Here is a 121,896-nt window from a genome sequence, read left to right on the forward strand (position 1 = left end):
CAACAAGAGGAAAATCTTGAGGTATTCGAAATCCATGCCAACCTTTTCACTAACTGAAATCAATTGAGAACATCCAAATTTCAAGTATTATTTTCATACTCCTAAATCTATAGGTTTTTTATGCAAATGTTTTCATTACTTAGATCTAGATATCCTTACTATAATTTTGTGTGTACCCTACTAATTGAGGGCTTAGGATAATCTTTCCTAGTCATTCTAATAAGAACATCATTCCACATGAGATGTAGAATGTCACACCCTAAATTCTAAAACCATAGTTTAAGCATAAAATCAAATTATTAACTCATAATTCTAGAATTTGAAATGTGAATTTAAGAATATAATGTTAGGATAGAGTCCTTAAAAGCATGACATATGTAATAGATTTGAAATTCATTGTTTATTTAATGATATTTCAGATTTACTTTTATCTATTCTGATTCCATGTATTATATTTTATGAGCATTCTCGCCCAACATTTTTTACGTTGTATGTGATTTGAGTGCATTATGATTTGCATAGAAGATCCAAGTCATTGGTTCATTGCAAATAGATGACTTATTCCTAGTTAGTTCGTGGGTCTAGACGACTCATTAAAGGTTGTAGTGCACCACTTCCTAATTAGAAAGATGGTTGGTCTTAGTTTTTAGATAGGTTTCCCATGGTGAATGCACTAGTGTGTATGGTTACATATTGGACAAGACCCACGGTGAGTCATGACCTCACCAAACTGTTTCACATGTTGTCTCTTAACTTTAAGAGAATATTGAGTGTGTGCTAAAGTTAGCAATGACTTTGACATATGGGTGAGATTGTAAGCTGATCATATATTCCCTTTGAATTAGGTCACTATTGATGGAAGTCAGTAGTAATAAGTATTCTCAATAGAGACATTATGATATCTCATAAGATTGAAACAAAGTGTTCTCTTGGGTAATCCTAAGAAGGTGTGTTCATGAAAACTATGATCATAGTAGTTCCTTAAGTAGAACTTGACATTGGCTCTTTGAGAGCTAAGACATGTCAGTTGCAAACACAATAAAGGGATTTGTAACTCAAGGATAGTAGAGGTGGTTTCGAAAGACTGATAGTTTTCACCTTATTGGACTACGAATACCAGTTTATAAGAAGACTAAACGTAAGATCATAGACCCAAGCAAATGGTGTTTTATTGTTATGTTTATAGGATACTATATTTTAGTTGATTCTTTGTATTAGAATGTTCAATCAACTTTATAATTGGATTTTGAAGAAGTTAGTACTCTTATGGGTCCTAATGATCTCTGCTTTGAGCTCGTATACCTTGTTGGCATACGTTATGACGGTTGAATAGGTCTTATGTTCACTTTTATGCACAAAAGCATTTTGGTAATTATGTAAAATTGCATAAAAGTAAGTGAACGAGGTCTTTGGATTAGGCTAATTAATTAATTAGTAAACCCTATTGGCTTAATTAATCAATTAGGATCCAATTTGAGCTATATTAAGTAACCTAAGCCCATGTGGGCTTAAGTCACTTTAACCTAGTTAGGAACATTATAAATACGCCATAGGAGTTAGGGTTTTCATCACTTTTTGTCTTCCATCATCTATAGAGAAAAGAAAGTCCTAGCCTCCAACCTCCTAAACTCTCCATCATTTGTGTGCTAAGGAGCAAGGTTGAGTCCCTAGGCGGAAAATCATAGGTCTACGAGACATTCGATGACACTAATTTGATTATTCAACACTTTAATTCAAGGTTTGAGAACATCTAAACCTAAATGTTAGTATTTTAACCCTAAAAGATCAATTTTTGTAAAATTGGTATTGCTTTCGTTGCTTAGATCTAAGATGCTAACATATAAATATGGTATAAATAAAATGGGGTAGACACATAGTGTACCACACACAAGTGCACTTCATCCAAGTGAAATTCACTCAAGCACACCTCCAATGCACCATTTACCCGATCACACTTACAACATAGTGCACCACCAATCTACAAACACTCGCCTTATACACCACTAAATGCACCTCCAAAGCATACTTAACCCAACCTGCGTACAACCAACATAGCACCCCTCTAACATCACATACAACTCTTCTTCACTTATGTAGCACACCTTAAACCTACATATTTCACCTGTGCTCCACACCTACACACCTTTTCCACTTAGCACACCCTCCAACTACTCACTCTTAACCTACCATTTTTTACTCTATGCACCTACAACTACACACCAACTTAGCTTAGCTTACTTTGTACACTACCAATTGCATATACTCCCTTCTTTAAAATTTATCTTGCACACCAACTCCACAAGCACATGCACAAACTCATTTTTCTTTGTTTTCAACTTCATTCAATTACAACATCTTAACCCACTTTTGCAAATACCTTTTTCTTTTATTAAAGTATCTTTAACACCTTAAAAAATTTATGTTAAATAAACCACAAACAATCTAAAATTAAATTATAAATTAAACACAAACGCCATCAACTTCTTTTATTTTAGAAAATTACATTTTATATATTTCATTAAAACTTTGTACAAGTTATTTTTACTTAAACAAAATTATCATTTATGTACAATTACATCACTTTTCTTTTCTATTCATATTACAAAACTTGGAAACAAGAAAATATATATTCTTTACCATACAACATATACATTCATTTCCTTCTTGAATCCCTTAAGCCCAATTTGAAAAATGAGTTTTAAAGAAAATAATAAGTTACAACTTGGTAAAGAAAGGTTGAAGTTTAAGAATAAAATTTATAAAATTAGTTCTTAAAACATCTTGCACACTATATTACAACTAATTCAATGTAACATCAAATTTAACTCAATAATAACAATTATAATCATTTAAACCAATAATTTCCACCCATATATTTCCCTTCATTTCCATTTCCATAACCTATAATAATTAATATTGTTGAAAATTATTTTGGGTCTCTCACACAAGAATCCACTTATGAACTTCCTAGAGATGTTTTTGGGTCTTTTACCTTAGGGTATTTTACTTTTTTTCATTTAGGAACTCTCATCCTAGGAGTGTCCCATCTATTACTTTTTACCTTTCGTTTCAGATCATCCTTATTGGTATTTTTTTTTTTCAAAAGTTGTGTTGATGTTTTCAACACCAATCAATGTTGCTCAAGTGTATCAACGAGTTAATTCCAAAAAAAATAAAGTATATCTTAACAAACCAAAGTATACATCAAATATAAATAACAAATTTCACACAACAATCCTTGTATTTAAATATCATGCACAATAAAAATTTCTACATGCACACGCACGATACCACTCATTAAACCATTTTCAAAACCAGATTTAACCAAACCTTTTATCAAAGTTTTTTTTAATCAATATTTAGAAAATAGAGGTTTAAAAAAAAACTTCCCTACCTGTCCAACAACTTGATCGACCTTAGTTTTCAACTTTTCCTTTCACTTCTCTTTTAAGTAGTCTTTCAAATTCTTTCCCAAAAACTTCTCTCATCACTTTCATGTTTCAAATTTTATACCTAAAATAGAGACTAAACTTTAAACTATTGTTAAATGTTCCCCTAGAAACCTCTTTTAGTGTCTTTCCCAAATCCTGTTTCTCATACTTAAATTGACCCATTTTCACTTGTACCATAAAATAATAGTTAGCTCATTTGACAACCAAGTAAAATAACAACCTCCTGTTGAAATCTAAGCCACTTAGCTCATCCAACAAGTTGACTAAGCAGCTAATCTACTTCTGACCAACAAAAACATAGCAACAACACTTAATCTTTAACCATCTTTCCTTAACTCAACAAGACAATTAACAAGCTAATCAACTTTTTAATTACCCACCAAATATTTTATTTAACTAAGACATTACACATCATTAAGAAATTAAGAACACTTAAATTATCTTTTAATAAAATTTGGATCATTACACAAACTAAGAAACCTCTCCCCACTATTTAGCCATATGTCTCTTATCCAACCCTATGGGCCATTAAGAAGTCTTTTCACTTTGCTCCCACTTATTCTAAGATGCCTCTGAGCACTTTCCCTAAGTATAGTGATGTTCGTGCTCTAACTCCATTTGATCAATAATATTAGGAGAACATATTTGCACAAATTGGTTCACTTGGCATATCCTTAAAGTGAGTGCTAGTCGCCTTATGGGTGACTGCCAATTCTATTCTCTAGAGACTACATGGACTAATACCAGGATGTTATGACTTTTTAGTTTGAAAGTCAATTTAATCAGTTGAATGATGGCCTTAAGGAGGTTTCTACTCGAATACAATTACAATACAATGAGATGAGGACTCACTTGTTCTCCTACTTTCTCTTCCTTAACCTTGATCCATTATCTTTTATTTATGCTAGCTTGTTTTTAATGTTGCAAAATGAGGAAACATCTTTATATAGCCATATCTAGGCTTGGCTTTTGCATATTTTAGGCATGGGAATGTTTACTGCATCTTTTTAAACATGTTGTTTGCTCTACTTTTGTTCATATATGGCTTTAATACTATTTTTAGATGTCACTTTGATGGATGTTTTCTTCATATTGATATATATTTTTCTATCATCTATTTATTTGAGCATCATTCATTTGTTTTTAAGTTTTCAATTAATTTGGAAAATGTTTATGCATAGAGTAAGATGAGTTTTTCACTAGATAGGTTAGGTTTGTCATCATAAAAAATGAGGAGATTGTTAGCTTAAGGTTTCTCTTAATCAAGTTTTGATCATTTAAAAAATAGGGTTAAGTTTATTAATGGTTCGATCAAGTTAATTGTTTCAAAATTTTAAGAAATTTGAAGAAAATACAAGTAAATTAATAAAAGATTCTTGTCAATGAAGACTTGGACTTATTGAAGACCTAAGAAGATGTAGGAACCAATGTAAAATTAGTCTTGTTGGTGAGCACACTTGACTCATTAAAATCTTTCATGCACTCAAAGTTTTTAAAAATCATTATATCTTGCGTTTAAATTGATCGCATATGCATGAAATTGGACATTTTTGTGTGTGTGTGTTTTTTTTTCTTATTAAACCTTATCATTAATAATTCTTTCAAAATATTCTTTAAAGCATTTAATTGTTATTAAGGAAGCTTTCCTAGAGCTTTTCAAACTTGATTCGACAAATTTTAAACATTTATAAGTGTAACCAATTAAGGTAAAAAGGAACTAGATGAGTAGATTTGACTCAAATAGTCAAGGTGGATTATGTACACCAAGACTTCTAAAAGGCTATTGTAGTTGAGGCAAAAGTCTTGATTGATCGCGGACCTTTTGAAGTAGTTGCTCAACCAATTAAGCTCTAAACCCTGACGATCACTTGTTAGGGCATTTAATATCCAACGATTAGTCAATCAATTGAACCGGTTGTTTAATTGGTCAAACCCATGTGATGAGTTCTAGGATTTTTTATCTGCTCGCCTATAAATTAAGATTTTTAATAACTTTTATTAAAAAGATACCTTGAGTTTTCAATTGCTTTCTTACCTTATTCTCTCATTCAAAACTCTTTCAAAGTGCATTCATTTCTCAACTTGTAAATCTTAAGAGTACCATCAAGTTAATCTTAGATTACCATTGTATTATGAGTTTATCATGCTTCACCAAGATTATGGTTGTTCATCTTACCTTTCTTTCATCTTGTGAAAAAAAATTATCAAATGAGGTAGATCACTTGAGTTATTTGTGAAGATTCATTGGAACTGCATAATTCAAGTGTAATCATTGAAGGAATAAACAAGTTTGCATTAGCCTATCTTTACACCTTCTAATGTGATCCTGATTACAAATGGAAGTTCTTTTTCGAAAATAGAGTTCTTTTATCATAGAGTCATACATTTTGTTAATGTCAAACTCATCTAGTAGTCAAAGTCTACATTAAGTTAATTGGAAGTTATGAAACAAATTTGTGGTAGTTTAAAATTGAAATTGTCAAAATATCACAAAGTAGAAGATGTTGATGCAATGACTCTATTACATAATGGAGGTGCAAGGCTTATTGATGTTTTCAAGGGTTATCCCTTTGACCGAGAATTTCAATCATCAACTTCCTCATGTAGTCTTGTAACCTTTCTCGTTAAGCAGTTGGATTGTTTTTCTATCTCTTGTGGCTAAAGCATGAGTAAGAAGGTGTTCATACATGAGAAGCCTTAAATACAGGTTCCTAATGATTTATTATATGTTAAATCATTATCATTATACATGTCATATTATTAACTTTTCTATTACTATTAGTTTTTAAAAGAATGTAATTTAGGTTTAAAAAAAAGGTTGTAATTATTATTTTTAACAAATTATTGATTTTTTTTTACTATATATCCAATTAAAATATTACAAATATGAATTATCAAACTAAGATCATAATATTTTAAAACAATCTAATTTTGTTTTTTAAAATTTTGAAAATTATCATTTTTTAACAAAATTTTGAAAATCATATATAAAATTCAATATTTCATACTATGTATTAAATTATGATTGCAAGCCTTTAAAAGATTAAAAAAAAAAGTCTCAACCTTTGAAAATAATAAGTTTTAAAAAAAAATTATATAATTTGATATTTTATACCATATTTGAATATGTTATATATATATATATATATATATATATATATATATATATATATATATATATATAGAGAGAGAGAGAGAGAGAGGGAGAGAGAGAGAGAGAGAGAGAGAGAGAGAGATTAACATATATGAGTTACTTGATTTAATACTCATGAACCTCAAGAAAACTCTATTAATTGAAGGGTCTCGTTCTCTACATCAGGAGCATCATTCTTCCAACACAATATAGAGTTGGAGTAAAGGCTTTCATGGACTCTAGAGCTGTCAACAAATTGATGCCTAATATTCCCAACACTAGAGAGTTGTCCAACTAAAGAACTTTCAATTACTATCATTAAGCTTTAGAAACGAAAACTTTAGTAACAAAAATATATTCCGAATGAATAAATATTTTCATCCAAGTAATGGGACTAACATAATTTGCAAAAAACAGTTCCTCAAGGCAAAAACATTTTGTCAACTACAAGAATTAGGAATGACATATTGAAGAACAAGTGAAGATACCCTTTTCATGGAGATTTTTTTTTCCTTTAAAAAAAAGGGGGTTTTAAGGATGAAACACCTTTAAAAGTTTGATTTCTTACAGTGATCATAATTAGTTATACTGATGATGTTAGCTAATCGACTTAATACTAATTTAATTTTCCTATTTATTTTAATTATTAGAATTTTTCATTATCTTATTTTGACCTTTATAATTTAACCCAATTGTGACAATTTCTTAACCTAAAATTTGGGATGCTATATACTTCCCCTTTCAAAGAATTCCATCCTAGAAATTCTTATATTTAGGTAGTGATTCATTTGATATAATTCTTTGATAATATACTTTAAGCACATGATGATCCTTTCCCATTTCAAGGATCCACCCATTTTTAATGTCTAAGGACTTCAGTAGAAATGAATTTTTCTATATGCCTCTCTAAGAACAATAACTTGTACTGTTAGGGTTTCCATCCTAGAACCTATATCCTTATACTAAGTATAGTATTTAATCGACAGTGCTTAGGATTATGAGTTGAAAGCTTACCAAATCCAATGCTTATAACCTAATACCTCAAATACAATGACACAAAAACTCTAAGAGAGGTTCATACAACTCATAACCTATGATCTAAACTCACTAAGTATTATACAATGTCTAAAAGTTTCTAGCTAACCCAAAGTAGTGAAACATGCATGCAACAATTTCTTCGTATGTTCATATCCCAACATGCAATGATAGATATATACATTATCCAATTAATTGATCACTAATAAGTAGGAACAATTTGCAACTAATAACAATGCATTATTAAACATGTTAAGTATGTATTCTAAAGGTCTATATGTAGTAATTAATCTAAAAGATTGTGCATAGTATCTATATATCTACGAGGTCATATGCAATGTCTCTACTCTATATGATCATATATATCGTATAACGAATCATATATAATACCTATTCTCTAACGATTACACATGATATTCAAATCATCTGTTCACTTATTAGATATAATATCTAAGTAATCAATATTTAGTCGTTGTTCCAAGTAATTATGCATAGCATGTGATATAATCATCAAGAGTATCTAATATGAGTTTCATGTTGTAAAGCCTCCTTATAAGATAAAAAAAATATGATACGTCATTGGTCATATGAAATGCAATGAATGACATTCTATGTTTACCTAAGACAAAATATATAATGCATCATTGGTCATAAAATGTGATGAATGAGATTTTAATGTTTACCTAGCACTCGGAGAAGCTTCCCTCACAACTCTAACTTGATGATGACCTAAAAGAGCACCTCCTACCATGGGAATTGCCCCCACCTCCTCCTATAGGATCAAATCAAGACTCTACCTTGAAATAGCTTACTCGATTTATTCATACATTCATGATACTAGTCTTTCTATCTTGGGGGGCTCGTCTCTCATAGATCACCTATATTTAGATGTAACATAGTGTTTCTCTCCTAAGATTTACTTACAAATTAATGCCACCTTATTATTGGATTAAGATGTGGAACCAATCTTCTTTGGATGGATCATACAACTCTTCAAAAGGGATAAAATGAGATACCAGTTCACCTTATTAAAGACTCTCCATTGGAGGATAGAAAAAATAAAAATTAAAAAGAAGAAAAGAGGAAAAAAAAAATTCCTTACCCATACATAAACACAAGTACCATGGCATTCTTTACTTACATTCCTAGTGACGAACACAGGAGAAGACACAAACTTATGAACCCTTACCACCTGGTTTGGGTATTAGAATATATAAAAGAAGTTCCAAATTCACTTCTTTACTAATAATAATAATAATAATATTAATAATATATAATTTTAATAAGCTCAAATTCTATCTTTCTTTCCCTTTTGTTTTTATTTGTCTACTTTTTTCTTTTTCACCATGTATGCAGTTTCTGGTGACAGTTATATAGCTGAAGGGCTTGTTTGGCAATATCATTAAAAATAGTTCTTAAAATTAAAATAGTTTTTGAGAATATTTTTAAGAATATTTCTAAAAAATAATTTTAAATTATTTTCAAGAAAAAATTATATTTACAAAATAATTTCCCCAATTTATTTTTTATGAAAATATCAAACATTCATGTATGATGCAAAAGTTTTTTAAGTGTTCTTCCTATTTTTAGTTGTTTCTCAAAATACTCTACCAAAAATATCAAAAATAGCCTCTTTTCATAAGAAATTCTCAAAAAACTGTTTTTAGTCTACAATTTTCTAAATGTATTTTTTGAATTACAAAACTTAAACAATAGAAAATTGTTTTCAAAACTAGCTAGCTCCCAAATAGGACCCAAAACAACTTCAAATATGTCCTAAAAATTCTTTACCTAACTCTCACCTCTATCCATGGCAACAACCCCAATGAAAATGTGGATCATTGCCTCTAATAATTATACAATAGATCAAGTAATAATTGGTGTGTTCCAATCAAATAATTCAGTGACTCTCATTTTCATGACAAGTAAAGAATGGCAAAATAAAACGAAGGAGTGGAGCAGCTACAATGGTTGTCCAATTTCAATGTACATGTCTTCTTCTTCTATTGCAGGTGTTGGGGGCCATGAGGATTAGGTAGAGGGAAACATGGGAGGTTTGGCACTTTCAGTAGATGCTATAAGTAGCTCAACACTTCAAATGGCAGGGTTTTGTGTAGAGTGCATGGTTAGGAATAACTTGTCTCTTCACATAATTGGACATACAAGTTCAGACACCTATGTGTTTCTTGTTGATAAGAACTCTTGATATCTACATTACAACATCTCCCCAATCATTTTGCTGCTTGGTTCAATGACTGAAATGCCTTTCAATCCAGCAATTTTTCTTAAACCAAATAATAATGTTTTAGGAAATATCATACACATCTTCTATTGGGCGTTTGTCTTTATTATTTAGAATTGCCCTCTATTTTTTGAAATTTTGTTTAACTTCTTTTATCAAGTTTTATCCATAAGATTCGCGAGCATACAAAAAGATAAAATTATAATTTAACCATAACCATTCTTTTTTTTTTTTTCAAATCTTATTGAAACCTAGTTATAATTTTATCTCTTCTTACCAAACCCTAATTATAATGAAATAAATGAATTAACAATCTCATCTCACCTTATTTTATAAGGTTGTAACTTAGATGGGTTAGGTTGGGGTGATGGCTAACTCTAATCTGACTTAAATTAAGAAATAATCAATTCAAATCCAATTTGATTTTTATCCTAAGGTACTCCACACAAGCTCAACTCAATCCCATTTTCTAGCTTAAACTTAAATTGAGCTTATGTGCTTGGATTAGATTTGAATTTATTAGATTAAACTCGATTGGTATGATTCAAAACTCATCCATCGGACAAATTTCAAAATAATAATAAAAAGTAAAAAAATAAATTTTTATATATCTTTTTGAAAAAATGAAAAAAAAAATGATATAATTAATGTTTTAAAAAAATTAAAAAGAAACTGAACATCATTACATATTATAAATATTATAAAAATAATAAATCGGGTTTGTACTAAGCTCAAATTCTTCAAACATTGGTTCGAACCTAATCTAAATTGAGTTTAAGAAAAAAAAAACTTAACTAAGATTAATCTAAATATTAAAAATGATCGTCTAATTTCATATAAACATTAAATTAAGTTTAGATTAAGTTTGAGTTGAAGAAGGGACTTAAGAAAGTTGCACCCATGTTGTTTTCCAATTCTTATAACTCCCATGGACTAAAAGGACTCCAAAAGGAAAATATAATTGATAGCTGCAGCATACCAGGTAGTAGGTACTATTGAAGAAAGAAAATCTGATTGTACATAACAAACTAGGTAGTTTTATTTGAACACAAAGAAATTATAAGATAGAAAATTAATCATTTGCAATAGCCAAAAGTCATTTCATCCCAATTAGAAAGATGTTTAGGTTTAGAAACCCCAAATCCATTATTATATATGGAGGTTCCAAAACTTCATCCTTACCACATATGAAGGTAGGTTTTCAAATCCATATTACTATATTTTCATATGGAGATAGGTTTTCAAAATTGATTGTGTGTTTCCCTTTCATCTAAAAGACTAAAACTGAGTATGATTTTCGAAACAATGTCCAAATCTTGTGATGATTAGGATTACTTACCAACCAAATCTTAAAGAAAGATGTTTTTCAAAGAAAATGAAAGTGAGTTTCCATAACCTTTTTTTTTTTTTTGACTATGAATGAGTTGTGTTCTATCTCATCTACCTCCTATGAAAAAGAACTTTTGAATAATACAAAAAATATGCCAAGATTTGGAAGATGGACATGAGAATATGAAAAGATAGATAATTAAGTATGATTGATTTGAAAATTAATTTGAATAAGGGTAATATTGGTATTTTAAAATTTTTCTAAACGAACGAAATGTATAATTAACTATTATTCTTTAAAAGTAATTATGTATTACTTTAAAAGTAATAACAATATTCCATTACACTAGGAAATGATTCGGTGTCGTCTTTTTCAAAATTAAAATTTGTGACATAAAAATCCTAAAAGCCCTTTCTACCGAATTTCACAATTTAGCATGTACGTGATTGAACATTTCTTTTTTTACTTTGACTGTCATCTTGAAAGTTAGATAATTAATATCATATATATATTATGGAAAAGTACGATACATCTACAAGTACGTATACATGCAACATCATATAAATGGTATTTATTTACATTTAAAAATATAAGCTTATATGAAAGTAATTATAAAACATTTAATAATATTAATATAAAATTATCATACCATGTGAGGAAATGGAAAATTATTTTTTGGATTGTCCATAATACCCTTCATCACCACCCTCTATTAGTGTCCTATTTCTTCCTCTCGAACCCATGTAAATACAAAATTGGTATCAAAACCACAAATAGCAGGCACGCTATGTTAATATTTCCCTTTCCTCTACCCTTATATCATACTTGTTTGTTAGTAAGTATAAAAGTATGAATGAGAGTCCCATCGACCACACCTACAGCATCCTATGATTAGTTAAATCCTTTGTCAAAAGAATATGATTCAAATCTTGATCACACTTGGTAGGAATAATCATTTCCTTTGAAAATAAAAATTATCCACACTATAGAATGAGTGGACAACAATGTGTCACATCATTTGATAATGAAATATTGGCAATTTAAAGCTTTTTATTTTTTGGAAAAGATAAGTCATAATTATCTTCTTTTTCAATTTTTTTTATTCCATATTATCCTTTTATTTTTTAATTTTCCATGGTCTTCATATTAATTTTTATTTTACAAATTTATAATAATAATTTTAATTTTTTTGTTTTTAAATATTAAAACAAATGTGATTGACAAATCAATAAAATATTAAAACCATTAATAAACATAATTTTTTAGTATATTAATAAAATATAAATATTAAATAAAAATTAGTTTTATGAAATAAATTATAGCTGCAACTTTCAATCATTTTAATAATTTAAATATAGTCACAACCAAACAATGTCAAACAAAATTTGTCAATGAAACTTTCAAATAAAATATTTCATATATAAAATATTTTATATGAAATCTTATTTAAATTTTTTGAATGATTTAATTTTTATTCAAAATATAATAAAAAAATATTTTAATAAAATTAATAATTTACTGATAGTTTTTAATTTTTTTTAGTTGAAGATAAATATATTAAAGGAATTTCAAATCATTTTTGTAGAAAATTATATAAATATTAATTTAGTAATAAAAATTTGGATAATTTTAATTTATTTTTTTAATATAAATATTTTTTTGAGCAAATTTCAACTATTTTATAGATATAATATATTTTAATTTTAAATATTGAAATTTAACACATTTTCAATAACATAAAATTTCTATCCATATCAATACTAATTTATGCTTGACGGATGTTATTAATTTCTATCCACATTGATATTAATTTTATGTTTGCCCGATGTAATTAATTTCACTACACATATTTTTTAATTAAAAAAATTATCTTTACATTACAATTAAATACATACTTTTAAAATTCATATTTTCTATTAATTCATATTACGTTCTTACCTAATATTATAAATTTTATCATACAAATTGTTTTCTTAAATAGAACTTCAATATATGTATTATTTCTTAGAGTTTTTTTTTTTAAAAAAAAAATATTTCTATGAGTTCTCTCATCCATTTTTTTTTTAAATTTTTGCCGATACTTATGAAATTTTCATAACAACTATATTTCAATCATAAATTTTTTTTAAAAAAAAAACCTCTCTCATGCATAATTATAATTAAATATTAATATTAAATCATTACTATAAAATAAACAATGATGACTAAGAATTCATTAAAAAAAAAAAAAAAAACAAGCACATCCTAGATATATCTATCAAAGAACATTAATCAGTTTAAAAGTAATTGCAAAAATTAAAAAATTCAAAGTAATCTTCTTCTTTTTTCTTTTTTTCTTTTTTTTTTTGGCCTTCATTTCTAATTAAGAAATTCTAACTTCTCAGGGTTTTTAGTTGAGCATCATACATTGTTCTTTGTGTGCCTTGCTTTCACAAAAGATAGTACAACCAACAAAGCATGATGTATGTGGGTCACCCATTGTCAATAATTTCAACTCATGAGAATTTTTGTTACTTTCGCAAAAGACGGTACAATCAACAGTAAATAATGCATGTGGGTCACACCCATTATTAATTCTTTCATCTCATCCAAATTTTTGTTACAATTTTTTAATAAATACCTTGGAATATTAGTAAAATCAAAAAAATCAATCAATCAATCTAAATCAATTAAAACCAATCATATTGATTTAATGTTCAATAATAAAAAAATCAATTCAGTTTAAGAATTTTAAAAATTAAACTTATTAATTCAATTTTGACCTTTTGTCTCGTAACCAATAAAAATTAAACCAAATCAATATTCTAAAATTTACATATAATTTTTTTATATTTTTCTTATTTTTATTTTTAAAATAGATTCTATTAAAATAATTCATCGTTTTTATATTATAATCAAATTAATTCTAAATACATTTAATACATTTTTAACATAAAATCCAAATTAATTTCAATTAATTATGAAAATGAATTACACTCGAAACATAATATAAACTCAAATTAATAAGTTTTAGGTTCAAATTAAATATAAATCTATAACTAAATGACGAATCAAAATAAAGTTATTAAATTAAATCAAAACTAATACATGAAAATTGAACTAAACTAATATCAAAAGACTTACTTTGATTCGATTTTTTTTAATTCAAAACTAATTGATTCCATTTTTATCACATATAAACCCGAATCTATTAATTCGGTTCATTTTTAACCCATCTAACCAACCATAAATATTTGAAGAATACTCAATAAATTGATTCCAGTTCAATCCTTTTTTTATTTTATTTTTTTCTTTTTCCTTTTTTATTTTTTATTTTTTATTTTTTTTTTCACTGAAGGTCAATGGATAGTTGTGAGATGTGATTTTGTACTTAACAACATGACCCGACACCATCATTAGACATCCCTTTTTAGATAGGAATCATCCCTTCTTTTCAAGTAGTTGGTATAGCATCAATGATCAAACTTCTTGTCTACCGACTCCTACGTAAAGAAATTATTTCACTGGAAACCGCCTGTCATCATGAAAATCTTTAATTCATATAATATAATAATACTACCATTATATTTTTCAATTTAATAAAAAAATACATAAAAATGTATAAATAATGATAAAATAAATAAAAAATAATTTCATCCATATTAAATACATCTAACCTCATATGTTGAAATTTCATCGAATATCTTCTTTTATCCTTTTTATTTTTTATTTTCATTTTCCCATTTTTAATCTAAGGGAAGTATATAATAAAATTTCAAATTTATAAAATAAAAAACTTGGGAAGGTGAATGTAATTAATTCGAAGGTTTTATATCTTATCAAATAATTTTTTTATTTTTCTTTGTAACACTTAGTGAAAACTTAATTTTTATTAATCAACTAAATAAAGTTTATTTCAAATTCTAATTTTATTATATTAAATAATTAAAAATGAAGGTTTCATTTTAAAATTAATTAATTAAAATATATAAATTTATTATAACTTGTATTTTATTTAAAAGTGTTTAATTTAAAGAAGTAAAATTTTATGGTAAAAATGATTCCACAATAAAAATAATTTAATAAAATATTCTAATATAATAAATCAAATAAATTGTTCTGATATAAAAGTTTATACCTTTATAGTAATATATAGTCTAAAAAATAAATAAAATATTTATATTATGCTTCTAAATAAAAATTTATTTTAAATATATATATATATATATATATATATATATATATATATAAGATAATGGTTTATGCATACCATTATCTTTTTTTCTTTTTCTTTTTCTTTTTTTTTCAAGAAAAATTAAATCCAAAATTCTCTCACGAATTGTTATTAAAAAAACTATTTATATATATAAAAGTCACTTAAAAGTTCTAAAATAGAAATGAAAATCAAAATTTTATTACATGCGGACCACTATTTTTGCCTTATAATTTATCTAATTTTTAGCGAAATTAAATTTAATTGATTTCTATAGATTCTTCTTCTAAAAATGAGAATAAAAGCACTAAAATCATACAATTTGGATTCAAAATAAATTTATTACAAGTTTTCAAAATTCAATCTATCATCATACTAGAAAATCAAAGTCAACTAAATATTCTCAATTTCAATAAAATATTTTTAATTAAATTTAAAACATAATTCATAATTATCTAAAAAATATCCACTAGAATCAACAATTTTAGTTAATTTGATGTTCTTTCCTAAATTCAAAAATCAAAAATTGATTAATTAATCTCAACAATGAAATATACATATCAATCACAAATTCATAAATATATATACACCACACAAAAACTAGTGAGTAATTAATAAAATCTAACTTAAAACTTTAATTGCTATTCAATATCAATTTTTTTAATTAATTATTATAAAATTTTGAAAAAAGTGAGTTTTGATTCACTAATATGAAAATATGTGGAAAAAAGAATCTCAAATTTTTTAAATGGATATTATATTTATTTATTTAAAATAAATGCACTTTTTAATTAGTCATCTAATTATTCTCTAAAATGTTTTTTTTTCTTATCATGTCATTAACATCAATTGACAACTAAACTCATTCACGTAATTATTTGTCTTCCTTTTAGATATTTATTATTATTATTATTATTACTACTATTATTATTGTATTATTATTTGAGTTTTTTTTTAATTAGACAAACATTTCATTGCAAAAGTGAGGTACTTTGAAAAGTGTAGACATTAAAAGTAGGTGAACCCTAACCAATTGTAGATGAGTTTGAGTTTGATGGAAATAAGGTTTATAGCTTTTTCCACAGTCTCTTTAGGATTTATTTTTTTTTACATCAAGGTAAATTGAGATTAATTTCAAGGACTCTAATTCTTTAGGGCATTTTTTTTGTTTTTGGCTTCATCTTCGGTTAAGAAGATAGAGATATAGATAATAAAAAAAAAAAAAAGTAACATATTGTTGTTCTTAGTTTTTTTTTAATGTAAAATTCTTGAAGTGATTATTGATAGCCAAGAAATTTGAAAAAAAAAAATGAAATGTAAAATATGATGATAATAATAATAATAATAATAATAAAATATCTAAAAAGAAGGAAAATAGTCTAATTATCAAATAATATTGATGACATAATAAGTAAAAGGGATATTTTAGGGATTAATTAAATAATTTATTAAAAAGTACATGTATTTTAAATTAATTTTTTAAATGAATATAATATCGATTTAAAAAATTTGAGGTTCTTTTTTCTATATATTTTGGTGAGTTAAAGCCTATTTTTCCTATTATGATAATAAACTCTAATATTTTAGAATATTTGAAAATATGTTAAATTTAAATGAATTATTTTAATTATTTAAATAATTACCCTCTGTATGTGTCACTTCACTTCCAAAAAGTTGGACCCAAATATCCAAGTATATTGTACTTAAAGAGTGAATTATTATAAAATTAAAGTTGCCCAAAATACTTTGGTGACCAGCTAGCATTTGAGAATTCTAAAAGATTATGCCAAGGCTTAAATGGGTAATGCAAAACTTTGAAGTGCAAACTCACAAGACCAAATGGAACCAAACATGTATCATGATGTGATTAGATAGTGGAATCTTAGTGTGGCCATTTATTCAATCAATCCCCCAACTTGCTTTGTGAAATATTTTGGTACAAATGTCTAGTCTGCATTTCTTATGGGTAACAGTAACAATTGGGTTCAATCATATCTTAAACTTGTTTGTCTCAATTAGGTTTAAAAAAATTTCATCACATAAGGCAAATGTCCCTTTTAATTAATAAAAAGATAATAAAAATAAAAAAGAATTATGGACCTCACAACCTTATAGTATTAATAATGCTAATAGCCAGAAAATCAAGGTTTATATAGAATGATAGATTAGATATCATATGTTGTATACTTAATGACTTATATAATGATAAGTTAGGTAAAGTGTTTTTGGATTATTGTGGTTGTCCTACATGGTTTTAATATGTATAGGTATAGCAGACAGCGGTTGTTGAAATCTTGCAGCAGATTTGACATTAGATAGGCTTTTAAACTCTTATCATTATTGTTGGTGTCTTGGATGCTAAAATGATAAGATTTCATGTGACAACAAAGCTTGTACAGGCAATAAAGGTAGTATCTTTTCGTAGTTGACAAAGTTCGAGGTAGATACTCTTTGTACTGAGCAAATTTTGAGCTAGGGATGCTATATGGTTGTATACTTCCAACCTAATTCTTTTTTTTCTATTAATCTATTAGTAGAAGGGTTCTTAAAACATGTTTGGAAGCTCAAATATCGAGTCATGGTATTACATATCCCAATATCAAAGAAGAGCCTCAAGCAAGATAGAATTTGGGGGTTTAATGTAAAACTATACTTAGGTTAATTTCTATTCTCCAAATATCTTCGCCTTATGATATTTTAAATTTTTTGTCCAAAATTTTTATATAAGTGAGCTTTCTAACATGAAATTTGATGGGACATTTTATTAATAAAATTGATGAAAATATAATGCTTTTTAAGTGTTTTCCAAAGCTAAAAAGATTTTCAAATTTAACAAGAAAAGTACATAGCTAGTATTGGAGTTCAAAAAGGTCGTTTGATGAGCAAAAAATCACATATACGAACTTTTGAACATAGACAATCAATTGACCTATCAATAAGTCTCTGGTCTTGATAACCTAATTGATCGTCTCAATTGAATAATTAGTTGAGTAACTAGTTGACTAGTTGGTCTTTTAATAATCACCTCCAATCCTAAAACCTAGTTTCATGATCAACCCCTCATGGATTGGTTATTCAAAAATTTGTTTCTAACAAAAAATCACCTATTGAATGCTTATGGACCTTATTTATGATATTTTTAAAACTCTTAAATGCTAAAAGAAATATTTTTAAAAAAAAAATACACATAATCAAGCTCATAAAAGACAGGAATACACTCTCGTCAATATTTCCATAAAGCAATCAAACATATTAATAATATTTTACTCTATTAATTTTAAGATGTTTTCCTGTATATATTTTTATTATAATATTCATTATTTCTTTCCTTGTATAACTTACTTATATTTTTGTATAAAGTTTCAAAAGGAATTAATAAAAATTACATCTTCCATTACCAAAATACACTAAATTTTGCATGGTATCAAACCTAGAAACATGCAAGTCAAAATATGTCTTCTGCTTTTTTCTTTTTCTATTTCCCAAACACAAAATCTAAACTCAATATTCAATCATTTCGCAAATGTTCTAATTTTGTTTCTATCAATAAGTTAAACATCATAAATTTCCTACCATTGTGAAACCAAATCACTCCCTTAATATGTGGCCTTAGTGTTCCACCATCTCTTAAATGAAGAAAAACTTGTTAAAGAAATTAAAGATGATAAAGGAAACAAAAGTCCTGACCTGCAATACAAACTATAAATAATGATAGACTTCTCTGCTAGCTCTTGAAGGACATGACCAAATACTTACCACCTAAAAGGAGGAGAAAACATTCTTAGAGCACGAACAAGTTTTCTTTGGACAATAAGGTCTTGGTCGAAATGGTTGAGGTAACAAAGGAAATTTCAAGTTGAGAGCAAGATGATTCACATGCACTGAACACTATAATGGTAATTATAATTGTCACAACAATGACAACATTCTCAAATAGTCAAATAACAATACAACTCAATCAAAAGAAAGACATCAACAATAACATCCTATTGGCTCAAATAATGGTAGTAAAATAACTTGTCAAATATGTGGAAAACCGAATTATCTTACTATAGATTTATTCCTACCAATTTGAAGATTTTCCACAAGCTCTTGTTATTTTACCATAAACAACTCAAATGTTCAGTCCTTTATTATTGATTCTGGTGCTATCTCACACATGACAAGTGTTGTAGGTAAATTTTCTCATATTAAATCATATGATGGGAATGATGTTATTCATATTGGAAATAGAAATAGTCTATCTATTTCTCATATCGGAGATGCTTGTGTTCTTACAAATGAAAGAAAATTGGATCTAAAAGATGTGCTAGTAGTACCTAATTTTTTTTAAAAAAAAATTGTTATCTATTGGAAATTTTACTATGGATAATTTATGTACTTTTGAATTCATCTCATTTGGCATTGTTGTTTAGGATCAAAATTAAAAGATGATAGCTAGGGGTTATAAGAAAGAACAACCATATGCTTTAAATGAAAACTATTAAGAGACATTTAATGCAATAAAGAAAGGTCATTTCTTTTCAACAATTTAAATTGGAGCTCCAAATTTGAAGATCCTTTCCTTGTTAAATAAAAAATAAAGTTACTAATATAACTCATTGGATAACTAAACCTCTATTTATGTTAGTTGTCAAATAGGAAAGAATTATAAATTGTCTTTCTATTATTCAAGTAAACTTTCTAAATTTCATCTTAATAAGATACATTGTGATATATGGGACCCAATTCCTAGGACTACAAATCAACATTTTGTTTTTTATGAGATATCTATTGATGATTTTTTACAATTCACATGGGTTTATCCTACAAAATGGAAATTTGAATTTTTTATTCATTTCCATAAGTTTAAAATAAATTTGGTCGAAAAATTAAAGTATTTCAATGTGATGGTGGAGGAGAATTTGGCACTAATATATTTCTTGAGAACCTTCAAAATAATGGAATAGAACTACATTTTTTATGTCCCCAGGCTTTTGAACAAAATGAAGTGGTCGAGGGAAAACACCAACATATTGTTGAAACCGAATCGATCATGCTCTTTCATGCAAGCTTACCAATTATCATTATGGGTTGAAGTCTTTCTCATGTTTGTGTATCTTGGTTACCCTCCTCAACTCTTTAGAATGATAACCCTTATTTTAAGCTTTACAAAATGCATCTTGACTACAATGACTTGCAAGTGTTATGATGTTAATGCTTTCCATCAATACAATATCAAAGTGGTTTAAAGCTTACCAAGAAGACTTATCCATGTGTCTTTCCCAAATATAACCCAATTCATAATGGTAATAGATGTTTGGAGCTTCAAATAAGGAGGTTTATATTTCTAGACATGTTGGTTTTTATGAAGACATATTTCCTTACAAGTCTTCACATGTGGTATCTAATTCTACAAATTTGGAAATATGTGACTTCGTTTTTTGGATAAATGGTTAGGTTCAACTAACAAGGAAACTACCTCCTCAGTTGATTCACAAAATCCAAAAAGTTTGACTCACTCTAAAAAGGAAAGTTCTAATATTTTCCCTTATTGTTATAACCTTGATTTTATTATAGGTTTTATTCTAAATATTGCAAGAAATAATAAAGAAAATCAACCTAGCTTGAATGATACAAATACCTTAAATTCTCATGCAAGTTCTACCCTTGTTTCAATGGCTAGTTTATTGGAACTTTAGAGAATTCAATTGCAATTATAGATGAAGCTCTAACACATGTTTCTCCTTTCATTGAAGCTCAACTTGAACACAATATAATTTTACAAGTCTTTCTAACTGAGTTAGTGCCACAAACTCAACCCATTTGAGCCAAAAGTCACCGTCTTATCTCAGTCAGTCCATTGTTCTTGCCAATTCCTCACCAACCTCTTTTTGAGTACATGATCCCTTTCTATTTGAGCCAAAGACCTTAAAGACGACTCTCAAAGATTTTTGTTGAATAAATTCGATGAAAGATGAACTTCAAGTTGTTCATGACAATAACATGTGAGAGCTTGTTCCTCAACCATATGTAATCAATGTTGTCACCTCCAAATGGGTATATCGCATTAAATATAAAGAAAAATAGTTTTATTAATTGTTTTAAAGCTCATTTGGTTGTGAAGGTTTCACACAAATATCAAGAGTGTACTATAAAGAAACTTTGAAACATGTGGTTAAACCAACCACCATTGGTCTTGTCATAGCTCTATCTCTCACTTTCAATTGGAGCATAAACTAATTGAACATAAAGAATGCGTTGATAAAAGATTATGGCTAAATAAGATGCAAATGGTAGGAAACCTCTTCTAAAGTGAAAGGATTATGCCTAAATAAGATGCTACACAATAAAAGCCTTGCCACAAACAAAACCTTCACTTAAGATGATAATGACTAATACATATGATAGATACTATAAATATTTGGCCATTCACTGTTTTGAAAAAAGAAAATAAGAAAGATTAATATTAACACTTTTTCCCATTTATAGTATAAATAACCCTTGAAAGTATTTAATCAAATTTGTCAAAAAGTGTTTCATGAAAATAGATTTATATTACATACTTGCAATTGAAAAATCATATTTAAATTTACGATAATTTGTGATAACCTAAATAGAAAGTTATATTTTTATGAGTTGAATTTTGAATATATCTTTTAAAGAAATAACATTAAAATTTAAAATTTATATTGGAATGAATTTTTTTCAAAAAATTAACTATTCTAATATGTTGTAACTACATTGAAATTGTCTCTTCTAAAAGGTTTAATTTTGGCTTGATATTTCACAAATCACTAATATTTTTTCATCAACTAGTATAAGTCTTAAATTATTTTTATAACATTTAAAAAAAATATTTATATACAAATATAAAAAATCCATTATACAAAAGAATGAAGTTAATTTATTTATTTATTTTGTACTTTACTATTAACTATTGCTTTATGATTTGTTGCCCATTTTATCTTTTAAAACTGGATAGGTTTGACATGATAAAAATATTGAAAAGCAATTTGATGGTTGAACTAAAACATATATTTGTTGATAAATGATCTGTGAAAGCGAAAGGAAGAAGTCAGGAAGAAAGGGCGTGGCCAGGATGTGGAAGAAAAGTGTACGTGTGCCGACACGTTTCACTGTCACTCTCCATCTCCATTAATCAGTACAGAGTCCCACCACCCACCCTCCCGGGCCTCCACCTCCATTTCTATTTTTTCTAGAGAGAGAGAGAGCTTTCTTCACGTTTTCAGGCTTTAGAGATAAGAGAGAGAAAGAAAGAAAAACAGCCCATCACTTCACCACCGTCCAAAAAAGTAAGGTCATGTTCAACTTCACGGTGCGTTTCTCCCTAACCATTTTTTAGTTTCTCCGTTTCATCCCCTCTGTAATCATTACCCCACCACCACCGGTACAAAGAATTATCGCAAAACCTTGTCTCCATCTCTCCTTAAAGCTTTTCTGTATATGTATCCCTACACACTTACATGTATAATTGTGCTTTCTTCTCCAAATCACAATACCCACTTCTGTATTTATGGTGTAAAGGAAAGAAAAGCGCAGGAGAGAGGTGGGGTTTGTGGTAGTGGTTGACGAATAAGAGGAAGAAGAAGAAGAGGAAGAGAGAATGGGGAGAGGGAGAGTGGTGTTGCAGAGGATAGAGAACAAGATCAACCGCCAAGTCACCTTCTCCAAACGGAGAAATGGACTGCTGAAGAAAGCCTACGAGCTTTCTGTGCTCTGCGATGCTGAGGTCTGTCTCATCATCTTCTCTAGCCGTGGGAAGCTTTTCGAGTTCGGAAGCTCTGGGTACCGCGCTTAATTACACTTTCTCTCTAGGGTTTCTCTCTTTTTATGGTTGAACTGACGGATCTTGCCGTTTTGATCATGTCTTTGTGTCGTTTTGATGTGCATTGTGCCAGTATTTTTAATCTTGGTTGAACCAAATCTCGGAAGAGAGACAGTGAGATGGATGTTAGGGAGATCAGACACGAATCGGGGGGGTCGAGAATCTCTAGCTTAGGGTACTGTTTCTTTCGAGAATCTCATGCCTAGCCCTACTGTTTGTTTTCTCGGAAATGAGGTTAGTTTATCGGGAAAGGGAAAGGCGTCTGAGATCTGCGTTATAGACAGGAGGTCTTGGGGAATGGAGTTTTGACACGTTCTATCACCCCTTTTCCCCCTACAGTACAACAGGCAATTTAATTTAGTATCTAGCTGCGATCTCTCTTTACTGTCCGCCATGTCTCTCCCCTCCTACGCACGAAGATTAAATTATAGTAAAAAGTCGCTGAAGTGATTTTGTAGAAAGAATTACATGATGTGAAATTATCTCTACCACTGTGCATTTAGGGTTTTTTTTTGTTCATCCTCATCCATACAAACCGTATCCATTTTCTTCTTCTCAAGAGGATGCTTTCAATCAAAAGATAATCCTCATTTTCACAATGAAATGAAACGAAATATTTCCTTCTTGAGCGCTATATTTCTTTGAGAAGAAGATGCTTCAAAACAACAAATGGGGTTTATCAAGCAACTGGACACATCTCCAGATACACAAGAACTCATTTCAGATGAGTCTTTAACTAAAACTGAATCCAAGTTTTATATACTTCCTGAATTGGTTTTCTCTTCCATTTGTTCTTTCTCAAGTGCTAGCTCCCTAATTTTGTTATTCTTTCTCCATTCTCTCCATATCCATCCATGTATTTGTGGTCACTTTACATTGATTTCTCTCTTATTGTTCACAAATCAAACTAGCAAAGCATGAAATTAACTAGCTTAACTAGTTAATCTTTTTCTTTTATAAATTGAAGAAATGCCACAGATATTTGGGTAAATTCAGGCAACAACCATAACAAGGACAAGTTTATTCCAATCCATGCAGGAGGACTTTGTACTCGCCTAAGGCTCCCACATGGTTGTCATTTCATTGCTATGTGAATATCTAGACGGCATTAATATTTGTCATTTCATTGCCATGTGAACATCTAGATGGCATTAATATTGGAGTCTAACCAAGTCCTTACTCTACGTTCAGACCTGTTAAGTTTTAAAGAGACATTAGGCCTTTTTAACTTTATATTTTATTCAAAATTTGTTTTGGAAATTACTTGATCCGATTATTCTTGGTATCTAGTGCCTTGAAAAGTTACAAATCCTATTCAGAACTTTTTCTTTAGCCTGATGTTGTGATCTGGGGGTGCATGATCTAGTCTGGGTTATTCTTAGTTAACAATGATCAAAGAATTATTGAAGGTCAGCATTACTCCCTATCTCCCCTCCCTCTCTTTCCCTTTTTCTCCCGATACCACCGTTGTTCTTTCCTTCTTCTCAAGATGGTTTTCCTACCTCTTACAGTAGACCCGTGTGTCATTGAGATCATGCTTTGCATTCCATTCGAGCTGCTTTTGCTCCCTCTTACGGTAGACCCGTGTATCAGTCATGAGGTTCAGTGTTCACTCCTTCTGATTTCTTATACTTTCATCAGTATGCTTGTTGATTGTTTTTTTTTTTTTTTTTCATTATCAAGATATTAGTTTTCACTTCTCACACTTTCCTCTCTGGCCTTTTTTGGCAATCTTGTCAGAAAACACTTGGGCATTTGTTAAAATTATCTTCAGCAGATTGTTTAGTTTGTTCTTGCTTTTTTCTTTTTCTTCCTTTGAAGACTATACTTGTTCAACTTGTTCTATGTAGTTCTTGTTCTTGGTTATGCTCGATCATTATTCTCCGGTTTACTTGTTTGTTGTTTGTGCTCACTGTATGGCTTTGCCTCTTGTGCAACTTGTTTGTTATTTGTGCTCACTGTATGGCTTTCCCTCTTGTGCAATTCAAATCATTCGTTAGAGCTTTGTGCTGCTTAAGGCCTTTGATCTTATAGTGATTGGATTCAGCTAATTTTTTACTATACATGGAACCATTTTCCTATTTCTTCGCGCCTACATAGGCATGTTGATTTGAGATTGCTTGTGGGCTTTGTTCCCCGGGTTCATTTATCATCATTTATTAGGGATAACTATATTTTAACTGCAATTAGATTAATTTAATTTCTTGCCCATTTGGAAGCCATGTTATTTCCTTTAGCTTCACAAAATGTTATTTCATGAAAGCATTTCATTTAGCTTCCTCTTCGTTTCTCTCAACAAGGAAATAAACATGAAGGGTAAGCTTAGTGGTCATGTACTGATATTGATTAAATGATCTTAAAAGCTCACTAATGATATAATTGTTGCATATGGCTTGCCTTCTCACATATTACATTAAGATACACATCCATGCATGTGAATGCTTGGAAGAATGATGGAGACATAGTAGAAGCCTGCAGATACTATGTTACATGTATGCTTAGACACTACGACATCATTATTTATTCAAGTGATGAAAATAATATCAATGTTGTGGCTGCACAATCAAATTGCACTATGCTTTTTTTTTTTTTTTTTTTTTCCGGTGCCTAATCTTGTTTGTTTGCATCCACAACTGCACATCAACATACTTGATACGAGTTTTCAGTGTCTTTTTCTCACATATCATCGGTTCTTCTGCACACTATTAGCAGTAAATGTTTGTATGTAATTGGTCTTTTAATTTCTGAATAATTGAAACCGGCTTTGAATCGGCATGGAAAAAAGAATGAAGAAAATGTCTGAAAGAAAATGAGGAAGATGGAGTGAGGGACAAACGCTATCAAGAGGTCCTTAAGAAAAGCATATTTTACTGGTTCATCTTTATGGGGAAATATTTAATTTCTAAACTATGATCTTCTATATGACTTTAGAATGCATTATCATCATTCAGTACAATTTTAAGAGCTTAAAAAAACGACTGTATCAATTCAACATGGAATTAGTCTAGGCCTGTTTGACCTCATCACAACTTAGGGAAAGGAAAAGTACTATGGATCAGGAAGAACTTCTTGCTTTTGTACTTGACATTGTATTGAAAGTTGTCCCTTTTTTCCCTCTATTATGAGTTTGCTTTATCAGTGCCTCTGATTTGAAGCTTCATATTATTTCCTGTCTATTTTTCAGCCTGCTTAACTAGTAGGCTTATGAGTGAAAACCCTTAATATTGATTTTTTTTTTTTTTTTTTACTTTTATTTTATCCAATTCTATGAAACTTACTAGTTTTCCTTTCATATCAGCATGACCAAAACCATTGAGCGATACCGAAGATGTTGTTACGCCTCAAGAGATAACAATGACGCTGAGCATGATAGACAGGTCTTGTTAGAAATCCCTCTCCAATTTCTAACTTCAATTCTTGGTGCAGTGATGGTTTGCAGTGTGCATGCCTTTGACAGAAAAAAAAAAAAAAAGTGTTTACCATTCTCTTTATTGATTATTATTATTATTATTATTATTATTTATTTTATTTTTTTATAAAGATTTTTTTTTTTTGGTCCCTTTTTGTGTGACTTGAAGGTGGAACATTCCCCACCCACACCCTTTATCATTTGAGCTAGTTCTCTTTATTTGTTGATTCATTATCCATCTAAACTTCAAGCTAGTTTAAACATCTTATTTTCAACTGTCGAAAATTTTTGAAAAGGGGTCCATGATCAACTGTAATTATACAACAATCCACGGATGGAATGAAGAATCATGTTGTATATATTTCAATGAATTGGTTCTCAAAATATCAAATCCTACAAGTTGATGATGCATTCGAGAACTAAATTTATATGCTGTCCTTGTTAACATCTGAAGATAACTTTACTTTTTTGCATCTCTTTTAGCAAGAGCAGTGTAATGAAAGAGATTATCTTATTGACAATGCTTGATCTTTTCTGCCTCTTTTTTCTTTGGTATTTTTTTTTCCCTTTTTATTGATTAATGCAGATTGGGCACGAAGAGTATTCGAAGTTAAAGGCCAAATATGAATCTCTTATGGACTCACAGAGGTTAATTATACCAACTGAATTTCTACTAAGTATTGAACACTACACCCATAGATGTTGATGTTGGAAGCTTACTAATTGTATATCCCTAATGATCATTTTCAGGCATTTGCTTGGAGAGGATCTTGGGCTGCTTAGTATCAAAGAGTTGCAAAATCTTGAGAAAATGCTCGAGGGAACTCTCTCTCAAGCAAGGCAACGAAAGGTACCCGCATCATAATTTGAAGTACCTGCAGATGATTAATGAATACATGCATACATTTATACATATATAAAGAAAAATCTCAGTTAAATTCAGGACTTCTCTAGAGCTAATTAATTTTAAGACTGTTTAATTCGACGCTGTGGATTTATGATAAATATGTTTATGATTTTTCCCTCAGAATTTGTTCAAATTACTTGCTTCTTTTCTTTTATTGGAATATGCTTTCTTAGCTTTCAGATTACTTGGAGCAATCCTTGGTGACATGGGACATGGGACAGAAGAGCGACATTGCTCGTGTTCTAGTCAATCATAAATTACTTAATCATGTGTTTATTGATTGTTTTCAACTCTTTTTGCCTTGGACTAATGCCAATGCCATGTTTATTATTCACTAATAATCTGAAATTACCATTAATGGTTACGATGCATGCAGGCACAAATGATGTTAAAACAAATGGACGAACTGAAAAAAAAGGTAAGAGCACCATCACTGGTTCAAAATCTAAGCATTTTCCCTTCATTGAATTGCTACATGCACAATGAGAAATTGCAGTATCTAGACTACTTTCATGGTATAGTTTCCTTTGGTAAATCATGAAAAAGGTAGAAAAAATTGCTCAACTTTATGACAACTAATTCAAGCTTCAAAATAATTTCAGCCCCATCTCCAGTTTTTATTTTTTATTTTATTTTTTACTTTTTTATTTATTTTAAAAGTAAGGTTTGAAAGTCAAATAGAAATTTTAAGATTCAGGCTCTCACACTTTGCAATGTAATTTATTTGCTTTTTTTTTTTTTTTGAAAAAAAAAAACAAAAAAACACACGACAGATTGGGAAAGGATAGTTTTAGTTAATTAAAATTTAAAAATATTACAATTATATTTATTTTTAATACAATGGTTTGCATCCCGAGGTTTAGGTCCCTATGAAGAGTCCTAAGAACTTAACTATAAAAGTTTCGTCTCTTATCAAAAAAGAGAAAAAATTATTTTTAATACAAGTATCTTTGAAATATAGTTTCTAAACATAAAATTGATCCGCATGTGGTAATTAAATTTTCTTCAAAGTTAAACCATCCCCAACAAGGCTTTAGAATCAGTATGATTGTTGTAGTCAAAATGAACACATTTAAAAATTAAAATCCAATCGTGTGGTAACAATTTCTTTTAGAGCTACATCTTGGGCGAGTTGGTCGAGTTAGAAGGCTAACAATGCTTAACACACTAATGAATGTGGCCTATTCATACCAAACTCAACTTTATATTAGGTTAGGAATTCTCAACCCACTCCAAGCCCGATGGACAACTCAGGTTTCGACCGTTCCCACAGAATTTCAAGGGTTATTAAACAAAAGACTTATAATGACATCCCTTAATAACTAAAATATTTTTTTCAAAGTTATAAATTATAAAGCATATTATACAATAAGATTTTAAAAGTTAAATGTCTCTCAAAATCATAAATATATTATTAGTTACTAGTTTAATATAAATAAAAAGTCTAAACTCAAGAATTAATATTTAAAAATATTTTAATAACCAAACAAGAATGATAAATTTATTAGTTTAATATAATTGAAAAATGACAAAGGTTCGAGTTCTTTCCTTATTATTTTTTATATTTTAAATAAATATACATATTTAAAAAATAATAAATATATAATAATATGCTAATCAGGTTGATAATTTTTTAATTTAAGCCTAATCCTAACTCATTCACACCTTACCTATAGCAATCTAGATCTCGGGTTGGGAACAAATTGGATGGGTTGAACCTCTCCAAGTTGCAACCCTAATCCTAACTCATTCAGGTTGATATATATTTTTTTTTAACTCAAGCCTAATCCTAACTCATTCACACCTTATCTATAGCAATCTAGATCTCGGGTTGGGAACAAGTTGGATGGGTTGAACCTCTCCAAGTTGCAACCTAAGTGCTTTAAATTTATAAATATAAAAGTTAAACATTATCCTAGATAAGGCTTTAGAATGAACACCAACATAGTTGTTAAATAGCAAACGTTAAAGTTCTTTCATCATTTTTATTTTTTCATATTTTTTACATTTTAAATAAAATATATACAATTAAAATATAATAAATACCTAATAATATGTTGATTGGGTTGCTACAAGTTGCCCACACCTTCAACCATTCTACAATCCTAATATCTTTGGGTTGATATAATATTTTTCTAATTGAAGCCTAATCCTAACTTGCTCACACCTTACCTATACCAATTCACATCTCAAGTTGGGAATAGGTTGGGTTGGTTGAACCTCTCCCAAGTTACAACCTTAACTACTTCTAACTTGTAAATATAGAAGCTAAAATTATCCTAAATAATGCTTTAGAATCAACATCAACATGGTAGCTAAATGGCAAGGATTAGACTTCTTTCATGATTTTTTTCTTATAATAAATACATAATTATATGTTGATCAGGTTTCTATATGTTGCCCACACCTTCAACCCTTTTGCAATCCTAATATCTTTGGGTTGATATGATATTTTTCTAACTCAAGCCTAAATATTAACTCGTTCACACCTTACCTATACCAATCCATATCTTGGTTTAGGAATAGGTTGGGTGGGTTGAACCTCTCCAAGTTGCAACCCTAACTACTTCTAACTTGTAAATATAAAAGTTAAACATTATCCTATATAAGGCTTTAGAATCAATATTGGCATGGTTGTTAAATGGCAAATATTAGAGTTCTTCCTTTTTAAAAAAAATATATATATATATATATATACAATTAAAAAAGAATAAATACATAATAATATGTTGATCAACTTTCTATAGGTTGCCCACACTTTCAACCATTCTGCAATCCTAGTATCTTTGGGTTGATATTTTTCTAACCCAAACCTAATCCTATCTCATTTATGCCTTACATATACCAATCCACACATGGGGTTGGAAATGGGTCGAGTGGGTTGAACCTCTCTAAGTTGCAACCCTAACTACATCTAACTTGTAAATAAAAGTTAAACATTATCCTAAATAAAGCTTTAGAATCAGCATGATTGTTATTGTCAAACAAAAGGCAAATTTGGACATAATTATTTTATTCTTAATGTCTATTTTAAAATCTCTGTCTTGAAATTACCCAATTTTTGCCTTTAAGTTTTCAATTCAAAAACTATAGTTCCTAATTTCTAATGTCTTATGCCTTGGACATGAACCTATTTGTAACCAAAATTTTTCTTTGATGTCCTTGTATTATATGCTTACAACTCTTTGCCTCTCCAAGTTTCAACTTTAACTACTTCTAACTTGTAAATATAAAAGTTCACATTATCCTAGATAAGGCTTTAGAATCAGGATTAGCATGGTTGTTAAATTGCAAAAATTAGAGTTCTTTCATTATTTATTTTATATTTTAAATAAAATGAGATATCGATCGGGTTTCTACAAGTTGGCCACACCTTCAACCCTTTCACAATCCTAATATCTTTGAGTTGATATGACATTTTTCTAACTCAAGCCTAATCCTAACTCATTTACACCTCACTTATACCAATCCACATCTCAGGTTGGGAACAAGTTGGGTGGGTTGAATCTCTTCCAAGTTACAACCCTAACTACTTCTAACTCGTAAATATAAAAGTTAACAGTATCCTAGATAAAGCTTTAGAATCAGGATCAACATGGTTGTTAAATGGCAAACATTTTTTATTTATTTATTTTTATTTTAAATAAAATATATACAATTAAAAGATAATAAATACATAATAATATGTTGATCGGGTTTCTACAAGTTGCCCACACCTTCAACCCTTTTGCAATCCTAAAATCTTTGGGTTGATATGATATTTTTCTAACTCAAGCCCAATCCTAACTCGTTCATATCTTACCTATACCAATTCGTATCTCGGGTTTGGGAACAGGTTGGGTGGGTTGAACCTCTCCCAAGTTGCAACCCTTACTACTTCTAACTTATAAATATAAAAGTTAAACATTATCCTAGATAAGGCTTTAGAATCTACAAGTTGCCCACACCTACAACCCTTGTGCAATCCTAACAGCTTTGGGTTGATATAATATTTTTCTAACTCAAGTCTTATCGTAACTCATGCACACCTTACCTATACTAATCCACATCTCGGGTTGTGAGGGATGAACCTCTCCAAGTTGCAACCCTAACTATTTCAAACTTATGAATATAAAAATTAAACATTATCCTAGATAAGGCTTTAGAATAAGCATGGTTGTTATTGTCAAACGAAAGGCAGATTTTGACACAATTATTTTATTCTTAATGTCTATTTTTCAATTTCTGTCTAGAAATTACCCAATTTGGGCCTTTAAATTTTCAATTCAAAAACTATAATTCCGAGATTTCTCATGTCTTATGCCTTGGAAATGAACCTATTTTGTAACCAAAAAAATTAAAGTCCCTTTCTTTTGACATCCTTGTATTATATGCTTAAGACTCTTTGCTTGCATTGGCAGGAGCATGATCTTGAAGAGATGAATAAACAGCTCACATCGAAGGTTTCATGATAGAATTCCTGGTCACGTCTTTCAGTATACATGTACAGCTAATTATCATCTTCATGGTTAATAACGACGGCCTTTTGTCTTGTGATTTTTGAACTCTCAGCTTGAGGAACTTGAAGAATGTGTTCGAGTAATTGAAGCTTCATGGGATTCTGGCACAGTAGCTGGCAACGACAGCCTCAACATGCACATCTCTCAACCCAACCAAATTCAACCTCAACCTCAACCCCAACCCCAACCCAGCCTACCAATGGGGTATGCTTTTTCTTATCTTCTTCCAATTACAAAAATTGCATTTTCGCTTCTGTTTTTGCATCTTATATGGTCTGTTGTGAGAGCATGCCGAATTTTAGTAATCATGCAGTAGTCCCATATATTAAATTCTTATTTTATATATTGATATTTTATTCTTAAAATTAGATTTAAAATTATCTTTTAGAATAAAAAATGTATAAAAATATCTCCATAAATATTATAAGTCATAAGCCATAAAGTTTATACTTTATAGGTAAATATGTGTAAAAGAGTGCAAGACTCGTGGTTAAAATAAATCTATTTTTTGTTTTCTTGATTCTTTGAAAGTTTTTTATTATATAGTGGAGTCTTTTTTGGCATCCATCAATGTAGGCATAGTCATTAACTCATAAAATGTATCATAGATCGTCTTTCTATTTTTTTGTATCATATTGTATTGTGTTGGATATGGTAGGTTTTTAATATAGTAAAAAATAAATTAAAAAAATTATTCATGCATATATATATATTGAAAACAAATCTATGTTATTCTGTATGAAAACAATGAATTCTAAAGTTTAAAAAATGCAATTTAATAAAATATGAGTTTAACACAGTTTATCGTAAAATCTAAAAAAGTAAACTTTTAAATTTTTAGATGTAATTTTTAGTTTCAAATTCTAACTAGGTGAATATAAGACAATCGTAAAATGCTTGTCTAGAATCAAATAGATGGCTAGGGTTTCATTTTTGTAGGGTTTAAGGGGGGAATAAGGAATAAAAATTTATGATAATGGATAAAAATAAAATATAAGTATGATAAAGAAGAAAATATAGAAGCTCAAAATCCCGTGATGAACTTCTAGGAATTTCATGTAAAAGAAAATTAATAAATCTCATCATTGATGATTGTAAGGTGTGAAAAAGAAATTTAATATCATTAATGAATCTCATAACATCAGTTAGTCTTGTTTATATATTTTAGAAAACACTAGAATTTAAATAAAACTATATAAAATAAACCTAACCTATGAAGTAACTAATTTGAACAATTCTTATTCATTTCTTAAAATTATTAAATTTTCTAAGCAATAAAAGAAAAAAATAAAACCATAAACTTCCTTATCAAGAACTCATTTTATAGAAAATTCTTACAATAAAGTTTCTAATAAAGGAGACTTCTAAATTCTAAATACTCAAAATAAAAATTTTTAGAGAAAAAGTTTATTTTTAAAATGAGCAAGATCAGAATTTTTTTCATTTCTTAAGGGGAACTGCAAAACCTCCCAAATTCTAAAACTTTCCTTTTTTTTCTTCTTTTTCTTGAATACTCTTTGAAGGGCGATTTATTCTCATCAACTCCCCATTTGAAAGAATTCGACTTGGACAGTTGGGTGCCTAGTGAAATTCATAAAGGTCGATATCAAGTTTCTAAAAATCAGTGGCTATAATCTAAGTATTCTTGAAGTGTGGTTTGTTTGCCACTACACCAAAAATTTCTGGTATCCACTTCTTTGATCATGAGTTGATACAATTTGATTTTCAATAACATACTCAATATTGTTACTTGGTTTATCGTGTGGTGGTAATTAAATATCAATATCCTCACTTACATTGTCATGATGATCATGATAGGCAAACAAAAAAATATTTCATACTAAATATTGGAATAAAACGCAATTTAGAGGATAGCTCTGGTAAATAAGCATTTTCTTTTAAGCACTTTATCACTTAGAATGGGTTAACTTTTTTTAAGTGAAGCTTTTGATATGTGTCAGACTGAAACCTTTCTAGACAAACAAATCTTTACTTAATCACCTTCTTTAACCAAAACAAACTTTTGATGCATATCTAATGCCTCTTTATAATTCTCATTACTAATCTTAGTCTTTTTTTCACACCTCTTCATGAACTTTACAAGAATCACATTCTTCACTAATGCGAAAATAATTAAGCAATGATACAAGATCAATGAAGTATTTAGGCTTCTATCCATATGCAACCTCAAAAGGAGAATATCCAGCAATAAGATTAGTAACACTATTGAAAGTATATTCAACTTGTGGTAAAATGTTATCCCAACTTTTTTGTTAGTCCTCCATAAGATATCTTAAGAGATTACCAAGGTTATGATAGATAACTTCCGTTTGGCCATTAGTTTGAGGATGAAATGAGCTTAAAAATTGCAATTGAGTGCTTAATTTGGTCCATAAGGTCTTCCAGTGACAACTCATAGATTTGATTATGATTAAAAAAAATAGAGTTTGGAAGTTCACATAAGAGAACTACCTCCTTAAGGAAGCCACATATGAAGCATTTGAAGCCTTCTTACATGGTACAAAATGTGTCATCATTGAAAAATGGTCAACCACAACACGTATAGAATCAAATCCAAATTATATCCTTGGCAATTCAAGTAGAAATTCCATGTTTAAGAGTTCCAAAGGTCTAGTTGAAACAAGTAAGGGTATATACAACTTGGTATTTTACTTCAAACCTTTTTGTCCAATTGGCATGTCAACATTATTTGGTAACCTTCCAAATATCCTTCTTCAAGGTAGAATAAAAGAATCGATCCTCCAACAAAATAATATTCTTGTCTCATCCAAAAGGTCCCCTAATACCTTCTCTATAGAGTTCTCATATTCATGCAAAGAAGTCTTAGGCAAGCATAGACAATTTTTATAGATGAAGTACCCATCTAAAATTTAGAAATCAGCATATGATATCTTTGAACTACTCAAAAGAGACTCAAACAATCTCAAAATTAGGATTATTATCATAACAATGCTTCAGCTCTTTAATCCAATTGTAGTGGTTGACATGTTTATCAAAAGAACAACCTTTTTACTAAGAACACTAACTGATTTATTCTTAACTCCTACGCAATAATTTTAGTAGAAGATAAATAATAGGAGAAATTCACTCCATCCTGCATGTGAACGATTAAGTTTCAATTGGGAGTTAAGGTATCACAAAGTTTCATGATTGAGTATAAAACAAACTCTCTATGATTAAGATAATACTACTAATGTCAAATTGCTTGCACCATCACATAAAACTCAATATCATGTGGCACATTCCTTTCTTACCTCTTAAGAAAGCCATGAGGTGTCCTTAACTAAGAACAGCTCCAATCCCCACATATGATGCATCACAAGCCACCTCAAAGACTTGCTCTAAATTTGGTTGATGAAGAATAGGAGGACCAACTTAGTCTTGGTTTCCTCAAATGCCTTGTGTGTTTCCTTAGTGTAAACAAATAGGCTAGATTTCATCTTCTCTATAATTAGGACTACAATTGTATTGAAACTTCAAATAACACATTGGTAGAATGTGGCTAACCCATGGAATCCTCGAACGTGGATATTTTTAGGCACAAGCTAATTAAGGATAACTTTTAGTCTTTTCCATATCAACTTTAATTCATTTGGAAGATATGACAAAATCCAAGAAGACAACACTAGGACTCATAAAAGTGCATTTTTCAAATTATATAAAGCCTCTCAACCTTAATAGTCCACATTACTTACCTCAAGTGTTCTTCATGTTTTTCATGTGATCAACTCTAAATTAGAATATCATCAAAATAAACAACAATTAATTCTCTAAAAGGGGCATAGTACTTGATTCATAACTGGCGTGAAGGTGTTTGGTACATTGGTTAAACAAATACATATCTAGTGGTACTTTTTAAATCAATCTTTGTGAAGATCGTAGAACTCTTGAACATATATATCATATCATCAAGCCTTGAAGTAGGAAATTAATACTTGATTGTAATTTCATTAATTGCACAACTATCCATACACATTCTTCATGATCTATTCTTTCTAGGAATAGTAAAGCAAGAACCTTACAAAGGCTCAAACTTTCTTAGAGAAGCATTTTGCAAGTAACTCATTAACCTTTCTTTTCACTTTGTATGCTCTGTTGGGTTCATTTAGTGGAGGAAACTCATTAATCAATTTTATTTTTTTTGGTATAAAACTAAAAAATTAGCAAGGATGCTTTTTACTTTGACCAAAATTTCCTTACCTTTTTTGATAGGTTTATCTGATGCATGTGTCTCTAATGCAAGAAATAACCTTCTTTTTTAAATCATGCATGCTAAACAACTTTTTATATATATATATATATATAATTTATTCTCTTTACTTCTTAATTGGGGAACAAACTTATTAGATAGAGAATCTTAAACCCATTATGTACAAGATTGTAAGTATTTTGGTAGTTGTCATGTTTTAGTCTTTGATCAAAAAGCCAACATCTTCCAAGTAAGATATGGATAACTACCATTGGCAGAACATCACACCATGTCATTTGTTCAAAATCATTATTATTAGGGAATGTAAACAAATAATGGGTGCTTTCTGGAATAGATGTATCATTCATCCATGCTAGTTGATATGGATTTGGATGTTTTTCCGTTTTTAGATTAAGTTTTCAAACTAGTTCTTGTGAAGCTACATTTGAATTGCTTCCTCCACCAATAATTAAGGTGTATAGTCTTCCCTAGCAAGAAACATGAGTATGAATTAATTTGTCGCCAATATTCCTCCTCTTTTGCTATTGGAGAAAACTATAGATGATGCACTACAAAGCTATGACCTTGGGTAAAGCATCATAATAAATATAATATTATTGATTATTAAACTCAATCTCGTTTTAAATCAAATAGTTTTATTTATAGGCTTTAGAAACTTATGTAGAGCAACTCTTATTACTTTCTTTCAACTATTAAATTTCTTAAAAAATTAAAAAATGTGAGACTTTTTTTTTTAAGAATTAGAAATGTACATTATAAAAACTTCTTATGATAAAGTTTCTAATAAAGAAGACTTTTAGATTCAAAGGTATACCAAATTTGGAATTTTTGTTTTCCTTCTTTAAGGAGAATTCTAAAACTTCTAAACTTCTAAAATAGTCCCTTTTTTTTTCCTTTCCTTATTTTTACACATCTTGAAGGGTGATTCCACCCTATTATATACTTTTTATTTATATGCACATCTTTGTGTTATGTCCAAAGCTTGAACTCTTATGTTTGTCATCATTCTTTATCCACTAGAAGAGGAAAAAAAATTAAAAAGAAAAAAAAGGATTACTCATCAATTATTATCATTATCAATGTTAACGTTTAAATCATTATAATAAAATTCACCAATATTTATTATTCAAATAAATTTAATTAACTTTTAACATTCTTTTTTACATCAAGGATAGAGTTTTTCAAGTAGGATTAGTTTACCTCTTTTTTCTCTTTTATGATTAATTTCTAAATTAATTGTACATTTTTAAAAAAATTATATGATAATTCATAAAAAATAAATGTATATTTTCTTAAAAATTATGAAAAATAATTAAAGATGTATGTATCATTATGTCATTATATCGTGCATCATATCGGGTCTCAGACATGTAACATAAGTTTCACTTAAGATATATGATATTGTTGTAGAATTTGAACCTTGTTTGCTGTATTTTAGTGTAGAAACCATCCTAACTTGTCTGTACAAAATGTACTTTTAACGAATTGAGATTGCCACCTTTGTTGAAACAGGTTCCACGAATTTGTTCCACCGGAAGGAGCAGCTATAGCAAGGAATGTAGGCAATGCCCGGAATGGCCTCGCCCAAGGATGGCTTGTTTGACCTTCAAACCATCATAAAAAATACCAATAAATGCGTGATGTTGCGACTTATATTTTGTTTGGAATTGACTTCTTGAGTGATCTTTGCTTTTTCAAAATTATTATATATGTATATATGGTTTGTTTTTTTTATGCAATTGAATATGATTTTGATAATAAACATAGATATGTACGAGACATTCTCTTAGACTCGTGTGTTTGAGTTTCTTAATTTGAGAATAAGAATGGACATAATCCAATTGAAGTTCATTTTGAAAAAATGACGAGGATGGAGTCCTATCAATCGGGGTTTGATTGCATTTGATGTGTCCAGAAACATGATTAATCACATTGCATCACGTTTATTTAAATTGGATTATCTTGCATTAGGTCCAATCACATTATTTTATACCTTACTGTCATTCTTTTATATATTGGTCTCATTATTTATATCGTTATCCAATAGTTTCAATGGTTGAGGTAATAAGTTTAGATACGTACCTCTTTAGCACATCAAATTCTTTCTAGTAATTATTCTTTACATAAAGAAAAAGAAACGATTCTATATCAAGCGACACGACCCGAATGAGAAATCTTTGCAATTATGGGAGAAGGTTACTTCTTTCTACTTGCATTTAGTGGAAGTAGTTTGATTTAATGGAGGAAAATAAGGTAGAAATTTATTTAATTAACTCCACAATGTTATAGCCTTTGATGATGGATGTTGCAGGTGGTTAGCTGGTCAAAGCAATTAGTGTTTAGTTGATAATAAAGCATGAAGAGGAGGAAAATATTGATGGGCAAACCTAACCTTGGTTGCTTGTTCAACCATGCCAACCACAAAGTGAGGTGTGGAAACAAGCATTTCACCCCAACACACATTGCTCACGTATTCAGCACTAAGTGCATGTTGGATTTGTAGGTGTAAATCGTCTACTGTCAATTACCAAGTACTTGGTTTGTTCCAACGTTTACTTTAAGGAAAAGAAAAGGTTTTCAGGGAGTAAGTAGGAATGGAAAGAGAAGGAAGAAAGTGAGTCGGATTGCAAATTTTTAATCCACTCCTTCCCATGGGTTATAATATCTATCCCAGAATTTCGATATTAAACCGATATTTTGTATAAATTAATTTAAATAAAATTATTATAAATAAACTAATTTTAATTATTTTATTGTGTAATTTGTATAATAATTTAATACAAAATAAATATAAATTTATAAATAAAATTATTAATATGTTTAAATAAAAAATACTTATGTATCATTATTTCTTTTATATGATAACTAAACAAGATATAACAATTTTCTTCGTAAAATAACTTTAATATACGTTTTTTTTATTTATCATTTTCTAAATTTTTGATCTCCAATATTTTTATGAGTTTTTTCATCAATTTTCATTATATTAATATTTTATATCAAAATATCTACTGATATTTTATAATATATTTATAAAATCAAGTTATCAATACATCCATTAAAACTGATATTTTCATCTTTGATTCTAAATGATAAGTCTAAAGAAATCTATATATATATATATATATATATATATATATATATATATATTTGTCATATTTCTAAAATTAAACAATTCAACATAAAGATTTACAAATAAATGCATGTTGGATTTATAGGTATAAATCTAATTATTGTCGTTAACTCTATTCTATTATAACATCGAGTGTACTTTTTTGACACTATGTAAATTGGTTTTTTTTTTCTTCAGGGAGAAAACATCTTTAATTCAAGTATAGTTGTTATTCCATATTTTAAAATTTAATGAAGTATTTGATTTGAACAAATTCGAATAATTTTTTAATTAAAAATAACATCCTATTTTTAAAATTTTAAACAAAATGTTACCTATTGGGACTCAATTATCCTCAAGGAAATTTTTTTAAACATAGGTCAAACACGTAGGTCAAACTTGTATGGAAATAACGGTAAATATACAACTTACTCATCTGTACTATTTAAATGTTTAAACATATTTAGACATGAGTGTCCAAGGAAAATGGATGAAGAAAAAATTATATATATAAAAATCATTAAATAAACATGCAAATATATGTCATAAAAAAAATTCAAAGTATAAATGAATCAAACTAAGGTATAAAATAATAAGATCTATATAATGTACAAATTAAAATGACACTACCCAATTAGTATAGGAGTATACTTCAATATTAAGACTATAACTCGAAAAGTTGAGTCGGATGATAACTAATTTTAGCTTAGTCTAAATTAATAGCATTTAACTCAAGTTTAACTCAACTTAATCTTTGACTTAATATAATCAAGTCAAATTTGATTTAAATTTATTTTTCTATTTTTGGATTGAGTTTGAGCAGATCGTATTAAACTACAATTTATCAAATCGTATAATTTAAAATCCATTGAGAATGTTTTTTAAAAACTATTTTTAATATATTTAAATAGAAAATGACATAATATTTCAAGTTATAATAAAAAAAAAAATTATACATCTTTTTAACAAAATGAAAAAGACTCATTCAATTTTATATATACATATTGGTTTGATTATGTGAGTGATAATCCTGGTCTACCCATCAAAATTGCTCGTCACATCTAGGAAAGCATCTCTGGCTTTGTTGTATGACGTCATCAAGTTGGACCATCCACTGTCTCATCTTTTTCACCGCCACGTGTCAACGGCTAGTCTAAAACTAAAAGAGTTAAAAATAATTATTTAAGTCTAATATTAAATGATGTAATACTTTTTTCTAAAATCAAATTAATTAATTCTCTCTTTTTTCCGTTCTTTCGCCTCGTCACGTGCCTCTTGTGCCCTTTTTTCTCCTCGTCACGTGCTTCTTTTAAACTTTTTGAATAATTGAAAAAGTAGACTCTCTAACATTAAATTTGAAATTGGTTGACCTTAATTTGAATGAGGTTTTGGACTGAAATCCCAATCAAATTACCAAAATCTGAAATCATTTATGAACAAATCTCATGAATCAAAGTATAAAACTTAATTACATTTCATACTAAAATTTTCTTATTAAACCCAATTTTTTTTAAAAGAGAAACTTAGCATGTGCTTGAAAACTGTTTTTTTAAAAGAAATTTTTAATTTTTAGAATATAAAATATATTTGACAATTTAAAATTTTTTTTTTAATTTTTTGAGATTGTTTTAAAAAAAATAATTATATAAACATATAAAATGATTAAAAATAAAATATTAAATATAAAATTTATTTTTAAAACATATTTATAAATATTTTTAAAAATTATTTTTAAAAACTATTTTTTAAAATAACCAAACAATGTTGATTTAAATACACTTTTAAATTTTTATTTTTTAAAACTAATAAATTTAGTATAAAAATAGAATTTCTTATATATAAAAAGTATAAATTTAGTTTATATTTTTTTAAAAAAATTAAAAATTAAAGGTAATAAATTTAAAAATTTAAGGTAACAAATCATAAAATAACTAAGATATATTATCCCACCTAGTTTTTACATCTCCTATCCATGAGATATAATAAATCACAAATTTACATGTCATTTTTATAAATAAAAAAAAAAATTCTACATTACCCATTTTGTAAAATAAATAATTTTGATTAAAAAAAGTTAAATTTATACTTAAAAATATACGTATGAAATATATTATAAGATAGTATTTTTATTTATAAATTTTAAATATATTAATGATAAATATTAATAATAAATAATTATTTACTAAATTACAATTTATAAAACAATAAATAATATTGAATATGTAAATGATTTCATATTTTTTAATAACAATTATTGTGATATAATATTTTATTTTTTAAATAAATGTCGAAATTCAAATACAATATATTTTTATTTTTATTTACAAGTCAAATATTATTTTCTTATTTTAATTGGAAGAGTATACAAAGTAGCTGCGAAAAAGAAATCTTATGTTTAATTCTCAAACCCAAAAGGGGAAATTAATTAAAGAGACAGCAGGGATAGAAATGTAATAAACTTAAAAATTTTCCCCATTTTTAAACTCAGCTCCTCGATGCATCAATATTTCCGCCACCGGCTGCTCCGTGTTCTTCTCTCTCACCATTCACCAACACCCCACCTTTCTTCTCCTTTCTCTGCATTTCTTGTTGCTGTTTTCCACTGTGTTTCATTCTCCCTTTTCAAATGGCTAAAAATCCCACCTCAGGTTCGTGCTTTTCTTCCATACTTCTTTGTATGATTGCTGTTTTAGGACTGAAATCTTTCTTTTCGGTCAGAATTTGAACTTTTTATACCACTATTCAAACCTTTTTTGAGTTATTGATTTTTTTTCTTTCTTTCGTGATGGGTTTGTAATTTCTTCTTGTAATACGATTGACTTCTTGCTGAAATCTCTATCTTTTATGATTTTATTTTTTTTTTGTTATTTGATTCTGGCTTTCTGATTTCCTAGTTTACTAATTGGATTTTTAGTGAAATCTTTACTTATTTACTTATTTTTGGTCAGAATATGATTTATTGAATGATTTCATTTCTGGGTCAGAGCTGGTTTTTTGAGCTAATGTTGATTACTCTTAGTAGTTATTTGATCATGAGTTATTACTTTTCTCTTTACTTTGCCCTTGTAGCATTAATTTTGCTGCTGGATCTTCTTCTGGGATGCTAGATCTCTCTTTTTCACATTTCAGGGTGTTGTATATTTTTGTGCTTTAATTTATATTGGTTCTTTTTTACTTGAAATCTATGTACCAGCTTCTGGTGACTTGTGAAATCATGTGACACCTTTATGTGTGCAGTTCTTATCAATGGGAAAACATGTTATAGTTGGTGGGTTTTATGTAATTGTCACCTGTATGCCATTGATCTGGTCTTTATCATAAATTTGTGTGATGTGATCAGTTCTTCTTGCTCTTCCAGTTGGGAAATTCTCTTCTTTCTGAATATCAATCCATGATCCCATTTCTCCTGATGCAGAATCAGATCATGTATTAGTATCCATTATTGATTGTATTTCTTTATGGGTATATTTAGAGAGCAAGTTTGCTATCACACATAAGTTTGTTAATTGATATGGGAAAACATCTGAATAGGCTGTTTTGGAGTTCACAAACTGACCAAGTGTACCTTGGGAGGTGATGGTGCATCAGACAAACTAGAAATTCTCCTGAAAATGGTATAATCATTGGGAGAAAAATTTGAGTGGCCAAATTTTACTTTTTATCTTGCTTATTTAATTTCTATAGCTCATGTCATGCTCTCAAGCAATCACATTTAGCCTCTGAATATGGTATTAGGAGGCCTAATGTACTTCTTTCTTCACTTAATTTGTTCTATTCATTGCAGTTCTTACTCAACATGAACCCTTGATTTTATGTAGGCAATTATGAAGATCTTCCCCTAAATACAGGAGGAGCAGACAATAAAAGTTCACTGGTGGTTTGCTTTGGGGAAATGTTGATTGACTTTGTGCCAACAGTTGGTGGAGTTTCACTTGCAGAGGCACCGGCTTTCAAGAAAGCCGCTGGCGGTGCTCCTGCTAATGTTGCTGTTGGCATATCGAAATTGGGAGGTTCATCCGCTTTTATTGGCAAGGTGCTCTTGAACATTTCCTGTTTTCCTTGATCTTCATTGTATGCCAATCATTGGGTAATTTTCATTTTTTTTGTTTACCCTTTTCTGCCTGAGATCTCTACAACAGAGAAGACTCTTCAGATTAAACTTCATTTAAACACATTCATGTAAGATATGACAATGGTAAAACTATTTGAAGCCTCTTTCTATCCGTTACTTGGTTCTTATCAGCACTTTTAGTTTCACATTATTTTGTAACACTGAAAGTCTACAGTGAGAGTCTAGATTTGTTCCATATAGTTTAGTTTATGAAGTTCATATGTGGTACATAGAGGTATGTAGTAAGAATAGTTGGTGTGAAATGATGCTGAGATGTCAATGAAATATGCTAATAATAATTTTCTCAAAATGAATCCTCTGACAATGAATTATGAAAATTCCTTTAGTAAAGTGAAATCAAAGTTCATTTTTCTGCTCGATCTTTTTTCCTTAAATTTGTGGGTGGTTTCACTGCTGTGGGGGTTTTTGGGTGGGTTGTGTGGAGATAGGGGGATGTGAAGGGGGTTATAGTCCTCTTTGTTTACACCAAAGCCCTGTTTTGTCAAACAGGAGTTCTCTCATAATGCTAAAAATGTGATTGTAATTTGCTCACGATCCCAACATATCTCCATTAAAGTTTATACCTGATTGTGTTACAATACCATTTTTTTTATAAAAAAAAATTATATCTACACACACACACACATATATATGTATGTATGTATGAATGTATGTATGTATGTATGTATGTATGTATGTATATATATTAACAAAATGGTTTTTATTGTTGAAGAAATGAATGATGTTTAGGCACATAATGTATTTCTGACTCATCTGTTAAGTGATATTTCATTACCATTGTAACTCCCATGTAGGTGTTGTATCATTTCAACTCAAAAGCTTGTGTCTCCTCCTCTCTGTTTGTATAGTCAAATGTGGTGATTTTCATTGCCTAATCTCATCTAAGTGATTTCCCTGGTTTTCTACATGTGGTGGATAATTCCAATGTCAATAGCTCATTACCCCAATTTCAAGACAATTTCAGCTGTTAATTTTTTCTGTCTGTATCTCAGGTTGGCGATGATGAGTTTGGTCATATGTTGGCTGACATTTTGAAGAAAAACAATGTCAACAATTCTGGCATGCGGTTTGATCACAGTGCAAGGACTGCACTAGCATTTGTTTCACTCAGAGCTGATGGTGAACGAGAATTTTTGTTTTTCCGTAATCCAAGCGCTGATATGCTTTTCCATGAATCAGAACTTGATTTAAAACTTCTTGAGCAGGTATGTATGCGAGTGTACATTTTTTCTTTTCCTTAATTTTTATTGTGAAATGGAGCACAACCTTTTTGTTTTTTCTTTTTTTCTTTTCTAGCAGAGGAGCTAATTTGGTTAAAAATTTTGCATTTTCTAAATAATTTTGAATGTAGGCAAAAATCTTTCACTATGGTTCAATTAGTTTGATTGAGGAACCATGTAGGTCAACTCATCTTGCTGCAATGACCATTGCCAAAAAGGCTGGTAGCATCCTTTCGTATGATCCGAATCTTAGATTGAAACTATGGCCATCAGCAGAGGCTGCTAGGAAGGGAATAATGAGTGTATGGGACAAAGCAGATATCATTAAGGTATGGTTTTGAAATGCTGAGATTAGCTGAGGTTCTGAATTTATTTGCTTCTGCTACTGCTAATATAATATCTTTTTTATTATATATTAGCATGACATAAGGATAGAAATAGAATGGCTCTATGACTATATTATAGACCTGATCATGTATTCCTTTATGAACTTTCAGGTAAGTGAGGATGAAATTACATTCTTAACTGGTGGTGATGATCCTTGTGATGACAATGTTGTGTTAAAGAAGCTTTTTCATCCTAACCTCAAGCTTTTGGTCGTGACTGAAGGGTCAGAGGGTTGCAGATATTATACTAAGGTATATTTTTTGATCTATATGTGGTGCTGAATTTAGAACTTTTACAACGACACTTTCTTCTGCTTCTGTTGGGAAACAAGAAGTTGTATTTATGTTTCCTGAACCATGTGTGTGAACTTCTCGGTTGTTTTCTTCATAAATGACCTTGTTGATTAAAATACTGCACACCTTTAGAAAGTGAATAACCTGATGTATGAGTTCATATTATTGTGAACCTGAATTGAATTTATGACAATTTGTTCAGCATGGTAGTTGATGATTATATTAAAAAATAAAATATAAAAGTAAAAACTTTATATTGTTTGCATTTAACTGATAAATGCTAACATATGGCTGGTTCCATTACTTCTCTGCATTATGACTGTACTATAAGCTTGTTGACATGAACAACATATTGTAGAAATTTCGGGGTAGGGTTGCTGGTATTAAAGTTAAAGCTGTTGACACAACTGGTGCTGGTGATGCATTTGTAAGTGGGATCCTCAGCAATATAGCTTCAGACATAAATCTCTATCAGGTACCCTTATTTCTTATACGAATTGAATGGTTTCATTTGGTTATCTCTTGTTTCACATTTCTCATTTCATATATTTTTATATTGTTGTAGAAAAATGTCGGAATCCTGTTACAACCTTGTGTTCCACATATTTTTAGTTTTCTTACTTTTGCCTCTCTTTGTTTCAACATTCTGAATGTTTTGGTGTAAAATATTCTGACGGAAAGCCACATTTTATCACATAATTTTAGACCCTCTCTTTTGACTCATTTTAAAAATTTTTTAATTGGCATGTTTAGTTGTTTCTCTGAGACAAATATATTGCTTAAAGAATGTTGAATGTTGTTGAACTTGTATTCTATTCATTGTTATGGAGACATGGATATATGTCACATTCAATTGATGATTCACATATACAGATGAAGAACTGCATAGTCAGTCAGTGGTTTGTAATCATGGGTATTTTCGCCCTGTTTCTGTGATAACTGTAAGAAGATATCTCAAATAATTTTCTTTCCTGAACATGGTCTTGGTTGATCAATGCAATGTGCGAATTCTAGGTTTCAAGATTAGCATTTGAGGTACATTTGATTTGAAGTTCCCTTTATAAATTTTCTTATAATTTTTTACTAACTGAAATCAGGGGAAAAACCCCTCAAATAAGAAAACAAGTAGTGGACTAGTGTAAAATGGGATTACTGCTCTATGCGGGTCCTTGAAGAAACATGAATCTTTCTTCATGATAGTGTGGAACAAATCCAGCGCTAGCAATTTGTCATTAAGCTTCAATTTTCACTCCTAGGAATGCCAATTTTTTTAGGACTATGGAGTAGGCCTAATTCTCTTGAGGTGGCTACGAACTCTGAAATTTGAACTTACTGAAACTATGCAAAAGTAGTCAAAGGAGTTGAAGGATTCAGCCATTAAATCTGGTGCTGTGCTACTCCAGGATGAGTGTTTTCTCCTCCTTTGGCTATTTACCTGATCTCCTTCTCGTATGATGTATGTTTTGGGTCAATATGGATTTTAGATGTTCTTCTTCACTTACTAAAGGAACCATATAAGAAAACTTGAAAATCATTAACGAGAACATATTTTCTTAAATGTTACCATCATAATTTACTTGAAATGTTGGCAGGACGAAAAACGGTTAAGAGAAGCTCTTGTTTTTGCAAATGTATGCGGCGCCCTCACAGTGAGAGAGAGAGGAGCGATTCCAGCGCTCCCCAACAAAGAGGCAGTCCTCAAGATGTTGCAAAACATCCCAGAATGATAAAATGAGGCACAAACAACAATCCTAGCTGATGTCTTGTCCTTTCTTCATTGTACTAAAACTAATGGTTAGGAATGGGCTGTTTCCTCTTTTAATTTGTTTGTTGGTTTAGGCATCTCTGCTCTTTTTCTTGTGAAGGAAATGTTGCTGTAGCTTATAAGCCCCACCTTCTCTGGGTTGGGTTATGGTGCATGAGAACTTGCATAGGTGTTTTCATTCAAGTGTTGTAAATGCAAGAATTATGAATAAATTGTTTTGCTTCTAAAGGTAGAGTAGAGAAACTTTTTAAGTCCCTTTTGGTTCTTTCCTAGAATGATTTTCTTGCCTAATGGAAAAAGGAAAATAACATAAAATAATGGTACTCCTTTGTATTGTGTTTGTTTTTCCCTAGTGGTCAATGTTTTAAGTCACTTATTTTTTTATAGGCCATAATTTTTTATATTTTAAAACATTTATTGAAGAAGAGGAACAAAGGCACAAGAAGGATGGATGATGTTAGATATAGTGGATAAAATAAAATTTCTATAAATCTAGTAACTGTTGAAAACAAAAATACTGGAGAAGATGAGAAGAAAGAACTCTAGATGGCTTTATTCAAATCTCAAAATGCCCTTTTGAGTTCACAAAATTGTAATAATTGAGAATTTATTTAATTAAAAAATAATGAAATTTAAAGGGGAAAATACTTAAAACACAAAATAAGACAACAAATGAAGAGTGAAGAAGACGGTGATCATCCACCATGCATGCATTTATAGCAATCCCCCTTGGAAATCTAGCATACTAAAAGAATGTCTTATTAAAATCTAATTAAAAAAAACTAACGAAAGAAAAATGGTATAATATTCTTATAAATATTAGAATGGTTTTGGACTATTAGGATTATTAGGACTAATAAAACTAAATGGGACAATCTAGATAAAAGAAAAAAAGAAGGATACAACACTCTAACATCCTTTACATATGTCTCATTGTAAGTATATTAGCCTTCATGCTTACATGAGTATGATATCTTCAAAAGTTCACCAAGAATAATTATTGAGTCAACACATTCTAATATTATGTATTAGCTTCTTAAACATCGAGATTGATAATGCCTTTATGAATAAAACTATTAGGTTATTATTTTAGCATATTTGTTGAGTATCAATTGTTTAAGATAGAGTCGTCAAAAACATGTTATAATGTAATAATAAATGGATTTTATTATTATTTATAATATGATTATGGTTTTCCATTATTTTCCTTTTCATACATTATTCATATTGAGCATTCAAGCCTTGCATCACTTGCATAACTTGAGCACATTAGGAGTTGTATGAGAGATTCAAGTAATTAATTCCTTACAAGTAAATCAATAGTTCACAATTGGTTCATAAACTTAGGCAATCCATTTGAGATTATAGTATATTGGCTCCTAATTGGAATGATGACTAATCTTGGTCATCGAGGTGGGGTTCTCATAGTAAGTGCACTATTATGTATGGTTACATAATTGACAAGACTTATGGTAAGCCATGACATTGCCTATCGAGTAGTCTTGACTTCACCAAGCTATTATGCTGCATAAACTCTCTAACTTAATATAGTATTGAAGTAGTATTGAGGTTTTTCATGGTTTTGACCTACAGATGAGACCCTAAGATGGTCATATCTTCCCTATGAATTGAGTCATTGTTGATTAAGGCAAGTGGTAACAGATATTCTAAAAAAAGAAACATTGATATCTCATAGCTTTGAGACATTATGTCTCTTTAAGTGATTATAAGGACATGTAACCATAAAAATTATGACTATAGTAATTCCTTAAATGAAATTTGACATATATGCTTAAAGAGTTAAAATATATCGATTGATCATATAATAAAACGATCCAAGACTTAAGGATTACAAAAGTAATCTTAAAAAGTTGATAACATTCACCTCGTTAGATTATAGATACCAATTCATGGAGAGCTTACATGGAGTGGTTGATGAGTCAAACCCAAGCTTAGTAACTCGATTTAATATCATAGGATATTGGATTGCAGTTGGTTCTCTGTAGTGAGATATTAAGTCAACTTCAAATTTTGATTATAAGGAAACCAATATTTTCCTACAAGTCCCAATAATCCCCACTTAAACACATATTCCTTGGTAACACATTATTTAAAGGATATTTAGGTTCTTTATTCATGTGTGCATAAGGGCATTTCGGTAAATATGTAAGGTTGCACAAGAATTTATAAATGGTCTTTCTGGACTAGACTAATTAATTAATTGGAACTCAACGAAGTTGATTAATTAATTAAGACCCAATAGACTAGATTAAGTGATTCAAGCCCAAAATAGGTCTTAGTCATTTATGTCTATAGGTAAAACCTATATAAACCCCCTTAAGGGTTTAGTGTTCACATCTTTGCCATTTAGTCTTCTAAAAAGAGAGGATCCTAGCCTTCATCCCTATAGAAAGAATTCCACCGTCCTCACATGTCAAGATCTAAGAAAGGGGGTTATTGGGCAAACAAATGCAAGGTATTTGAGATCACGCTAACCTCTTCAATGACTAGAATTGATATGGGAATATCCATATCATAAATATTGGTTTCTTACTCCTAGATTTATAGTTTTTCATATATATATGCTTCTATTGCATAGATTTAGAGATCCCTAGAAGAGTTTTGCATGCACCTTATTGATTCATGGCTTTGAATGATTTTTTCTAGTCATTCCCACAAAAATTTTATCACTCTTAGAGTTCATATGTATAAACTAACTTTAGTAAAATGTGTTTAGTTATATCTCCTTTAATATAACAACATTTTATCTGTGCAATATATACAATATTATCTTCATATAATATTGTTAAGTTGTCTTCAATGAAGGATAGTCCACATAATTCCTAAATATATTAAATTATGGATCTTAGTCATATATATTCACAACCTATTTTATGAATTGCAAGTATTTGACAATGATTTAAAGATAGTCACTATTTTTTGTTTGATAAATCTCCATGACAAAACAAGACCATTACAAGTAAATACATACTTTGTGATGTCCCACATCGGATATGGGAAAATGTTCCTGACGCTATATATGTAGAAGCTCATTTTCACCAAGTAGACGCGTTTTAAAGCCGTGAGGGCCCCCTTGGGCCCAAAGCGGACAATATCTACATGATTGGGTGCGGGTCGTTACAAATGGTATCAGAGCCGATCCCCGACCCCGGTATGGGGGTTTGTTTGGCCCCGTAAGGAGTGTTTGTCTGTTTGGCCCCGTAAGGAGTGTTTGTCTGTTTGGCCCCGCAATCCCATGAGACACAATGAGGACGTTGTGTTTGTATGGGGAGTGTTTGTGATGTCCCACATCGAATAGAAGAGAATGTTTCTGGCGCTATATATGTAGAGACTCCTCTTAATAAAGTAGACGCGTTTTAAAGCCATAAGGGCCCTTTTGGGTCCAACGCGGACAATATCTACATTGTTGGGAGCGGGTCGTTACAAATGGTATCAAAGTCGATCCCCGACCCCAGTGTGAAGGTTTGTTTGACCCCGTAAGGGGTGTTTGTCTGTTTGGCCCCGCAATCCCATGGGACACAACGATGATGTTGTGTCTACATGGGGGGGTGTTTGTGATGTCCCACATCGGATAGGGGAGAATGTTCCTAGCGCTATATATGTAGAGACTCCTCTTCACCAAGTAGACGCGTTTTAAAGCCGTGAGGGCTCCCTTGGGCCCAAAACGAATAATATCTGCATGGTTGGGTGCAGGTCGTTACATACATTGTTTGGGACCAAGTTATATAAGGGTTTGAAATGTATCTTTCATCCACATATTTAAGCAATTGAAGTTTTGATTTTCTTGAATAAAATACATTCATTTCGATTGTTTTGTGAAGAAAACGTTTGATATCATTCTGATGTCTTCAAATAGGTGTGGGATTGTATCTTCCTAATAGATTAACACGATAAGCGATGTTTAGGCATGCATAATTAACAAGATGCATAAATGTACCAATAATACTAAAATATGATACTTTATGATCAAGTAGTTCTTCATCATCTCCGTGAGGATGAAATTTTTTTTCAAGATGATGATTTTTTTTTTCACTTCAAGTTATTAGACAACTATTATAGAGCATAAAAGATGTGTTTTATTTATATGAAAACATTTTAGGATTTCCTCATTATATGTTGATTAATGTAATAGAATTCCATTTGGAAAATGTTTGATTTGTAGGTTAAGAAATTTTTTTGTTTTTCCAAGATCTTTTATCTCAAACTCATTTTCAAATAAGTTATTATTCTTGTGAGCTCCTAAAAGATCTTAATAAAATTTAAATCATCAACATATGTTACAATAATTGCAAATTTAGTTTCTAATTTCTTATTGAAAACACATGAACACATAAGGTTATTCACACTCTTCTTTTAGTAGGTATTCACTAAGGCAATTGTATCACATGCAATAGACTGCTTCAAACCATACAAGACCTATTGTAGCTTGATTGAATACACATTAAGAGGTTGTCATTATTTCCTTGTGGGATTTTAATGTATATAAATGATCTATGGATCCATATATATATATAGATATAGATATAGCTTATGACTATAATCAAATATAAAATTATTTTTATATAGCTTATTAATAAATAAAATTTGGATAAAAAATTAAATACAATAAAGGTTGTGTTTGATTCTCATAAAGTGCTAAGAAAAGAAAAAAAAATACTAAAAAAAATAATATTCTTATATTTGGTTTTATTATGAAAAAATAGGAAAAAAAATCAAAATTATATATTTTAAAATTATTTAATCTTTATATAATGAAGGAAAATAAATGAAATAAATTTAAGAAAATATATAAAAATAATTTATTGATTTTCAACCTATTTTTCATTTTTTTTTTCTTCTTCTATTTTTACTCTCTATTTTCTTTCCTTTCAATATTTTTTGAGAAGAGAAAACTAAATGAGACAATAAATGATGGGGAAGAAGGTGATGATCATCCATCATGCATGCTTTTGTAAAAATTATTTTATTTTATTTAAATACAATTTAAATATGAAAAGATAATTGGAAGGCTACTTACATCCATACGAAACTCAGAACTCTTACCCTTTTTCTCTCATTTTTTTATTTTCTTTTTCTTCTCTTTTACTAGCCTTCTTCCTCAATTTTTATTTTATTTTTATTTTTATTGAACTTATCTTTTTATATAAAAATTAATTTTTGATTTAAAAAAAAAACTATTTTCAAGAACGTTTTAAAAAAAGTAATTATTATTATTTTTAAATAAATTTACATTTCGAGTGAATAAATGTACTAATAATGCTCATAAATTCCATAGTGGGATCCGAGAGGACTCCACTAGGGTGTGATTGTATGTGGAACTTTAACGGAAGCCATTAAGCCATCTCACTCGTGGTCATGGATAGAAACCATCATCCCTTCATTCAATTTCAAATAAAAAATTGAAAGACATTACATTTTGTCATTTTAAAAATTCAACCACCCATTAATTTCAATTATCTCCATATTATTAAAAATTTTAAAAATTAAAATAAGATTAAATAAATTCAAAATATTTTTACCTTCACTAAATAACACATCAATTAAAATAAAAAACAAATAAATTACATGTATGATTTTTTTAATGTACGTAAAAATAATCATGCTAGTTATTATTATAATTTATTTAAATTTAAGAGTATTTTAATCACTATTATAAAAGAATAATAATAATAATAATAATAATTCTCTTCGTATAAAATAAAGTATTGTATTATAATATTTAAAAATATTTTTTTTCATAAATATAGAAAATGCGTCATCACTTACCTAATCTAAATATTTTTAGATCTTCACTTTTATACACTAAACTCATTAATTTATATCTTAATAGTTAGGGGTGACATTTCGTGCTGATAGATCGTATTAGTGTTGGGTTAAAACTCAAATAGTTAATTAATTCTATCAACTCAACGTTGACACGAGTAATAATCAAATTAAAAACATAAACCCAAATGTGACTTATTTATCGAACAAATAACACATTATGTAACCATTTATACTAACTAATAATCGAATACAATTAGGTATTGTACAAATTTATATGACTAGTCACCCATTGGACATATTCATGATTCAATTAACATTTCTATTTAGAAGAAAATTTCAAAAGAGACAAATATGCGTTAGAATTATGATTACATTAATCAATCTGATTATTAAATAGGTCAATTTAGATCAAATTCATATTGTTTAGATTGATTTAAAATATTCCGTATCATCATCATCCGATAATATAAATTTCTCATAGACAAGCTTAAAAATCAAGATGGAGAAGTTTGGGACACACGTTTAACAACCATGAATTTAAGTATTTTTCTAAAATAAAATATTCAAAATGCATTTGAATTAAAAAGCTGAAAAATTAATCTTATTTTTTATTTATTCCAAAACTAAGTAATGAAGGAATGGGTGAGAGAGTCAGGCGAAAATCACGTGTTGGATCTAAATCATACAGAAAATGGAAGGGAAAGAACAGCACAAGATCCAAAAAGAAATAAAGGATATACAATTGTGAGTAAGATATATATATATATATATACATAGGAACATTGGAGTGGAGATCCAAATCCAGAATAAGGAATTGCAAAATGGCGCAAAATCCATCGCTTGCTCCAGAGATCGGACCCGATGGGCTTGCCAGAGAAGCTCCTGTCATAGCCTACACTGAAAGGGTTTCTATCTCACACACTTTCCCTTTCCCTCTCTCTCAATCTATGCATTTGTTTTTGCGTGAATTGTGTTGTTGTATTTCGTTGATTGTGTTGTGTTTCTTGTGTCAGATTATCGAGGAAGAGCAGCTTCAATTGAAGAAGTAAGTTCCGATTCTCTTTTCTTTTTTTCTTCGGTGTCTTTGATTTCGCTGCTTCTGCTTTCATTTAGGGCAATTCTATTGCTGTATTTGTGCTTCCGTCTGGAAATGGGGGTGGAAGTAATGCTGTGTTTGGATGCTTAGAAATTTGGAGGAAAATAAAAGAAATGAAAGAAAGGCTGTTGTTTGTTTTTATTACTATTACTATTGTTATTTGGAATTGAGAAAGTTTAGGTCAACTGAGTAAAATAATAATAATAAAAGATTCAAACTGAGCAACCAAACAGGTTGTTGCGATTATCGTGTGGACAAGAAATTGGATCTGTGAGAGGGTTGACCAACAACTTGAATGACTGAATTGAATTTGAAAGAATGAGTTTACTTAATGCTGTGAGGTTGATACGCAAAAGCCAAAATTTGAGTGGATTTGTATTTTTAGTTTTATGCAATGCTAGGTTTTTAACTATTTAGTGTATAAATGTTCTTGATTTTATAAAAAATTACATGTTTAGCAAACTTGTCATTTTTTATCTGTTTACAGATCATAAAAATTAAAAAATGCAGAGTGTTTTCTTCTTCCTATAGCTTTTCTCAGAAAACAAACATAGATATGAATATGTAAAAATAAAATTTGGGTATAGAGGAAGGGTTAAGCATGCAATTAGAATGAGATATATCTGGTTTGCTTAGAGGTGTCAGTATCATGAGGCTTTGGTTTAATTTGTTCTCAGTCTGAATTAGAAGCTCAACAGTTTTAGTGAGAATAATTTGAGGTTGCTATATTTGGTCATATCAATAAGAGCTGGTATGCATGCTGTTTTGGGGAATTTGAAGGTCAGCATCGTGCTTGATGGTTTGATGTATCCTGCTGTTACTTTTGTCAATCCTTGAGGTTTATAGATGTTTATGAAAAATGCCTTGTACATTATGGAAATTGGGAATGCTAATGATAAAAATGGTTCCCAAAAGTAATCTTTTAATTTTAATTTTTTTTTGTTCTTTTCATCATTGTAAGTTTGTTTGAACTAACTCTCATTGAATGTATTTAACCTAAGTTTTTAGAACCTTATGGGCCACAAATTAAATCCTGTAAATCAAGTCGAGTTTTGAACAAGCAATTTGAATCTTGAGTTTGACTTCTTTTTCTAAGTTGTTCAATCTATAATTTGAAATGACCACTAAATCTATAATTGGTTGTTTCATATGGTAAATCTTCTTTGGACTCTGAGGGTGAATTACTCTCCAAATCCTGTTTTTGAGATCTAGGATTCTGACTGTTTAAGTTAAGATTTGACTTGAACAAGAACAAGATAATAAACAACCTGTTCAATCTCTAAGTTGCTAGCAATTTGCAAAGTGGAAGAGAAATTGCAAAAAAATTGTGAAATTCTTGCAAAATTTGTAACTTTATCGTGCTTTAGAGAATTTTGGCACTCTAGAGCATTTAATGTTTTGAAAAACTTTTCTAAACTTAATAACCTTCATCTTTTATCAATGACAAGAATATTTTTTTGATAGGCAAACAAAATTAATATTAGTAGCACAACAAAAAAGGAACACCGAAGTACACAAGACATATACAAGGACAACAAATGAAGGGGAGAAAAAAAAAAAAAAAACCACCTTCCCTCCCATCATCTAGATCCCAACTAGGCAAATAGATCTAAAACAAACATGAAATTCACATCTATGGATCTATTAGATCACAATAGAAGAGAGCACAATGGTGATATTTTAAGGGCTTTATCGGATTTGTTCTTGATTTTCAAAGGATCTATCATTTCTCTCTGGTCATATGGTTCGAAATAATCACAATGGGGTAGTCCTTTGCACCTCCCTCCATGTTTTTCCTACAAACCTTCCTTGCCAACTTAACAAAGTTTCTTTTACTAAGGATCACAATTTCTATTCCACCCTAAAAAGTGAAAATATCAAGTGCCGCAAAAGACTTTAATGTAACGAAGGAGGATGTGATTAGTTGTTTCTTCTTTTACTTTGTAAAGGAAGCAATGATTTGCCAAAGTCCCTCCTCTCCTTTTTAATCGATATGAGGTCAAAATTCTTCTCCATACTGCCTCCCATACAAAGAACCCCAGTTTTGTACGAACTCAAGAATTCCAAACTACTTCCATATAAAAATCCCCTTCCTTCATCTAGCTACAAAAATGTTTAGAAGGATTTGACTAAAAATTTTCCTTCATTTGAGTCATTCCAAACAAGACTAAGACTATCCTTGCCATTTTGGTTCACTAGATGTTCTTGGATCCTTTTATGAAAATCCCAAACCACTTCTAACTCCAAATCATGGAGTTGTCTTAGGAAACAAGATCTCCAATTACCAAGGCAAAGTCTCCACACCAACAGTTTTTCCAAAACTTCACTTTTTTTCTTTTTTTCTTTTTTTCCTTTCACATACCACTAAATTGTTCTAACTTGTAAAATCATCCCAAACTCTCCTAATAACCCTTCACAAACCTACCTTGTAGCCTTCCCTCACAGTCTAGGAGCACTAACCTAGCACTTCTACCCCAAACTTCCCTCCTATAATCTACCTCCGTAAGGACTCCCTTTTAGTAGTACATCTCCCATTCCATTTGCTAAGCAACACCTTATTAAGCGTGGATAAGTCCCTAACACCCAACCCTAATTTTTTCTTTTGCATGCAAACAATTGACCAATTTACCAAGTGAGATATTTTCTCAAGGCCTGTGCCCCTAAAGAAAGTCTCTTAGAATCTTCTCAAGCCTTCGACTCACTTTTTTTGGAATGACTAATAATAACATGACATAAATTGTTGCTGAAATCAGCTTGATATATATTGTTTGTCTATTAGCTTAAGCTTTACTTTTTTTTTTCCTCGAGCTTTCAATTAATAGTAATTGAAAATAACCGCATCAATTATCTCAAACATTTGTTTTGTCTAGCGTATTTATTTCGTTTATCTAGTGTCTTTTGATATGTTTGTCATGGTTACCTCAATGCACTCTTTTTAAGCATGAGAAGGTGGCTGTTGTAATATTCTTGTTCAATGCAGTAGTGAGTTGTTGTGACTAAGAGAAATGGTGGACCTACATACATTATTGATTGGCATATTCATTCAGGGTCATTGTGCTTAAAATTTTCTTTTCTCTCTCCCTCTCTCTTTCATCTTTCCTTTATTCTTCATTTTCTTCTTCTTCTTTTTTCTGATGATAAAAAAAAACTGATGTGTCTGTGTTAAGATTTGTCAATTTCATTCTATGCTTGAAGTCAAGGATGTAATAGGAGAAAGAATATCTAGTTACTGATATGATTCTATTACTTTGTCCCAGATATATTGAAGAAAATTATTCAAAAATCCGTGATGTTGAAAGAGAGCTATCAAATCTTACATTCGAATTGAAGCTTACAGCTGGGCCAAAAAAGGCAGGTTGGTGCATTATTGTCACCAGTTATTTTCATTTTTCAACTTTTATAAAATTTCTCTTTTTTAGTATGTTTATAGTTGAGTGATTATTGCCACTGCTCTAATGTATGGCATATACCATAAGCACTTGAACTCTTGAGAAAGAAAATAGAAATGTCGACGGAAAGAATTAGTGTTGCTAAGCAGAAGGAAGAACAAGCACGAAAGGTTTGTCCCTCTTAATTAATAGACTCTATAATATCCTTGTCAATGTCTAGAATATATTTTTTCTTCATTTCCTGGTTTTCATCAGATTAGAGTTCTTTTTTTTTTTTTTTGGCTAAATGGAGAGCTTGTAGAATGTTTTTGGCCTTCTCTTACTACAATTTACTACTGCAAGATTTGTTCAGGTGTGGGAAGCGGCATCAAAGGCTGTGAAAGATGAGGAAGCAGTTAAGCAGAAGTTGTGTGATGACTTAAGCCAACTGGTACTTGTCTTAATTAAATGTGGATTTGAAGTGTCACAATTTCATAAAATCAGTTTTGAGTCAACTGTCCTTAATAGGTTCAAGAAAGCAGTCACACCCAGTTTTCTAGACTGGAGGAACTCAAAAGGCGTCTGGAAGCTTTGAACCCAAGCCGAGCTTCCATCTCTGGCTCTCATGTAAGCCTCATGTCCATTTTCATTATTCACTTATATGTATAAATGTGTTAATGTGTAAATTGTTGCTAGATTGCTATCGTTACCTTGATTAATGAACCTATGAAATATCCTTCTTATGAATGTTGATGGGAAAGACAGGGAAGTCAAAAACTAGATGGGCCACAAGTCATGCTTATGAACAAGAAAAAGGAAGTTATATTTACACATAAAATAATATATATATATATATATATATGTGTGTGTGTGTGTGTGTGTGTGTATTCATCTTTAAATTCATGATCTCCTTTCTTCTTTTAGTTTCTATTTCTGTATGTGTGAGCATGCATATGCTTGTGCTTTTATGTGTGGTTTGTTTCTGTTTTAATAATACAATATTCTACAACAATTGTAGACTTCCTGTGTAATTGAGTGACACCTCTATGGCATATATTGATCTCTCCATTGCTTGGCTATCAAAATATATTTGTTCATATATAAAATTCTGAAACAGCTGTGGCAAAATAGATGGCCACCAGACTGTATCTTTGGAATTTTCAGGTTATATAGAGATTTTTGTTGTTTTCGATACTAGGTTCAGAGTCATCCTAGCATCACAAACAACGGTTACATCATCAATGGCATCCATTTAGGGGCAAGTCAATAATTTGCCTGAGGATGTGGACTTACCTCCAAGATCCCTCTGTGGAGCAACTGCCCCATCTAACAATACTGGACAGGTCTCCTTGTGATCATGATGTGGTCGTGAGACTTCTTTAAGGCCTTCCAGCAGGGGTAGAGCATTAGTTCTAATACATCCTCTCTTGTTTCAAGTAGATTAGACCACCTGCCACAAGATTGCTCAAAATATCCCCCACACCAAAATTTCCAGGATTTCCAGGTGATCAACGTCAAAGTTGAATGTTATTCGTCCTTTTCATCTCCTTGAAATGTTCATGGTTCCCCTCCTACAAGAGCACACATCCTTCTCCTTAATAATTCCTGGAGGAATGTGTGGTAACACCTTGGTAAATGGTGAACAGAGGGACGACAGGAAAATGATGCTATCCCAACAAACTCTATGTAGCTGTATCTTTCTCAAAAGTGCCAGCATTTCTCTCCATATTGCAAATGCTCCAATCTTCCATCGCAGAGGTACCTCTCTTGGGGAGACTCAACTAGCCAACTCAAACCAACAAGAGAGAGCATCTTATTCGACAAGGTGAGAGTAATGGGGCAATGCAGGAACCACTGACCACTGGTTTTTTCCATCTGTTTCTTGTAGATCACAAATATCAGGAAGGATGCCTTCCTCAGGCCAGGTATATTGAAGTATGTCATTTGTATTCACCTCAGAGTTGGGAACTGACCAAGCCAAAGCCTTAGGGCAAACCTTCACCTTTCAAATCATTTTAGCAGGCATAACTTCCTTGAATGAGAAATGAAGAACTATTTGATCTGATAGGTCATGTTATTGAAATGTCCAGACATGATCAATAGGGTGTGAAAAGAATAATAGTTAAATACCATACGAGCCCACCAGGGTGGCCTAGTTGGTTAGGGTGAATGTTGGGATGTGTGGTAGAAGTGCATGGTCCTAGGTTTGAATCCTACTGCTAGTTAAATACCCTGATTTACTTGGTGCTAGTTGTTGTGGGCACGATCAACACCCTGAGGTTTGGTTCCTCATACAGAGTCCTAAGGGCTTGGCCATAGAAGGTTCCTAGGCCATCAAAAAAATAAAATAAAATAAATAAAATAAAAAATTACCATATGGACTTCTAATAATTACAATTATAATAAATACACCTATGTCGTTTGGTTTTATTCACTATTGTGTCATTTTCAATAGTTAAACCATCTTCTTTCTTATTTTTGTGTAACTGTCTAAAAAATGCTTCTATTGCTTTGAAGATGAAGAAATAGAAAGGGAAACAAGCAATAACAAGAGGGTAGGATCTTTCCTTCCTTGCACTCTCTTTGCAAAAAGATTTGAGTGTACTTCTCAACAATCTTTGAATTAGGCGTGAAAGAGTTTTGAGCTAGAAGTAGGATGAGTTATTCATGATGTGCAAAAGAGAAAATTTTGAATTTTGGCCCACCTAAAAAATAAAATAAAATAAAATAAGAAAAGAAAAGAAAAGAAAGGAAAAAAAAAAAAAAAAGAAGGAAGATCAGGATGAACAATTCATCTGTAGCAGAAAATTTTGTGGGGAGTTGAACCAAGATTACATTTTTGTTGCAAGTTGTCTGAAGTAATACAAAAAACCCTGATGCTAAGTTTGGATCTTTGTGCCTTGTAGAAGAAAATTTGTTTACTCGAAATCAATTAGGTCACTCTATCTTGATTTGAGAGAGCAATCTGGTGTCTTGTGCAATCACACCTGTGCTCTTTGTTTTGTGCAATTGCGCCCTTTGTTGTTCTTTGTTGGCTGAGAGGCACTTTTCGTTGAAGATATTTTCAAGACTTAAAATCTTCAGTAGCAACAGATGCAGCAGACAAAACTGATGTGATAACAATGTTTGTTCTGTATATCCCATTTGGGTATGAAACTACTTATTCTTAAATGACATCTTAAATCAATTAAAAGGAAATCAGAGATCTTGAAATTCTACTCTGGTTTCCTTTGGCTGGTTAAGAAAATGATGATAAATACCATTGAAGTAGATAGAAAAATATTCAGAGTCGTGAATTTGCTTTTATTCACAGACATAAGCTCTTGCAAACATATTTAATTTGTTAGTAAAAAGACACTAAAGTTTGCTCTATACCATGTTTAGGATGGGAAATTATTGCCGCAACCACAGAGTAGCACAGTTCCAGATGCTTCGTCAGCTCCTCTTATAGTGGATCCATCTGGTGGTGCAGGTGAAAATGTGGCCAATCAAGGAAATGGTGGAAACGTTCCTGCTACAAATGGTCACAATCAACAGCCTAATGTTGAGGGAGAAGGGAGAGGAAAGAAGAAAAGTTTTATCCAAGGGAGGGGAAGGGGAATTGGGGCTGTGCCCAAGGGTAGAGGATCTTCTGCACCTGGCTGGACGGGTGCTGGTTTTGATGTGGATGGTAGAACTTAAGAACATCATTTGAGGTTCCTTGTTTTCCTTGCTGGAGGTATGAGATGAAAAAGTTCATTTCTGCACTTCTTCCAGGTTATACTGTATCTCTTTTCTTCTTTAATTAGTTGGTTGATTTTCCTCATTTGTATGTCTGCTATAGCTTGTTGATAAAGATGGCTATCTGATTTTTCCAACATTTTGTTGCTACTTCAGACTCGTGTCACCAATATGTTTCTGTCAGTGTTTGTGTGGAATTATGTGCTCAAAGTTTCATAGACAAATGACTACTGAATTCTGTATTGAACTTCATAGACAGGTAACTGTCTCTACAATGAAAAACAAGAAGTATGATATAAAAGCATAATCCTTTGCATTTGAAGGATCATATATCATCCTAGTTAATGGTAAGACTCGTCTTACTGATCATGTTGTTTTGCCATCAATTTCAGGAAGAATGCTTTTACAAAAACCTTTTTGTGTGTTAGCTTAGGAAGAATGTTAAGTTAGAACGACTTTTGAGGGCCACCAGAGTAATTTTTGGTCACCCGCTTATGTTCCATAGTTAAAAAGTTTATGATCAATGATCAGAATGCTATGTAAAATTTTAGATTACTGTCAACTTAACAGGAAAATATGTTGTTCCTGGGCTTAGGAAATGACCGCTTCAATGCATAAATGGCTTGTTATTCCTAAAGAGAGTGATCATCATGTTGGAACTGGCACAATTGAGTCCTAGAAGTGTCATCAAAAGAGGAAAAAGAATCAACTAAAAGTGGCTCTTCTCAGAAGTTACATTCAAAACTACACCTTCTATTCTTTCATAGTGAACTGTCATATAATATCAATACTTTCTACTGATATTATATGACAATCTTAACATATGCAGGTGCCCCCTGCTTTTTTACTAATGATTTAGCAGTGCCATCAGACATAGGGTAAATATCAAATATCTTTGTTTGATTGCTGAAGAGAATATGGTATAAAAGAATTTAACATGTAACACTATATTTGAAATTTCTTTTTCTTACTTCATTTTATTTTTTATATTTTAGTCATGAGAGGTGACAACACACAGGATGTGTGTGTTCATTTTCAGTAACTAGTCCCTTCACAAACTAGATTCATTAATTGCTTGCATACACAGCAGAATACATACGAATTAGAGGTCTGGCACTGGCAGCCTCTGAATTAGGCTAACATTTAAGCTGGTACATCTCTACATATGGCAAGTATGAACCAATAGTAATTGTGTTGACCACTGCACAATCCTTCTGTAACTCTCTGCTCACATCAATATACACTATGCCACGAGTGTCTTCCATCTGTATGTACACTAGTCTTGTCTTGTGGTTTTTACTTCTGAATGGCACCCTCGAACCGAGGAGAGCTATGTATCCTTACATTCAAATTTGAAATTTGAATGCTGTAATTTTCTCTCTTTCTCACTGTTTCAGATGGATGATAATCTCAATTTCCCAGAATCATAATATCGCAACAATGGGGGCTGGTTCTTGCTGACAATTTGGCTAGTATCCAGGTAATTCCTGCTAGGAAAAAAAATTCTTTTCTTGTGTGAGATTGCAATGAAAATGATAGCCTTTGAGGGAGATGCTGATCAAGTTCCCTTATAGTGAATTGCATTAAAGTGTCAATTCTCTTTACTGAGTAGTGTACTAAGTGTAGAGTAGATGTGTGTTTTTATGACTGAAGCAGTCACTAGATGAAATATTAACTGAGATGTTTGTTTGGGTCATTGAAGTGGTGTCATCTCTGTCAAGTAGGGCAGCCCTGGAACTGGGTGCTGTACCCATACAGTTTATTGAATATATGGTGATAGCTGATAAGGTCTTTGATAATCTGAATGCTCTGAACAGAGGGGTCTCTATCAATAACTGGATCAAACCGTAGGAGTTTTAAAAAAAATGACATGATCTCTTCAATCAGGCTGTACAGAAATTGACGCACCATTTAAGATAAAAGAAAGAATAATTAATAAATGAAAATGAAAAAGAAAATAATATATATTTGAAACTCATTTCAATTTTAGTTATCCTAGTTTTTGTTGCAACCTGAGCGGGTTGGATCAAGTTGGTTGTTAAGGTTAGTCAGAGCCTAATCTAAATTGATATCAAATTGAAAATCTTACTCCAAATATTAAAAATGATTGTCTAATCTGTCATAAACCGGGCTGGATTCAGGTTGGGTTGGGTGAACCGGAATCAAATAGAGTGGTGTTGGTGAAGTAAGAACAGAACTTTGTTGGAAAAACATGTGATTCAGTACTGAAACCAATTGACCCCTGATCAGTAGGACATCCAAAAGATGCCGAAGTTGTAGAGTAGAGCGAACAAAAATATATTATGGGATGATTTGGAAGGCTTAGGCCTTAGGCCTTAAATGAAGATGAAGATAGGGGAGGATGGGCAGTGGGGCCAGTGCAGTCAAACTGTATACAGTTACCAACTTACCATTAAAACAGATTTGTACGGAGATGGGGACGTGTTTGCAGAATGGAATTGGAATTATGTTAGAATAAATTGTGGGTCATGCTTTTCAGCGACCCATCAGATGTCCCATTCATTTTCATTAAATTCTCGTGTCCTCCACCCCTCTGCAACTTGCATGAACCAAATCATCATCATCATCGTCATCATCGTCTTCAACAACAACAAAGTTAAAATGTTTCCCACATGCCTCCCCTCTAATCATCAACTCAGGTGAAACTCCCATTTCTCTGTTTCTCCTGCTTATGTTGGTCTTGCTTTAATCATGGTTTCCAGATGTTTTAGGCTTAAGTTGCTTTACTAATTCTGAATGCGTATGGGTCACATTCACAAAACCCCAGGTTCCGGTCACCTTGAATCTTGAATATACCCACACTTGCACCCACATTGCTACTTTGAAATTGATTTTATTGAATTTGAAATTGCTACTTGGATTTTCCAACTTTTAGCTTTTTTTTTTTTTTTTTTTCATAATATCTCATCTCATTTATGGGATGAGTTTTGTCAAGTACTTGAGCCACCCTGTCCTGGTCCTGAGGGGTAAATTTGAAATTTAAATAAATGGATTAAGATTAGGAGTGGATTTGAATTTTTTTTTAGATCTAGGACAAGTTAGCCCGTTCCAATTATATATAAAATTAATTTTGAATTTTAATTTAATTTACTTTTTATTTTTATTTTTAATATAATAATAATAATAACAAATATTTTTCAATAAAATAAAGTATAAAAATTATAATATTTTGATTATTTATAAAATATATTTATTTTAATATAAATAAAAAATTAAAACAAAAAGTTAAATGAAGTAGGTATATAAAATTCACATATTCTAGCCTATCCCAATTCATTTAATTTTTTTAATGGGATGTAAATGATAATTATTTTAAATTAAAAAAATATCACTGTTTTGTACCTTAGAAATGATGATTTTTTTTAAAAAAAATTCTAACTTAAAACATTTTTAGTGATCATATATTTGTGCTTGGTTTATAAATCCAATTCAAGGGTTAAAAGTCTGATTTTGTAAGATATCACTGTGTTACCATGGTGGGCTTCACGGGTGATGTGAAGAAGCATAGGGGGGTGGGGTCGTCAACATCGGGAGTGTTACCATGGAAAGAATGAGGGGGGCATGATGTTGAGAATGAAATAGGAATTGTACAGACATGTGGGTCAACCCATTTACTCATTTCATCCTCATCTACTTTCCCTATTCATTAGGAGCCTGCAAGCTTTGCACCCCAATGACCTCGCATCACATCAGTATGGTAATCAAAATGTTTTGCACACATGCCCCCTTTCTGTTCATTCATTACACAGCTATAAAAAAATTGTTTTCATGAAAATATGAAAAAGTGATTTTAATAGTATTTTTGACGATATAAGTATAAAAACATTTTTAATATTAATAAATTATTAAAAAAGACATTCATTACAAAAAATATATATTATAATAAATCAAAAACTTTTATTAATATATATATATATATATATATATATATATATATATATATATATATATACTTCTGATCCTAATCCTCCTATTCTTAAGCATCCTTCCTCCCCTGTTGTGGAAGAAGGAAATATTTCTGGTTCTCTACCTTTGGTGGAAGAACCCATCCCCTTAAACTTATCTACTTTTGATACTAACCCCTTATCTGTTCATAAAAGTATTTGTGATTTGCAGGATAGGTGCAGGACCCTTGAGAAAAAGCTAGAAATAGCTAATTTTCACAAAAAAGATATAAGCCAAGCCCCTTTTTCCCCACTGGAAATTGGTGAGAAAAAACCATTCACCCCACTGGTGGATGAGAAATTAAGTAAGGATGAGCAGGAGTGCATTATCTTTAGAATGTTTCACCGAAGGAGTGAGAGTTTGTCAATCTGCTATTAGGCTCTAGATCAAAAACCCTAAAATGAGTTCAATTTTCCGAACCATGTCTAGGAGATCCAGTGATTCTCATGATACTGTTGTAAACAGTGAAGAGATCAATTATCCTAAGATTCAAAATGATTTAGATGATTGGAAGTTACCCAAGGTATCTAATCAGGAAATTTATAAGAAAGGAACCTTTAAGTTCTTCACAGATTATACCATTAAGACCTCTGAAATGACAGTCAGTTTAGAACAAGACGACCAAGTCATAAGACTTCTAGATAACAGATCCGTTGAAAAGCATAAGAAAGATGGCTATAATTTCATACACTTTGGTATGATTCAAGTAGCTGCTAAGCCTTTGACAAGATTAGGTTTAAACACCGCTATTGTCATGTGTTTAAGGGATAATAGGCATCTCGAATATAGAGATTCTATTATAGGCGCAGTCCAAGCTGGACTGAATGATGGCCCAGTTTATTTCCAGTGTTATCCTAACTTCACAGTTAGATTAAGAGATGCAGACATCTTAGATTCAGTTGTCCTGCATATTAAGACTCATGGCTTTAAGATCAAACCAGGAAACAGTCCTGTTTCTATCATAACCAGGTTTGCTTATAAGAGCATGAACACAAGCGTAGGATCCGGGGCTCTTTGCACCAGTCCTAAAGGTGAGACCACCTACTTTCACTCAGATATGCTAGATAAGTCGGATTTCATCATCCCCAAGAAGATCTTGTGGAAAGATGTTGATTTCCCTGAAAATTGGCATTTTGCTAATGCTGTTCCAGCCATAGCACAGCGTTCTGAAAGTATTGAACAAATTGTTCAATATCCAGATGGAGGAGGAGAACTGGTCTTCTCCAAATCTTTCAGACATTCCAGCAGCCCTAGAGTTTCTGTTTATGAACCCTCTAGAGCTTCAAGCTCTTCCATCCCAGTTAGAACCACTAGGGAAGAAGGAGGATCCAGCTCAGGAAACCCTAAGAACGTTAAGCTTACAGGTGTCAGAAGTTACACCAATGTGGCTAGACCATTTTACAGTGAAGAAAATGAGTCTACTCAGGAATCCCAACAGGATGAGTCCCCTGTTATGTCTCCTACCTATTCCCAGATGATTAACACTATAAGCCTAAGTGATGAGGACTTTGAGATCAACAAGGATCTCTTAAGAAAGGACTTCTATTCTGAAGTCAATAAGCAAAGAAATGATTGGTTCTTTAGCACTATCCCTAAGGTCATTAGAACCATTTACCAAGAAGAATTCTATGCTTACTTAAGACAAGAAAAGAAAAATATTAAGTTTTGGATTTGGTTTGAACTCTTCAAACAAGAGGAATATCCAGAATATCCTTGTAAGTATATCAACAACACCTCTACAAAAGCCAAGATATGGAAAACCAGTGACAACATTGTTATAGAATCCATTCATCCTCCTGAAGCTAAGATAGAAAAGAATATTAATGGAACCATAGTCACAGCTTCACCTTTTAAGACTAAGCCAGAGGATAAAGGAACTGCTAGTGCATCCGATATTAGAAGGATTATGGAACAAATCAATTATACTAATATGTTTCTCATAACCCTTGGAAATCAAGTTAATAGAGTTGAGGAGATTATTGAAATTCAGGATCACCTTAAGAAGCCTTTTGTTAAGAATGATAATAAGCCTTTGTTTAAGCCTTTTGAATTATCTAAGAAATTCCAGGAAAATCCTCAAATTGATCAAGCTTTCATTGATAAAATAAGCCAAAAAGTTAAAGATAATCTTGTTATCCCTGAAACACCTCAACCTTCCCATAGGAGAATCCTTTTGGTTAAAAGGAATATTAGTCCAAAAGCAAAGGATAATGGACTAATTAGGCTAACCAGAGAACCTTCTATCCAAAACCCTTTTAAGGATCATGAGGATAAACAAGAAAAAAGGATTATCCTTAATGCCCTGACTATTAAAGATCTTCAAGAAGAAATAGGGCAGTATAAGAAGGATATTGAGAATCTAAGACAACCTACAAGCTCAGAAATCCCTGTCCCTCAGGATTATATCAACAGGGTAGGTTTTTACCACAGTAGTACTAGAAAGGAAGACTTTGAAGAAGTTCTTGAATCTTCACAAGACAATAGTGATAAGATAAATGCATACTTAAATACTATTAGTAAAGTTATCTTCCAAAGGTGGGAAGTCTCCCTTACTATAGTAATTAAGAATAAATTTATCCTTGATATTATTGCTTTAATTGATTCAGGTGCAGCTTTGAATTGCCTACAAGAAGGTCTTGTACCGACCCAATTTTATGAGAAAACCAGGCAAGCCCTCTTTGGTGCTAATGGTAAAAAGCTTATTATCAAGTACAAGCTATCCAATGCCCATATTTGTAACCAAGGCATTTGCATTAAGCAAACCTTCATTCTTGTTAAAGATCTCAAGGAGAAAGTCCTCCTTGGTGTCCCTTTCTTAAGCTCCATCTTTCCTATGTGGGTAGATGATCAAGGTATAAAGACTAAACTTTTAGATAAGGAAATTCTGTTTGAATTTGCCAATCCACCTGGAGAAAGAAGTATAAACACCATAAAAGATCAGGTGATTAAGGCTAAGAAAAATCATATTAATCTCTTAAAACAAGAGATTGCTTTGGTTAGAATAGAAGATCAACTGAAGATTAAGAAAACCCAAGATGCTATAGAAAGCCTTAAGAATAAGATTATTAAGGAAGTCTGTTCTAACATTCCTAATGCTTTTTGGCACAGGAAGCAGCATGAGGTAGAATTACCCTATGAGCCTGATTTTAGTGAGAAAAATATTCCCACTAAAGCAAGACCAATCCAAATGAACAAGGATTTGTTAAGCTATTGTGAAAAAGAAATCCAGGATCTCATGGATAAGAAGTTGATAAGGAAGTCTAAATCCCCTTGGAGTTGTTCAGCTTTTTATGTTCAGAAACAAGCAGAACTTGAAAGAGGAACACCTAGACTAGTCATCAACTATAAGCCCCTCAATGATGTTTTAAGATGGATCAGGTATCCTATCCCAAATAAAAAAGACCTCCTTCAAAGATTAGGGAAGTCCAAAGTTTTCTCTAAGTTTGACATGAAATCAGGATTTTGGCAAATCCAGATTGCAGAAAAAGATAGGTACAAAACAGCCTTTGTGGTCCCATTTGGTCATTACGAGTGGAATGTAATGCCCTTTGGCCTTAAGAATGCACCTTCTGAGTTTCAAAACATAATGAATGAAATCTTTAACCAGTTTTCTGATTTCATTATTGTTTACATTGATGATGTTTTGATTTACTCAGATTCTGTTGAGCAGCATTGGAAACATCTCAATAGGTTTATTGAGACTGTTAAGAGCAATGGTTTAATATATATATATATATATATATATATATATATATATATGTATATTATTAAAAAAAATTTAAAAATTATTTCTATGATTATAAGAAAATTTTAAAAAATATTTATAAAAAAATGGATTAATAAATAAACATCAATAATTATATAACAATTTTTTAACATAAAACAAATTATAATTAAGGTGTTTGGTAAATTCACTTTTACCTCATTGGAGTTGTTCTGCTGTACCTATCATGCATGAATGAAGTTGTTTAAAGGGTAATTTAGGAATATTTAAAAAATTGTGAAGTGTTTTTTTAAGAGACACTTCTTAAGTGTTTCAATTCGTCGTGATATATCTAATCCATATATAATATCAAGAAAAATGGATACAAATTTTGGACTGTTACTTAATATCGATAATAAGTCTGAACAAGTATCTAAAAATCCAAAAATTTAGATACTTGTACCTTATTGAAGTAAGGAATCATGATATATACATTTGGAACAAATTATACGGGAGAATTGAAAAAACACTATTTTGTTAAAAGGTTATATATAATTGTGTTTTCTTTAAAATATTGTTAAACATCTAGTTTTTTTACTTTAAAAACACTTTTTAAGTGTTTTTAAAACTAGAAACACTTTTACGAGGCATTTCCAAATGGATTGTTATTGACTTTAAAAAGAGGTTTATCTTTTTCAAAGTTAATTCAAACATAAATGTCTTTGGCTTTAACTCATTCAAACATAGCTTAATATAGCTAGATTGAAATTCACACATGTATGTTTGGGCTAATCAAAAATCAAAATTTATGAAACCTATGACCAAATGCGATTTTCGCAATAATAGTCCAAGTGGTAAAAACAATAAGGCTTCCATTCTACATTTTTTTTTTTTTAAGGAAATCTGAATCAAGTTAAATATTTTAATATTTTAATATTTTTTTATTTTTTAAGTCTTATTTTATTTTAACTGAATGCATAACTTTTTTTTTTTTTTTTTTTTGTAATTTCTATCTAAATTTGAACGACATTTTTATATAAATTTCTAACAAATTCAGAGTTATTCCTATTTAAATAAATACAAAAAAAAAAAAACTTTCACTAGTGGTACTTAATTGTCAACAATATGGCTAAAACCTACTATTTATATAAATAAAATTAAAATTAAAAATTAATTCAAATTATATAAAATGTTATTTCTAATCAAAATTTATTATTCTATCAATAATAAAATATAGAAATAAAATTAGATTTGAAAATATAAAAATAAATTTGAAAATACAAATAAAAAGAAGTTAAAAGGATGAAAAATGTTGATTTCTATTCAAAATAAGGTGAATACTAAATATGAAAATGAAATAAAATAGAAACAAAAACCTTACTATTCCATGGATACTTCTATTTTTGTTTTTCTAATTTCTTCTATATTTTGTCATATTAGATTCTTTTATAATTTTTTTTATTAAGCAACATAATATTGAAAGGAGTCACATCTTAAAATTAATAAATAAATAACATTAAGAAATTTTGAATGCTAAAATTTAAATTTTATAAAAGAAGAACATTAAACTAAAATTATTAAAAAACAAATTAAATATTAAAAATGTTAAAAACACTTCTTATAATCACTATCAAATACACTCTAAGAATGCGTTTAAAAATGATTTTAAAAAATATTTTAAATATTTTTAACATTTAAACGATAAAAATTTTCCCCCACAAGACCACTGGATGATTTATCCGATCGTTAGCTTAAGGACCACACGGGATTAGTCAATGTGTACATAAACTGGAAATCACGAACTTATAAATTAGTTACAAAATTACAAATTACGGATCCAAAGAAAATTACCAAATGGGAACAAGAATTCAAGAGACTAACAGCCCAGCATTAAAAGCAAGTTGGAAAGGCTATAAATTTATAGGGCACTAGGTTTCCCCCATCTAGCCCCAACAACATTAAATGGGCATCAGTCAAACCAATCACCCCCCACGTCTCTAGCCATTATAAAACATCACCACCACATGCCAAATCCCATAAATGCCATTTCATTTGCATTTACATTTCCTTCTCCATCTTCATTTGAATTTCCCGCTCATTTCCCTTTATTAATAACCAGAAAAAAAAAACATTACAATAATATATTAGCATGTACGCACACGTCATAAAATATTAAAATAAATGCAAAATCATAACGCCCGGTCAGCCCGGTCAGTAACGGTCGCTCTCACAACTGCGACTGAGCACGTGACACGTCACCTTTTCGTCACCTGACCGATCCTGCCCGATGCTTCTTGGGAACATTATTTAATAATTATTCTCTTTTATGTTGTATTTATATATAATATCAGAAGATCTCGAAATTATAGGAATTTTTTCAGTCATGCCCCTGCGGCTGATGTATTTTGATTTTCTGCTTTTGGCCTTTTTCTCTTGTCCGTTTATATTTACTTCCTTAAAAATTAGTTAGATGGGAGAGGCCTAATGCTACAATGAATCAGAGGATTCCTTGGACGTCTACATTTTTGTAATTACGAGTGGATAAGATTTATCACGTGCCCAACAGCAAATCAAATAAAATTATTATTTTTTTAAAAAAATTAAAATTTGGGTTGTTTACAATAAGTCCAAATCAAATAGTTGGGGTATGGCAATTTCAATTGATTAGAACTTTACCTATTCTATTTGCCAAAGGACGCCTTTGTTAAAATATTATGTTGAACACACTTATTCTAAGCTTTATAAAGGATAGATTCAACCATTCTTACTTTAGATTCCATTTTCTTTCCTCGATTGTATGAAAAGTTACATTAGATGACGCCTCTTATCTTATAAAAAATAATATATATCTAATAAGATAGTAGATTTTATTTTGCTTTTCATATTTAACTCATTTTGGATCGGGGATCTTATTCCTAACTCATTTCCCATCTTAAACTAAGTAAGACGAGGGAGGATGAGAATGAAAAACTTAGTTAAGTGGACAAATTTTTAATTTTGGTCGAGAAACCCTTTTTAATATGAGAAAGAAATTTTCTATCTTTGAATAGAAATCCTTATCGTGAATAAATAATAATAATAATAGTGATAATAATTTCAATGCAAAGATGGTTTGAAATATGGGAAATAGATGAATGAAACTTTTCCATCCTCGTCCCAATTTTGATTATCATTGTGAAACCATGATTTATGAAGCATAAATGTGGATAAAGAAAAGGAAAATTTTATTATTTATTTAGAATTATTTGAATTAAAAATAAAGAAAATTTATACAAAGGAGATGGAATCAAGTGTGGAGGGGAGTTGAAAGGAGGAGAGAGAAAGCGACAAATGTGGAGTGGGAGAGTGGATATTGTCTTGAGGTGGCAGGTGGTAACCCCACAAAACCAATAGTATCTGATCACGTGAATCGCCCCCCCATCACCCATGTGATGGGGTCAGACACTGTTTGGTGGCCTCTGTCACATACTCACAGTGTAGCAGCGCCGTTTCTGTACGGACTCCCACCCCGTAATCCACGGTGGTCTCATGTACCAGTTTCTCCAGTATGTCCCTCTCAATCTCTGCTACAATCTCCTCTTCTTCCTCCTCCGCATACCCTCTCGCTCTCCTCAATTTCCATTTCGGCAAGTCTTCATCTACCATTGCGTCAATGTCCTCCAACACTTCACAATTCCAACATTTAATGCTTCCAATTTTCTCATACAATTTTTCATACAGTTCCCATCCCCTCATCTCATGACAATTCTTGACGTGGGGTTTAAGGATTTCGGGAAGGAATTCATTAACTAAGTGGAAAATTAGCAATGGGTTAGCAGGATGGGGGGTGGTGGCGTGGGGTTTTTCGAGTTGGTGGAAGATTGATGGGTGTAGAGGGAGGGAGGGAGAGAAGAATTGAATAGATGACACTGGGGTGTCCCTGTCTAGGCCAGTACGTTTTAGTATTCTACTGATGTACTGAAATTCAGCTGCGCCTTGGGCTTGGGTGGTCGTCATGGCCTTCTCCTCGCTCTCCTTCTCTCGGGCTGCGGGCATATGCCTTGCTTCTTCTTCGTACTTTGGTGTCCCGCAACTAGACAAGGAGCTGCTACATTTTGATGATTGACCACCATGCATCTGTAAAATACTTATAATCACCACTTTGAAACAAACCATGATATAAAAAGATGTATATTTCCTTTCCAAGAACTACCTGTTTTTGAGGTATTTTTGTAGTAGGAGGTGATGGTTCCTTCTTGAATGGGACAAGGTTTGGAACAGCGATGTTGAGAAGATCAGTAGACAATGGGGTCTTCTTGCATTTTTTGTCTGAATGGTTTGGATTTTTTGCTGTAGATGGCCGCACAAATGGCTCTTCTTGCTTGTTCCGGATGGTTTCCGAGGTTTTCGGGGACTTTTTCAGGCGTGCGCCGAAGTGTTGTCCGGTGGCTTTCTTGCATTTTTTGATTGGAGACTGCTGGTTATGGTGATGATTTTGCAATGGCTGTACCTTTAGCTTCAATGGAATTTTAACTTGTGAATGGTTATCCATCGATGAGGAGGATAATGGGGATAAGGGTTTTGGAGAGTGGGGTTTTTGGTCCTTTGTGGATGATGTTGAGAGTGGTTTGGTCTTGGTTTCCAGGAATCTAAGCCTTGGAGAACATGATGGTGTTGAATGCTGCTTGCTTGGGCTGAATTCATCTCCACTTTTACTGCAAACTTTGGGATTTTTCTTGGATTTGTTTGGCGCAGCATGCTCATGGTCTCTTCCTTGGTCTCTGAATTTGACAGTATTTGTAATATCCAAACCAGCCCTCCGACCCACACTCTCTTTAACTTGCTTCACAATCTGCTTAGCATAATGGCTTGGACTTCTCTCATCTTCATGCTTCATCATCTCCTTTCTTTTACTCAATATTGATAATGAGCGTGACAACTCCAATTCCTCACTCGTTCCAATGTTCTCCTTATTGATTTGAAGCGAAAGCCGGTGATCAACATCCGATCTTCTAGCAGACGATATCCGCGGCGTCTCAGGCAAAGATCGAGTGCCCATAAAATCATTGTCCAGGAAACATCGGTGGTGGCAGCTTGGCCTATGTTGGAGGGGCTGTCTCTTTGAATTTTGTAGTTGAAGATGGAGGAAATGGGACTTTCCTAGGGGGAGTTGGGTGGCTTGGTGTGAGGATGAGGAAGGTGAGAGACTATCGTCAGGGAGGAGATCAAGACCCATTAGTCTAGCTACTAAATTTGGGGTCTTGGTGGCTGGAGAGCAGCTACTTTCTGAAGAGAGATCATTTGTAGCTCCTACTTTTAGCCTTGTGTCTCCACTTGTTTTGATTTGAATTCCCACCTGGATTTTTATTTTTCAAATTAATAACAAAGATTTTTTGCTTTCAAACAACATCATACTCACATCATTGCCCACTTTACAAAACAGGAATCTTAAGAAGGAAACTAAGAAACCTATAAACAAAACAAAACATGTTTGGTATGTTTATTATAGTAAATTTAGCTTACTGGGATATTCAAATTTTCTTCTTCTTCCTTGGACATTGATGATAATGAAGACTCCTCTGATTCCAAGCTATTCCTTGGAGCCTCCACACCTGAATTCCATACAACCCATTATTCAAACTTTGAAAAGCAAGCAGCAAGAAGAGAAAAACAATGCATGACCAAATAAAAAAAGCTGTTGAGACAACACATCACACATCGGTTTCTGAAAAAGGAGCAAGAGAGATGGAAAGGAGATAATGAGAGCCAGACCTTTGAGGAGAGTGGGGTCTTCAGGAAGAAAAGAGTGGGGTTTGAGGGGAGGTTGTGGTTGGTGCAGAACAAACTGAAACTGATGAAAATCAAAGAATTGAAGGACAGCACTCATGCACCCAGAAGGAGTAGCACTATTGTTCTTGTCTCCACCACAGCTAGTAGTTGCTCCTCCTCCTCCTCCTTCAGGTCGTCCTCCTCCTTCTCCTCCTCCTCTCTTTGTGGATCTACCACCCCAATGCCAGTCCTTGCCCATTACTATGAACACCTTTTTCAATGGAGAGACAAGAAAGATTGAAGAAGCCAGCAAAAGCTTCACAACAATCAGAATGAAAATGACAGAAGAAGGACTAGTCTTAGATCAGAGACACACTGGTGTTTGAAGAAGAAAAGCCTTTTAAAAACCCAAAAAAGAAAGGAAGATTAGACTCTGCTTAGCTGTGTTGCTGATGATGAAGCGCAAAAAGCGGATCCATGAAGCCAGAAAACAGTAGCATTTACATAAGGGTGGGTGTTTGTGGTGGGCTATATACCTTCTTTTTATCCCTGGTCTCTCCCTCTCTCTCCCTCTCTCACTCACTTCCAGGCCCTGCTGCTAGCCTGCTACTACTACAAGCGGACCATAGAGCAGAGAGAGAAGAGCAAAAGCGCTGCTAATTTCATTGGGAATTGAAATGAGAGGAGAAGGTAATGACGATATATATGACTTCTCTTCTCTCTCCCTAGAATTGAAGCACGATTCACGAAGCGATGATACCCACACTCACCCAGTCACCCCACCACCACCCCACCACCACTCTCTTTGGAGGATGCTTTTAAATACGAGGAGGGTTTATTGGGGATCTGCACTCTAAACCCTCCTGCTTTCCATTTATGACGTCTTCATCTTCTGTTTTTGACCCCTCCACTGTTGGAATGAACTCATCTCAAACAGTTTTCTCTTCTTCGGTAAATTTTTCAGAACATCATTGTGAGTAAAATCTAAAATACAATTTTTTTTTCTATTCTTATAAAATTAAGAATATTTGTATGCTATGTCTTAAAAAAGACAAGCGAATACATATACTGTGAGATTAGAGTATATAATCCCTGTTACACAAGGAATGTCACATCACAAATGGTACTATTGAAGAATCGTTCAAGAAGTATCCCAGAAAAAATAGCATTACCCAAAAGTTCTTTTGGGTGGGTACTCAACCCCAACCTGCATTTTCCAATCTTACATATTGTACATTACAGTACAATAGTATTTACAATCTGTAAGAGGGCCACTATTGATATGGCTCATTTTTACATGCGACACGATACATAGGAGAAAGTTTTTTTCGTATTTGATTCAGAAATATTCAGTATCATACAGTGATGAATGGTGAAAGAATGCCAGAAGTTTAAATTTTCTACTTTGATGATGGATTTTTAGTACCTTTCTCGTTTTTCATGGTTCTTATGAACTGTTGTGTGGCCCTGAACAAAACACAACACTTCTTGTCCTGGTGTTACTCCCTCCACCTTTTTCATCTTACAAAAATTCTCTATACTGTTAGATATAAGGTTTGACTATCCTTGCAGTACATTATTCAACGATTTAGATCTCCTCATACATAATTAATGGTTCAGATCTTTTGTTTAATAGGTACCCGCTGTGGTAGCTTAGCATTTTTCTTTAGATATATAAGATGCAGTCAAGCCAATATTATCTAATGCCAATCCCAAAAAGTATTTAAAGCATGGTTTACCTATTCTGATCTTCCATTAATTTCTGAAAGTTTTGGGTGCAAAGTACTCCTGTGTTCTTTCACAGTAAGTATAAATGTAATAAAGAAACTAAAGAAGTAAATAAATTTATGACAAGAAAAAGGTCCCCATCAGAATATGGTTTTAATTGACTGGTCCCATCTTTAAAATATGCGAGTCATGTGAAGGGTGGTCGAGTGAGTGGGGTGTGTGGAGATTAGGAGACAAGAGGGGAAAGGCCCTTTGGGGCGTGAGGCTCTTAAAAACTGTAGAAGAATCCCAGTGGGGGTGAGGCGCTGAGGGTGAAGAGGGGATGAGACTGGTGCATATCCCCATGCAAAGGAAAAAACTATTACAGACCCGTGAGCACAGCACTAGCAGCAGTCACACAAGGGTCACAGGCCTAATCCAATGCTCATCCTCTAAAGTGTTTCTATTCCTTTGCTTTCATTTTTGATATGACACTACTAACTATATATCTATTCATGTCCTAGGTAAAAGCCATTCAGGAAGTGTCCTTTAGCACCTTCTCATTGGTCCTTTCATTTGGATCTCAGGTGCCCGTCCCAACTGGGTTTCAAGGGTCCCAAAGGCTGTAGTAAGTAGTAACCATTGACCGGACACCCCCCACAAAATGTATACGGTGTGAGGTGACACCAATGTATATAAAACTGTGCCGTGAAATGGTGAAAGGGTGTTTTTTTTTTCTTTTTTTTTTCTAGTGAATGAGTTGGGCTTCATGCAGTACACCAAAAACAGGACAAGGATGAAATGTTTTCCATTGTTGGTAATTAGAGGCCTAGAGAGGATTCAAAAAGATCACTTCATTGCCTTCATTCAGTACATTTGCAAAAAAATCTTTGAGACCTTGCAGTACTATTCCTTTAAATTTGATTAAATCTCTAATTAGCCATTGGCTATTCGCACCTTTTACTAGTGTTGTCAATAAGTTGATTGCAGGATTCCCTCTTTACATCATCTGAACTCCAAGATTAAATTAATGAACAAAAAAAATGGGGAGAAAAAGAAAAAAGAAAAAAGAAATGTAAGATAAGTAAGGGTTCCACCACCTTATTTCAATGAAAAATTAGTTAGCCTTGATGCCAGAATCTCTTTGCCTAGTTTGATTCCAAGTCTGGGGCCACCCCCAGATTCAATGTTGTTCAAAAGATGGCAGCTTCCCTACATTATTCCTGACTGATACAGTCCTGCTCTCTAAAAAACTAATAATATTTGAGCATATAAGGAGAGAGAAAGATTACTGTTTCAAATTCAAAGTGGTCCAAGTAGGCGGGGAAAACCAAAAATAAATAAAAAAATAAAATGATACCAGTATTTACAGTGTAACATATGATTATATCAGGGAATATAGCTTAGAAGAATGGGCAAATATCATCAGCAGCTCTCATTTTCGTTGGTTCAATTTTGTAGGAAGGTGACAATGGAGAATCAGAGAGGAGGAGCGTCTCTCTCTCTCTCCCTGTGCTACCGAATATTTTGATGAGGATGGGGCTGAGGCTTGCTGGGGTATGCTGCTCTTTGTCTTCACATATCTTTCTCTTGAATAATATAAAAAGATGAAGCTATTATTGAACTTTAGAAAAAGTATGCATACTATTATTCCTGATGTTGAGAATGCTAGCTAGATGATAAGAATGGAGAGGTCCCATCTTTCTCTTCCTCCTCCATGCTTCTTCCATAAGATCAAGTCCCCATTATTGAGAGAGAGGCTGTTCCATTTTATGTCTCCTGATTTGAAATCAGGTCTTTTTAGCCGACAATCCAACAAAATTATTGATGAAAGAATCAAGATCAATTTGCTTTTAACAAGCATAAAAAGAGTTACATCATTCATAGGTTTTGACAAAAAATTTAATGGATTGGACTGGTATGTTGAAGTCCAATGTTGTGTTTGAGCTTAGGGTAAGTTTTCGATAAGCATAGGTCTAACTAGACCAAGCTTGAGCTTGGTTTTTGTCCTGAAATGATGCTAAATTTAGGTTATATAAATATAATTTGTTGCCTAATCTAACATTAGGCACCAACTCCCTGTAGTGAAAACAAAAACTAGAGCAAGGAAAACTAATTAAGAGTATAATTAATGGCGATGAAACCGGGTTTCCACAAACCAGCAACTTCACACTACATTTTTTTTTTCTTTCAGGCAGGCATAAACTCACACTACATTAACTTTAATGCTATATATATTTGAAATTTATTCTATAGGCACAATCTTAACACTACATTATTCTTGTTTATTGAATGCTGCCACTCAGATGATTAGCGAGTGCAATTATTTGATGTTGAAATTGAAAATAGACACTGCAAATCACGGTCTGGAAATGTGGCCAAGAACATCAGCAAGTCCCCACTTGGTCATGAGCAGCGCATTTCTGGCAGGCCGATGAACAACTCGGTCTCCACTTCAGAACTTGGACTGCTTTGGCTGTAGGTTACACCTTCACTTGGTTGTGCTGAGAGTTGCCACTGCCTTGTGTCCTTTAGTATCATTGCAAAACAATTATATCGGACACTTGATGTTGAAGGAAGATTCTAAATAAGGCATAAATCCTATTGAGTGTGTGATGTGAGGGCAGGACTAAGAGGGGCCAAATCTTTTGTCCAATTTCACAAGGGAACCAATGGACAGTTTCAAACTAAACTCAGCTTCTACTATTTTTCTTTCTATTGAGCGGTAAACTGTCATTTGGCTCATCGAGTGATAGTGTCGTTCAGTAATAATCATAATTCTAAAATTCATCTAGTCCCCTAATTTGAGTTTAGAAGTGAACAAAATTCAACAATTTGGTCTGAATTTGGGAAAATCAAGTTATAGCTTTTCAAAGTAGTGATATTTCAAAGTTTCCATGGCAAAATTTTGAGATTTGATAAAACAAAAGTTGGGTTTTGAGGGGTGAAAAAGGTTTCTCTTCCATCTATGAATCCATGAAAAAATTGCATATCAATGATACAGCTACAGAGGAAAAGTTGAGGGACAGAAAGAGGTTCACCTTTTGACTTAACCTTGCATTTTCTTCTAGCAGTTGTTTCTCCTGAAATTGGGAAAAACAATTAGATTGAGAAATAACGACACTGCTTGAGCAATAAAAATAGCATTACTGCATGCCTAAGCGAAAGAGCATACCCTTTCTTTTAGCTCCTCAATCTGCTCCTGGAATATCTGAGCCTGGATTTTAGGCCATATCAAGTTTGACAACCGTCAGCTAGTTAAGTATTTCTTAGCATTTGGTTTCCAAGAATGAAAGGAAGAGGAATAAATTTTTGGAAAGTGAGGACCTTCCCAACCAAAAATAGTTACGAATTAGCAGATTATTCACCTTTCCTCCATATTCTAAGCAACCAAACAATTTGCATTAATCTCAGCGGAGAAATTCAGTTGAATCTGGTTTGTTTATATGTACCTTTCTTGCCCTGATGCTCTTTAAGCTCTTCTCCAGTTGGCTGTCAATCTCTAGGATTTCGTCCAGAGAACATGAGCTCAAGCCTTGTCCCAAAAGCTTCCTAAGATAACCCAATTTCAAAGATCAGAAAACCTAGTAGCTAGAAGAAAGAAATGCAAGTTTCAAGGAGAAGCATCAAGGTAAAGCCCTGAACCGTTGAGAAACTTCAAGGAGCTCTATCTTCTTTGCCATGCTTTCTGCATCCTGCTTCAAATTCTGCATGTAAAGTGGAGAAAAAGTGACTTGATATTGGTCATGGCATATCTTCCACAGACCACATCATGGAAAGTTGTTCAACATGAATGCAACAGATAACCAAGCACAGGGAGGACAACACCTTTGTTTTAAAAAATATACGAGGTCAACATCCATGAATTGAGGACTATATTACAAAGTGACAGCTAGTTATGGACTTCCTAAGATCAACAATCATCAGTTTAGCAATGTTTTGAATTATGTCAGAGTAACCAAATCTTATATTGTTAATGATCTATTAAATTTTCTGATGATCTAACATGCATAGCAGCATTTCAGTTGCCAAGCATATTGCCCAAAAGGTATATTTGGCTGGTCTGTTGTAGTAAACATCTAATGACCTTGAATTGCCCTAGAACAGAACTGGTCCTGGGATGGTGGGCAATGGATTAGTTTCCACTGACAAAAATTATTATGAAAGGTCTGCAATAATTTTGGTGCTGCAGGACAACAATCAAAGCGTTTACTTTCAGTTTGCAAGCCACCCACTACCAACAAATACAGTGAACCAAGAGAATTTGCAATATAAGAAACTCATGCAAACAAAAATGCTATCATAAAGATCAGGTCATGGAGGATACTGCCTTTTCACATAAAGAAAAGTAAGGGATATATGAGTTGTGTGATGTTTTCTAAGATAGCAGACACCTACTGGCTTGTTCCCTGTGGTGACCTCCAAATCATAAGGATATTTCACTATGAGGGTGGGGTGATGGTGTTGTGGGGGTGGTCAAAGTGCGATGGAAAACTGAAAGCAAGGCTTGGGAAAGACTTGTACAAGATTAAAGTTCTTTTGGGGCCACTTAACTATCTGCAGTCCACTAGTATATACAAAACAAAAACAAGTGTTGTGCTTGTTATTTCACCTCTATTTCTAAATGGAATTACTTTGGGCATAAACCTAGTCTAAAAGCAGCTACCAGAGTATTTTGAAAACACTGGGTTTATTAGATCCCTTCCATGAAAATTATGTTTGATAATATTAGTTGATCTAGGTGCCCAATATTAAATGTCTCAAACAATGTTGCAACATATTTCCCCTTCCTTACTGTAAACAATCTCACGTATAATATCAAAACCAAAGATGAAAATGTCTGACCTGCATATATTGCTCCAATTCTGGATTGTTGGTTTCAACTTGTTTTGCATGTTCACGGTATCGTTCTATCGCACTTTGCATGCTGAAACATCCAAAACACAAGATATGAGCAACATCTTTCAAGTAAACCATAATGCAAAATAATGCAAGTGAAATTCAACTCTGGTTTTTCTGTGACTAGATGGCAGAACATGACTTCCTTTGTTTGATACAACAAGGCTACAAAAAAGTTTAAGACTGTATTTGTCATGTTAAGATAAAATATTTCTTCACAGATGGTTTGCTGCTTCTTGTTTACCAACAGTGGTTTGTTTTCTTCCACTTCTAATTGAATCAGACTAGGCTGTTGTGCAATTACAGATACTAGTAAGCCTAGGGCTTTAATGGGCAAACAGAACATATAGATAAAGAAGTAAACAAAACAGAAACAAAGGGGGAAGAAGAAAACTATTGTAAATATGAAATTCTACATAGTCTAGGGCACCTGTTGATATGGTACCACAGAACTATTCATGTCTGGTAGAGTCGTTTGTTTTAATTTAGTAAAACATGAAGAACAACATGCATGTTGCACCTTTCAATTACCAGGGCTATAATACAATGGGGATATTAGAGTCTTCATCATCTTAACATATATGCAGTGCTGCTCAATAACACATGTTATACCATAAACAATATGGATAATGTATTTTGATTTCACAACCAAACTACTTCATAATGTGTTTTCATTTAATAACCAAACCATTCTTCTACTTCAACATATGATAAACAAGAAGTACAAATATAAATTATATCTGGTACATGTCAAAACTGATAGACATAGCCATGTCTGCACATTTAGATTTTGGAAAGTTGCCAGCTACACTTTGTCTTTGTAGAAGCATGAACCCATATTGATAGACAATTATAGAGTAAACAGAGAGTTGGCAATAATAATAATAATAATAACTGTAAGATAAATATCTGGAGAAATGAGCAACTATTATGTCATGCTCTCCTCTTGGCAGCCGATGCAAAAATTTCTTTCCTGTAGTCTAAAGATATTGAATTAACTAAAATGCTAGTTTGATTGCTTATTATCAACACCAAAAGATAGGGTATTCTCTTTCAACACCAGACTGGATATTTGATGTGGCTTATTTATCTATTTGTCAAGTTTAAATATGACGAATTGATGATAAAGAAAAGCTGAAAGGATGATCTTTAGAAGGTTGTAAAAGGCGATATCAAGAAGACTTTTAGAATGTGAAATTCAGTAGCACTTTACTTGTGTATTCTTAGTTATGTGGATATCTAGGTTCTTTACAGAGAGCGAAGAAGATGTACTTTGTCTGATGCTAGAAGGTTGGAAGGGAGGACCAAAAAAAAATGTTGAGCCAAGTATGATTTAGAATGAGGCAGAAGTGGGGTACAACATACGGCAACCAAATGAATCTAAAAAAGGGATAAAATTGAAATAGATGACACCTATGGATCAAGATGAGAATGTCAACAAAGCTATGTCACACATGATCAAGTTATACAACATTCTCCTACATTATAACATCTGCTATAAAAGATCCAAATATAAGACAGTCAAAGTTTCATTTTTTTTTTTTTTGAAACAAAACTAATTAAACTCAAGTTAAAACATGAAATTAATAGTAATAGTCCTGAGACTGGTATTGTTCCCAAAAGCTTATTAAGTTGGTCAAAAGTCTTATTTATTCCCATATTCTGAAATTCCCACCTGAGAGCCTACATGGTGATAACTAAGGGTTAATATGTCAACCTGTTGTGCCTTGAACCTCTGGCCTAAGGCGTGTGATGGCCATTTCACACACCAAAAAAATGGTGCTCAAACTGAGTTGACTTGTATTTCAATAAAAAAACTACTTGAAATTTAAACTAGACATTAGATAGAGCAATCTAAGCAACTCATGAATGAGACAATCTCCAATCAAATAAAAAACTACCCATGGTTCATGAATACACTTAATTTGCTCTTGAAAGATTACAACTAACATAACACTAACAATGGCATATTTGAGACTTACCAACCCCAAAGTGTCGTACCATTCCTTGGCTAAAAGTTGGTACTGAAGATTTTCCCCAAAACGGAATCTTTTTTGGAGACAAGTAATTATAGGAAAACATGAGGAGGATCTCGAAGGGTAGTGTTTTTGTGTAGGGAGGGAGAGTTTTAGAGTTGGATTGTAGAAGGTGATAAGAAGGGATTCAGGTGCTTTTAAGACTTAAACCATATTTGTCTTTGGCAAGGAGAGGAGAATCAAACTTTAGCAGGATACTTGGTGTGGGGATTCAACTTTCAAAGATTCCTTTCCCCTTCTTTTCTCCCTTGCTTTTTTAAGACATTTTCAAAATTGGGAATTAGGTAGTGTGGATGATGGAGATGGGCCCCTCAATGCATATTCAATAATAGGAAGGAAAGAAAAAAAAAGAAAAAAAGAAAAAAAAAGGAAGGTTTTAGAATTTGGTTAAACTAAAAAAAAAGTTTCTAAAACTTATGATTTTCTAAAATAATATTTTTCTTCTTAATGTTTTAATTGGAGTCGTTCTTCCAATTTTAGAAGTCTTTTTCTTTAGAAACTTTTGTTATAAGAAGTTCTTAGAAAATTAAGTTCCTAATTTTAAAAAGAAAGTTCATATACTTTTTTTAATTCTATTATTTTGAACCTTAGAAATTTTAGAAAATAGATAAGACATAATAAGTTACCATATAGGTTAAGTTTATATTTTCCTGATTTTATTCAATTTCTAAGGTTTTTCAAAAGTTATAAATAAGACTAATTGATGCGAAATGAGATTAATAGTTGATGACAAAATAATATTAAGTTTTGACTCTAGATAGCCATAGTGAGACTTTAAGATTTCCTATTTTCTTCTTTATCTTTTCCCCCTATTTTTTATTTATTTTTTTGTTTGCTATAATTTGTATCCTTATCCCCTGCTTAAATCTGAAAGATTGAAGCCTTGGCTCACCTTATTTGATTATAGACAATCATTCTCTCATACATTATGGGAAAGCAAGGAGGTCTTGGCATAATATGCTTCATCTTTTAAGCACTAGGAGTTTTACGGGGAAGAATCAAAGAAACGCATGAAGAACAACTCCTTTGTGTTTGTTTTAGACAATTTGGAAAAAAAGGTAATGGAAGATCTTTTAAATGAGTTATGGTTAGACCTATCTCTAAGGAGTTTCCTCATCCCCCCCCCCCTTTTTTTTCCTTTGGTCTCATTAAACTCTTCAAGTTGGTCATTTTTCTTTGTTAGAGTTCATTTGTTGGTTGGATAGTAAATGGTGACTAGATGTCAATTTGAGTTGTTTTATTCTCCTATATGCCTTTTAGCGCCCTTCGTGTATCCCCAAGTACTTGAGGAGCACACTCCTCTTGTTAGGCACTTTTTAACTAGTTCTAATTTTGCCTACTAAAAAGAAAAACATGTAAAGGGTGGGGAAAACAGGACAAGCTTGGAAGCCTAATAATGGATAGTAATGCAATGTGTGTAGGATCAAGTATTTCATAAAAGAGTTCCAAATTATGGAAGTACCATTTCAACCAAGATCTAATCTCATGTATTTTCAGAAGATAAATATTTTTCTTACAAATAGCTCACATTCCAAAAAAATTCATGTTTAAAGCATAAGAGGCACATACATTTTTCTTTTGTCAATTAAATGGTGTCCAATCCTTGTGGGACTCTAACAGATACCACTAGTTTCATACATTCTTCTAACTAGTGGATGGAACCAAATTCGATTTAAGGTTACATCTTTATGGTTACATCACTGGTCAATAATGCTCCAAAACTGGCTAGGGTTGAAGGTTGTCATCATCCCACCAAAGGCAATGAAAATCAGGAAGGGATAAGACATGACAGATCATGTAAGTATTTCAAAACTTTCAAATAGAAATATTTCTATTTCTTGTGATTTAAAATAACAAAGCCAATGCATAACATTAAAAAGATCACTTGATTTTTCTAATGTAGGGATGAAGCCATTTCATTGCATTTCAAAAACCAGATGAATGAATTGTTATTTAGAAGAAATGATAAGCAAAATACTGCATTACAACCATAACAGTGAGGGTTTTGGCATATCAGAACAGTACATCAGGGAGTTTCAAAGCTTCTTAACTGCATCAAAGCATTTCAATTCTACCTTAGGCTTAAAAATCAGTTCATAAATAATAAATTTAAGCCCCATATGTTCAGCATTAAGTCCCAAAGTTGCAGCTCATAGCAACTAAAATAGCAAAGCCTATGCAATTTTAGGCATTAAAGGTTGAGATCTTTAATGTGTTCAATCCTTTACTTAGAATCTTTACTAAGTGTTCTAATGGCAGATCTTTACGTCAACAATTCATATCATGTAGAATCCACATTAACACATCCAAACATATATTATTAGCAAAGATTAAACATATACAAATTTTTTTAATGTAAATTGCAAATGCCAATATATCCAAGAATCATATTTCCTGAAAATTTAGTCCTATTTATTGGCCTCCCTATTTAAACCAACAAGAACATTATTCTGAAATAAAAACTAGGTCTTCCGTTAATTTATTCCTTAGATCTCCAGTTAAAGATTTGAAGAACTGGAAATCAAAATTAGTGAAGTAATCTTTATTTCATAACCCTTAGAATACTTGGAGAAATTTGTGAAAACACTTCTCTCCTTGATCTTTCCTTTTCTTTTTTTATCATTCTCTTCCTTCTCTAATTCTTCTCTAGGTAGATAGACAATGGCTTTGAGAAATATTGTAAAAACTTAAAAGTTTCTGTAGCGTTTCTACTCCTTTTTAGTACCATTAAGCCTAAGCTTAGAGATTCTAAATACGTGATTCACTAATTGATTTTAAACATGTTGCTTTTTTGTTGTTCAAGCATTGGTTAGAGAAAAAATGGGAAGCATTTGCTTTTTTTTTTTTTTTTGGAAAATTTCTAGGTATTTGAGTTAAAAACCATACTTGAGTGAAAAATTTCCCAACAAAATGTATTGATTCAAAATTTTTCCCCATTTCTACTCTTTGTTCTTCATCTATTAAGGTAAAATCTAAATATCCTTTTGTGTGGATATCAAGAAGAGAAAAAATTGTTTTTGGAGAGATTGCAAAGGATTCCACATGAAGATGATGAGAAGCCGGGTTTCCTAAGGTACCAAACAAGTAGTCTAGGAGAGAATTGGACAAGGCAAAACCTTGCACTTGATATTTTCTTTATACTGGATTATACAATTGTGATTGGCCTGTGGTTTTATCTTTTTGGAGATTTTCCATGTTATATTATTGTGTCTTTGTTCCTCTATTGTCCTTTAAATTTATGTTTTAATTTAGTTAGAGAATGAATTTCATATTTGTGATGGAATTCTTATTTCCTATGTTGAGAGTGTTGATTTCATTTGCACGTCACTTGTGTTTTTGTTGAAAAATTGAGAACACCTACTCGTTCCCTCTTGAGGTGCTAATCCATGACTAAGATTTACTTAAATTGGTATCCAAGAGGGTTTTGCCACAAAAATTATTTTCAATCCTTGAATCTCATTTATAGATCCTCATCTTCTATTGGGAGACCTTATTTAATTGATAAAAATTATTCACATTAGTAAGCGAAAATGAAATATTTTCTCAAAATGCAAAGTGAAAAAATTTGGAACAACATTGAATTTGGTTAGTCTACACCAAAGGTGTTGGACAAAGAAGCTAGACTAACAAATATTATCAACCTAAATTAGAATATGATGGAAGTGAAATAAAGCAAATTAATGCTATTAGCATGGATGAATTTATGAGGATTGCTACATGCTCTTTTACTAAGGAGGCTTGGGATATCCTCAAAACAACTCATAAAGGAGTTAATGTCATTTAAGTGTCCAAGCTTCAAATGTTGACCTGTAGATTCACGACCATTAGAATCTTGATGAACACATCTCTAACTCTAAAGTTGTGAGAAAATTTTTGAAATCTTTAGTGGAAAGATTTAGAGCAAAAGTAATTGTCATTAAATTGTACAATGATGAGGTTTCTTTAAAGATGGACGAACATTTTGGTTCTCTCCAAACATCTAAGATGCCTTGAATTACCTAGGAAAGGGAACAAAGTTTCTTTGAATGCTATTAAAGAAGAGTCCCTAAGTATTGAAAGTAAAGATAATGAGAAAATGTCAAAGGAGAAGCGTACTAGTCTTGTTAAAAATTTAAAAAGTAGATGAAATTCATAAAATTCAAGAAAAAAAAAATACTAAAAATAGAGAAACTCAATTGGAAAAAAGAAAAAAAAAAGTGAAAAAAAATGTTAAAAGATAGTTTGAAATTGAATGTTTTAAATACGGGGGGAAGGGTCACATTGCCATCAAATGTCCCTTAAGAAAAGGGCAAGAAGATTATGTGAGTAGCATAGATTGACTCAAAGTCATGTCATTCAAGTGAAAATCATTCGAATGGAAATGATGACTACATCAACTTCACTGCCTTTGTGGAAGTGCCAATGAAGAACCTCAAAGCTTCAAGTGAATCAAGTAGCTTCGATGATGATGAGATGAGTTTTGACACAATCTATCAAACTTTGTAGAATGAGTACCTAAGCCTTTAAAAAGAATAGTAAAATGTAATGCTTCCAAAAAGAGTTTAATCAATGAGATAAATATATATATATATTTGCTTGACAAAATTGTATTTTTATTTTATTTTTTATTTTTATTTTATGAAAATGCTAAAATAAAGAAAAAGAATGATAAATTGAAGTATGAAAATCAAATGTTTTAAAATGAGATGTTTTAGGAAGGAAGAAACACATCCTTGCTCTAAAAGACTTAATGACTTGATTAATTCAAGATGTAAATGTTTTGAAAAATGGGATTAAGATTTGTGGATGAGAATACAACTTCATGTAGTGTAGTGGTAAAACAAATTTATATCAATCTTTGTGAAGAAGAATTTTCCCAAAAAACTTAGACTAAATTGAAATTTCACCATACTCATTGTGACAAAATGGGACTCACTTTTGATAGATGTTATGTAAGATTATTTAATAATTTTCAAAAAAAGTTGACCAACCAAATGAATGAATGTTATACATTAAAGAATAAGGCATTGAATGGTAATAAGAGAATGTCTACGAATGACTCAAAAATCCCTCATAATGGTGAGTTGAATGAGAGCACTTCTAACGAAAAGATAAAAGTTTCAAATGTTAAACACATTTAGGTGAAAAAGTATGATCTTAAATGTTTGGCTTTTTACATAGCTCTTAAGCAAATGAATCAAATTCATGGTATTTTGATAGTGGTTAGTCACGTCATATGACTAGTAATAAATCAATTTTTATTAATTTCATTAAATTTGATGGAGGAAATTTGACATTTGGAGATGGTAACATGGCTAGAGTGAAAAGCAAAACCACTATTTGTGCCCCGAGCATTCCTACTCTTGAAGAAGTTTTACATATTAAATGTTTAAAAGCTAACTTAGTAAGCATAAACCAAATACGTGAGAATGAGTTCAATATCTAATTTTTACAAAATTTATGAAAACTGTTTGACTTAAATAGTGCATGTGTGATGATTGGATTAACAACTTCTAACAATTGCTATGTTGTTAGTGAAAGTTTTCTTTTATGCTCTTTTCTTGCATGTGGAAGTTCTAAAATCGAATTCATTGACTTTTGACATCCTAGCTTGGTTTAAAATGAAAAAAGTTGTACCATTGCAAAAATTAGGAGTGATAATGGGAGAGAATTGGATAATGTCAATGCTATTAACATTTTAAAGAATTATGTTCTTCATTTTAGAACCAAACTCATTGACATTAGACATTATTTCGTTCACGCTTTGGTAAAAGACTAAATTGTTTAGTTAGATTATGTACCTACCGAGGGTCAAATAGTTGATATCCATACCAAATCTTTGAATGGTTTTAAGTTTTAGTTACTTAGGAACTCTATAGGTTGTGTTCTCAACTAATTGCCTTTAGAGTATGTGTAAGATACTTTTTATGCATACACTTAAGTCTTAGATGTTTTCTTAGGTTTGAAGTGTTTTTGTTGTACTTCATCTTTTTATCTTCGTTGTCATACTTAGTTTTATTCATTAGAAACTCCTCATATCTTTCTCTCTCTATTTTGTCCATAGTTGATGTGTCTATGAGAATGTTTTCCCTATCATCCTTGTAAATGGTTATTTTGATTCATATGATCTTAAAGTTCTCTAAGACAAAAAAATCTTCTTATGTTGACTGATGAGCTTGCTTATAATTTTGATTTGCTTGTATAAATTTCAAGATATTAATATTATTCATTTGAAGTGATTAATAGCTTAAAGGAGTGCCTTGTATTTTCATAAAAGTCAGTGAATGGTTCTTAAAATCTAAATATAATTCTATACCTATTAAATGCGCCTTAAAGATTGAATTAAGTCACTTGAATCTCCTTGTGAATTTGACTATTACGTCTTGATTGTTTGTCCTCTCTCAAACATAAAAAGTAAAAGAATATTATTTATTTCTTGGAATGGTTGTGGCATCCCCATTACAAAAGTTGGATATCTCTATTGTTGAAAAAGAACGCCTTACTAATCTTAAAATCATAATCATCCTAAGTGTGTTGCCAATACGTTTAAAAATAAAAAAAGAAGATAAAATTCAAAAATTGCATATGTGAAGCGATGTATAATGGTTATTAAAAGAAAAAAAAAAAAAACAAAACACAAGTCAACATACATGTAAATTGATTTTTGGTTCATGGATAATTATAGTCCTATAAGTAGAGGTTATCTATCATTGCTAGTTACATATAGACTTATGAGAGAACTATTTTTAGCTACAAGTTACTTGATAGAGAATTAATAATCTCTTGCTTCTCAACTTTGAATATGATAGTTTAATAAGTTACTTATGTTCAAAGCTTTGATTTTTAGCTCAAAGTAGTCTATTGGTAGTATTTTCAATCAGTGTGCATCTAAATAATCAAATACTGATTGATTCAAATTTTGTGCCTTATTATTTTTATTTTAATCTTTATTTCATTTTTTTAATCATCTTGTTTGTTCTTTTTAGAGGTTGTATAGGTTGATATTGTTTGATTGTTGCTCTTGTTGTTTTATCATTTGTTATGCCAATTCCACTAGTTGTATTATTTGTTGAGTTGTGGTTGTAGGTTGTATAGTACCCAAGTTATGAGTTTGAGTGAGTGTGTGTGTGCCTTGTATGAGAGTAGGTTTGGAGCATACTTATACTAATTTGTGTTGTAAAGGTTTTTTTCCCCTAGAATTGTCAAAAGGAGAGGTTGTATGATGTATGACAACCCTAGGATGGTTGCCTACACTCAAGGATAGGTGTACTAAGGTTTTATCTTTTTGGGAGTAAGGAGAGGAACAAGGAATTAATTTTATGGTAGAGAAAATTATAAGATAAAAAATAGAGAGAAAGAAGAAACAATGAAGAAAAAATGGAAAACCTTAGAGTCTCACTAAGGCCTTCTAGGAGTCTCGCCTAGAAGAAAATCAATAGAGTCTCACCATTGAGGGTTGCAACCTTGCAATAAAAGAAAATATAATAATATTGATATCAATTCATCCCTTTGATTTACATTGATTAACCTATTTATAGGTTTTTCTAAGAAATTCAAAGTCTACTACAACCCTAATAACCTATTATGATTCTAATTCTAATTATAACATCCAAAGTCTACTAGAACTCTAATAACCTATCATGACTCAAATTCTAATTATATTATAACTCAACTAACTAATCCTAATTAAACTCCAACAAATACCAATCCCAATTCAATTCTAATTAATATTAATCCTACTTAAAGTTTACTTAGGTCTTCTCTTTCTTCCTTGAATAAACTTTAAAAGGTTTTCCCCCATCAATTCTCCCCGGCTTGAAAGAACTTGGCTCCGACGAGTTAGATGCTTGATACAATTCATAGAGATTAGGGTTAAGCTTTTGAAAATCTGTTGTCGTAATCCATGTATTTTCGGAGTGTGGTTTGCCTCGCCATTTCACTAAAAATTAATGGTATCCACCTTGTCGAGTAGACACAAATTGATCATCAAGAACATACTCGATCTCAAGACGTGGGCTAAGAGTAGGTGGTAATTGAAGATCCAACTCTTCACTTGCATCGTTGTGATGGCCATGGTAGATATACAAATCTTCCACATTAAATATTGGACTAAAATGCAAGTTTGAAGGGAGCTCTAACAAATAAGCATTCTCACCCAACCGCTTTAGTACCCGAAATGGACCCATTTTCTTAGCTTGAAGCTTTTGATATGTGCTTAGATGAAATCTTTCTAGTCACTAGATCACCTTCTTGAAACTGAATATATCTTCGATGTGCATCTGCTGCCTCTTTATAGTTCTCATTGTTGATTTTGATTTTTTCTTGTACTTTTTCATGTATGTCTCGTATATGACGTGCAAATGCATCACCATCTTGGCTAGTGCAAATAGAAGTAGGCAATGGTATAAGATTGACAGGTTGCTTAGGTTTAACCCATCTGCCACTTCAAAAGGTGAGTACCCAATAGTACGATTAGTGGAACTGTTGAAAGGAAATTCTGCTTGTGGTAAGACATTGTCCCAATTTCTCAACTGATTTCTCACAATGCATCTCAAAAGATTACCAAGGATGCGATTGACAACTTTTGTTTGTCCATCAGTTTGAGGATGAAAAGAACTTGAAAATTTTTATTGAGTACCTAGCTTGGTCCACAAGGTTTTTCAAAAATAGCTCAATCGAACTACTTCTTTAAAGAACAAGGCAGCAACATAAGAAACATCCGAAGCCTTCTTACATGGAATAAAATGTGCCATTTTGGAAAATCTGTCAACCACAACAAATATAGAATCAAAGCCCCGTTGTGTCCTTGGTAATCCAAGTACAAAATCCATGCTCAAGTCTTCCCAAGGTTTGGATGGAATTGGTAACGGTGTATATAACCCTGTATTTTGCTTTGAACCTTTTCCTACTTGACATGCTCGACATTGTTTGATAACATTCCAAACATCCTTCTTTAAACTAGGCCAAAAGAAGCGATTTTCCACCAAAGCAATGGTCTTATCTCGTCCAAAATGTCCACCCATTCCACCTCCATGAAGTTCCCATATGACATGATCACGTAGGGAAGTCCTTAGTAAGCATAAATGATTTTTATAAAACAAGTACCCTTCTAAAATCTGGAAATTAATGTGTGTTGCTTTTGAACCACTCAAAAGAGAGGAATAAACATCTCCAAAATCAGCATCATTGTCATAGCAATGCTTTAATTCTTCAAATCCAATTGTAGTGGTTGACATGTTTACTAAGAAAAGGGCCTTCCTACTAAGGGCATCAACTAATTTATTTTCAATTCTTGCACAATGCTTTAAATTAAAGGTAAACAACTGAAGAAAACTACTCCATTTTGCATGTTGAGAGTTAAGCTTCTTTTGAGAATTAAGATATCACAAGGCTTCATGATTCGAATACAAAACAAATTCCTTATCTTGTTCTTTAAATTCTTCCACTTTTCGAGCCATTAAAGCAAAAATAACTTTAGTTTCCTTGCTCTCATTTTCAAATTGACACATAGTAAGTACCTTTTTTGGTTGTGCCTCTTCCTCCGAATTCTTAATTGGAGGGACTTCTTTCATTGGACGAAGGATCTTCTTACGTCCGTTGTGTATGAGAGCATATGTATTTTCATAGCCGTCATGTTGAATTGTTTTATCAAAGAGCAAAGGTCTTCCAAGTAAAATATGACTTACTTTTATGGGTAAGACCTCACACCATACAGACTCTTCAAAGTCCTTACCAAAAAGGAATGTTACTAAGCAACGAAAACTTACCGGGATAAAGGTGTCATTAACCCATGCTACTCTGAATGGAATTGGATGTCTCTTTGCTTTAAGGTTTAGCTTCTCAACAAGTTCTTGCGAAGCTATGTTCAAACCACTACCTCCATCAATGATCATGGTGCATAATCTCCTTTGACAAGAAATACGTGTTTAGAAAATGCTAGTACGTCGTCAATCTTCTTCTCCTTTTACCTTTGGGATAGTTAATAAAGGTCGTACTACAAGACTATGCATATTCGTCATACCATCATAGTAGTCACATTCTTCACTAACTTCATCTTCATTGTAGGTCTTTTCTTTCTTTGGGTAACTCTCCAATTCAGATTCTGGTTCTTCAACACAAAAGTGTAAACCTTTGGTTGGGCGTACAACAACATAATGACCATGCCCACCACACTTAAAGCATAAAGGAGTCATGTCTACTTTTCTATCTCTAATACTCATTGAAGTTTTACCCTTATTACCATTCTTATGAGCCACATTCGTAGTTTGTTGAGTGTTGCCCTCACCATTCACATGATTAGAAGTTCTGAAGTTTGATGTGCTTAAAGGTTTGCTTGTTGTCTTCTTGGCGAAAGTGTTCCCAATTTGTGAACTTGAACGCCTGGAAACCCAAAATTTGAGGTCTTCTTCTATTTTGAGGGCTAGTTGATAAACATCTACGGTATACGTGTGTGCAACTATCATCTCAAGTTGAATCTCCATTCGAAGTCTAGCCTTGTAGCGGGCTGCAAGTTGAGCATCACTTTCCCGCACTTGATTTCGAATGCTTAATTCATGGAATTCTTCTGTATATTCTTCAACAGACTTGGTATCTATTTAAGAGAAAACAATTTTGTATACATAAGTTGTTCATAATCAGTTAGGAGAAAGTGCTCCTTCATTTTCAACTTCATCTCATTCCATGTGTCAATAGGTGGTTGGCCAGTTCTATGAACTTGATTTTCAATATTATGCCACCATAGACGTGCTGCTCCTTTCAACTTTGCCTTCACAAAATGAACTTTTCTATTTTTGGGCGTTGCATACCAATCAAAGTAATCTTCCATTGACATAATCCAATCAAGAAAAGCTGTTGGATTTAGTTTTCCATAAAATTCAGCAACTTCAAGACGTACCTTTTTAGTCACATGATCATCTAGCTCAAAAAGTCTGGCCCTTCTTTGAGTCCCCATCATAAAATTGTCTTGTTCTTCGCGTGATTGATTTGGCGATTATCTAAATTGATGACTTTCAATTTCCTCTTCAATTGGTCATTTTTCTTGACTCTTTTCTAATAACTTCATGATCTCATCAAGTTTGCTATTTAGTTGTATTATAACATCTTGATGGGATTGTTGTGTGGTTGAAATTTCCTCTAAGCGTATTGTAGCAACATTTTGATTGCTAGAAGTTTTTTTGGAACTCATGCTTGCATAAGTTGCTCCGCTCCTTAATTGCATATGCCTTCAAGCCAAGAACTTTGGCTCTGATACCAAAATTGATGTAGGACAACCCTATGATGGTTGCTTCTACTCAAGGGTAGGTGGACTAGGGTTTTATTTTTTTGGGTGTAAAGAGAGAAACAAGGAATTAATTTTATGGTAGAGAAAAGTATAAGATAAGAAATAGAAAGAAAGAAGAAACGATGAAGAAAATATAGAAAACCTTAGAGTCTCACTAAGGCCTTCTAGGAGTTTCACCTACAAGAAAATCAATGGAGTCTCACCATTGAGGGTTGCAACCTTGCAATAAAAGAAAATATAATAATATTGATATCAATTCATCCCTTTAATTTACATTGATATTTATAGGTTTTTCTAAGAAATTCAAAGTCTACTACGACTCTAATAACCTATTATGATTCTAATTCTAATTATAACATCCAAAGCCTACTAGGACTCTAATAACCTATCATGACTCAAATTCTAATTATATTATAACTCAACTAGCTAATCCTAATTAGACTCCAACAAATACCAATCTCAATTCAATTCTAATTAATATTAATCCTACTTAAAGTTTACTTAGGTCTTCTATTTCTTCCTTGAATAAACTTTAAAAGGTTTTCCCTCATCATTGTGAGTGTCTTTGTATGTTGGCAATTTTGGGTTAAAATTTCCATTATATACTCACAACCCAGATGCTTCAAATCTTCTATCAAGCTCTTGCCATTTCAAAGATGGTTGCGATTGAAGATAACTAGAATAAATGGTAATTATTTTGAGGTGGTTGATGAATTAAAAAAATTGATTGACCAAGTTTTATATTGCTATATTTTTATTAAAAAAATTAGGGTTGGAAGCTTAAAGAGTGTCAATACCTTTCGTTTTGAACCAATTGGCTAAAGAGTTGATTGCAATAGATTAACTGTTACCTAGAATGTTTTAATCTTATATTAGATTGATCAAATATCAATCACATCATATAACATTTTAGGGGTTAAATACACTTTACCCCTTTAACTTTTTATATGTTTTACACTTTACCCCTAACTTATTCAAGAATATCACTTCAACATCATTTACAAAGTCTTCATAAATTATAAGAAGGATTATTCTTTTTTGCACTTTGGTTTGGACATTGGTTCATATTTGGGTAGAAGCAACTTTGAATTAGTAGCCTTAAAGTAGAATTTCCCAAACACTTTGGAAATATGGCAACCACTAGTTTTGATTTTTGCTTTAAGAAAGATTTTCACATGGTTATAAGTGATTTTTGCATACAATTAGGAAGTATGGTAAATTGAAACTTGAACAATTGGTGTGGTTTTTTTCTTTTCTTTTGTTATAGTAGATGAAGATATTAAAGAAAGCCAAAATTTGTGGTGAACAAGAATTCTTATGAAAACTGATGAGAAAAAGGTATCAAGAACAATATAGGTTGTTATGGGTTGTTAAGAGATTTTCTATTCAACTATGATGGGAGATTCCACCATGGATGTTGCAAAAGCTTTTCAGGTCTTGTGAGCAAAATGATAGAGGTCATGGAAGGTGAGGATGGAAGGGATAATGTGAATGGAGGATCATGCAAAGAGGGGGGGACCTAGTTTCTTATTTAAAATAAAAGAAGGAGACATGTCCCTATCTTATTCAAAGGAGGTTGTGAAAGACATGGTTTCTATAAAAATGGATGATTTAGGTGTGTAGGTTGGGTCCATAAGGAGGTGAGTTCAAATCTGGGTGGCCTCAATTCCTTGGTGTTGTTGCAGTGGAGTGGACGTTAGTAATAAGGACTGAGAATTGTCAAATAGTGAAACCTAGTCTATAGTAGGCTCCAGTATATTAGAAGCCAAGCTAAGAGCGGTAGAGTAATGGGGGTAGTAACAAGGCTAGTAAGTTGAGAGGCTTAAGGCTTAAGTGGATAGGAAGGATTCTGTTAGGTTGAGGCTTGTAGGCTTAGTGAATAAAGTTAATAGCCTAAAGATGGGCTTTAAAAATTTGGATCGAGCCTTGTTCAATGGTGGAGGGTCTAAATCCTCAAGGGCTGTAACGGATGGAAAGACTAGTGAGCTAGGAGCTTCAAAGCCAACTTCAAGAAGCTTTTGGCTATGGCTTCTTCTTTGATACGATGAAGGAGGATGATGCCCATCTATGACATCTTGCTTTGTAGATAAGGCTATTTTGTTAGTCAAGAGGAGCTTGTTGTCTCTTTATGAAGATTAAAATCGTGGAATGTTAAAGGGGTTAATGACAAGGAGAAGCATAAGGTGATTATATCCTTGATAAGAATATAAAAGGCTAATATGGTTTGCTTGGAAAAAAAAACTGAGGTACAAGAGATATCATTACAATTGGTGAAAAGTATAGGTGTAGGAAGATTTCTAGAGTGGAGAGTTGTGGAAGCAATGAAGTCATCTAGTGGTATGGTGGTTTTTTAGGAGAGTAGGGTGTTGACGTTATTAGAAATAAAGGGAGAAAAGACATTTATTATTATTTTTTTTTTGAAAAAAAAAAGTTGTAAAGATGGTTTTACCTAGGTAGCCATTCACTAGAGTGTATAAGCCTGTTCATAGGGGAGATAGATAATTCTTCAACATAATTAAGGTACATTGAAGAATTGTGAGATGATCCTTGGTTTATTAAGGGAGAAGGGGTTTAACATGGTCATATATTTCAAGGAAAATGAAGAATTGATTATAATGTCTTTAGTCTTGAGGAGATTTTTGAAGATTTGAACCCATATGATCTTTACTAAATGGAACACGTTGTAGTTGGTGTGGGGCCATGAACAATTGATCTATCTCAATAATGGGTAGTTTTCTAACATCAAAAGAGTAGGAGAATCATTTTAGTGGGATATTACAACGTGTTTTGTTAAGGTTGGTGTCTAGTCATTACCTATATTGTTACATGAAGGAGAGGAAAGGGGAAAAACTCCCTTTAGATTTCAGAATATGTGGCTTAAAGTGGAGGTTTCAAATACCTAATTAAAAATTAGTGATTGGATAATACATTTAGAGGCTTTAACAATTTTATTTTAGCTTCTAAATTGAAAGGCTTGAAGATGGACTCAAAAGCTTGGAATCTAGAGGTGTTTAGAAATGTGTCGATCATGAAAGTAGAAGCGTTCAATAAGATAGTTTTTAGAATGCTAAGGAGAGAGAAGCTCCTTTGGTTGAGGCTAAAAGAATGGTTTTAGAAGAGTATAGTAAATGGACAAAGCTAGAAGAAACCTCTTACAAGCAAAAGTCAAGAGAGATATGGTAGAAATGAGACAAAAATTGAATATTCTTCCATAAGATGACAAATGTGCATAAAAGAATAAACTTTATGGCTAGAATAAGAGTGAATGAGGTTTGGTTATCTAGTAAGGAAGAGATCAAAGAGTGGGTGACTAAGTCTTATTGAAGTCCTCTTGTGGAGTCCAGATATTAGAAACCTTATAATAATAGGATGTTCATTGTTTCCTTGGGAAGGGAAAAAGCTAAGAGTTTGATGCCTTTTTTAGAGGTGAAAGTTTTCACTATCCTCTCATCTTTGAATGAGGATACAACCCAAGAGCAAGTGAGTTTACTAAGCCTTTTAGTAACTATGTTGGGATTGAAGAGTTAAGTATTAGAAGTCTTTGAGGAATTCTATAAGAAAGGTGTCTTTGAAAGAAGTTTAAATACTACTTTCTTGGTCTTAATATACTTTCTTGGTCTTAGATTGGTAGAGAACCTATACAAGATACTAGCAAAATTGTTAGCAAATAGACTCAAGAAAATGGTAGGTAGAGTGGCTCTAACTCTTAACATACCTTTGTAGAGGAGAGACAAATTCAAGACATTATTTTTATTGTAAATGAGGCCATTGATTCAAGGTTGAAGAGTTGTTCTAATGGAATTTTATGCAATAAGGCCTATGATAATGTAAATTAGGGTTTCTTGCTTGCAACTTTCAGAAAAAATACTTTTTGGCCAAAAGTGAATTGGGTAGATTAAGTGGTGTATCCTTATATCTAGATACTTAGAGCTCTTTAGTGGTACTTTTGCTAACTTCTTTCAAAGTTTTAGAAGGTTGAAGCAGATAAACCCTTTTTTTCCTTATTTATTCTTTATTGAAATAGAGACATTTAGTTGCTTTCTAAAGAAAGTGAGAGACGAGGGATTATCTCATGTTTTAAGGTGAGAGATAGAGGTAACGAGGGAGTGAGAATGTCTCATTTATTGTTTGTTGACGACACTTTGATTTTTTATGAGGCATGCAAAGATCAAATGATATATCTTAGTTGGATTTAATATGGTTTGAGGCAATTTCTAGGTGGAAGGTCAATCCAAAAAAGAGTGAATTAATTTCACTTGGAGGTGTTTGAAATGTGAAAGAACTGGTGCTTGTATTAGGGTATAGAGGTTGGATGCTCCAGTCCACATATCTAGGTCTCCATTTGGGAGATTCCTATAAATCTAGAATAGTTTGGGGGTTAACATTCATATTTTTTTTGTTTTAAACATGGTTCCCTTTAATTGGAGTTAGAGGTTTGCATCAAAACAGTTTCAAATAAGACTTGCAATGTATAAGCAAAAAAATGGGGTGGCTAACTTTGATAAAAAGTATCTTGTCTAGTCTTCCCATTTGTTTCATGTCCCTATTTGTCATTCTAAGAAGGATGAGTTTGAGATTGGAAAAGATTCAGAAGGATTTTTGTAAGAAGAAGTATAACACTTAAGAAAAAACCTCACTTAGTGAATTGGTTGAATGTTTGTTCACACTCCTTAACAAGTGTAGTTAGAGGTTTTCATTAGAAAGAGGTTTCAAAAGTAAAGAAAATGGGGTGGTTAACTTTGATCAAAAGTACCTTGTCTAGTCTTCCCATTTACTTTGTAACCCTATTTGACATTCTAAGAAGAATGATTATGAGATTGGAGATGATTTAAAGGGATTTTTTTTTTAAATGAGAAATGACAACATTTGAGAAGCCTTACTTGGTGAATTGATAGAATGTTTATTTATATAAAAAAAAAAAAAAAAAAGTGAGGTAAGGGTGAATGAGTGGGGTTAGGTGTTTGGGAAAATGCTTTTTGTTGTGCTTATTATATAGAAATACATATGAATATATATAGAACAATTATCTAATAATAGCTTAGAAAATAATGCCTACGATTATGCTATCAAAGATAAATAAAATAAGTAAAAATACTAAGAAAGGAAAAAATCCCAAGAGATTCTATTTATAACTATACAATTGCTACAGCTCATATGAGATGAAAAAATTTTCAATAATCTGCCCACCCAAGTTGGTAGATTTTTCTAATTGGCAAATTTTCCAATACTCCCCTCAAGCTAAGGGAATAAATATTTTTCATTCCTAATTTGCTTAAGATGGTTTGGAATGACTAAGTAGGAAGCCCCTTTGTTAGAATATCAACCAACGTTCTATAGGAATATAAGAAGTACAAATTATCCCATTTTCAAATTTCTCTTTTCTAAAATGTTAGTCCACTTACATGCTTAGTTCGATCATGTTGCACTAGATTGTGTGCAATGTTGATGGATAACTTATTGTCATAATAGAGTTTCACAAGCTTTTTCCATTTGATTCCAAGGTCACTCAGTATTATCTTGATCCAAAGAAACTCACTGATTTTGTATGTTGTAGCCTTGAATTTCGCTTCTATTCTAGACCTTATTACCACTAATTGCTTCTTCCTTCTCCAAGTCACTAAGTTTCCCCTCGAAAACATGCAATACGATGATGTGAATCTTCAATTTGTTATTAACCCAACCCAATTAACATTTGTGTAGGCTTCTAGGATTAAACTCCCTCCGCTTTTGAAATGAATGTCTTGTCCAGGTGAAAACTTTAGGTACTTTAGCACTATAAACACTGCTTCCATGTTAGGCCTTTTATGAGTTAAGTATATCAATTTCCCCACTAGAAGTTGATATCTTTCTTCATTTACCGAAGTGCTTCCTTTTCCTTCATTTAGCTCGTGAGATTTTTCTTTTGAAGTTGTCATTTTGCAACCACTCATTCATGTCTATTTTAGAAGATATAGAATGTATTCTTGTTGTGAGATTACTATTCCTTAGCTAGTTAGTTCCCTTTTCAATTTCTCCATTTTTGTAGGGTCTTTTCTTGTTAAGACTATGTCATCAACAAATACAATAAGGATTGTTACCTTGTTCATTTTTGTTTATTAGAAGAATAAAGTATGATTCCCTTGACTCTAATTGTTTCCCATACTTTTCATTGCCTTCGTAAATTTTCCAAAGCAGGCTCTTGGTGACTTTTTATGTCCATAAAGAGCCTTCTTAAACCTAGACACTTCGTTTTTTTCAAAATTTTCTTCCAACCCCAGTGGCACTTCCATATAGACTTCTTCTTCTAAGTCACCATGTAGAAATACATTCTTGATATTTAGTTGTTACAATGGCCAATCGAGAATAGTGGTTAAGGATAATAGACTCTAAATAGTGTTCATCATGCAAAGGTTCAATGGTAATCAATTCCATAAGTTTGAGTGTACCTCTTTGCTACTAGTCTTGCTTTGGTCTTTCTAGTGTGCCATTAGCCTTAAACTTCAAGGTAAACACCCATTTGCAACTCACTTTCTTTTTTCCCATGAGAAAATCAACAACCTCCATATGTTATTTTTTTACTAGTGCATTCATTTCTTTTATCAATGTTTTCCTCTAATTATCATTTCTAAGTGTCTTTTAAACAGTTTTTAGTATTTATAAAATTTGGTTTTGAGACAAAGTCTTGGTAAGAAGGTGATAGCTTTTCAAGGGAAACAAAATGGCTCAAAGGGTGCTAAGTATATTATCTTTTTTCTTTCCTAAGGTTAATAGACAAATCAAGATTATTAAGGCTAAGAAAATCATTGTCTATTGTTTGTACATTAGGATCAATAGTATTAATATCATTTTTTGGCTGAATGATTGAGACATATGGAGTTTCTAGGGCCAGTTGCTTCCTCCTTGAATAGACCTTGAGTGGCACTTGAAGATCCTCCATCTCTGACCTTTGCAGATAGGATTCAAATATGAATTTTTTATTGGTAACTTAGGGATAAATTTTGGTACAATTTCGAAGGCATTCTTTGGGGCAATTTCTTGGGTATTTTCTAAAGTAACTGTTGTAGAAAAATCTATCATGACCAATGCAATGATTGAGGCATTTTCTAAAGTGATTGCTATGGAAAAATCTGATCCCTTAGTTTAGACAGTTTTGGTGGAGCTCTCTAGGATAGGAAGAGTAGGTGGGCTAGGAAAGAATTCTTTATCTTTTACAAAAGGTTCCCCCTAAAGATAAAAATTAGGATAAAAAAATGGTTATTTTTTATTGAAGGATGCATCCATAGTGACAAAAATCCTTTTAGGAGCTTGGTGATAGCACTTGTAACTTTTTTTTGTAGGAGAAAAACCAACAAAGATACATTTAATGCCTCTTAGGTCAAGCTTACTTCTTTGGTGAGCATGGATATATACAAAGGCTACACACGCAAAGATCCTTGGGGAAAATGATCAAAATTGTCAAATTTTGGAAAAAAAAATATATAAAGTGTTTCAATAGGGCTAACATAGTTAAGAATTTGAGAGGGTAACTTATTTATGAGGTATATAGTAGTTAGGACAACCTCTCCCTAAAATGACTTTAAAACATTCATTGGAAAAATCAAAGCTTTAGTGATCTCCATTAGATGTCTACTTTTAAGCTCAACTACCCCATTTTGTTAGGGAGTATCATTACAAGAGGATAATGAATGATTCCTTTTTTTTGGAGATAAGGCGTAAGATATTGATTGAAGCTCTATTTTATTATCGGACCTTATTCTTAGGACTTGATCATCAAACTGATTTTTAGTATGTTATAAAAAATATAGAAGATTGTGCTAACCTCAACTTTTGTTTCATGATATATACCCAAGTAAATTGAGTGCAATCATTAACAAACAAAACAATCTGGCTTACCACAAAAATCTTATGAACATTAGCAGATTTTCAAACATCTGTATGAATCAAACTAAATGGAACAAAACTTTTGTCATTATTTAAAAGAAAAGACACAAAATAATGTTTAGCATACTTACAAACATCATAATGGAAGTTTTGAACATTTAGTTTTTCAAACATATTAGGAAATGTTTTTTTCAACAATAAATAAGAAGGATGACAAATAAGAAAATGGAATAGCCATATTTGTTCCTAGGCTAGAGTAGGATGTTTTGATAAGTAGGTATGAGGAGTAGGATAACCAAGTCTGCTTTTTTGTTTTCCTTATTGGACCTTGTTAAGACTCATGTAGAAGGTTTGCCTTTGTCTTAGGTTGATTTGGTAGATTGGTTAAGAGCCAAGTAGTTGTGAGTAGGTGGTTTTGTTCTCTGCACTTCTTTTCCTTTATCTTTTGCTTGACTTTCTTTGTATATTCCTAGTGTACGTTGGCAAGTTCCAGTCTTTCTTTATTATGTATTATTATTTGCATACTAATCAAGACAAAAAAATGTCATGTCACTTTTAGCCTTAAAGAGATATAGTTCCCCTATTCTCTAGCATGCCTAATCACTTTCCTCGTAAGAAGGTCCTAAAAAAGCATTCAGATTGTGTAAAGTTGGCTTAGCAATTTAGGTCCTTAATAATTTGAGGAATAGACAACAAATTTACTAATATTTTTTAACATGTAAAATGTTAGGGCATTGAGTCTTGTTTATTGTTGATAATTTTGTTTCAATTAATGTTTGACCATAAAAGTCTTTTTAAATAATGACTTGATCTCCATTGAAGATCAAGGATTGTTTTTCATCTAATTGGAAAATCACAAGTACGTCTAAAAATGTTTGACTTGTGGCATATAAGGCTTATTTGAGGGATAAAGGGTTCGGTATCATTTTTAGACTTAAAATGTTTTTAAAATGATTTTTCAACAAGCATGGGTTGCTCAAGTGATTAATCCCTCTCAAGCGGCCTAAGTCCTCTCATGTAATCAAGTCAATCCTGTCGAGTTTAGAAACGTATTTTGGATGAATTTCATTCAAACTCTAATATCGGGACTCTTTTGGGTTATGTCTATATATACCTCTCTAATAATCCCTTGAGGGTTAGAGATTCGAGCTAACAAATTAGAAATTGTAGAGATTTAAGAGTTTAGAGACCTCTTATTCTTTAGAGGGACTCTTTGAGAGAAAGCCTTATTGCCACATCCTTCCCGATCTCTCATTCAAGGATTTAGATATTTGAATTGTTGGTTGAAGACCTAAATCCTTTCAGAAGGAATGAAGGATCTACTAGGGAGCAATAGGGAGTTGTTGCATCGCAAATGTGGATTAAGTTGTAGGTGCTAGAGAGTAAGTCTTTAGGTTAAAGCAATCAGGTAAATTAATGTAACTTGATTTCGAATCGTAGATTTAGATTGGTAAGTCTTATACCTCGTGGTTTTTTTTATCTTTACAAGTTTGTAGGAGTTTTCCACGTAAAAAATCATAAGTCTCATTGTCTATTTCTTTATACTTGATATATGTTTAAAGTGCTTAGATTAGGTTAATTTGATTAATCTTAATATATTGCAGGGTTTTCCTAAAAAGTGTATATCTATTTATTCCTGCTTATTTTCTAGTTGATGACTTTTAATATCTCAGTTTGATTGGTTAATTGGTTATTTTGTTAGTTGATTTGTTATCTTGGTGGTTGTGGTGGTTATACCCATAACCCATTATTGATTAATTTGTTGAGCTTATTATTAAGTTTGTTAAGTTGGTTATTCCGATGGTTATTATTATTGTCCCTAACATATCTCAACATATGTTGTTAATCTTTGAATATCAATTAACCATAAAAATCAATTTCTTATTTGGGCCATAATCTTGAAACAAAGTTTAGACATATTTTATAAATAATTTATTTAAAATTTTTTAAATCACAAATTGACCCCCTCTCTAGGTTCCCTATTGGACTTTCGATTATTATTCAAGTGTTATTTGAGTAATACCCATTTTTCATAAGACATTTCTTAAGGTTAGAGAAAATGTTAAGGAAGACATCTCATTGACCAACCATAGTTACTAAGGTACCATTGGCAATTTTGATCTTTTGATTTTTTGAGCACGAAACATAACTAGAAAAGACTTTTAAAGAATTGATTATACGGTTTGAAGCCCTTGAATCAATAATCCAAGAAGTGGAAAACTAAATCTTAAAGGCATTTAAAGAGAATGAATACTTACATGTTTGAGCAAAATGACATGTCCCTCGAGTTTTCCTAGCTTAGAAATGAATTGTTTAAGTTTGGCAATTTCCTCTTTATTGGGCTTCATTTCTTAGCCAAGGCTTTCTTCCCACTATTTTCCTCAATTTTTTCAGCGAGATTGCCTTGTGATTTATAGCCAAAATTTTCCCCTCTACATTCCCCTTAAAGAAATTTAGGGGCTAGCCATGGAGCTTCCAATATGTTTCCCTTGTGAGCTTATTTTTCTTGCAATAGTTGCACCATAAAAAGTCTTTTTCACTTGTTTTCTTACCTTGAAGCCCTTGAATTGATTATACGGTTTGAAGCCCTTGAATCAATAATCCAAGAAGTGGAAAACTAAATCTTAAAGGCATTTAAAGAGAATGAATACTTACATGTTTGAGCAAAATGACATGTCCCTCGAGTTTTCCTAGCTTAGAAATGAATTGTTTAAGTTTGGCAATTTCCTCTTTATTGGGCTTCATTTCTTAGCCAAGTCTTTCTTCCCACTATTTTCCTCAATTTTTTCAGCAAGATTGCCTTGTGATTTATAGCCAAAATTTTCCCCTCTACATTCCCCTTAAAGAAATTTAGGGGCTAGCCATGGAGCTTCCAATATGTTTCCCTTGTGAGCTTATTTTTCTTGCAATAGTTGCACCATAAAATGTTTTTTTCACTTGTTTTCTTACCTTCATTTCTACCAAAGTTTGCAACATTAGTTGTAGTACTTCCTTCATTTCCACTTGGTTTTGAGATGGCTAAAGTAGATTTGTCCATGGTGCTTTTCTAACATTACATTTCTCCTTCTTTCTTCTCCTCTAATGATTGCAAAGGCTTCGTTTAGAGATGGTTGTGCCTCTTTTCTAATAATTTGGACCTTTACTTGATCCAATTCCATAGTCAAACCCGCTAAGAAATCATACACCCTCTCTTGTTCAATGAATTCTTAATGCATTATTGCATCTATCTGCACTTCATTCTTAAATTTTGACATTAATCAAGTTCAAGCCAAAGACTTCTAATTACATTGTAGTACTCAGTTACAAAAATAATGCCTTTTTTGGTATTGTGAATCCTTGTCTTTAGTTCAAACATTAGGCTACATCCCTTACCTTAGAATAGGTATGACACACAGGCTCCCAGAATTCCTTGGCTATTGAGAAGAACATGCATGTGTGGCTTATCTCTAGCTACATAGAATTCCAACACCATGACATGATTTGAGTCTTCTTTCTCCCATACAACAAACCTTGGATCATCCTTGATCACCATGGATCTAATGAGATAGCTCAACTTCCCTTTGCCCTTAATATAGGTCTTCACCTACTATTACACTAAATAATTTCCCCCGTTGAGTTTGAAGGATCCTACTATATTATGAAATTTAATGAGTGGTGTTGGCTATTGGATTGTGCTTGGCTCGATATCGAGGAATCAACTGTTGAAGTGTTTGACATTATGAGGGGAAGAAATGGTGTGAAGGTCACAAAAAAAAAAAAAAAGAGGCAATGGAAGCCTAACCTGAAGTGGTAGTAATTTCTAACAAAAGGTTAGATACTAATGGGATATATTCTAAAAAAATTCTTGGTAATGAAGGCACAGGACATTGAGAATGCTAATGATTATGACAGAAAATTCTAGCTTTGATACTATGCTTTATTCAGATTTAGAAGCATTTGTAAAAATACCTTTTGTTGCATTTATTGTAGAAAAATACATATGAATATATACAGAATAATTGTCTAAAAATAGCCTAGGAAATAATGCCTAAGATTATGCTATCAAAGATAAATAAAATAAGTGATGAATGCTAAGAAAGGAAAAAATCCTAAGGGATTCTTTGTGCAATTATACAGTTACTGCAGCTCATATGGGCTGGAAATATCTTCAATAATCTATCACCCAAGTTGACAGATTTTCTAATATTTGGCGTTCATATTTTTTCATTTTAAACTTGGGTCCCTTAACAAGTGAGTTTTAGGCTTGCGTTAGAAAGAGAATCTCTTGGGAAAGATGTTATCATAGGTAAGTTTAGGGAAGAAAGGAGGGATGATGTTTTATGAAGGTAAGGGGACACTATGATGTAAGGTTGTAGAAGGCAATAAGGAGGGTGGGGAGTTTTCAAAAGTAATTTATTTATTTATGGTATGCAAGAGAAGAAGAAATTTTTTGAAAGGATTCACCTTTGAGTGCTTCTTTCTCATGGTTGTATGTTATAGCTACTTGAAAGGATGCTTGGGTGGTAGTATGGGAGCATATCAATGCGAGGGACATTAGACTCCATGTTTCTTAAGTTACAACTCCATGACTAGGAGTGTTATATATTTATATATAATCATTATCTTATAACTAATAGATAAAGGAAAGAGATGATTGTGATTGGTGGATAAAGAAGACGAAGAAAAAGAATGGGTAGGCATTAACACTGATTAGGAGGTGATAGAGCAATTAGATATGACGAGAATTTCTTGTAAGATCCTAGTAATGAATGGTATCAATAGCATTGATTATCATGAGAGAGCTCTCAATTGTGAGGGAGAAAAAGAGAAACTAAATTATAAACTATTGAAAATGACAAGCAATTAAGTTTTTATTATGAATTTTATTCTTTTCTTATTATTATATTTTTAAATGATTTTATTCACATATTTTTCTAATTTATTGATTATTTTTTTCCTAAATTGAGTGCTACACTTCGTTCCACCTGAAGACTAGCACCTCCCCTCATTTTCTTACACCACCTCAAAGTTGCTTTTAGTCTTTTAAAATATCGAGTATAGTAGCTTTTCTATTAGAACTGCCATATATATAAACATCCAAAAAACGATAATGCCCCTTTCAGCAGTTAAAAATGCAAACATCATAGAAAGTCAGGTGAATGCATTGTCATTAATCATGCAAAACCAGTTTTTGTATTCTATAGAAAAATAGTTTGGCTTCCTCTTTTAAAAATTATATGAGCTTTTTATTATGAATGTTAAGAATGTTATAAAACCTTTTTTGCTACTTTCCCTATGTTATGTAACTGTTGATCAAGTGAAAGTCATACACAATGTGAACATTCCCCCAATGTATAGAATTGAAATTATTGATCTTTTTAGTTGTGTGAGAACATATGCATCTAACTTAAGAGGGTTTAAAATATTTTGACTTGGGGAGGAATGCATTAGACACTGTGTATCATGCTTTTGATATCACATATGGTAATGTTCATTTCCAACAAAAGAAAAGTCATTTATGGGTATTATAGGGGGTTCATGTAGATCCAACAATGTAGTCCTTGTTCTTGATCTACACAATTAAAGATCAACTGAATGTTTGTTTTCTTTCTGCCAAACCAAGATATATTTTTAACCTTTTAGTGACAAATAATAAAGTACACAAATCCTTTCGTTCAAATCTATTTAATTCACAAGAAGGTAGGCTTCATGGTTATTCAAAACCAAATAATCAAGTCACAAATATTGGTTTATGTAATTTGAAATATCAGGCCACTCTCCATCTCGTTTATTGGGCAAAGAAGTGAAGAAATAGATTCATTATTGCAATCAAATCAATTATAGAATGAGAGAAAGAACTGATGCCACATTCAGATTTCAGATTGAAATACATACAAATGGTTTTTCCATATAAATCATATTGAACTTGGGATATCTTAAACCATCAACTGAATATTGACCCATAATTAGAGGCTGTATGTGCATTTATCAATCATCATAAAGTAGAAAGCTTCTTATATATTGAGATAGTAATTATTCATCAAATAGGATTCTGCTCATTGTTAATCAGTAGGCTTATTCAACAACAAAGTTTTATGTAGATATCCCTATTTTAAGAAAGAAAATAAGTTGTACTTGGAAACAAAAAGATAAGCAGCACACTAGTGGTTTGCAGATGGGCTGAAGCCTTGAAGTCTTTAGCTGTTGTGAATCCGCCCCTGCCCCCCCCCCAGCATTTTGAAAGAATACCTACATTCTGTGGCAAGAAGGGGAAGAAGGAAGAAGGCTCCACTGGGTTAGGTGGCCTACAGTTTGCATTGTAATGTGGAGAGGCTGGTTATTAGAAACTAGTTTGTCCTTAATAAAAAGCCTTATTACGAGAGTAGCTCTTAAGGTTCACTGTTGAAAGTGGAATTGAGGAAGTGGGTGAATGAGAAGTTTGGGGAATTTGGAAAAAGGTGGTGCAATAGGGTAGGCTGTGGCATGTTAGGTTGTGAGCTTTGGCAAGGCATACAAAAAGGCTGGGAAGTGTTGAATAGTGTGGGAAAGGCTTCTCAAATGATCAGTTTTTAGGTCTTTTTTCCTTGACTTCAGATAAAGTGGCCAACTTTGCTAACTACAAGAGCTTAATGAGTTACTTTTTTATCATTGGAACTTTTTTTTCTCTTTAGAAGCCTAAGATGATGGTGTATTTTTTCACTTGCATTCACAGCTTTTCTTCAAGGATTCACTCCCGAGTGGTCGAGGGAGCCAAAGGGGTGATTTTGAGTCTTTCTAATTGATTCTCATTCCTAAGCCTTCATCTTTTTCTTTTCCATCATCATTGTTTTGGTGGAGCTCCTACAAAGGTGAGACCTTCTTTTTTCCTCTTTTGCTTGGGAACCAATTTGTGGAAAGATTCTCACCATTGATCAGCCAATACAAAGGAGACTGAAAAATTGTGTTGTTTATGTGGGAAGCAAAAGGAGCTAGCTAATAATATTCTCCTTCATTGAGATTTCTAGTACCCTACAGGTCCTAACTTTTCTTGGTTTTTAACATCTATTGTGCATTGCCCTTCTCTATAGTAGAAGATCTAGTTTGTTGACACCGTTGTATGTAAGGACAAGACAAAGAACATTTTATCTGCTCCCACATATCCTGTTCTAGTGCATGGGGTGAAAAGAATACGAGGAGATGTCAAGTTTAAATCTCAAAAGCCATTAGATTACATCCCTTTCAATGCATTAAGGAGAGAAATTTATCTTTGACTTTTTTTAGTGGTGGCTTGGTTGGCTGGCCATAGCTTTTCCTCTTGTTTCTTTCTTTCTAAGTGTTTCCTTGAATACTTATCACGTACCAGGGTTCATCCTATTAATGTTTTTCTTTTCATGACTTAATTTAGTTTAAGATCTAAATAGAAGAACTAACACATGATAGTCTAGAAGAATATCATGTGTGCAAATTATATGAAAGGCTTGTGATTACAAACTCAGGAACCTGAGAAAATGAGCTTCTAATTACTTGATTCCTCCATCCATGGATGGGAATCATCCACAAGCTAGATGACTGCCCACTCCACTCTATATGGAGCCATAAGCATTTCAATATGAAAGTAACTCCCTTCCAAAAATTATGCTTTCATTCTTCCAAACACAGATGAATAGGATAATTCAAAAACCAAACATTGGATAGAGAAGAAAGAATCAGTCATCACTTAGAAAATCAACTAACACGGTTAGTCGCTTATGTCTTCATTCTCAATTTGCTTCCATCTTGACAACTGATTGCTAGACCTTAGTGGTCACATGACCATATTGGTTGATCCTCTTTCACCTTGTAAAGAACTTGTTATTGAGTGGGATCTTGATAATTCTAGTTACAATATTTCTTGATTCTCCCAGAATCCTTTAACCCAAGTGTTGTCTTTGAATTTATGCTTAAGTTTCCCTCAAACAAGATTTTATTATAGATGCCTCAATGAGTAGTAACCTAGTATGAACTTCCAAGTTTTCCGTCTTCATTATGCTGTCCATCTACTCAATCAAACAAGAATTCACAAAGTAATATTTGGTCAGCCTTCCAAAGAGTTGTAAAAGAAAGAGTTGAAGCAGGTGGACTCAAAAAAATCATCTGGAGATAACGTAATAATAATTCATTTGTTTACTTGGAAGCATGCCTTTGAAAGGATTAACAGTAACTAGGTTCTCTATGAAGGTTATGGCAAAGTTTTCTTTTATTTGTTCCTCTTCTTACAAACCTTAGGTAAGGATTAACATAACTAAGTACTCTATGAAGTCTGTTGCCAAACTGTTCTTTTATTTGCTTTTCTTCTTCCCAGAACTCGAAAAGACGGGTTTCATTTGATCGTTCAGGGGTTTTAATTAGAAAAAAATGGATAGACTTCTCCAATGAACTGAGAACTCTGCAATAAGCAGTGTGGATATGAATAGTCTGAAGCTTGGATATAGATTTGGCTGGAAAAAGACAGCTTAATGCAGTTTGAATATTGATTAATAAAATTTGTTAGAGATGACTTTACTTTGTTATATTTAGTTAAAAGCTACTTATCAGTTATTAGGTATTCATCCTTTGGGGTATATACTTTTGTAATCCTAGATAATAATATAAATAGATGAGAAGGTATAACAAGGAGATGAAGTTAGACAAACACCACCTTCAACTTTCTTTTTCTCATTTCTCCTTCCTCTTCTTTCTCCTAGCATGCCTAATCTCACAAGTTTTTACTTAGAGCTTGATAATAAAGAATTAGTGAATACATGATCACTCCTAATAGAACATGACAATAAAGTAATCTCTAAGGGATAGAAAAGGATAATGAACTAATTGGATGGACTGACAAAGAAGGATTACTACATAAGAACCAAGGGATTATAGGTTTTTAACTTGGGGACCGCACACTGGTGTCTTGAAAACTGTAGGAGTATACGATTATGATTATCAAACATGGTTCCTACAATAGACACTGACTATAGGCCTTGTTGAAAACTTTTCCTATGAGTTGTCTGTACCAACAGCCTTAGACATGGCAGGAATACATGAGAAGCTATATGTGATCTTTAGTCATAAATTATGCTGACCCTTTCTAAAATTATGTGAATGCATCCAATTTTTTTTATTGTAGTAGTATATGTTATTTATTTATTTATTTATTTTTTAGAATGATGTCCTAATCTACAATAAACTCTTGAACTCGTCAATAGATAGATAGATAGAGAGAAGTAACTATTGCAGATGAAAAGAGAGTGATTGGCTATTTATGACTTCATTGCAAGGATGCTCAAGATGGGTAATCATTTGGAATGCTGAGAAAGTAAAGAAGTTAAAGAGTAAAATGAGAAATTAAGAACTTTCCAATTAATCTTGAAGATGATTAAGAAGCTTAAAGCAGGAACATATACTTATATATCATTTCAAAGAAAATATTGGAAAACAATTCATGGTGAGACGAATTAAATGTCTTATTCATGTCTTGAGGTTGATACCGATTTTCTAACTTTCCATTCTTTCTGCATTTCTAATACATTTGAATTCATTACTCAAGTTCAAGGAAAAGTTTTCACTGTGTGATTTACAAATAATGTGGTTGCAGTAATAACACTAGAAAGGTAAACATAAAAGATTACAAAAAAAAAAAAAATGCAGAACACTTTCTATAACTGAAGACAGAAAACATTCAAATTTGATTTTAGTAGACTGTGATTTGATGTGGGTTTTGCACCAACAGATTGCTTTAAGTCATAAGAAAATCTATAGATGGACATGTGGACTTGCAAGGCAACAAGATTTCGACTCAACGGTAGTTGGACAATGTTAACATGTTATACGAAAGAGATTACTAGGATGAAGATTGGGGGTGACAGAGACTATAGGAATTCAGAAAAGGTCATAAATAGAATAGAAAACTATGTTATTTGTTCTCTTGGATCCTTCCCTGATAACTGACAGAAAACTACCTTATCTTTGATCAATCTATTTCTTATTTTTAAAAGCTCTTCAATCTTATTTCCACCAAATTATCCAAAAAATGCAAAAAGGAGTGGCTCTCCATACCTTCTTCCCTTTCTTCCCATACAAAAGAGTCATGTCAACTTAATAGAGAATCTGTCACCGAAGAAAGGATCACCCAAACTACACTAAATAGGGAAAACAATAGTTGCTAATGAATCTTTGCTTTGGTATAGTAAAGTAGAATGATCAATAGACTCCCCCTAAAGTTTATAAAGAAAATGTTTATTTGCTAGCTGCCACCCTTTTTTCTAGAGCTAATTTGATATCAAAACTTTTTCTTAATTGACTTTCAGAGAAAAATGCATGTTTTGGACGGGACCCATGAATTCCAAGAATTCCAAATAATGTTTGTTAGAAAGGGGATTAGCCTCTTGGGTTCCAAAACTGAATAGAAAAAAAGGAGAAAGGGAGAAATTATATGCCTTCCATATATCCTAAAAGATTATAAAAGAAATAAATTTAAAGGTGTAGTGTACTTCGAATCTAATATAATGCGAAATATTTTAAGCTCTTTTAATATATTCTCTATTTTACCTATCAAAAAAAATCTAACGCGAAAATAATCAACCACCTAGTAGTCATAACCTAAGAGAACATCTTAAACCATCAAGCAGACTAATCAAAACAAGTGATATCAAGATGAACTTTTGAGGATGAATATAACGAGGTCTTATTGCATTAGTTTTTTTCTTTTTTTATTTTTTAATTCAAATTCAAATATATTTACTTGGCAGTTTCCTGTCCAAATCACATCAAGATGAACTTTAAAGGAGTAGGGAAGGCTACTCTAGGAATTCAGATTACGGTCAGTCAAAAGAGATGGCAATGGTGCTGTCATGTGAAATTGAACAGCTCTCTTCTACGCATAAAAGAAGAAACCTTTTGCAGCAGCAGAAACTCCTCTGCATGACCATAACTTTGTCCAACCATTGTCTCTTTTCAAGTCATCACATCAAACAAAAAGTGATTCTCTTAACATGATTAGATGGGCAAATAGTAATAACAAGGAACCTCGAAGCAACTCGATATATATTAAGCACAAATTCATCGTGTAGAGAGGGAAGGGACTCATTTAGCTAACCACCAGGGTAACTTGGGTCTTAGGCTGCATCATAGTCGGTGGATAGGAGATCCTTCGACAAGACAACGGTTGACTTTTAGAGATGGTTTACTAGAGCACTAAGAAGGGAAAATCATAAAATTCCTCAGGCCCAAAAGTTGCAATAGAAGTGGCATGTAAACGGATACCTTAACTCTTTTGATGCACTTATGCAAGGCATTTCATCAAACACCTAACTCCAAAAATACATTATCATTACTACACTAATGAACTCTAGCAATTATGATTCTAAAATTATATTATTACTGGACATTTTTCTTGCTCCCTAAACCCATTTTGCAGTTAGGTTCACTTTTGCATTTCGTCCTTGATCTATCAAGCTCAGAGCTAAACCTTTTCCATAATATATCCTAGTGCTCTTGCTAGTTGCCACTCTTCTAACCATGTAGTCATCTCAGTATTTACTGTTGCGTTGGGGAACAAAAGTCACTAAGAAACAACTTAGAGCACAGACGTATTAAAAATATAGAAGAAAGAAAGAAAGAAACAAAAGAAACAAAAAAACTCACAAATTTGTTGAACTAAAAACATTAAATATACCATTTGTTATACAAGGATACACATACAATAATAAAGCAAAAACAAATATGTATATACATGAACAACATTAGTTATAAAAATGCACTTACCAAAAGGATAGCACATCAATTTGTTCAGAGGGTAATGAAACCCTATGGCATTGAAACTGTTGTCTTTGTACTAATTCTGACCTTATAAGTCCAAAATGTAGTAGTTCTTTAGCTTTTTCTCTTTGATCTTTTAGTAAGTACTTGCATTCATCTAAATTAACTCTAGCATATACAAAATAAACACTTGAGAAAATAGAAACTTGCAGCAAAATCTGGTATCATTAGTAGCTATAATCCTTTTTCATCTTATGTTTCTTGACATAATTTTTTTTTTTCTATCTTATAATTTATGCAAATTAAGTTCTGGAGTATTATGGTTTTCACAATAATTCATGAAGGCACCCAACTCTCTAGACACAAGTGGGCATGGGACAACACACCACACACACAGTGAAGAAGTGACCTCCTTTAGTACTATGATAACATGCACATGTAAATATATCATTCAATAGACAAAATAGTACTTGAAATGGGTGCTTTAATCTGTAAGAAAAATTAAAAAGGAGTACACATGCTTTTTTGCACTGCTGTAAAATGTCCATGATGACATGAAAAAATGGAGTACGAACATGAAACTATCAAATCCTCCCTAAGAAATTTCAAATGGTGCTAATGTTAACTAGTGAAATTAAGAGATTAGCCAACAACTAAGGGACAAAAAAGAAAAAACAATAAAAGAGAAAGAGAAAAGATAATAGAATAGAGTTGTATTTGACTTGAGAATCCTAGGAATGGAAGTAATTATAGAAGAAAAGAAAAGAGATCATGAACCCATGGCTAATTTCCAGCTTTGCAATCCAAAGACTAAAAACGGTTGGTCAAGTTCTTGACCAATATCTTTTTAAGCAATAGTACAGAAGTACAAACCCTAGATAAGATGAAGGAGCCCGGAGGGTACGTAAGTTTTGGAAATGAAATGATGTAGTCAGAAGCCTAGAATTTGGGTGCCTTTTCAGCATTAAATAAACACAAACAAGGTAATTCAGAAACATCAACTTTCCTAAAGGATCAACTCCGGTCAGGATGAACTTTGAAATGTGATCCGATGGAGAACCAAACAGCTAAAGCTAGTTCAGATTAAGGTTTTACCATAAGGGTTTTCTCGGCCCCTTTCACAGTTGAAAACCCACAAAGGAATATGGTTAGAGCGAGAGAGGAAAAAGCTTTCAAGAACACAAAGCATGAGATCATGGTACACTAGGTCTTTGGCAGTGCAACAACCCATACCATGTTGCAGTCTCACACATAACAACACTCACGGAATCTTTAATTACAACTTACGAAGCTGTGAGACTCAGTACTGAAAAGAAAAATAGGATTTATTTTTTATTTTTTCATTTTTGTGGGGAATTTAGTAAACGTACTTGGAACTGGAAAACTCGTAGAGCCTTCCTTTCTGTGAGAAAATGATCACAGCAACTTCAGCATCACAGAGAACCGATAGCTCATACGCCTTCTTCAGCAGCCCGTTTCGGCGTTTCGAGAAGGTCACTTGCCTGCTCGTGGCATTCTCAATTCGCCTCATCTGAATCTTCCCTCTCACCATTTCCTACACAATTGACAAAGGAAGAAAGAGGATAAGTTACAGTCATCCATTACAACCCTAAACGAGCTCATCATGAAATAGAAAGAGCAAATCTCACCAAAAAATTACAAGAATCCCAAGGAAGGTTTGGTTGGGCTTAACAATTAAATTAGAAAGAAAATTTTACAACAGTCACTTCACTCAGAAACCCAAAAGATTTGTTGATTGAAAGGACGGAGAGAGTTGATTTTTTTGCTTTTTAAATAGTCTCAACCCGAAAACCCAGAAAGATTTATGGAGCCGAAACCACCTGAGGATATCAAAATTTTAGAAGACGAGTCAAGACCCAATAACCCCATAAATTTGCTGAGCAAAACAGTGGAAGATGTTAAGAGATTAATAAGGATTAGTAAGCACCCAGAAGAAAAAACTGGAAGCTATGGAAAATCCGCAAGAAACAGCCACATTCCAGAAACCCCAGAAAGATTAACAGAACAGGAAAAGCTGGAAGATACACGGTCTAGGAGGAGAGAAACATCTTACAAACCTGAGAAACTTACAGGAGAAAAGGACTGCAAAATAAGAAAAAAAATCTGCAGGAAGGGTCACATACACAAGCCCTAGAACAAAAACAAAGGAATAAGTGAAAAATCTAACAGAACAGCCACAACCAGACAGCCAGAAAGTTCTACAAAACAAACAGGAAAAAGGAAAAATTTACAGAAGAAGAAACGCAGGATCTTTTCAATGGTTGATGTCTCAATCTCTTTAGTTTCAGACCACAAAACCCCCATATTTCCCTTAATCTACATCTTGGTATTCTATCTCATGTTCACATCCTCCTGGCCCACAAAAAGCAAAGCACAGATTAAAAGATTCCAAATCAAAATGGAAACCCATTGCTTTTATCTTGATTTGGTAAAATTAAGAAAAGCGAAGATAATGAGAGAGCATATTGTGGAAAACAGAAATTCAAACAAGTTGAAGAACAAAACGGGAAAAAAAAAGAAAAAAAGAAAAAGAAAACAAACTATTGGGGAATAGTGAGAGTGAACATCATAGTACGTGTACGTGAGTGAGGAGCCAATGATATCGTGACAGCGCATCACCTGCTATCATTTCTTCTTCGTCACCTCGTCCAATGGGAACAGACAGTGTCACGCGGCTGACCTTGGTTGGCGCGTCAGCTCTCACTTTTTCTTTCTTTTTCCTATTTTTATTATTTCTATTTTTAGGTCTATTTCTATTTTTATTTTTTGACCCAGTGGGCAGGCCTCCTTTTGTTGGTTCCAGGACCATGCAAAATCCGTTGGGAAATTAGATTCTATTAATGGATTTTTTTTGAGTCGTGGTCCATTCACAATCATAGATAGCATCTTTGTTCTATTAATATTTTCTGACAAATTTCTAAAAATCATAAAGTATTATAATATGAACAAAATTTATAAATAAAAAAAAAATTGATAATTCTTTCTTCAAAAGTTTGCTTGTTGAAAATAATTTTTTATTCTTTATAAAAAATAATTTTATAATTTTAAAAAATACAATTTGATAATTTTTTATTAAAAACATTTTTTTGTAAATTTATTTTTGTTAAATAATTGAAAATACAAAGAATATTTTTTAAAAATTTATATTATATATGTATATTTTTTAAAGAAGTTTTTTTTTTAAAAATGTAATCTTATTCTTTAAGATAATTAATAACATCGTTGACTATATTTTGAGAACTATTATGAAAGATAATATCAAACAAACACGGGAGATTTTTGTATTAAGTGTCATTATAGACTATTTGAACATGTATTTCAACTTATATGACCGGGAACAATCTCTATTCATTAATTTTTTTATTTTTAAATTAACAGTGGATGTTTGCCACTAAAACCATTTTTAATTTAAAATAATAGGGATACACAATACATTAATTTTAAATAAAAAGAGAGGTTTCAAAAAATAGAAGATCGATTCACTTATTAATAATGGAGCCGAATCTGGTATATCATAAAGAATTTGGTCTCTTCTATTGATTCTTATGGATTGATAAAAACTATTTTTGAATGAGGCATTTAGTTCCATGGATGAATCAAATAAGAAAATTTTATTGATTCCACCTTTCATTTTTTAAGAAGAGCAAGATAAAAAATAATAAAAAAAAGTGTGAATCTCTTTCTAAAATTTTTGAAAGCTCCAAAACCAAAATTAATATTATTTACCGGTAACAACATAGTGGAGATAGTCGATCAATATATGATATGAAATATATGATCAAACACAAATAATGTGACAAATAATTTAGAAAATAGAGATAATTTGAGAGTTCAAAATATGGGTATCTTAAAATTTTCTTATATTTAACTGCATTTTCTTACATAAACATATATAATCTAATTTTTATTTTTAAAAAGTGAAATTCGTTTTCATGCACTACCAGGTGGAAACATAAGATTGGATCATTTGCTTAAAAGAAATGTCAACTTTTAGGGTCCTAGGAGGGTAGGGTTGGCGAGGGAGGATGGTGATGGGTGTTTAAAATTGGAGCGGTAGGAAGGAGGGTGGAGTTGCCATTTATGTGGATTGGCATAGGTTTTTGTCCTTTAATTCAGGCTTTGTTATGTGTTGGTGGGGGACCCCGAGTGGCACTGTCTCACTGTCTTTTTGTGAGTTGGGTCATGGCTGTGTCTCCTATAATTTTGGGTTCTCGATGAAAATGGACGGTGTGGATCATACCATGATGCCATTCTCTTTTTTCCTTATTCTTTTATTTATTTCATTTTTTGGGTGTAATTCTCCATCCACCTCATTGTCCCCCAACTGTGGGGGACCTTGCAGTCCTGCCGCCATGATTGGGCTGAATTTTCAACACTTGGGCTTTAAATTTAAACATTTACTAACCACCTTCCTCATTAAATTTCTGCATTGGCCACCAGAAAATAATAAATATTATTGTCACGTTTAGGTTTTGGATCCCACTGAATCCGTACACGTGAAAAATGAACCGATAACGACGTGACATAACCATATAGTTAAATCTCATCAATTTATATCCAACTTATTTATTACTACATACATTTGTGTCTTTATTCGACATTCTAAATTTCATCATACATTTTTAATCGTCAAAATTTGAATTAAATGGATACTGAATCAATACCCCAACATTGAGTAAAAATTTAACTCTATATAGTTTATTATATACTCAGATTAAATTAGTATAGAATAATAAAAAATTAAATATTAATAATTAATTTAAACTATGGCTGATTAAAAATCCTTAGATGATGTAAATTTTCTATCGATAATCATGAATATAGTATGGGTTGTGTTTATCAAGTCTTATAAAGAAAGAAATTAAATGTTAAATTTCCTTAATATTATTTTTATTGAAAAAAATAATATTTCAAATTATTAACATTACCAAATATGATTTTCCAAATCCCTTTAATATTAATTTTAATTAAAAATGAGTATTTTTAAGGATAAAAAAAATTATTTAAATATGATGCTTCTGATCCTTATAATCCAGGCTCATTCTAAAACTTACGAGAAAGAAGTCGGAAGATATAAGTTGGAGGGTACCTGATTAAGGGAGATCCAAAACTTCTTCAATCTTCAAAGTAACTTTTAACAAATCTTTAATTTCTTCAAAAGGCATTGAAATTTCAAAATCTTCAAAGCCCCAAATTTCAAACTTTAAGATCAAATCTACAAAATACTTTTTCAAAATGAGACTAAGTTACTCAAGCCCTCGAACAACATTGTTTAAGTCAAATCAAAGCACAAATCACATCAAAGTTCAAATAATGCCTAAACTCGAGTCATGGCAAAACCTAATGCATGACAAGGTCCAAGTAATACAAAGGCTCAAGTCATACCAATGCCAAGTCTACTAACCAATGTTTGAATCACATTAAATCTCAAGTCAAGACAATATTCAAGTTCAGACTTAAAATTAAATCAAGTCAAGGGCCTAAATTAAGCTCTAAGTCATTTCAGATTAAGCTTCTTCAAACGATCAATTAATAATTAAGAAAGGAAAAAAGCAAAGTACAAAGTAAAAAATTGTACCTACATCATTCTTTTAAAAAATAAAAATCTAATTTGATCATACATAATTCTCTTAAAAAAGAAATTTGTTTATACAAATTTCCAGGATGCCCAATGAGACCATCTTTACCTTTGATGTCTCCCTTCATCAAATCAAAGATATAAACATATTGAGCTTTAAGAAAGCAAGGAACTAAATCTACCTAGTTTGCTCCCACTAAAGTTGCTACCTCTAATATAAGCTTAGATAATGTAAGAACTACCTCTCAAAATCAAAACTTTGCTCAATCAATCTATTAAGGCTGAAAAATTGTCACCCCACTTAGCCATCTATTCTAAAAAAAACATCTTCAAATAATATACACTTGTCCACCAAAGAAGACAAGTATAACATCAAATTTTTATCTATATCTTCACAAGACTCTTCATAAGGAATTATTGCAACATAAAATAATATTGTCATGTTACTCATGATGGTTGAAGTATTACGAGATTATTCAACATTGTTAAGGAACTTACAAAATACAATCAAGAGTAGGATGTTAAGATCAATGCATTTTTCACAAGCATGGACTTGCACTAGGACCAAAAAATGATACCAAATTACATCTCAAGACAACCTTAAATTTTGCTTAAAAAGAAAAGATTCCATAAAATAAAAAAAATCAAGTTTCTTCAAATGAGTTTGTCTCTAGAAATCAACTCAAAGGTATCATTTTAGAGATAATAGACAAATCTAGGAATGATGGATTTCGTACTTCTCTCACATATGTAAAACCATATATACAAAGAATTGAGTTAATACAAATGTCAATATGTTACCAAACACCAAATTTTCGCTATTTTGATGGGAAAGGAAACCCAAAATAGTGTAAGTTCACTTTATGGAAACTTGCTATAATGTTGAAATAGGAGGATACCTTATAGTCAAACAATTTTTTTATTCATTAAAAAGGATAAGCATTTGGTTGATGCATAAATTTTAAAACCAATTTTATATATAGTTGAAACAACTAAAAGAGAGTTCTTTAATTGTTTCTATAATATTCATCGTACCATCAACATGTTTGAACTCACCAATATTAAACAACAAAAAATGTGAATTAGTGATTAATTATATCAACAAATGATTTAAGTCTTGATTGCAAAAAAAAAAAAAAAAAAAAAAAATCATATTAAAGTTCTATCGTTAAAATTTGAACCTAAATAATGCATTCAAAACTTCATTACATTTTATTAGGCATCAAGCTAGACAATTTTAAAGAATTAGCTATACATGCAAATAATATATAACTTAGTATAGAAATAAATGCATGTGAAAATTGCCAATAGAAGAACTTGAAGATGATACTAAGGGGCAAAAGCATCACTAATGAACATGAAAGGAGTATAATATCATATTAGACTATAATTATTTTCAGACATCTACATTTTTCTATCATTTTTTTTTTTTTAAGTTTTCTCTTTTAAGTGAAAATGGAACCCATTGAGGGTTAGAGATCATATACAGATTGGAGACAAATCATTTTAGAAATCCTAGAGAGAAAGCCTAAAGTGTCACACTATTCCCTATATCTTGTTCAAGGATTTGGTTTTTGAATCTTGGGTTGAAGACCTTCGTCCCTTTGGCGAGGCCAAAGTGATCCACTGGAGCAATTAAATGCTACTACATCACGAACGTGAATCAAGTTGTAGGTACTGGATAATAAGTCTTTAGGGTAAAACGGTTAGGTAAATCTGTGTAACTTGATTTTGTATAGTGGATTTAGATTAATAGGTCTTAAACCTTGTGGTTTTGTATCTCCACAGTTAGTATGAGGGTTTTTCATGTAAAAATTTGTTGTCCATTGCATATATGTTAATTTCATTGTTATATATTTGATTGGTTGATTATTATTATTATCCTTAACATTTTACAGGTTATCCTTAGAAGATAAAAATCATATTTTTATACTTAAAGATTTCAAGTATAACCCATTTGGTTATATAGGGTATCTCTCAGGATAAAAATTGGGGATAATATATATAAATCTTTATTTTAAATTTTAAAATTACTCATTCACCCCCGCTCTGGGTGTTCCTTATTGAACTTTTGGTTTTTCACAAAAAGTAATTATTAAGTAAACAAAGAAATGGAGAACTATCGAATATACTCTTTCAAATCTCCTTAAATATTATTTTAATTAAAGAATAATATTTCAAAGAGTTAAGACTATCAAATATGATCTTCAAAATCTCCTTAAATATATACTTTAATTAAACAATAAT

At 31.8% G+C, this 121,896-nt stretch overlaps 5 protein-coding genes across 17 annotated transcripts; 3 read left to right on the forward strand and 2 right to left on the reverse strand.

Moving 5' to 3' along the window:
- Window positions 1-22,721: 22,721 nt before the first annotated feature.
- LOC100256085 (agamous-like MADS-box protein MADS3) lies at window positions 22,722-38,047 on the forward strand. The gene is made up of 8 exons (XM_002263107.4): window positions 22,722-23,172; window positions 26,511-26,589; window positions 27,208-27,269; window positions 27,372-27,471; window positions 27,905-27,946; window positions 31,929-31,970; window positions 32,080-32,231; window positions 37,771-38,047. The coding sequence occupies exons 1-8, from the start codon at window positions 22,991-22,993 to the stop codon at window positions 37,859-37,861; spliced, it is 750 nt and encodes a 249-aa protein (XP_002263143.1). The 5' UTR covers window positions 22,722-22,990; the 3' UTR covers window positions 37,862-38,047.
- Window positions 38,048-41,830: 3,783 nt separating this feature from the next.
- LOC100250938 (probable fructokinase-7) lies at window positions 41,831-47,395 on the forward strand. The gene is made up of 7 exons (XM_002263140.5): window positions 41,831-42,018; window positions 43,189-43,403; window positions 44,495-44,707; window positions 44,854-45,051; window positions 45,220-45,360; window positions 45,761-45,877; window positions 46,995-47,395. The coding sequence occupies exons 1-7, from the start codon at window positions 41,997-41,999 to the stop codon at window positions 47,127-47,129; spliced, it is 1,041 nt and encodes a 346-aa protein (XP_002263176.1). The 5' UTR covers window positions 41,831-41,996; the 3' UTR covers window positions 47,130-47,395.
- Window positions 47,396-53,566: 6,171 nt separating this feature from the next.
- On the forward strand, window positions 53,567-62,937 carry LOC100245789 (uncharacterized). Of its 4 annotated transcripts, none has more exons than XR_009464459.1 (8): window positions 53,567-53,859; window positions 53,968-53,999; window positions 57,308-57,405; window positions 57,527-57,609; window positions 57,792-57,869; window positions 57,947-58,045; window positions 60,803-61,397; window positions 62,536-62,937. XR_009464459.1 is itself a non-coding variant. In XM_002263224.4 (8 exons), the coding sequence occupies exons 1-7, from the start codon at window positions 53,776-53,778 to the stop codon at window positions 61,097-61,099; spliced, it is 771 nt and encodes a 256-aa protein (XP_002263260.1). In that variant the 5' UTR covers window positions 53,567-53,775; the 3' UTR covers window positions 61,100-61,136; window positions 62,536-62,937. The 4 variants fall into 4 exon arrangements, 2 of the variants coding, with proteins under 2 accessions (XP_002263260.1, XP_019081370.1); XR_002032060.2 differs by having other exon boundaries at window positions 60,803-61,174; XM_002263224.4 differs by having other exon boundaries at window positions 60,803-61,136.
- Window positions 62,938-72,010: 9,073 nt separating this feature from the next.
- Window positions 72,011-75,350, reverse strand: LOC104882099 (uncharacterized). 3 transcript variants are annotated; one of them, XM_010664043.2, is made up of 5 exons: window positions 75,092-75,350; window positions 74,559-74,826; window positions 74,310-74,398; window positions 73,000-74,142; window positions 72,011-72,923 (listed from the first exon to the last, which is right to left on the reverse strand). In XM_010664043.2, exons 2-5 carry the CDS (start codon window positions 74,812-74,814, stop codon window positions 72,228-72,230), a joined length of 2,184 nt encoding a protein of 727 aa, XP_010662345.1. In that variant the 5' UTR covers window positions 74,815-74,826; window positions 75,092-75,350; the 3' UTR covers window positions 72,011-72,227. The 3 variants fall into 3 exon arrangements, with proteins under 3 accessions (XP_010662345.1, XP_019081384.1, XP_010662344.1); XM_019225839.2 differs by lacking the exon at window positions 74,559-74,826; XM_010664042.2 differs by having other exon boundaries at window positions 74,559-75,350.
- Window positions 75,351-78,360: 3,010 nt separating this feature from the next.
- On the reverse strand, window positions 78,361-116,541 carry LOC100268115 (MADS-box protein AGL42). 8 transcript variants are annotated; one of them, XM_059733683.1, is made up of 10 exons: window positions 116,303-116,539; window positions 115,999-116,128; window positions 115,700-115,891; window positions 115,421-115,605; window positions 81,108-81,189; window positions 79,908-79,969; window positions 79,715-79,814; window positions 79,438-79,479; window positions 79,304-79,345; window positions 78,361-78,791 (listed from the first exon to the last, which is right to left on the reverse strand). In XM_059733683.1, exons 4-10 carry the CDS (start codon window positions 115,600-115,602, stop codon window positions 78,669-78,671), a joined length of 633 nt encoding a protein of 210 aa, XP_059589666.1. In that variant the 5' UTR covers window positions 115,603-115,605; window positions 115,700-115,891; window positions 115,999-116,128; window positions 116,303-116,539; the 3' UTR covers window positions 78,361-78,668. The 8 variants fall into 8 exon arrangements, with proteins under 8 accessions (XP_059589666.1, XP_059589662.1, XP_059589665.1 ...); XM_059733679.1 differs by lacking the exon at window positions 115,999-116,128 and adding an exon at window positions 116,129-116,201; XM_059733682.1 differs by having other exon boundaries at window positions 115,999-116,201.
- Between the last annotated feature and the right edge of the window lie 5,355 nt (window positions 116,542-121,896).

This window comes from Vitis vinifera, chromosome 16 (assembly GCF_030704535.1).
Source record: "Vitis vinifera cultivar Pinot Noir 40024 chromosome 16, ASM3070453v1".
Taxonomy (NCBI): domain Eukaryota; kingdom Viridiplantae; phylum Streptophyta; class Magnoliopsida; order Vitales; family Vitaceae; genus Vitis; species Vitis vinifera.

What these genes read in the sequence shown, in the direction of transcription:
- LOC100256085 (XM_002263107.4), top strand. Translation starts at nt 22,991, where the DNA reads ATGGGGAGAGGGAGAGTGGTGTTGCAGAGGATAGAGAACAAGATCAAC. An exon ending in TTCGAGTTCGGAAGCTCTGG is followed by an intron (nt 23,173 to 26,510) that starts GTACCGCGCTTA and finishes CTTTCATATCAG; the next exon opens with CATGACCAAAACCATTGAGC. An exon ending in CTCAAGCAAGGCAACGAAAG is followed by an intron (nt 27,472 to 27,904) that starts GTACCCGCATCA and finishes CGATGCATGCAG; the next exon opens with GCACAAATGATGTTAAAACA.
- LOC100250938 (XM_002263140.5), top strand. Translation starts at nt 41,997, where the DNA reads ATGGCTAAAAATCCCACCTCAG. An exon ending in GGCTAAAAATCCCACCTCAG is followed by an intron (nt 42,019 to 43,188) that starts GTTCGTGCTTTT and finishes GATTTTATGTAG; the next exon opens with GCAATTATGAAGATCTTCCC. An exon ending in CAGACATAAATCTCTATCAG is followed by an intron (nt 45,878 to 46,994) that starts GTACCCTTATTT and finishes AAATGTTGGCAG; the next exon opens with GACGAAAAACGGTTAAGAGA.
- LOC100245789 (XM_019225825.2), top strand. Translation starts at nt 53,776, where the DNA reads ATGGCGCAAAATCCATCGCTTGCTCCAGAGATCGGACCCGATGGGCTT. An exon ending in TCATAGCCTACACTGAAAGG is followed by an intron (nt 53,860 to 53,967) that starts GTTTCTATCTCA and finishes TTCTTGTGTCAG; the next exon opens with ATTATCGAGGAAGAGCAGCT. An exon ending in GAGCAGCTTCAATTGAAGAA is followed by an intron (nt 54,000 to 57,307) that starts GTAAGTTCCGAT and finishes ACTTTGTCCCAG; the next exon opens with ATATATTGAAGAAAATTATT.
- LOC104882099 (XM_010664043.2), bottom strand. Translation starts at nt 74,814, where the DNA reads ATGGGCAAGGACTGGCATTGGGGTGGTAGATCCACAAAGAGAGGAGGA. An exon ending in AGACCCCACTCTCCTCAAAG is followed by an intron (nt 74,399 to 74,558) that starts GTCTGGCTCTCA and finishes TATGGAATTCAG; the next exon opens with GTGTGGAGGCTCCAAGGAAT. An exon ending in CAAAAATACCTCAAAAACAG is followed by an intron (nt 72,924 to 72,999) that starts GTAGTTCTTGGA and finishes AGTATTTTACAG; the next exon opens with ATGCATGGTGGTCAATCATC.
- LOC100268115 (XM_059733684.1), bottom strand. Translation starts at nt 115,602, where the DNA reads ATGGTGAGAGGGAAGATTCAGATGAGGCGAATTGAGAATGCCACGAGC. An exon ending in AATTGGAGCAATATATGCAG is followed by an intron (nt 79,970 to 81,107) that starts GTCAGACATTTT and finishes CTTTACATGCAG; the next exon opens with AATTTGAAGCAGGATGCAGA. An exon ending in TTGAGGAGCTAAAAGAAAGG is followed by an intron (nt 79,346 to 79,437) that starts GTATGCTCTTTC and finishes TCCCAATTTCAG; the next exon opens with GAGAAACAACTGCTAGAAGA.